Here is a 144,179-nt window from a genome sequence, read left to right as displayed (position 1 = left end):
GCGCCCGTGTGCTCTGCGATGTCAGTGCACGTTAAAGATCCCCAGGCGGTCGAAATTATTCCGGAGCTCTCCACTACGGCACATATTCCTTTCTCATTTTACTCCCTCCTTTATCCCTCCCCTTACGGCACGGTTCAAGTGTCCAACGATATATGAGAGAGATACTGCGCCGTTTCCTTTCGCCAGAATCAAATATTATTTACCACGGGCGGTTGTTCATCCACGTTCGCTAACATGGCGCCGGACAAGGGCACATCTAAATTTTTCCTCCATCGAAATGAAGCTCAGCCAGAGCTGGGCCTCGTTCCCGCGATCGTGGGCTCAAAAGTCAAACGCCATATAAAATAAAACCACCGTGGCGGGTAAACTCACCTGTGGCAGCCGGCTATGGTTGGATTCTTCCGCTGACACACGGCGCTGATTCCCGTCTTCGCCGAAGAATGCTTCCTCACGGCTAGTAACTGAGGGCGCACTCGTGTCCGAAAGACAATGGAGCGCGGCCAGCGTTCCTGCGAAGCCCAGCGAGCCTCCGTAACGCGGCTGTTCCCACGGCGCGCAGCGCCGCGTCCGAGGCAACACGTAGGTATGGAAGATACACTCGCGACCACAAGCTACGGGGCACTGTTTCATTGGCGGAGATGTTCCGATGCTGCGGACGTCATAGCTCGAGCGGTAAGAGCACGTGCCTTACATAGCTTGCCTCGATGCGCGCCCTGTGCCCGGCGGTGGAGGTGAGCGCGCGCATCAGGCACCCTAGCTTTACAATCCAGCACGCACTCTCGGTGACCATCATCGGTGGGCCATAGAGTATGGTTCTCTATGGGTGAGCTCCCGGTTGAAAATTCGTTTTTGGGGAAAGGAAATGCTGCAGTATCTGTCTCAAATCTCAGAGGGCGCCCGAACCCCACCGTAAAGGAAAGGATGAAGGGTGGACTGAGAGAAGAAAGGAATTAAAAGGTACCGCAGTGAAGGACTCCGAAAAATTTAGAACAAATGGGGATCTTTACGTGCACTGACATCGCACAGCAAGCGGGCGCCTATGCGTTTTACCTCCATGGAAACGCGGCCACATCGGTCGGGTTAGAATCCGTGTACTCACGATCAGTAGCCGAGCGCTCTAACCACTGAGCCACCGCTGCGGGTGTTAAGATTGAAAATTGGCATTTGAGCAAAGTAAATGGCGCAGTAACAGTTTCATATATCGGTGGACACCCGAACCGCGCCGCGTGGTAAGGGATAAAGGAGGGAGTGAAAAAAGAAGGAAGGAATAGGCGCCGTTGTGCAGGTTTCCGGAATTATTTATTTCGAGCACCTGGGGATCTCGACGGTATAGCGTCGGTACCGTGCCTAAGCAGCCTGGGGTCGGCAGAGGAATAGTTGGTTATATAGCGTCGGTACCGTACCTAAGCAGCCTGGAGTCGGTAGAGGAATAGTTGGTTATATATCACTCTCAGTGAGCACATTAATCATGTCATGAGGGAAGAGATTTCATTAACAATTGGTTTTCGGGGAAGGAAATGGCGCAGTAACTGTCTCATATATCGTTGGACACCTGAACCGCGGCGTAAGGGAAGGAATAAAGGAGGGAGTAAAAGAACAAAGAAAAAATAGGTGCCCGTAGTGGAGGCCTCCGGAATAATTTCGACCATCTGGGGATCTTTAACGTGCACTGACATCGCACACCACACGGGCGCCTTAGCACTTTGCCTCAATAAAAACGCAGCCGCCGCGGTCGGGTTCGAACCCGGCAACTCAGGATCAGTAGCCCAGCGCCCTAACCACTGAGCCACCGCGGCGCGTGATTTCATTCATTTCCATTTTCACTCCGGTCTCTATCTTCAATGTTACAACCTACTATCAAGGCAGTCATCGCCTTTAACCTCTACCATGTAAAAACCTAAAGAAGGCGGATGAACGGCTAATTCTAGGCCTTCTCACCAATACATCGCTGTGCCCGGCAGCACTAATGCATTTTATCTCCTTTAACGGCAGCTGCGCGCACTGTGGAGCGTTTTCTTCGGACACCTATCACAAGATGTGGGCCTGCCCCTCCAACCCGGCTATTCCCCATCCCCAAACCAACCAGAGATAACCGGGAGGCGAACATGCTCGGCTGCCATGACTCACAGGCCCATCAAGCCTTAGTCGGGGGCGCCCGGGCAGTGGCTACCGCAGCTGGTTTTCCCAAACTAGGGAATTCCACCTAGTGTTTGTAAGGATCGGTCACTTAGGGCTGATCGAAACATATCTTCCGTTTCTTCCTAATAAATGTTTTCACCGCCACCGGCTGGTTGACTGTTTCCAGAATCGTTGCGGTCTGACCGGTTAAGTCGCTCGTGTACTGAGCATGGGTACCTGGGTTTGCACCCTACCGCGGCGGGCGCGTTTCAGTGTGGGAGAAGCTGAGTACTAGGGTTCGAACCCGACTGCGCCGACAGCGTTTCGAAGGAGGCGAAACGCAAATGCACCCGTGTGCTGTTGAATATCAGTGCACACTAAAGATCCTCAGGTGGTCGAAATTATTCTGGGGCCCTCCACTACGGCACCTATTCCCTCCTTTGTTCCTTTTTCTTCCTTTATCCCTTTCCTTACGGCCCGGTTCAGGTGTCCGCCGATATGTGACACAGATACAGAGCCATTTCCTTTCCCCGAAAACCAATATCCAATTTCAATTTTTAAACGCCTGTGTTCTGTGCGATGTCAGTGCACGTACACAAAAGCGAGATTGAGGTTTCAACTTACCTCAATCTCGCTTTCGTGTACGTGGCGTTGGTGTCCAACTGCAAAAGCCTGCTTTGATTGCGTTCCGCACAGTGGATAGGCAGCGCACCCTCCCTGCCACCCTGGGAGGTGGACTGCAGTTAATGGTTGATCGCGAGAGATTGATCGCCAAATGATTGAGGCCAAATGATATCCGCCGCCGTGGCTCAGTGGTTAGGGCGCTCGACTACTGATCCGGAGTTCCCGGGTTCGAACCCAACCGCGGAGGCTGCGTTTTTATGGAGGAAAAACGCTAAGGCGCCCGTGTGCTGTGCGATGTCAGTGCACGTGAAAGATCCCCAAGTGGTCGAAATTATTCCGGAGCCCTCTTCTTCTTCTTCTTCTTCTTCTCCTCAAGTAATATGGCACATACCCACGTGGGGGGGATTGGCCAAGGTATAGGGTAGAATGCCAATGAAGCATTTGCGCGGGGAAGGAAACGGAGCCCTCCACTACGGCACCTCTTCTTCCTTTCTTCTTTCAGTCCCCCTTTATTCCTTCTCTTACGGCGCGGTTCAGGTGTCCAACGATATGAGACAGATACTGCGCCATTTCCTTTCCGCAAAAACCAATTATTATTATTATTATTGTTATTCCAGTTACCCACGGAGCCGGTTGTGCGCCTTTCCTTTCGTGAAAATGAACTGCCTTTGCAGTTGTCAACGCCTATGAACTCTATGAACGCCGTCGTCTCACTTGTTTTGTTTGGTTTTTTGAGGAAAGGAAATGGCACAGTAACCGTCTCACATATCACGTTGGTTGCTGCGGACACCACTGAGCGAGAGCGAGAGGCGAATATCCGCGGTGAGGCGCGCGTTGTGACTTCACGTGCCTCCTCGCGGTACCGCTACGGTGAAATCGAAAGCTCGCGGCCAGTAAAGCTTTCGCTTTGAAAACTGAACTCCACCGCCTTGAGCTCGCTGCATCCATTTACTGTGAACAGTGTATAAGATGGCGTCTAGGGGCAGCCTCGCTTCGTTATTATTTGACCTCAGTACACTTTTCACACACCCACGTAGGGGGATTGGCCAAGGTTTGTCGGTGAATGACAGGGAGAATAAAATTGGTTGAAAATTGGTTTTGGGGGAAAGAAAACGGTGCAGTATCTGTCTCCCATCTCTAGATCATTACAGGGGTCAGCGGAAATGCTACCCAGCCACACACAAAAAGCTAACGAAAGAGGAAGCGATAGAGTATCGCATCGCCTGATACCAAATTTAATATGTGCTGCTGGTCCTTGGACCCAAGATATTAAACTTATTTTTGGAATATGGCGGAGTGCTAGACGCACTCTGGCACTGGTCAGCCCGGTATTGCACTGCCTCCGGGATTGGCCCGGGGCCTATGGGCCTATAAGCGCGCGGTTATTATTATTACTATCTATCTTTTTCTCCTATCGTTTAAGTCTCCTACTTTCAGCCCGCGGCGGCGAGCGTGGCTCGGCTTGAGCCAGTAGGCAGGCACGTGCTCTTTCCTTTTCCTACTTCCTCTCAGAAACATCAGTCACTCCGTCAGTAGACTGTCGGAGACTAGAAACGGTTGCCTACCCGCACCTGCAGAAACTAACCAAGATTTTCTGTACACAATATGTAGACGAATAACCGTGGTGCCAGGGTAAACCTACACTTGAGCATGCGACATGGACTTGCCGTAAGGCAGACTTAGAGCCTCGAATACACCACCCGGTGTGACGCAGTGGGAGCACTTCCTCGCCAGCCAGGACATGGAAGCGCAACGATTTCTCGTACGCCGATCCACGATGGCAGCTGTTGAGTGCGGCATCCTGGACCAAGGATCGACCAAAGCGCCCAGTGGTCCGCAACGGTCAAGAACACTTTAAATTTTCAGAAATAAAGTTTTTTCCATCCATTCATTCATCCCTTTCGGCGGACACCTGAACCACGCTGGAAGAGAATACATAAAGGGGGGACTAAAAAAGAAAGGAAGAAAGGGGTGTAGTAGTGGAGGGCTCCGGAATAATTTCGACCGCCTGGGGATCTTTGACGTGCACTGACATCGCACAGCACACAGGCGCCTTTGCGTTTCGCCTTCCTCTATAACATGGGTAATTGCGAGGAAAAGGAAAAGAAAGGCATGAGGCGAAAAAGTAGATTACCGAAATGGAATAAACTAGAAAAAAGAAAAAATAATTGCAGAAAATACAAAACATAAAGCAATTTTGAAGTTGCACAAATAAAAAAACATACGCTTAAGCACGGGGAGGAATTTTGAATGAGGTAACAAGATAGCTTTCCAGGTGCAATAATGTTGTCGTCGAGGGTTCCGCAAATCCTCAACGCGAATCCCTTGGCGCTCGCATCGAGGGAGAGAACAGAGAAACACAAGAAGTCAACCTTAAAACAAAGATCTCCAGATATTTTTTCTCATTAGTGCGAACCGCCGCAAGAGGAGAAAATGTTCTATTGATTCAACTTCCCCTGATGTACCACAAATGTATGCCGCAGCGAACCCGCATCTGCACAAATACAAATGTAGGTGGGGATTTTATGTTGCAGAAGAGTCATTGCAGCACTCCACATTTATTTATTATTCTATATCTGTACTATCAGCAACGACTGAAACGCCGACAAGAAAACTGAGGTGGCAAGAAAAAAACAGCAACGAGCCCTCCACTACAGCACCTTTTTCTTCCTTCTTTCGCTAACTCTTTTATCCCTTCCCTTAAGGCGTGGTTCAGGTTTCCGCCGAGATGTGAGAGAGATGCTGTGCCGTCTATTTTCCTCAACAACCAGCAACCAATTAGATCCTGGAGAGCAAATGTTAGATATTGAAACTTTTGAATAGTGCTTGCATTTTCCAAGCGAAGTCGCCCTCTGCAAGTACTGAGCTTCCCCCGGCTAAGAGCTTCTTATTTTGCTGTTCGGGGCTCAGTGCACTGCTCGCGTTTGATTTTTTGCTGATTGTACATAAACAGTGTGTATTACCCCCTATCCCTATCCTTTCTTACTATCTCTCCCCCTTTCTTTCCCTCTCCCTGTCCTTTTATTCCCGCTAGGATGGATAATAATAATAATAATTGGTTTTTGAGGAAAGGAAATGGTGCAGTACCTGTCTCATATATCGTTGAACACCTGAACCGCGCCGTAAGGAAAGGAATAAATGAGGCAGTGAAAAAAGAAAGGAAGCATGAGGTGCCGTAGTAGAGGGCTCCGGAATAATTTCGACCACCTGGGGATCTTTATAACGTTCAGTGACATCGCACAGCACACGGGCGCCTTAGTGTTTTTCCTTCATAGAGACGCAGCCGCCGCGGTCGGGTTCGAACCCGGGAACTCCGGATCAGTAGTCGAGCGCCCTAACCACTGAGCCACCGCGGCGGGTAACCTCTAGGATGGATGGGAACAACTTTCATTAGAAAAAAAAGGAAAGAAAAATATTTTTAAGGGTGGTCTCCTACTGGTCCAGGAGTTCACGGGCTTGTGCCTCACATAAGGCCCAATCCACCATCCATTCCTGGCCGGCGGGCTGAGCGGTCCGTAAAGAAGCCTTCAAGGAAGAATAAGTGGGATTGGGGATGTGGGGTAATGCCTGTGGGAAAGGATATTCCCAAAGTTAGTGGAAAAGTGTGGATCTGGGCACGCCACCAGTGTTACAATGAGGAGGAAAGGTGGGGTGAAAGCATGAGAGACGGCAGGATGAAATAAAGCAGCCCGTCTGTAATTGTCGCCATGTCACGCAGGATAAGGGCGACAAAGTATTGGTGGAGGTAGTAATGTCATGCGGCTGAGTTTGTAGAATACGGAAATTTTATGATATGTATAAAGGACCGATGGGGCCACTTGCGCAGGGTTGGGTGCCTGATCTTCCGGGGTCCGGGAGGAGAGTTCTCGGGCCAGCGCATGAACGCGCTCATTACCGAGGATCGAGGCATGCCCAGGGACCCACGACAGAGTAACCGTTCGGTCGAGAGAGGTTGTTGCGGCAAGAATACGATAGTGGCGGTTTGCGGCCTGGGAATCTGTGCAAATTTCTGTTATGTTCTTGCCAATGGTAGAGTGGGCCAGCGCAAGTGCGATGACAGCTCCTTCCTCCTCTGCAGGTGAATTAGTTCGGATAGTGGCGGTAACCTCCAAGGTGCCGTCTTCATAGGCTGCGGCTGGCTTGAAGAATCCTACTTTAGAATTTTCTTCCATGTCGACATAAAGCATATCGGAGCGGTTGCTGTATGTTTTGGTGTAATAGCTCTCTCGAGCCTGCCGCCTACCCTGATGGAGGTTAGCGCTCACACTTCGCGGTAAGGGCTTCTGATATTTGTGATCCTGCGTGGGCAGAGAAATCGTGTAAGGTGTAGGACTAGTTGGGGTGGTAATGGGTGGATTGAGACGGAGCTGTCACAGTAGGCATTGTCATGTTTCCGTGCGACTCAGGCGGACTAATTGGTTGGTGAGTTGAGCCTCTATGAATTCGATCACGGTATTGTGGGTACCAGTGGCCAGGAGACGTTTCGTGCTAAGCGTCCGTGGAAGACGTAGGGCGGAGGTGACAGCCGTGCGTATTAGGATGTCTGCCTGTTGTGCTTGGCGCTGAGGGAGTATGCGGTATGGGAGGTGGTATGTAACGCGGCTGATGATTAATGCATTCGTCATATTGAGGATCTCGCGTTCAGACAGCCCATGATTGCGGGATGCCACCCGCTTGATTCGTTCAGCCACCTGTTTGGACTGTCTTTGCAAGAGCTGAAGGGTGGCGGTAGCATCGAGTGTGTTGTTTATGAGAAGGCCGAGAATCTTCACCAGAGACACAATGGACACCGGTTTCCCGTACATGTGCAGTTCAATGGGGGGGGGGGGGGGGGTGTCACGGAGCAGGGGTTTCAGCTGCAAGAATTCCAATTTATTTGGAGATCAACGGAGGCCTGTGTTTGCTAATTGGGTGGTGGTGACGTCTATGACAGATTGCAGGATATCCTGGGCTGTTCCAATGGATCCTCCCGTTGTCCAGAGGGTTATATCGTATATGGCTGCGTATATGGCTGTGTGGAGCCCTGGGATAGCAGCAAGGGCCTTCGCCAGTGGCGCTAGGGCAATGCTAAAAAGTAAAGGTGATAGGACCGCCCCTTGTGGGGTTCCCCGGTTAGGCAGGAGGAAAGGCTGGGAGGCGACATCTCCAAGATACAGCTTTGCCGTGCGTCCCTGAAGGAAGGCCCGATCATATTGCTATATGCGGATGCCACAGCGGGTGGTGGCTAATGTCGTCTGGATATGGTCATGGCTTATTGTCTCGAAAGCTTTATGAATATCCAGGGCCAGTATGGCTCGCGTAGCGGCTGTACGGCGCTTGGTGTAAAAGGGAGACTCTTTCAGGGCGAGAAGTACGTCTTGCGCCGAGATGTTTGGACGGAAGCCAAGTTGAACGTTGGAGAGGTAGCCTGTTGTTTCTAGGAACGGTTGCAGGCGGTTGTGAATAACATGCTCGAAGAGCTTGCCGACACAGCTCGTTAAGGAGATGGGGCGCAAATTTTGAAGGATGAGGGGTTTGCCCGGATTGGGTATAAATCGCATGCTGGCGTGGGTCCAGTCTGACGGGAGCGTCCCAGCGGGCATTGGGTATAAATCGCATGCTGGCGTGGGTCCAGGCTGACGGGAGCGTCCCAGCGTGCCAGTGGTTATTAAAGAGTTCCGTGAGTTCCTGAAGCGAGACATCGTCCAAGTTGAGTAATGCCTTGTACGTTATGCCATCCGGCCCTGGCGCCGTAGAGCGGTGAATACTAAAGAGTGCTCGGCTGACTTCGGTTAAGGTAATGTCGGCATAGAGGTCCGGGTTAGGTGGAGGTAGATTGGGTGGATCTGCTGACTGAAGGGATGGGGGTATATAAGTGTCCCGTAGTTGGCCAATTACGTATGTGCCCTTTTGATGCTCTAGTTGTATTAAACGTTTTGTGCTTACTTGTGTATCAGATTTAGTGGTTTTTGGATTTATGAGAGCGCGTAGGAGGGACCACATGCGTTTAGTGCTTAATGTACCCTTGAGGTCGTTACAAAAGGTTGCCCAGTTTGCGCGGGCTAAGGTGGTTGCGTATTCTTCTGCCTCACGAGTGAGGGCGGCTATGCGGAGTCTCAATTTACAATTGTGTCGCTGATGACCCCAGCGCCTGAGAAGTCCCTGTCGGGCCTCCCATAGATGGGCCAGATGCGGATCAACCTGTGGTACCGCAGGGGTGTTTTTAATGCGTTTGCTGTTCGCCTGGATAGCCTCCACCAAACGGTCTGTCCAGTAGGTGACAGTACGGGGTTGGATAGAATGAGCTGTCAAGTATGAGCACAATTTATCCCAGTCAGTGAGGAGTGGTGAACGAGGGCTGAAAATCTTGGAATCGTAAGCAATAGTAGTGGAGACTGGAAAGTGGTCACTCCCAAGGATGTCTTGGAGCACCGTGTGAGATTTAACGATTATGTTCGGTGTGGCCCATGTGAGATCGAGTGTGGTGTCGCGTGTGCCAATGCGAGTGGGTACGGTAGGGTTTGTGATCAGGCCAAGGTTGCAATCAGCCGTTGCGGTAGAAATGAGGTTAACTTTGAGGGTATCCGAAGTGTATCCCCAGTGAGTGTGACGTGCATTAAAATCCCCCACCACAGAGAGCTTTGAGGAACAAAAGAAGCCCAGGATGCCCGGAATACGTCTGCCTTTATCTTTGGGATTGCTGTGTATGTTAAAAATAGTGAAGCCATATGTGTGCCCGGGTGAGCTGAGCTCTATCGCGGTATACTGAGTGTCCGTGCTTGCGGGCGTGTTTGTCGGTGTGCGGTCTAGCACCGGCATGTATGCGAGTGTAAAGATTGCTGCATGTGGCGTAAGGGCTGCCGTGTGATAACCGCGGATATGAATGCGATTTGTTTCCGTTTCTTGCAGAGCGATGACATGGGGGGGACTAGGGGAGTTTGCAATATATGGTGCTAGTTGCGCTTGTTTTCGGCGTATGCTGCGACAGTTCCATTGCCATGTAATTGTTTCTTTTGGTGTAGTGGACTGGCGTCGCCGCCGACCTTTTCGCGTGCTATTGTTCTGTGCCATGTTGCTGGTCTAGAGATACTGGATCAGGACAGGCAGCGGGTTGAACTGCGCGTTGCTTGCGAGGCAATTCGTCATGAGGTATAAGTTCGGAAAGCTTATTGATGCCGGCTTCATGTTTTTCCAAGCGTGTGTTGATCGTAACTTCTATTCTGTCCGTCATGGACTGTATCAGGTGTGCCTGGGATTGCATGAGCTGTTGCTGCATCGCCCCGAGTTGTTCAGCAGCTATAGTGCTGATTATGCTAGTGATTTCTGAACTAATTTCAGCGAAACGTATGTATTGCTTTACCGCATCTTGAAGTGTAATAGGGGGTCAGGGGTTGGGTGAGGGGTACTAGGGGAGGCTGCTTGGATGGACCACTCACCCTTTTTAGCAGGGCCGGCTCCTTTATCAGGTGTAGCGTTCCGGAGTGACTGCGCCTCCCTAGTCTCCTGGATGCGGGCTGCGGATTTTCATTTTCGCTCTCAGCGCAACACGAACGAGACACAAGACGAAGGACTAGCACAAACAGGCGCTGACTATCAACTGGTTTTTTTATTGAAGAACCAAAGGCGTATAAATACAAACAGTGAACTAAGTAGAGAAGCCTTCGAGACCTTGCTGCAACGCGCGGATCCTACCATCCAGCGACGCACCATCCATCTGGCGGAAGAGGCCGCAACAAGACAAGGGCTCCCTGCCAGCCTCTAATCCGCGCGCGCACGACTCCCAGTCTTCCCAGATCTGCGTGCCAGGGGCGAGGAGGGAGGCGCCTTTTTTCTGATGAAAATAAAAGTTGTTTCAATCTATCGCAGCAGAATTGACATCTGAGCTAGTTGGTTTTTCATTTTCAAATCCAATCTATCCATCGATCGATCGATCAATCGATCAATAAATCAATCAATCAATCAATCTTCTTTTCCTGCGAAAATATCAAAACACAATCTGTAGCGAGCCATGACGGCCGCTGCGCCTTTTCGTTAGTGGCGCATGTCATTTGACTCCTCTCGCCGGCACTCACTCGCCGGTGTCAGCGTTCCCGTCACCATCAACTGGTGCAATGCTCCCGAGCTTCACCCCAGCGGCTGCTTCCAAGCTGCTGCTCATGCGGGCCCCCGGAAGGCACAGCAGACGCCGTGACGTGGCACTCCCGCCGGCCCGCCGATCTCGAGCCACACGAACGAGACGACGGCGGCGACGACTCACCGGCGCTGCAAGGCCCGTTCGTTGGCCCACTGGTTCCTTGGGTTCGTTCGGAGCGCCGTTGATTTGGACGCACTCGACGCAGATCCCGAGCCGGCGCTCGCGTCACTGGTGCTGCCTGGCGACTTGACGACTCGCTGGCAGCACCAAACTAGAACTGGGAAATTGTCGGCGAGCTTTTCTTACACGTCGGGTATTCTGACAGCTGCTTGCGGGACCGAAACTTTTGCCCGTGCGGGCTGAAGATGTACACGTCGTACATTCCAACTGTTAGGCCACTCTTACGCTGGTGAACTTTTCGACTCCACCTTTCGGGAATGGGTGGCTCATCGGACATGGCTTCGGCTGGCTACGATGCAGGGAATGGAACAAAACGGGGGATGGAGTTCACGGCTGGCGACACAAAACGGCGGGCAGTGCACAACACGGGCTGTCCAACCGAAGCGATGTCTTCTTCTTCGTCTTTCATCGGCGCTTCGTCAGCTATCTCCTAGTCAGCATCAGGCGCGGCCGTCATGGTTTGCTACAAATCAAACAAAAAGAAGAAACTCATATTCTCAATCGCAAGAAATGCTACAACGCTTCTTTTCTTTAACCAATTTTTTTCGTTTGGCCATAACCAATTTTTTTTTTGTCGTAAGAACTTAGAAATGGCATGTGAAGAAACGACACACTTCAAGAGCGTCCGCTTGAAGCTAGAAGAAGGTGAATGCAACCCAGCTGGCAAATTTCCTGCTATTTTACAGATTTCTTCTAGCCTTAACAAGCTCAATCTTCAAATTCATCCGTATTTAAAAAAGACATTCAAATAACTTCAAGGCCTCGCCAATTATCGGTGTAGGAAAACAATCCTTAATTCACTTCCTTTTCCTTAGCAGGGATATCGAATATTCCTCAAAGACGGTTCTACCCAGACACATCGTTCCTCGAGATGGCCCATTGTTCCCGAAGAGATGGAGCAGTTCGTTTCCAAACGATTTCTCTCGCTGGGTTGCTGAATCCGCAAAGTGAACTAATGCGGCTTATTTAGCTCACTCTTGATATTTTTTTCTTTATCAATGGTTCATTGCAGAGAGTGTAAGAAGTCTTTTGATGGTCACAGACACCGAAGCACTGAGAAAAAGCAGAGTAACAGAAACAAAATGGCGAACGAAGGCGCGAAATCGCCCAAGTGTGCGTTATTTCAATGGGTTACTGCCCTATATGGAGCATCACGCTCTATTATCTGCAAAGCAGGAAAAAAGAAATATAAAATATATAAAAAATATAAAAAGTTGAGGGAGGAATAGGCAATATGCCTTGCTCTCAGAACTGTTTTCTCTGGTCATGAGCAAGAAAGAATGGCAGGGGGAGGAGAAGGGCGGCATGTGGAAGCAAGCACGCAAATTGGCATGACCTCAGGCGATGCAGTCGGGGTGCTGTGAATTTCAGTAGGGCTAGGACTATGATCTCTGATGTGTGGAGAGAGTACCAGGGTTTTCATTTATACCGGCCTGCACAGTATTAAACTGATATATAAAGTATGACTCTTGTTGCTCACGCTCACGGATATTTTGGAAGCCGCTCTGTAGCAGCGTAACTTTTAGTTTGTGAAACTCGTGACCTTCCTGGGAAAAATGTTTCGACAGGGGCAGGAGAGAAATAGATCTGGTGTGCGCGCGGTGGTTGTTGAATCTAATTCGGAAAGAATTCTCTGTTTGGCCAATGTATTGCATCTGACAATCGCCACACTCGAGCATGCATACTACGTTACTACTGTCACAGTTTAAGTTTTCACGGATGGAGTGTGTGCTTTGAGCTAGTGTTGTTGTCCGCATGTGCTGGCAAACTTGACAGCGATTCTTCCTGCATGTTTTTTGGTAGTCTGTAGGTAACCTGTAGAACTGTTTGAAAATTTTTTGACAGTCGATCGTTTTGTTCGATTATGTTGAAATGTTTTTTTAGAGTTTTGTTGACATTAGGAAGGTTGTTTGCGAAGGTTAAGACGAGATTAGAGTGGTGTTCATTTGCAGTTGCTAATGGGGGATCCCCAAACATTTCATTACGATCTGTTGCTTCCGCTTTCGTAACGGCATCATCAATAATAGAGGCCGGACAGCATTGGTCCCTCAGAACCTCCCGCATACGGCTAGAATTTTCTTCGAAGTCTTCTGGTCGTGAGCAGATCCGTTTGAATCTGATGGCTTGGGAATATGGAATTGAAGTTTTGTAGTGGCGTGAGTGGCAGCTCTTCTAATGAAGGTACTGTTGCCTATCCGTGGGCTTTCTATAGACACTGGTGATTAAGGTACCCTTCTCCATTCCAATTGAGACGTCCAAGAAATTAATTTGACTGGTGGATTAAGGGTGTGTGAAACAGATGTTTGGATGTGCGTTGTTAAATGCTGAAATAAACTGGATGAATTGGTCCTCTGTTTTCGTCTATACCATGAATATTGTGTCTAGGAAGCGGTTGTAAAAAGCCGTTTTTGTTGGGTATGAGCGGATAAACTCCGATTCAATGCTATGCATATATATGTTGGCATAGTTTGGCGCCATTTTCGTTCCCATAGCGGTACCACTCGTTTGTGGGTAAAATGAGTTGTTGAATTCAAAAAAGTGGAGCTTGAGGACCAGATCAGTAAGTGCAGCGATGGTACTTTGGCTAGGAGCATCAGCGTTTTTGTGTTTTCTATAGGATGCGACCAGAGCTCGGATGCCATCATCATGCGGTTTGTTGCTGTACATAGACACTACATCATGGGTAACTAAATATATATATGCAAAGTTGAGAGACGCATCATTTAGACAGATCTATTTTGAGTCGACGTTTCGGACAGAGCATGTCCTTTCTAAAGACTGAAGTTACAGCGATCTTCCTCCCGTTCTTGAGGAGTTGTAATTGGCACACATGTCCGCCACATGAAAATAGCAACAAGCAATCGGGTGCTGGAAAGAAGATGGACAGAAAAGAAAAATACTAGAAAAGGGAGAAAGAGCAATAAATAGAAAAAGAAAACGCTCTGTCGCACCCTGTCCACCGAAAAGCCGCTGGGATCGTGCAGAAAAAAAAAGAGAAAGAAAAAAGGAAAACGAGGAGCGGGAGGGGAGAGAGCCGGGTGTTGGACGGTGCTGACGTGTTCTTGCTGGTGCTTGGCTTCGAGCTCAACTGTGGTGTCCTGGTGGTGCCTACGTGGTCATCTCTGGTGAGGCCGTTCTGCGTGGGGGATTTGGCCAGGTCTCAGGTAAGGTCTGTAGGCCAGGTTAATGTGCATTTGAGGGTGCGTTTGGCTCAGGTATGTCGCTGACCTCCCCGGGTGGAGGTTCGGCAACCTGGTTTGCCAGCTTGCCCACCCAAAGCTCGCCGCTAGAAAATTTTCGTAAAAATGGAATCGACATCATCCCTGTGGCTCTCGTGCCGATCGGTGAGGGAACAATCAAGATGAAAAGCTCCAAGGTCCTTCAGCAGGAGCTAAGATCTCTCACTACCCACTACCTCCAGATCTCTGAGGTGCGACCGTTCGGCCGGAGAGGCATTGTTTGCAGGTCCGCTGACATTTATTGTGTCACAGACCTGCTCCAGTGCAAATTTTTTCAGTCATTAGCGGTTAAAGCCTTCATCCCGGAACAGCTCGCATGTTCCAAAGGTATTGTTCGTGGCGTGGACCCAGCATCTTCCCCGCAGGATATACTGGAGGAGTTTCAGGATGCAGGTGTGGGGATTCTTTCTGTCTACCGGTGCAGTAGAGAATTCAATGGTGTGCGTGTTGCGACAGAGTCAGATATCACTACGTTTGCTGGTTCCTCCTGTCCTTCTGAACTCAAGGTTTGGCCGATAGTGTATCGTGTGGACCCTCTGCAGCCCCGTCCTCTTCAGTGCAACAACTGTTGGCGTTTCGGTCACAGTGGTAAAGCGCGTAAGTCGGCGACCCGCTGCCGTGTTTGTGGAGAAGGGCATTCAGATGACAGCTGCGCCTCTGATCAGCCCCAGTGTTGCCTATGCAAGGGCAACCACTCAGCTGATGATGTCAACTGCTCGAAACGAGCCGACTAACAAAGCCTGCTCGATATCATTCAAGCGAAACGATGTTCGAGAGCAGATGCTTATGCACTTCTGGATCGGAGGGATACTACATATGCCAGCCGTGCGCGAAGCTCTGTTGCTGATATACCGTCAAGTTTGACTACTTCAATAGTGTCCTCAGTAGAACAGGCTCTTTCTGTGGTGGTCGAGCGAATGCTGGGCAGTTTCACCGAGGCTCTATCTCAACTTGTCGCTGGCCAATCTCTGCCTACTGAATCACATGTTTCGGCGGCTACGCCGGCATCACTCCCAAGTGCTGCTAGTAAGAGTCATTCCATGTCGCCTCCTACCGTGCCCCAAGTACCGTACCGCCTGCCAACAGCGCTCCTGACAGTGTCGCTCACGTAGATACTTGTAGCATGGACGTTGAAATGCTCACCACTTCCCAGAAGCGTCGAGCTTCTTCCTCACCCTCGAAGTCAGCTGTTCCGCAAGTCAAAGCAAAGAAAGGACCCCCCAAATTAATTCCCCAGACTGATGTGCTGAAGGAGGCTGTTGCTGCCTCTTTAACCAGTCGATAATCATGGCGGGTCTAAACGTTATGCAGTGGAATTGTCGCTCCGTACTTTCTTCTTTACCGGATCTTGAATTACTTCTTCATAAACATAATCCAGATATTGTGATTTTACAAGAAACGTGGCTCTCTCCACTTAAATCATTCACATTAAAAAAATTTCGTGTTTTCAGGGTAGATCGCGTTAATGGCAGGGGTGGTGGGTTAATAGCTATGATCTCTACGAAAATATGTCACCGGGCATCAATCTCGCAGTTATGCGCCCTGACTGTGAGTTGTTGGCGGTTGAAATCTCCCTTCCACAGTGCGCCAAAGTCACTATTGCTAACGTCTACTTCCCAATCGGTGTTCACAGGACAGACTGTTTGGATACCTTACTGAACGGCGCAAGCAGCACAGTCATTGCAGGAGATTTTAATTCGCACCACAGTGTCTGGGATAGTCACTCTGACTCCTGCGGCCAGCTTCTGTGGTCCTGGATGTCAATGAATGCAGTGCGCTGCTGTAATTCCGGAGCAGTAACCTTTATGCGAGGAGGATCCCGTTCAATCATAGATTTAACATTAGCATCTCGTGGGGTTGGCGTATCTGCATGGTCAACTGAAGACTCAGGTACATCTAGTGACCACTTTCCAATAACCTTTTCTATTATTTCCTCGCCTATCAGAAAAGGTGGTGCAACCATGAAATTTGTAAACCACATTATGTACAAAAAATTGATATCTGCCTCACTCCCCTCCATAGTTAGCTCAGGTCGAGCACAAAGAGCTCAGCGGACAATTACCTTTCTGCAAGATGCTGCTGAGAGCTCTGTATTCTCGGTGTGCACTACTGCTCCTGCCAGACAGCCGTCTCCTTGGTGGAGGGAGGAGTGTGAGAAAGCTTATTGTCGTAGAAAAGCAGCCTGGAAAACCCTTTCCTATAATCAGAGCCCAGCTAATTGGATAAATTATAAGTTCTTCTCTGCATGTTTCAAAAGAACTGTTAAATAGGCAAAGGAGGATTATAATCAAAATTTAAACACGTATCTCTCAAAACCCCAGAATAAGAAGGCTCTCTATAGATTCATGGCGCAGAATAACCGCTCTCCGGCCTCCAATCGCATAAGGTCAATGGTAATGTCTCCGCAGGAGGCTAAGCAAAACCTTGAACGCATCGCGCAGGGGCTGGACTTACGTTTCCAGGTACAGAAAGCAGAACCTTTGCACACTCTCACCCCCAGCTCGGACTATCCTGAGGTCGACGTGTCGGAGCTCCTGCAAATTGTTTCCTCGATGCACTCTGCTGCTCCGTGTTGCAAATGGGTTGCAAGCCCCAAGGGTAGCGTTGGCCTGGTGGCCTGGGGCAAAGCTGGAAACATCCGAAGGTCCCGGCAAAGGATGAGTCGACTGGCAACAGAACAACTTGTTTATTCTGGCATCGCAAAAGAGCAGCCGGTCAGAGCGACCACGTTACTCGAAGGAAGAAATCGAAGTCTCTTTGGCGTCCGGGGCAGCGGCTTTTTATACCCTCGGAGTCGAGGGCAAGAACGAACGGCTTGGGATGAGGCTCCCTATACGGCGACGCTCAGACATGTTCAGACGTGACGTGCGCGTCCGCCGGGCCGGCGCCGGTCAGACCTCCTCGCCTCCCAGTTGGGGAGCTCCTCTCCCCGGCTGCCGCGCTTTGACAAGCGTGGGCACCAACATGCACACACACACACGCACACACGACGACACGTGGCATTGAAACCTGCCTGGACGCGCTTGGCGAGAGGCGTTACGGCAGCACTGAACGGGCCCAAAATGACCGCCACATTGAACGAAGCCGCGGCGTCCGTTGCATCCGCGCCGGCTATACCGCGCGTCGTAGGCGAAACGTAACAGACCGCCCCGCCGGGAGAAGGAGATCCCGATGGTCAGGGGACTGCATCCGCTGTCCAGAGGGATGTCGCTCGATGACGCTCGTAATCAAAACCGGTCGTCCCTCGACGTTGCTTGAGCGCAGCGCACAGAGAAGGCCTCGTTCTCAGGTTCAGGATCACACAGGACACTGCAAAGTGACTTCGGGAGAGTTGCCATTTTTGTGCTCGTTCCCAGCAAGCGTTAGAACTACGCCGAAACGCAACCGCTCAGTCAGCAAGCACGAGACAACCCTCACTAAGCTCTGCCAGGCTCTTTCCCCTTTTATACTACTGCCTAGTTCCTTACAGTAGTCAAGCAGCACTCAGAACGCGTCCACAAATTGGAAAATTGCACTAGAAAGCACATAATAACTTTGAAACACTAAACAAAAGCAATGTTAAAAATCCTGCCTCGGGAAGAAAACATCAGTAACAAACAACTTTGAGGTGGATTCCCACGTTAGGGGCTTCGACTTAAGCCATCGGCGTTACCGTTGAGACTCCCCTTTTTGTAACGCACCTCAAAGGAATATTGTTGCAAAGCGAGGCTCCAGCGCAGGAGGCGGCCATTTTTGGGAGAGATGGTCTGCAGCCATTGGAGAGGGCAGTGATCCGTCTCAATGACAAACCTCGAGCCGGCTAGGTAGCATGACAATTTCTGAACGGCCCACACGAGACACGCACACTCTTTCTCGGTGGCGCTGTACGCCTGCTCACGACAGGTCAGCTTACGACTAGCATACAGGACGGGGTGTTCCACTTCTCCATTGTCCCTTTGGCACAGTACAACGCCCATGCCTCGCTCACGAGCATCGCACTGAACAACGAACCCTTTTGTGTAGTCTGGCGATCGTAGCACAGGCTGGCTTGTTAGGGCGCTCTTTAGGGCGCTAAAAGCTCTTTCCTTTGTCTCGCTCCAGACGACTGTTTGGGGCTCTGTTTTTCTTAGAGCATCCGTCAGGGGAGCCGCGATATCGGAGTACCTGGGGATGTACCTCTGATAGTAGCCGGCGACACCTAAGAACGACCAAATATCGGTCTTCGTGCGCGGTTGCGGGAAGTCTCGCACAGCGGCCACTTTTATTTCAGAGGGGCGGCGACGACCCTGTCCAATCACGTGACCGAGGTAGACAACCTTGGCCTGTGCTAATTGGCACTTGGGAGCCTTGACTGTCAAGCCAGCTTCGCGCAGGCGGGTTAGCACTGCCCGCAAGTGTGCCATATGCTCAGACCAGGATGCGGAGAATATCGCTACGTCGTCTAAATACGGTAAAGCGAATTCTTCCTGTCCCCGCAACACTTTGTCCATGAGGCTTGAAAAGCAGTATGGCGCGTTCTTCAAACCAAAACTCAAAACTTTAGGACGGAATGTTCCCATTGGTGAAATGAACGCCGCATACCTACTAGCCTCTTCTGTAAGTGGAACCTGCCAATAACCCCTGACAAGATCTAGGGTGGAAATAAACTGAGCGCTACTAACTTTCTCAAGGCGCTCCTCGATGTTAGGGATCGGATAAATTTGATCCTTAGTGATGGAATTAAGCCTGCGGTAGTCGACGCAAGGACGAGGTTCCTTGCCCGGTACCTCAACTAAAATCAAAGGGGAGGTATAATCATTCTCACCCACCTCAATAACACCGAGCTGTAGCATTTTCTTTACCTCAGCCTCCATAATATCGCGCTGGCGGGGTGACACCCGGTACGCCTTGGATCGTACTGGCTCTGGGGAGGTAAGTTCTATATCATGAGTAAGGACAGAAGTCCTACCAGGCCTCTCAGAGAACTGACCTTGAAACTCTTGTAAGAGTTGGTGTAGTTCGGTTTTCTGCTCAGCCGACAGCGGTGCTTTAATGATTAAGTCACTAATGACCTGATCAGTGTCTTCCCTGTTCGTCACTGCGCCTATTCCCGGAAGCTCGACCGGAAGCTCTTCTAACTTGCCCGTGTCGGGCATTTCCTCTCCAGTACCTGGTGCCTTCAACGCTACAGGCTCAATTTTATTCAGTTCGGACGTGCTCTGAATATCAGCTTGTTGCGCCTCCGACCCTTTCTCATTGTTCGACAACGTCGGCCCTGCAACTACCGCCTTTGCAGCGAGCTCCCGAACTCTCGATCTGGTTAAGCCCTGAACGCTAGCCTCACCAAACAAAAGCCCCTTCTCGCGCAGGAGGTGATCGGACCTGTTCGAAAATAGGTACGGGTACTGGGGGGGCAGCATAGATGACACTACGGCCTCCGTCTCAAGTGCTCCGAAAGGTCCTTCAATAAGCACTTTTGCTACGGGCAGACACACGCTATGAGCTTCCAAGGCTTGCTTGATCCATGCGCACTCGCCCGTGAACATATCGGGTTCTACGTAAGAGGGGTGAACTACATCCATTGTAGCTGCGGAATCACGAAGCACTCGGCACTCTTTCCCGTTCACGAGGAAGTCTCGCATGTAAGGCTCGAGAAGCTTCATGTTCTCGTCAGTGCTACATAATGACAAACACACGACTTCTCTTTTTGTTTCTGGACACTGCGCCGAAAAGTGACCCGGCTTCTGGCACGTATAACACACGCGCGCTTGCCTCGTCTCGAACCGCTTTCTGCGTTCGGCTTCGGCTGCCGCCGTCTCCTTACGTTCGGTCGGACTGCATTCACTCGCATCCGCACTACGTGTGTCCCCCCTTGCTCTCATGGGTGTGAACTTCGGCCTCTCAGACTTGGAGCCAAATTCACCCTTTTGACCGTCCTTAGCTCCGCGAGCCCGACGCGTCACAAACTCCTCGGCTAGCTCGGCGGCTTTAGCCACTGTACTAACGTCTGGCCTATCCAAGACCCAGTACCGCACGTTCTCAGGTAACCGACTATAAAACTGTTCCAGCCCGAAACACTGCAGAATTTTCTCGTGGTCACCAAACGCTTTCTCTTCTTTGAGCCACTCCTGCATGTTTGACATAAGCCTGTAGGCAAACTCTGTATATGACTCACTTCTGCCTTTTTCATTTTCCCGAAACTTCCGACGGAACGCCTCCGCTGACAGCCTGTACTTTTTTAGCAGACTCGATTTCACTTGGTCGAAATCCTCTGCCTCCTCTCTCTTCAAGCGAGCGACTACGTCGGCCGCCTCGCCGGGTAACAAAGTGAGCAAGCGCTGTGGCCACGTTTCCCGAGAGAACCCCTGCTTCTCGCACGTTCGCTCAAAGTTAACCAGGAACAAACCAATGTCCTCTCCAAGCTTAAACGGCCGCATCAGGTCAGTCATTTTGAACGATACTCGTTCTCCTGCACCGTGTGCCTGACTTCCATTACGAGCGCGTTCCATCTCTACCTCGAGACGCTTCATTTCCAAAGCGTGTTGGCGGTCGCGCTCTTCTTTCTCTTTTACGTTCGCGCTCGTCTTTCTCTATTTGCTCTTTACGTTCGCGCTCGTCTTTCTCTTTTTGCTCTTTACGTTCGCGCTCGTCTTTCTCTTTTTGCTCTTTACGTTCGCGCTCCTCTTTTTGCTCTTTACGTTCGCGCTCGTCTTTCTCTTTTTGCTCCCTCTCCTCAATGGTCTCAAGGCATTCCGACAGCTCGTCATCCTCAGCCTCCAACTCAAGAATAGCCCTTAGCAGTTCTGGTTTTCTGAGTTTGTCTGAGACATCCAGACCCAACTCTCTTGCAAGCTCCAGCAATTTCGGTTTGCGCAACGACTTCAAATCCATGGCTGCTCCGAATGCTGCTTTCTCTACTGCTTACTATTGTCATGCCGCAAACTAACCCGGCAGCAACGACAACCACAATTACCAGCTCTGTTTCTGACACTAACAAAAGCCTGGCAAAACTCAGAAGAAGAAAGTCCCGCACTCACCAAACCTCGCAGCCAAGAATTCAGCGCAGTCGTTCCGCTGCAGGCAGCCAGTCATCACACAGGGCTCGTTGCACTGCTCCCGGATGGTCGTTGTGCTGCTCAGCATACAGTTTACCGCATATCTTCGCTGCTGGCCTCCGTTGTCGGGATCCCACCGCTGGCAACCAGTTGTTGCAAATGGGTTGCAAGCCCCAAGGGTAGCGTTGGCCTGGCGGCCTGGGGCAAAGCTGGAAACATCCGAAGGTCCCGGCAAAGGATGAGTCGACTGGCAACAGAACAACTTGTTTATTCTGGCATCGCAAAAGAGCAGCCGGTCAGGGCGACCACGTTACTCGAAGGAAGAAATCGAAGTCTTTGGCGTCCGGGGCAGCGGCTTTTTATACCCTCGGAGTCGAGGGCAAGAAGGAACGGCTTGGGATGAGGCGCCCGATACGGCGACGCTCAGACATGTTCAGACGTGACGTGCGCGTCCGCCGGGCCGGCGCCGGTCAGACCTCCTCGCCTCCCAGTTGGGGAGCTCCTCTCCCCGGCTGCCGCGCTTTGACAAGCGTGGGCACCAACATGCACACACACACACGCACACACGACGACACGTGGCATTGAAACCTGCCTGGACGCGCTTGGCGAGAGGCGTTACGGCAGCACTGAAGGGGCGCAAAATGACCGCCACTTTGAACGAAGCCGCGGTGTCCGTTGCATCCGCGCCGGCTATACCGCGCGTCGTAGGCGAAACGTAACATCCGGGATCTGACGGGATTACTGTGGGCATGTTAAAGATTTTAGCGCACGACTTTCCAACTCACCTTCTAGATATTGTAAATGCGTCATTGGAAACCTCTTGGATTCCTCACAGTTGGAAAATTGCGAAAATAATTTTACTTTTAAAAAATGCAGACAATGGATTTCAATTAGACAATATTCGGCCGATTGCTTTAACCTCAAATTTAGTAAAGCTAATAGAAAGAGTAGTACACAGTCGCCTCACAAAGCATGTTCATCATATTAACGGCCTCAGCCCCGCACAGATTGGCTTTCGTCGCGGTTGTTCCATATGGTCCGCGCATGTGGATCTCGAGAGCCGAATACGACTCTCAATGCGCCAGAGAGAAGTTTCGGCCTTGGTGACGCTTGACGTTGCGAAGGCCTATGACAGCGTGGAGCACACAGTCCTCATTAACAATCTTGCTCAACTACAACCACCGCATTACCTCTACGCCTGGATTTGTGAATTTCTAAAAGATAGATTTTTCTTCTGTACAGACGGATCTTTTTGTTCTAATACCTATGGTCAATCAAGAGGTGTGCCGCAAGGCTCTGTTCTTTCTCCGCTGCTTTTCAACATATTAGTTCGGGACATCCCCATTCATCCTAACGTTACACTTTATGTATACGCAGATGATATAACTTTTTTCGCATCAGCAAAGGATATTCATGTGCTCTACGGGTATTTGCAGGCACACCTGAATGCTCTTGAAGTCTGGTTGGACCAAATCAATTTATCACTTAATGTCAGCAAATGTGGCGTGGTGGTATTTCCACCCGACGCTCCTATGTACATCTCGCTAGCCTACCGCTCCACTCCAATTCCGCAGGTGGAGTCGGTTAAATACCTAGGTGTTACTTATGACCAAAATTTGGACTGGCGACACCATATTAAGAATAATGTTATTAAAGGCGAACGTCCACTGGGCCGTTTGACCCGAGTTGGCAATAAAAAGTTTGGCATGCGTCGTGACACGCTACTGTTGCTCTATAAGGCTTATATGAGACCGATTCTGGAATTTGGTTGCCCCTTGTTCTCTGGTAGCGCGAACTACAAGCTGCAGCCATTAGCCTTACTGGAAAGGCGTGCCCTGCGGCTATGCCTCAGGCTCCCAAAATCAGCTTCCAACGCTGTCCTTTATCTGGAAGCCCGTATCCCCAACCTCTATCCCCGCTTCCAACTTCTAACAGTGCGTACTTTCCTCAAGTCTTTTGACCCGGCCCCAGGCGTTAGTATTCCAATTTTTGTATCCCAACCACACCTTTTTTTGACTAATCACTGGCCACGTTATCAGCTTCCGCAAGTTAGGTTCACGCAGAATCTGTTAGCTCCGCTTCAGGTTGATCTGATCTCCTTGCAACGAGTTGCTGACACGCAGGCTGATCCCGTCTTCTATTACGACTTTATTTTCCCGTCCCATGCGAAGCATATGCCCGCACATACCCTAAATGGTCTTCTCTCTGAACACCTACAGAATTTTCCACATCATACTGTTCTCTCCACTGATGCCTCCGGCAGCTGTGAGAAGGCGGCGATTGGCATATATTCGCAGGATCTAGCTTGGAGCTACTCCATTCGTATCCGTGATTATACTCCTATATTCTTCGCAGAGTTTTTGGCCATTGGTTTGGCTCTTCTCAAAATTCCCAGACATGTCGCACGGGTTCTCATTCTTACAGACTGCCTTTCAGTTATTGTCTCTCTCCAAAATTCGGAAAAATCTTTCTTGACTCGTTCACTTAGGTTTTTTGTTCCGAGCACAGTGCGCGAGATCCGTTTGGTCTGGGTACCTGGGCATTCAGGCGTCTATTTTAACGAGGTGGCTGATTTATTGGCAAGGTCAGCTCTCAGCGCACCTGTAATATATCCCGTCCCTCACCTCATTCTGTTAGCAGCTTCACGTTTCCAGCGGTTCCAACATATTTCAGCCACTTTGAGTGATCCGTTGCTCAATACCGTGGACTTTCAACACCTAAAGTACCCTTGGAATATCCGGTGGTGTAAGTCAAGGCTTTGTGAAGTGTCCATGACGCTCCTGCGATGTAGAATCCCTCACTTAAACTTGTACTTATGCAGGTGCGGGTTCGCTGCGTCAAACCTTTGTGTATCATGTGGGCAAGTTGAATCAATCGATCATTTTCTCCTCTCTTGCCGGCGGTTCGCGGTTCAGAGAAAGCAATATCTGGAGGTTCCTCTTTCGAGACTAGGACTGCCTCTGTCTCTTACAGTTCTTCTATCGTTCGATGCGAGCGCCAAGGGATTCCTGTTAAGCAGTGTATGCGGCTACCTTCACGATTACATAAGTGCAACTAATCGATTATCTTTTAGCTATATACAAAATTCTTTCGCATGTCCAAAAAAGGCTAGATTGATTCTATTCCGGATGACTCATACCTCTTGAATTCATTTTATTTTTTCAATTTTTTTTATCTTGATTCAGTCTTCTGACGTTTCCTTCCCCGCGCAAATGCTTCATTGGCATTCTACTCTATACCTTGGCCAATCCCCCCCACGTGGGTATGTGCCATATTACTTGAGGAGAAGGAGAAGAAGAAGAAGAGAATGGTCGCCCCTTAAGGCAGAGCGGCGGCGAGTACAGAAACAGACGGTGGCGGATTCGCGGAGATGCGTGTACTCGCGTGCCCCTGGCCAAAACGAGTAAAAAAAAACAATAAAGCGCAGACATGGCAGGACACTTCCCTGGAGCCTCTTCGGCAGGAATACTCAATGCGGAATCAGCGGCGCAGTTAGCTTAAGTAGAGACACGTGCACTGTGCATGCAAACACAAACACAAAATAAAAATAAAAAAGGCGACAAAACATCCGAGTTCGGGAAAGTGTCGTGGGGGGGGGGGTGTAGGCGGGGGGTAAACGTGAATGGCGGGAGCATTTAGGCAAGGGTTCTTCAACTGCACCCCGCTCGGCAAAGTGGTCGAACTGGGTGGGGTGGACGTAAAGATGCGCTTCTTTATCCCGCGCACGCTGTCACAAACGTGGGGAATTCCGAGAAAACTCTAGAGAAAATGTCTGTCCCAAACCGGACATGACGTCATTAAAAGTCACGTGACCATGACGTTACAGGCGTGACGTCATTTTTTGGGCCAATCAGCGTTTCCAGCCTACCGACCCGCAATCGCTTGTTTGCTCGCTCCGGCCCCCAAGGGACGCTCGGGCTGCCGCTAGAGGCGCCCGCGTCGGCGCAGGAGTTACATCTGCAGGGTGCCTATAGTCGCGAGTAAAAAAGATTAGCACTAGTGAAGTGCCACCGCAGCAGCAGATAGCAACGCTCGGCGCTGCGGTTACGAACACGCCGGTAACAAATGTGCCAGGTGTGTTCGCAAAGCACGCGCTGCGCCAGCCGCACGTTGCGATTTGCGTCCCTCCAGTGACGTCATTCTGGTAACCTTTTTTCCTCGCGACTGTACTATTCCAGTAGTAGCAACCCCGAGCAGAAATCCTGTGTTGTGTGTCTTGCCTTGGTCGCGAGAAATTGCTCGGGAAGACCAACGTGGGTCGCACAGACCCCACCGGTGGCTGTGGCAGAAACAGCCACCTTCCACTGCAGTGGCGCGTCTCTTAACTGCTGCGCTGGCAGTGGCATGAGCACTCGCCGCCTTCTATGAATGTGAAGTACACAATGACCAATTTTGCATATATGGGCGTTAACCCACTAAAGATATCGCGTCATACTCTTAAGGCGGTTAAGAATCAGTAACCGATATCAACTGTCTCACTAATTAATGTTAAACACAACGTAAACACTAGTTAAACAATGTTTGGTTTGGTTTATGGGGGTTTAACGTCTCAAAGCGACTCAGGCTATGAGGGACACCGTAGTGGAGGGCTCCGGAAATTCCCCCACCTGGGGTTCTTTAACGTGCACTGACCTCGTACTGTACACAGACCTCTAGAATTTCTCCTCCATTTCGACCGCCGCGGCCGAGATCGAACCCGCGTCTTTCGGGCCAGCTGCCGAGCGCCATAACCACTGAGCCACCGCGGCGGCTAGTTAAACAATGTGCTAAACCAGTGCTTTCACGCGGTGTAATCAGTATAACGAAGTTAATCCTGGCTAATATTTTTTAGCATTTTCACGTCTCATGTCACAAATTTATGCCGTAGTAAATTCAGCACCGTACCGACGTGCAGATAAAGCTACAGCACTGATATTCGTGTCAGTATATTCCTTACAGAGCCGCCGCGGTGGCTCTGTGCTTACGGCACACAGCTGCTGACGCAAAAGACGCGGCTTCCATTCCGGCCGCGGCAGTATAATTTCGATGGAGGCGAAATTCTAGAGTCCCGTGTACTGTGCAATGTCAGTGCATGTTAAAGAACCCCAGGCGGTCGAATATTTTGAAGCCCTTAACTACGGCGTCTCTCATAGCCTGAGTCGCATTGGGACGTTAAACGCCGTTAACCAACTATATTCCTTGCAGGCAGCGTTTCGAAATGAAAACGCAAAACGCCACCGCCGCTAAACTGTGTGGAGAGAAGAGAAGAATATATGGCAGGGATGAGATAGAGAGGAGCGCATGTAGGACTTCTAGCCAGCGTTTTATTACTGGTCATTTCCCGCTTTTGATGAAATCTTTGGGGGAAACCAATGACAAGATGATCAGCGAAAATAAATTGCTGACAGCTGCTTTCTGATTGCACAATGCCGCTGTCTCTACACGGCGTTCGAAACGCTTGTTTGTTATTCATGCTCCTCCGCTTATGGTCTCTCACGAATTTGCGACAGGGGACATTTGAGGCCTTAAGTTTCTCTTCGGAACGGTATACTGAAACGTACGGCTCTGGAGGTCTGTGAAGAATCAGTAAATACAGTTTGGCTGTTTGGTCAGGTGTCCAGCGAAACAAGCCACCATCATACCTCTTCACCTCGACAGGTGCTTCGTCACAAATGTAATGTAATCAGATTTCCCGGCGCTGTGCATAGAGGCATCAAATTGCACAGAAACACTCAGGTAGAAATATAAAATTTCAGAGAAAATTTGAAAGCGAATGAAATGCTAGATAAGCTAGTGATAGAGCTCCGTACGATGTTTAAAGATAAAAAGTTTTTTTAAAGAAAATGCAAGAAGGCGACAACGTTTGGAAGCTATGGACTAGCTGCTTGCTGCACGAAATGTTGCCGACAAAAATTTTATGGCATAATCTATTCTTTATTTTTCACTGTATGCTGAACATGGGAATGAGAGAGCATATTCTTATTCAGTTTAAGGCCACAGAACTCTACGTACATGATGCCAGCCCTAAATTCTGATTTCTTCTGGGTTTACAAAATAACCTATTGTAATTATTTTCTGAAATCGGTCATTAAACAGAGAGTAGGTATTTAGAGATTGAGAAGCTGGAGTTGAGGTTCCTTACCGAGGTAGCGTGATCATCAGTATGGACTGGAAGGAAGCATAATAAAAGTTGCTTCAACTATCATCGCACTAATACAGACTGTTTGCTACCAATAATATATTACATATATATGTTCATTTAGGTGGGCATAGACAATTAGAGGTAAAATAAGGCCCTGGCCACACCGTCTGTAACGTGTCCCATTGGTTTCTTCGGCATTCAAAGAGAAATAAAAACGCTGGGCCAAGCCAGCACTATTGCATATAGACATGTTACGGGGGCTATAAATAGAAAGAGAATTAAAAGAACCTTGCCTGCAAACACTTCAGTGCAAAATGGGCTGCTATTACATGCACAGCAAGGCCTCAATCACAGTGGCTATTAGAGAAAACAGTATTGCTTTTATTCAAACCGCAAATAGACAGTTCTTGATGTTTCACTTTGCTCAAATATTCAGTATGTCGCCATTGATAGATAACGTGCTCATTTTGGCAGAGCTAGTCTCTCGAAGTGCTCTGAGCGAGACTTGGGCTGCAACGCACAGATGTGAGCAGAAATGGAGAGACGACGGGAGAGGTGACAGAACTGCCCCTCAACGCTATCGAACGAAACGTGTCTGTTCTCGACGAGGACGACAACGAGCACGAGCGACAGCGAGAGCACGCGTTTTCGAGGCTCACTTAGTCGCCTCACACTCAACCCAACCGCCGGAAAGTAAGACCTGTGCCAAAGCAACGCGGGAAAGACGGGGTAGTGTTTCTGCATCACGTCAACGCGCAGTCACTGGGCACAAGCAACAGTAGTAGAGTCAGAACCTCCTCGCCTGTTCCGGGAAACGATGCCTCGAATGGGGGAGCGGGGAGATGCGTTAAATGTTCGGTAGAGAGCTTCACATGTCAACGAGGGGTTCCCCACAGTGGGTGTGAGGACCTGTTCTCCGTTTGGAGGAAGGGGTTGGGGAGGGACAGGACGTGCAAAGGTCGACAGAATAACCATAGGAAGCCGCCGCAGTGGCTCAGTTGTTATGGTGCTTGGCTGCTGACCCGATGGACGCCGGTTTGACCCCGACTGCGGCGTTTGCATTTCGATGGAGGCGGAATGCTAGAGGCCCGTGTGCTGTGCGATGTCAGTGCACGTTAAAGAACCCCAGGTTGTCGATATTTCCAGAGCCCTCCACTACGGTATCCCTCATAGCCTGAGTCGGTTTGAACTTTAACGTGCACTGACATCGCACAATCCACAGGCCTCTACCAGCTCGCCTGCGTCGAAAAGCGTCCGCCGCAATCTTGATCGAACCCGCGTTTTTCGAGTGAGCTGCCGAGGTACATGACACTGAGGCACCACGGCAGCCGGAGAAAGAAAGGTGACGGTACACATAAGCCCTGCCTCACAAGTCGTGTTTTCATTGCTGATACTACCAATATAAAGCCTCAAAGAAGATTTCGGGAATTCTGAAAATAATGGCTACAGACTACACCAAATACACAGGTTAGAAAATAAATGACAGCAATAACTGCTGAAAAATGTTATGACATCCTATGTTTTTTCATGCACGAGGTTACTGCATCATTAAGATATTAATAATCATACGTCAGTACGCTACGATATCTTACATCATTTATCTATGATATCATGCATCAACAAGCTATGATGTCATACATCGTTGAGCTACGATGTCATTAAGCATGGTCTATGACAAATCATTCATCGTTAAAAATGCTGTCATTCAACAGAAATATATGCATCACTGCTCAGCTACAATTTAATATACCATGATACATTGATATGAATTGATGTGCTTGCACCAGAAATGCGCTGTCGCCAACTGTAAGGAAAGGCACGTATTATGTTCAGATTGGCTAATAATGTACAGTCATGACAAAATATTACTAGATGCGATATTGTGACTAAAATTGCAATCAAAAAGTGCAGTCAGGCAAAGAAAGATAATGAAAAGCAATGTAGCATGAGGACGCATGCATCCTCCATATTCCGGTATCCTGAAAAATAGCAGCGTACTGACCAGTAAGGAGGCCACAAAAAAAAACAATTTTTCAGCGAATCGCACTGTACAAACTTTGGTTCACGACTTCACATGCATAATGAGCTTCCAAATGATCATAGCATTTGAAATTTCAGCCCTTTATGGTATTTAACTAACATCCCGCAGCAAGCGTGCAGTATACTTGTTCATGCTTCACAGTCTGTCTTCGTCTGCCAGATTTGCAACTGGGACTGGCTGATGTAAACGACTACGTGAAAACAGTTTTGGTTACTCATCAAGTACGGAGACAAGGGAAATCACTTAAATCATTATCATCACCATTGGTTGCCCTTTCTGCCCGGTGCATTTATCCTGCTTATCCGTGTTCATGGCGGCAGTATAGCTGCAACATTATATTTGAAGTGTGAAAAGGTGAGAGCAAGCTATCGCTTTCAAAACCTGCAACGCTACGCACGTTTGGCGCCGGAGCACACGTGCTCGCGACTGATCGGGAACGGGCGCGATTCGTACGGACGTGCACACATAAACGCCACAAAGGAACCGAACGCGCCACTTATAGCTCGTAAAAAAGCGGGCAAACAATGCAGAATTGTGTGCTATGTACTCAAGCTATGTATCCCTTTGCTGTGTACTTACCATTTGTATGTAAAGTGCTTTATTGCATTTTTAACTAACGTACGTAAAGATTATGTATAGTACTGTTTTATGCCCCCTCCCATGTAATGCCGGCTTGGGCCTTTAGGTATTTAAATAAAGGATATATAATTGTATCTTTGTACCTAATGGTTCAATGCTAGAAATTATTCACTGTTGCGCGAATGAATGGCAAAAATCTGAAGTCAGCTTGTGGTAAAGCTGCAATGCCCTTGATCCCCTGCTATCTTTGATAACATATGACCGGGAAAGAAAGAGGGGAAAATTATATATTTTCTTTCGAGAGCGACCCTCTCAATTCAACAGCGCAGCTGCAATGTCCCGCGCACGGCAGACCAGCAGAATCCGATGACTGGGCAAGGGAGGGTGCAGCCAGTGCTTCTTGATGTTCCAATGAGGTCGCAGAGTTCGCAGCTGGATTCAAGAGCGTTTCAGTTGCGTCATTATTTTGCGCATGCTACCATTGCCGTTAGGTAAGAAACCAGCGCGAGAATTAATTCCACCGCAGAAAAAGAATCCAACAAACATATTTTCGTGGCAACTGCACACCGCATGGTCGCGGTGTCATTGAAGTTGGCAAGGCCGCATACATCGTCAGCAACGCAATGCGTGAAATTTTACAGGCCTGAACTGAACCAGCACGACGCCAGACACCCATGGTGGATGCGGTACTCACCTGACGTGTTGGCGCCATTGGTCCACCCTCTGGATTGAGGAGACGTGCAAATGGGGTTACAGCGTCGGCACGACAACAGTCAGGCCCGAGGTAGCGCTTCGTTTTAATGCCGAAGCCGGGAGGTATGCAGGATTGAGCTGCATGCAGCTGAAGTCGAAGTGCAGCGAGCACATGGCATTCAACTTGCCCGGTGTCCAACAGTGGCGCCCACACAAAGGCTACACACGATTGCCTCTACGCGGCATCGGGAGGAAACTTAATTGTGCAAAGCCACTTGTGTACCCGTCTCGCTGAAGTCCAGGACGCAGGAAACGGCGGTCATTCCGATTAGTCTCTCGAAGCCACTGAAACCTCCTAACACGCTGCACAGTGAAGCCAGCATACCCTGAGCTTTCAGCAGTTGGCGTTTGTCCACGGAAGGCGCGAAAAGAAAACAGTGCTCTGCAACTGGCAGGCGCACCACTACACCGTGCCGCTAGTGGGTGAGTGTCGTGCATGGTTCGTGTGGTGCTCTGTGCCGCCCGCGTAATGAGTCGTACCAGGCTGAAAAAGGCAAACGGGTAGACCGTAGAGGCATGGTGCTGGCCCTTGGTAGACGATGCTCGACCCGAACAGAGGAGCGTCAAGGCAACGCGCCAAGCACACTTGTCAACACGTCGCTTCGTATGTCTCAATTCTGCGCAGTGACGTCACTGATACTATACTTTTTTCGCCAGCTTCCTACGTCACGGCCTTCCTGCGCTGGCGATGGGTCCTGTTGTAAGAACGAGCATATGGGCAAACTTTAAAATTCGAATAAAATATATTCTATTCCTCACTTCAATTCAATACTTGCCTGCGATTACCTTTACGTAAAGAGGAAGCATACAAAAGACTTTGCACAGCGTTGGAATTTGGTGTTTCTACACCTTAAGAAATCCCAAAGAAAGTGCGTGGAATTCAAAATGTACTGCATAACAGTGGTGCTACTTGACCGCCCCAGATAAAAATTCGCTTATCATGTATCCAGCGACCCGTGCAAACACAAAGCTCCCTCACATTACCGTTTAGCTGGAACCCCTGGTATATGGCCAAATGAAATAAAACCCTCGGACACTCTGTTTTCTGGCAGCGGGCGCTTTTCGGGCGTAAGACTTGTGGGCATCTCACGACGGAGAAAACTTCGTGCCCGCGCCGTCATGCACCCGCACAATGCCGTCAAAGCCGCGACGCTCGCCAGCGCCATCTCTCGACCGCAGTATTCAAGCCATGGGTCACGTGAAGCGAGCTCGCGCTGTGACTGGCGCGTTCTCCATGGGGAGGTGCTCCGTCGCCCCCGCTTGACAGAAACCCAGGGCCCAGCTCGAATGTTTCTAGGGGCCCTACCAGCGCGTGCCCACCGGCTCCGGCCGCCTTATCTCGTGGAGCAAGCGGCCCAAAAACACCCCCTTGCCTTGCCTTTGTCCCACCTTTGTTGCGCTGTTCACCCACCATGAATGTTTACCAACTAGCCTAAATTTCAGCACCCTCGGTCAGTTGCCGGTGAGACGGAGCAAGGGAAAAAGCGGTTATGAGAATGTGTCCATACACGTAATATCCGGCAAAATTGCCTCACTACGCGACATGCCGGCATGCGCACGCAACATCTCCTACACACATTTACAGCAATAGCTATACTCGATGCAAAAGTCGATCTCCGCGATGTGCACAAGTTTGACATTGGTGTAACCTTGCGAGCAACAACTTTTGGCCCGGGCCATCCCCGAAATTTTACCTTGGCCGATTCCGATCGAAATTGATGTCCAACCACAACTGACTGTGCCCGACACGACGACCTCCAAATTTGGCCTAGGCTACACCAGAAATTTGACCTTGGTCACCCGCCGCGATTGCTCAGCCGGTTAAGACGCTCGTCTACTGAGCCGTAGTACTCGGTTTCCAGCCCGAACCCGTTTCGATGGAGGCGAAACGCAAAAGGCGCCCATGTGCAGTGCGATGCAAGTTCGCGTTATAGATCCCGAGGTGGTCGAAATTACTCCGGAGACCTCTACCACTGCACTTCTTCTTTAACTCCCTCCTTTATCCCGTCCCTTACGGCGCGTTTCGGGTGTCCTGTAACTGGGTGGATAACCCAGTTACTCGGTCATTCTTTTCTCAAAACCAACTTTCATTTTAAAATTTGGACGAAAATCGATGTCCAAGCATCGTGCCCGACATGATGACGACCTCCAAATTTGGCTGGGTCATTTCCATGATTTGGCCCGGACGTCTCCCGAAATTTGACCCTGCCCGATTTGGATCAAAATCGATGTCCAACCATAATTAAGCGAGCCCGACACGACGGCGACCTCAAAATTTCGCCCCAGCCATTGCCAAAATTTGACCTTGGCGATTTTGGCACGCTAAAAATTAATAGGCAGAAAACCTAAGTAATGTTCATGTCTTTCTAGGGAACAGCTAACAGTTCAAAAATGACAGCGAGGTGCTGGAAGCGGTAAAGGTCTACTTAGGGCAGGTTAGGTTTACTGACAGCGTATCCGGATCGTGAGGGAAGTAACCAAAAGGATAAGAATGGAGTAGAGCGCGTATGGCAGGTTCTCTCAAATCATGAATGGCAGTTTACCAATATATCCCCCTAGAGAAAACTGTACAAACGCTGCATCTTGCCAGTACTCACCTACGCAGCAGAAACGTGGAGGCTAACGCAAAGGATTCTTAAAAGGGCTGTGAAAAGGGGTCTCAACAAAGATATGCGATATGCCTAGGCTAAAGGACGCCGCTTCACGAATATCCTCTAGCAAGCATTTTTCAGATGCGCTTCGTAGAAGCTGAGTTATCTGTAACCAAAATCTGAATTTCCGCGTCTCTGCGTCTTTCCCTCTCCTCTCGTCACTTTTTTGCACGCTGAAAATGTCGGCGCTCCACCGCCGGCCCCTCGCGCTCGCCCCTCCGTCGGCTGCCGAAGTGGGCGAAAGCAGTCCGCTACTAACGTAACGACCGCTACATGACGTAACGAGCGCGGATTAGGGCGAAAGCCCAGCACCGCATATCGCCGTTAGGCGCGGAAGCGGTAGTATTTAAAACTGTATTCTAAATTATTGGCTACATCTGTCAGGCGGAGACAGATCACTACAAGACTCGGTCCAAGGGCGTTCGGAGGCAAGGCGAGCGCACGCGCTTCACATGCGCTCCGCAAACTTTGTCCTTTACGACCGGATTTACTCATTCTAGCCGTCTGAAACTAGTGTCACCAGCCTCCGCTTCTCGTCAGGAATCTGCCGATACCAACCTTTCCCGATTTGGACCTCCACATTAAGAGGCAAGTCCAAATCTTTTCATCACCCCGCTGCGCTGAGGCTAAGCCTCGCGGCGCAGCAGCCGCCGATACCGAACGCCGCTAGAGACGCAGCTCGCAACACCGGCGCGTCGGCGCCTCGACGGCGGCATGGAAACCATTGTAGTAGAGGGAGAAGACGTATCACCCTCGGAACTTACCTCTACTAACGGCTGGCAGTCAGCGCACGACAGGTGAAGCTCTAATCGCAAATCGCCTCCCACCGTTACTCCGAATCTTCCTCAAGCCCCGGCCGGGCGCAGGCCCCGGCCGCCCCAACTGTCTTCCCTACGCCACCCCAAGCTCCCCATCGACGACCACAAGATCATCCTCCGTCCCCGTGGCGGCCTCAACATTCCGACCGTGAGCGGCGTTGTGCTTCGCGATGCCATTCTGCAAGCAGCCCGCCTCGGACATCAAGAGGCCAAGCCCGACACAGTCATCAACACCCTCCAACATCTCATCCTCATCAACACTCCCGACCCGCAGCGCAGATTCCGCTACCTCAAAATCAAGTCCGTAATGATCAAAGGCATTGCCTATGACATATACTCCTACCAAGCGGCACCGGAGGACTGCGCCCGCGGCGTGGTTCACGGGGTCCCTCTTGACCACTCATACGAAGACATCAAGGACCTTCTCAGTCACGAGCGGAACCCTCCCATCCTGGACTTCAGACGCATGGGCTCGACAGAGTCCATCATCTTCCTCTTCGAACAAGACTGGGTGCCCAAGCACATCTACTACTCCTCTGTACTTTATAGGTGCTACCTCTTCAAAAGGAAGATCGAGCACTGCCGTAACTGCGGCGCACTTGGCCACCGTGCAGATGTGTGCCCGGCTCCCAAGCAACGCCGCTGTCCTGGCTGCGACCAAGTCGAACCCCCTGAGGACCACTCCTGCACGCCGCAGTGCAATGTCTGCGGTAAAGCCCACCTGACGGCGGACAAAACGTGCAAGGCGCGCTTCCGCACGCCATACCTCGTCAAAAAGAGGTACTGGGATGCTAAGCGAGCCACCGAGGCAAACGCCAGCCAGACTCCCATCAGTCAGGCTCCACCCCAACACCGCAGCCGCTCCTCGACACGCAAGCCCCAGGCCCCGCAGCTCACATCGAAGTCCTTTCCGGTGTTGCAGCCTGCCGCACCAAAACAGCTGTCCACCCCTCACAAGCCCAAGGCCCGGACCCGCTCCTGGACTGGAACCAGGCCACCACCACCTCCAGTCCTACCGAGACCACCTGCCCAGGGCTCCGCCAACCCCCTCTATGAAGAGCTGCTGCGTGTCCGCGCGCAGCTCGCCTCCCTCCAAACCACCAACCACCGCTCCCAGGCACAGCTGCATGCCCACCAGCAGGCCCAAACCCCTACCCCGGCACCAGCGGCCCCGGCCGCTCCTACCCCCACTCTTCCACAGCCACCTCTCCCTACTCGCGAACAGCCGGCCAAGAAGCGGTCCGCAACACCCACTACCTCCCTGACCACACCAACCCCGACCGAGGGAACGCCAGCCCTGCCTCCCAATTTCGAACAACTCATAGAGGCGAGAATTCAGGCCGCGGTATACAGACGGCCATCCAACCCTTCACAAATCAATTCGCCAACCTCACTACCCGTCTAGACGAATTTGCTCGCCAAACTGATGAGCGATTTAAGGAGCAAGAGTCTCGCCACGCGACAGCCTGTGCTGCCGTGCGGCCTAAAAAGAAAGCCCGGCTCCACAACGTCTCCAACTCCTACACTGCAAACGAAAGCTTCAGTGATGGCAAGACCACGCACTATCCTAACCATCTGGCAGTGGAACTGTCGAGGGTTTGGTTCCAAGCGGGGGCTGCTTCACCAGTTCCTTGCTCGGGCAGACGGCCCCGACGTGCTCGCGCTGCAATTAAGAGGCTTCCAATCCCCTCACCGTACCCAGCTACGTGCCCATCGTCTTCTTTTCTCCTACACCCCCTCGGGTTGCATTTCTTGTACGCCGTGCGCTCACTACTATCTCCCAACCCTTAGACGTCCCCGAAATAGATCATCTCCTCATCGAACTCGTGCCGCAGCGCGCTCGGGATACTGGTCTCTTCATCATCAACGTATACAGCCACCCGAAGTGCCTGCGGCATGACTTCGACCGACTATTCACGCTTGCTAAGCGAGCCGCACACAAATGGCCCCTTCTGATTGTAGGGGATTTCGACGCCCCGCACACGGCCTGGGGCTACACAGCCGACACCCCCAAGGGGCGCAGGGTATGGCTCGCAGCTCAGCAGGCCGGCTTCTCTCTTCTCACAGACCCCACCAACCCTACTCGCACCGGGAACAGCGTCTGCGCAGGCACTACTCCTGACCTCACCTTCACCCACCGCCTATCTCACGCTGCGTGGTGTAACACCCAGGAGAATTTGGGTAGTGATCACTACATTATCGAGATTCTCCTACAAGCAGGCCCAACACGTAGACCCTCTCGTGATGCTACCATCACGAAGTGGGACTCGCTCCGCACCTCCAGAGCAGCCCGCACTCTACACACAATCTCAGACATAGCCACTTGGTGCGACAAACTCCAGTGTGACGTCCGCGCCGTGAGTCGCCAACTACCAGAGGCTGCCCTGCAGACGCGATGGATTCCCATCTTAATAATAATAATAATTGGTTTTTGGTGGAAAGGAAATGGCGCAGTATCTGTCTCATATATCGTTGGACACCTGAACCGCGCCGTAAGGGAAGGGATAAAGGAGGGAGTGAAAGAAGAGAGGAACAAATAGGTCCGTAGTGGAGGGCTCCGGAATAATTTCGACCACCTGGGGATCTTTAACGTGCACTGACATCGCACAGCACACGGGCGCCTTGGCGTTTTTCCTCCATAAAAACGCAGCCGCCGCGGTCGGGTTCGAACCCGGGAACTTGTGCACCTATGGGACGCCAAGGCGGGTCTCGAAGGGAGATGGCGGCGTCAGCGCTGGAATAGAACACTCAGGCGCCGACTGGCCCGGCTCAACAAGGAGATTGAGACGCATGCTGTAACTCTGTCTCGCCAAATTTGGGAATCTCTCTGTAACAAGCTGGACGGCAACATGAGCCTGCCCCAGACCTGGAACCTATTCCGCCATCTCATTGATTCGACTCAGTCCAAGACACACCAGAAACACAACCTCATAAAACTCATACACACATCCGAGGCCTCCCCGCAGGAACTTCTCGAGGAGCTTCGTGATCTCTACTTCCCGGCATATCCCTCCGCAAACCACCCTGACTACACAGGCTCCCCCAACGACCTTCTCGACCAACCGATCACCGAGGCGGAAGTGAAGGCAGAACTTCAGCGCCTCAACGCGTCCTCAGCTCCTGGCCCCGACGGAGTGCACAACAAGGCACTCCGCAACCTCGATTCCCCCTCCGTCAAAGCCCTAACCGACTACTTCAACGAATGCTGGCTGCGCGCCGCCCTCCCACCTCAGTGGAAAGATGCCAAAGTAGTCTTTATTCCCAAATCCGGCAAACCACTTCTCCCCGCTAACCTCCGTCCCATCTGTTTTACGTCGTGTGTGGGCAAGCTCATGGAGCGCGTTCTCCAGACCAGACTCAACCGGTATTTGGAGAACAAAAACCTTATGCCGTTTCCGCCCGGGCTTGTCCACTCAGGACGTCTTTCTACAGCTCAAGCACCACATCCTTGACTCCCGCGCGGGCGACACCAAGGCTATCTTCGGCGTCGACCTAACAAAAGCTTTCGATAACGTTACCCACGCAGCCATCCTAGAGGGCCTCCACGCCCAAGGTGTAGGCCCGCGGATGTACAATTGCGTCCGCAATTTCCTGTCTGAACGAACAGACACACTCACCATGGGCGACCACCGGCTGTCCGGTGTCTCACTGGGAGCACGGGGAACCCCTCAGGGTGCTGTACTGTCTACTATCCTCTTTAATGTAGCCCTTCTCCAACTCCCCCACCAACTCGCCCAAATACCCGACATACATTTCAGCCTCTATGCTGACGACATCACTATCTGGGCTAATCGAGGCAGTGATGCCGACATGGAAAAAACCTACAGTCGGCCCTCAACATCATCGACTCATACGCTCGCGCGCGCGGCCTAGCCTGCTCCCCTTCTAAATCAGAACTCTTCTTCTACCGTCCCAGGCCGCACGAACCCGCCAACCCTCCCATCTCACTCTAGGAAACCACCCCATTCCCCTGGTCTCCAAAATTCGCATCATGGGCCTCGTCCTTCACTCCCACGGCGCGCATATGGCAACGCCATCCAAACTCTCCAGACCCAAGCCCAGCAAGCCACCCGTCTCATTCGGCGCGTGGCGAACCGGCGCGCGGGTCTGCGAGAGCGGAACACTCTCCGCCTCACCCAAGCTTACATCACGAGCCGCACGGCGTACTCATTCCCCTACCTCCCCCTAAAGCAGAAGGAGCGGGACCGCATCAACGCGCTCCTCAGGAGCTGCACGAAGGTTGCCCTCAGCCTACCCCCCAGCATCTCTACTACCCGGCTGCTCAACCTCGGTACCCATAACACGTTTGAGGAGCTGGCAGAAGCCACCCTAACAGCACAACTGACTCGCCTGTCCAGTACCGCGGCAGGCCGCACTCTACTCTGTCAGCTAGGCATCACCCCGATCACCCATCCTACCGAGGGGTTCCCATACCTCCAGACCTACGCTCCCATCTCATCATCCTTCCAATCCCTAAGAACATGCACCCCGAGCACGACAGAGAACGCAGGACAGCCCGCGCCAAAGCCCTGCACAAGCTCTACGGCAACAGTCCCGAGGTAGCCCACGTGGACGCGGCAGCGTACTCGTCGGGCTTCCGCATGGTTCTCGCCGTCGCTAATTCTCAGGCCCGACTAATCGCATCAGGATCCGTCACCACAGACTCATCGGAAATTGCAGAGGAAGCGGCCATTGCACTTGCCTCCACCTCTGCCACCAAAATTATCTCCGACTCAAAATCCGCCCTATTCAATTTCGCCAAAGGCCTGATATCCCGCACCGCGACTCGGCTTCTACGCTTCTGGCACCCCACCCACCCCGTAACCCTCATCTGGACCCCCGCACACGCAGGCCTCCCGGGTAACAAGGAGGTCCACTCCCTCGCCGGAGGTCTCACTTTCCGGGCCGGAGTTGGACCTCCTCCACCATCCCGAGAGCGTCTGCTTACGTTCAAAGATGTTCTTGCCTACTACCGAGATACCCTCCATCCCCCACCACGGCGGAGTCATACTGGGAGACTCTCCTGGCCAGCTCTGCTGCTGCTGACCAGCGCCGGATAATTACTGACGCCCTGAAGCGGATAGCCCTCCAAGGACTGTCCTTTGCCCTGTAAGGGCAGCCCCCTAAGGGTTGCCTCGTGCCATGTTAGGGGGTTTGCCCCCTCGGTATTTGGCAATAAATGTTTCCACCACCACCACTACAAGACTCTCCGCGGTCTCCGCTGCTGAGAGCAGGGTGGGGGCACCCCTCCTAATTGCTGCGCCCAGACCGTGAGGCCCCAGGATGACGAAATAAATTTCATTTATTCATTCCTTCATTCACTCCTTTCTGGGGTCGTTTACGCGGCATGACCGCTCGTTGGCCTGTACTCTACATAATGTGAGCATTTTGTAGACGACCTATAATTATAATTGGTTTTGGGGGAAAGGAAATGCCGCAGTATGTCTCATATATAGTTGGACACCTGAACCGCGCCGTAAGGGAAGGGATAAAGGAGGGAGTGAAAGAAGAAAGGAAGAAAGAGGTGCCGTAGTGGAGGGCTCCGGGATAATTTCGACCACCTGGGGATCTTTATCGTGCACTGACATCGCACAGCACACGGGCGCCTTAGCGTTTTTCCTCCATAAAAACGCAGCCGCCCTCAAAAACCCTTTTAACGCGACATCGTTAAGGAGCCCGTGTCGCAGAAAAGCCGGTGTCGTCGGCGTCTTTGGCCGTGAGCGAAAAATGGCGCATCTCAGTGGACACTTGATCGCGCCGTAAGGGAAGGGATTTTCCTTCTCTCTTAAGGCGCGGTACGGGTGTGCAAAGGGAATGGTGAGACAGGCCTCATTTCCTTTTCTTAAAACCAATTCTCATTTCAATTTCTCTCCCTTACAGCCCGCTTCGGGTGTCCACCGAGATATCTGAGACACGCGTCCTTTCTTTAAATTGTCCAACGGGCCACGCGTCGCGCCGAAGGGGCGTTGGTGTTCCGTGCACCCCTTGGCAGCGCTGCAAATCGCTGTCGCGTCTCACTCTTAAAGACGAAGTGTGCTCCAAATTTTTCAGGGACCTTCTAAGCTAAGGACAATGCAGCGAGCCACGGAAAGAAAAATTATAGGTCCCACGTTAAGAGACCCGAAGCGGGCAGAGTGGGTGAGGGAACAAACGCGGGTTAATGACATCATAGTCGAAATCAAGAGGAAGACATGGACTTGGGCAGGGTACGTGATGCGAAGGCAAGATAACCACTGGTCCTTAAGGGTGACTGAGTGGAATCCAGGAGAAGGCAAGCGTAGCAGGGGGCGGCAGAAGGTTAGGTGGGTAGATGAGATTAAGAAGTTTGCAGGCATAGGGTGTGCGCAGCTGGCAAAGGATACGGTTAATTGGAGCTACATGGGAGAAGCCTTTGCCCTGCAGTGGGTGCAGTCAGGCTGATGATGATGGTTAAGCTTCAAGGCCTCGATTTTCAGTGAACAGGGTCCAAGAGCCATGGTCTCACTTGACAAGTGATGCACCTCATGTAGCACAAACTGAGATATAAGACATCTTCAAAGCCACTACCCGAGGCAAAACAAACGGCAAGAGAACATGCATGGAAAATTTGTTTTCAGCTGGTTAAGGTCTTAAATTAGTCATATAGCTCAGGGTCAAAAGACATTTCAAAATCCGTCTTCTAGCCAAGTCAAGAAACTTATTAAAGTGGTCTATCGAATACCAGTTTTAAACGTTGTAATAGAACATCTATAAATGAGCAACATGAAGACATTTCCCAGACGAATGTAAGCAGTTTATAAGATGTTTGCAATATGATTTGTTTGCCCCCATTTAATTTGTTCCCGCAAAACTTGTGCGTTTTCTCCAGCAAAAGGGGAGCTAGCGAACTGCGGGTCTACATCAAGCTTGCACTGTGCACAGCACAACCCTGCTGCACATGCTGCAAGCGTGATGCTGGTGTGAACAGCCGCTATTACGCGTAAATGAAGAGAAAAATATCAAAACGACGCTATTTATAATGATAAATAAAAGATCTTATCAAAAACAAGCGGCACAAGCAGCACCTGAGCAGGTTGAACTAAATGGGGTAGCGGAGAGAAAAGAGCACGCCTGGAATAAGTTATATCACCAAGATCTGATGAGATGAATGGTGCATCAGAAAAAAACCAAGAATTATGACACAAGCAGCTAAGACACCATTCAAAATCTTCTGCGATGTACAACTTTACTTTGTCGCGGTGACATGCACATGTACGACCGCGCTTGTTATGTCGCGAAACATTCCTTATATGGTGGACAGACCAAGAAAAAGTAAAAATAAAAATGCTTCGACGAGGAACTGTTCGGTCAAGCTCAGTTGTGCTGATTATATAGTGTCCGCACGCACCTAGATGACTGGAAGAGAGTGCACACATTTTAAATGGCTTAAAAGGGGGCCATAGAGCCTTACAAACTATGTTAGTAACTCTGCACATCTCCAACCGAAGGTTCCAAAGGTTGGAGATTTGCAGTTTATTATACGCCTTCAAAACCAACAAGACAGGCAAATCTGTCAATATGTTCAGTTTCCAACCTATAAACTCTGCCCACAAACTTTTTCATTCAAACGCTTAATTGTAACAAGAGCTGTGGTTCTCCAACAAGCTTGGAGTTTTGCAACGTAGTTTTACGACATGCAAAGCACAGCGTTCTAATCAGTTATATATTTTCTTGCGATAAGCTTTCAAAGAACCCGAAGTGATGGAAATTTATCCATAGCCTTCCGCTATGCTACCTTTTCTGTCTACCTTTACTCCCCATTTATGCCGAATTGGTTTTTGGTTTTGAAGAACTTTCTCGTTTCTGGGTGGACACCTCGATCACTCTGTGAGCAAAAGTGGGAGTGAAAAAGAATGAGGTGCAGTAGTGATTGATTTCTGCATAATTTCTACCACCTGGGGACCTTTAATGTGCGCTGACACCACACAGCACATGGCTTCTTTTTGAGTTTCATGTCCATCGAAACCTGGCTGTCACAGCCGGGTTCGAACCTACCTGGGGTAGTGCAGTATTGGGCTCTCGCAGTCCGACCTACCTGCCCTTGCTAGTCGTCGCCACAATGCTAGTGTGTTTGCTTCTTAAGTTACAACCGGAACTTTACATCTGCGCACCCTCACCACGCGTCTCCCTCTGCACCTGTCATGAGCAGTAGGTATCACAACCTCAAGCCCACACAACTACATTCTCTACGTCATTCTTCCACCAGACGGCCAGCAACTGGAATGGCGTTCCCTGAGAACTTGCTGCTATCACCTGTCCATCTATGTTTCTTGTCTGGAGTGCACATGTAGTTGCACAAAGAAAATCTTTACTTTGTATAACTTGCTTAAGAATTATCTTTACTTGTTTTGTATTTGTGCCCTGCATCACTTATGTAATCTTTAAGGTAATAAAAATGAAAATCCCCTGTGTAGTGATGCCACATCATCACTGATATCTATATAGGGGATGTGTGCCCTTATGACAGCAGTTTCCAACACCAGTCTTGAAACAACATTTTTTATTTTCCCATACTTGCACAGAACATACAAAACTATTACGCCAAAAGACCTATGGCAATGGCTGGTAAAAATAAATATTCCATGGTAGTATAAAGAGTAAAGCTATGGGTGCTAATGCTTTATGCGCAAACAATAATATTATACTATAATATTATACTATAATTTTCTTTCCATCTATGATGGAGAACACTGCGGATAAATCCTGCTTGCGGACCAAATGACCTGACTTAATTCGAAAGCCTCTAAGCAGGACAGCATCTCAGAGGTAGATACTCAAGTCATGCCATTGGTCAAAGAGCTCTCGCCCCAGGATGCGCTTGGCACGGCTCCATCTGCACTGCTTTCAGCAATGGCCGTGTCGCCATCGCGCTCCTCCTGCCCTCCTTCTTGGGACCCGTTGCCAGACATGGCAGCTGCTGCTTCCGCAGCTAGCCGCTTGCGCTTTGCCCATGCCGCCTTTACCCATGGCTTCTTCACTTTCTTCGGGGTGTAGTAAGACTTGGCACGTTTGGGATGAGTGCATGGAGGAAGTGCCACAGTGTCGATAACATTCTGTTCATCCACCAACAGTGGCCAAAGAAAGAATGAGAGAAAGCGACCGCACAACAGATCGTATTTTTTTCGAGCGTCTCGTAGCTGTTCACACCGACGGCAGGCATGCTGGTACAAGTCCGGTGCCCACTCTCGGCTGGCAAAGGAGCAGAGCTCATCCTCTGAAAGAGCTCTCGAGTGGCAATAAGTGCAGCGAATGCTGTCAATGTTTACTGCGTCAAGGGCCTCGCAGAGTTCCGGAAAGGCAGAGCCGTCACATAGGTAAAGCCAAGAGTCTGCGTGCTCTCCGTCTGCAAAACGATCCACGAGACGTCCAAACGTAGCCATGGTTGTCTGAAAAAAAACAAGGGTGGCCCCAAACATTTACATTTTGACATAAAGCTCACAAACTTAATGATAAAGAGGTTAAAATCAAACAAGACAACAAAGTCACGCAAAGAAACAGGAAACCACTCAGTGCCTACTTGCTGCCGACAGAAGTGACAGTCCACTCACTGTAGCAGAGAAGTAAAACTTGCGCAAAAGTTAATCAATACATATGCATTTATTTTTTTGGTAGGCCAATGTTGCCTATGAACCAACCACACATTTTTCTTTCCTGTTATTAACAAGCTTTTCCCTTCAACATTACCTACAAGGTAGGCTTACTTCATTGTGATGCAACGTGCCGACATACGCAGCATCAGAGTGCGCTGCTAAACCTTGTTAGTTTTGACTAGCATATTTCAAATCACTTACAATATTCTCATGGTAACATTTAAGCAACAAGGCACGTTTGCATCCAAATACACAGAAGTAGCCTCTTATATCTTGAGTGTTTTGGTAACCACTTTCTGAAGTTTAAAGTTAGGGTGCTTGGAAAAACAATGTTTTCAGGGAAAATCTAAGCTGTGACGAACATTAGTGACTTCGAAAATCATGCTTAACTGAAAGCTAAGCAGCTAAATTTTAACAACACTTTAATTACTCCAGCTTCGAGGTCAGTTTGTCATCTTCGCAGCCGCAGATATGATAAGCCATATCGCTTTGTAAAACAGAAAATATCATTCTCTAAAACCCTCTACCCCAAGGAAACCTTACGCTTCTTTCTGCACAAAACTGGAACACACCAAACAAGGTGCGTATGTACCCATTGGTGACAGGTTGCAATCTGAACTGCGCACAATTCGAATCATCTGCATTATTAGGTATACAGCGGCATACGGTTTCTTTTCTTTAGTCACATGGTACAGATGAATAGATTCATCATCGCAGCTGTAGTGTTTGTAATTGGCATTAAGCTGAATGTCAATATTAAGATGGCAACTAAGGTCAATAAAAACATGGCAGCTTAACGAACAAGCTCGCATCATCTGCATCCTGCTCAGTCTAGACAATCAGACCCACTCCTGGTCTATAGGAACACTAAAATGGTGTCAGAAGTGTTCTTTAACCTCGTGTGAACATCAAATCGACAGCCATTCCGTCGTAGCATCCCCCAGAAGCAAGCAGCAACCAGTAGTCACAGCCATGGCGCATGTGCTCCCACCCTTCCCAAGTTTCGACCCTCGTGCGACCGACGCCAAAAACATAGGTCACGAGTCAACGAAGTGGATAGCAAGAATTGAGAACTTTCTTTTAGCGTGTGATATCACGACAGATGCGTGAAAGAAAGTGTTCCTCCTGCAGTATGTCTGTGAAGAAGTCTTCGACATTTTTTGCTCACTCCCTGACAGCGCTAAACAAGCTGCAACGGCAATAAGCACGACCCAGGCCACGCAGAGCACATCGGCGCCAGAATACGATGCCGCACGAGCGAAACTGAACTCCTATTTTGCTCCACGAGTGAACTCAACATTTGCAATTTACAAATTCTGTCAAGCTCAGCAGAACGCTGGTGAGTCACTGGACGCCTTCTACGCGCGCCTCCGTCAGCTTTCTCGCCACTGTAACTACGAAAATGTCCACGCTGAAGTGCAGAACCAAATCATCCTCGCCACAACATTGTCTCACCTCCATAAATATGCGATGCTCCATTCCCTCACTTTACCGGACTTACTTAACCAAGGAAGAATGTTCGAGGATGTCGAACGGGATGTGTCCGAAATCGAAAAGAACGTCGAAAGCAATGCGGCGGTATTTGCAATGCACAAGGAAGGACAGCACCATGGTCAACACCAAAGAAAGGATCAGCAGATGCCACGACAGACCTTCGCACCGCAACGGCCTCGTGTTTCATTAGCAAGTTGTCACAACTGTGGTGGCAAGTGACCTCAACAAGGCGGACGATTAAGCTGGCCCGCATGGGGCAAGACATGCAAGGCATGTAACAAGATTGGTCACTTTGCATGATTCTGCCGTTCAACGACGAGAATGGTACAAGCAGTGGACTATGACAGTGGTCCAAACAGAAACTGGTAGGCAGCCTGCAGTAGGAAGAATTCGAGTACTAAAGAGCATGCAGCCACCTGTGACACCAGTTCAAGCAGCGACGAATATGTTTTTGCTGCTACGACTTCCCTTCGCGCAAGCCCGTCTCCAAAAGCTATTAGCACTGTCAACAATGTACCGGTCACTTTCGTAATTGACACAGGTGCAACAGTGTAACTGACACAAGTGCAACAGTGTTAACTGTTGCTCAAAATAACTTCAAGAGCTATCGCCTCAATGTGAATCTCCAGGAAACATCCACCAGAGTGTTCCCACACAAAGCAACATATCCCCTTGATCTTCTAGGCAAAGTCTCTGTCACAATGAGGTACAAAGGTAAGTGCAATAAAGAAGACATCTTGGTCATTCCAGGAAACTGTGCGCCACTCTTAACCTTCACAGCAGCATCCAACCAGGGTCTTGTCAAGACCACGTACCAAGTTCACAAGCAACCAGGTGACAAGTCGATCGTGGAAGCATTCCCAAAGTTGTTTAGTGGAGTTGGAAAACTCAAAAACCAACAGATCCACCTTTTCATGGACGACACTGTCCCACCCGTTGCACAGCCACATAGGCATATTCCATTTGCCTTACCTGATGCCACAGAAAAAGAACGTGAACACCTCAAGTCAGAAGACATCATTGAGCCAGCCATTGGACCTACACCCTGGGTGTCCCCTGTGGGCTTTGTGCCTAATTGTGCCTAAACCACATCAGCCTGATGAAATTCGAATCTGCATTGACGTGCGTGTTGTGAACACTGCCAATCAACGTGAACGACATTTGTCTCCAACAGTGGATGACACCATTGTTGCCTTGAATGGATCAACAGTATTCTCCAACCTTGATCTCAAGAATGGGTATCATCAGTTGGAACTTGACACATCTTCAAGGCAGCTCACAACATTCTCAACACATGTTGGCTTGTTTCGCTACAAACGCCTAAACTCTGGCATCAGCAGTGCAGCTGAAATCTTTCAGAACACCATCCGCCACGTGCTGAATGGCATCCCCAAAGTCCTAAATTTTAGTGATGACATTCTTGTCTTTGGACAAACAAAACAGCAGCACGACGCCTCTTTAGAAGCCGTTCTGCATCGACTCCAAGAAGCTGGATTGACACTCAATGAAAGAAGTGTCACTTTCATCAACGAGAACTGAACTTCTTTGTACTTATTTTTTCAACTGATGGTGCACGTCCTGATCCCAAGAAAGTAGCAGCCTTTCTGCAAACCAAAACACCGGAGTCACCTCAAGAACTGAACAGCCTGCTAGGAATGGTCAACTACTCAGGAAAATTTCTAAGAAATCTAGCCAACCTCACACAGCCCTTACGTGAACTGACAATGAAGAATGTTTCATGGGAGTGGACAGAACAATGTCAGAACGCCCTTGAGAGCATGAAGCAAGCCATGTCCAATGCCTCCAACCACCTTGCTTACTTTGACCCATCCAAACTGACACAACTGGTAGTAGACGCAAGTCCACATGGACTAGGTTCAATCCTCACACAGCGTGTCACGGAACACGCTGCAGTGACTGCTTTAGCAAGCAGAGCACTTACACAAGTTAAAAGCCGTTACTCCCAAATAGAACGTGAAATGCTCGCAGCTGTATGGGCCATGGAACACTTCCGCCTTTATCTTTGTGGAGTTCACTTCCTTTTGCTGACTGATCACAAGCCTTTAGTGAACATATAAGGAAATCCACGATCATCACCATCTGCCCGCATTGAGCGCCTCGCTTTATGTATTCAACAGTACAAGTTCGATGTGCAACACACTGCTGGAAGCAGCAACCCTTCCGATTATCTTTCCAGGCATCCGGTTTCTGAGATGCAGATGTGTGCCCTCATCAACAAGGTGCCCAAGGAGTGTGTTAACATTATCCAGCGCCACAGCATCCCAAATTCCTTCTCGGCTTAAGTCGCTGAAGAAACTAAAGCCAACAGCTACAGTTGCTTACCAGTGCTATCCAGCACCCCACACTCAACAGCTGGGTCTCAAACGAACTGAAGCCATTTGCACCTGTAAAGGCAGAGCTAACAACAACACCTGAAAGCATCATTCTTCGAGGAACACGCCTAGTTCTTCCCAATAGCCTGCAGAAACAAGCAGTGCTGCTGGCCCACAAAGGCCATCAAGGGATCGTCAAAACAAAACAACTGTTGAGGGAAAAGGTCTGATTTCCAGATATGGACAAGCTCGCGCGCACTTTGAGTAAAAGCTGCCTACCATGTCAAGCAGCTGTTCCCCGAGCAAAGATAGAACCACTTGCCATCACTGAACCACCCAATGGTCCCAGGAAGGAAGTGTCGGTTGACTTTTGTGGTCCTTTCCCAGATGGAAAATATGCCATGGTGGTAATAGATGACTTTTCACGATATCCAGTACTGCAAGTCATACACTCCACAAGTGCAAACAACGTATTTCCTGCCCTGCGACAAGTGTTCTGCCAGTTCAGAATCCCAGCACAGGTGAAAAGCGACAATGGACCACCATTCCAAGGAATAATGTTTGCTGCCTTCTCAAAGGAGCTGGGATTTCGACAGCATCGAGTCCACACCTTTGTGGCCTCTGGCTAATGGTGAAGTTGAACGGTTTATGAGCATGTTCACACATTCAGCTTGAGAACACAGATTGGAAAGTAGAACTCGACTCTTTCCTCTTAACATACAGGTCTTCGAAACACCTCACAACAGGAAGATTACCATATGAACTGCTGTCCGGCCGACCGATGAGACATCTTCTGCCTTGCTACACTGAAGCTCCTTTGGAAACTGAAGACTTGAAGTTGAAAGTAACTGTGCTCAAGAAAAACACTTACAACAAACATCACGCTGATACACGAAGGCATGCTCAACCACATCGCTTCTGTGTTGGTGAAAGAGTCTTGTGTAAGCAGGACAGATACGACAAGTTCACTCCGTACTATGATCCAGACCATTATACCATTGTCAGCGTTCATGGATCACAAATCAAGGAATCGAGAGGAAATAGAGTGATAACGTGCAATTCAAGCTTTTTCAAAGATGCCTCTGGCCTTTGAGAAGCACCAGCCACACCACTCGACTGTGATATCGTATATCCACCACCTACTTCAGTGCCAGGTACTGCACCACCTGTATTGCACCAGAGTTCTCTAATGCAGCGCTACCCAAAGGGAAACAGAAAGCCTCCTCGTCATCTGTCAGACTTCACAACATGACTTTGTGACTGTTAGTTGCCAGGAGACATTCACGATCTTTCTGCAGTGAACTGTTTTTACACCTTGTGCACATTCAGTCAACATTCCCCAAGGAGGGTAGTGTAGTGTTTTTAATTGGCATTTAGCCGAATGTTAATATTGTGTTGGCAACTAAGGTCAATAAAAACATGGCAACTTAACGAACAAGCTCGCATCATCTGCGTCCCACTCAATCTAGACAATCGACCCACTCCTGGTCCACGGGAACACTAAACCCGCCTCCACAGCAGTCATTTTCAAGAGCATTACATTTATGTAACCATGATACCTCACTAGGGCACTCTCCAAAAAAGCATTTGCCACCAAAATACTGCACCTCTCTTGTTATGAATTTGCACAGGCCTACAATCCGCAACAACTATCCTTGGCAACAGATTAAAGCACCCAGGGCCGAAACACACCCTCTCTTCCTACACAGCGAAATACAGTTTTAGGTTGCAGCTAATACTTTGCAGTTCAAATAGAGTGCATAGTGGAAATACCGATGATTTCAGACATATTTCTGACATAACTGCAGTTTCAGCATTACAGAGTCACAACAGAAACAACTTTTTTGATCACAGCAAATTTTCTTAGGATCCTGAGGTTAAGAGATGCTTTCATAGATGGCACGAGTTTTACCAGCAACGAAAGAAAGCAACCACGCAGCTGAAACAGTTGTAGATGCTCCGGCCCTGCAGCATTATCTTCACTGTCAAGAAGAGTTGTCACGGAGCATAAAGAGACAGAAAGCTGGGGGAAATGCGGTGTGGAGAGACGAACAGCCTTCACAAAGGAAATAGCCACGATGCAATTCCAAGCCGGTTCTGTTTGTCTCCATTTGTTTCTCCCTCCTCACTTCCACAATTGCTGAGTTATTGAAATGCCCTACGGCTGAGCTCGATTCGTGCAACCGTGTTGCTGTGCATGTTGTCAAACGAAGACAGCCTCAAGCTCTGCACAAGTAGCCAACTGTATCTGTGCGCCATCTTTTTATCCCTGCTTCCATTTGCTGCAGTGCAAGGCTGGTGCGTACCCTTGGCTAACCTCCTTGCTGCTCCTCCTCTGCTCTCTCTCTCACCATTAATACCAGTTACTGACGTTCTCACCACCCCGCACAAGGCAGCAGGCTGAGGTATATATGTTAGAGCAAAGCGGCAGTATCCACCTCATTTGGCGAAAGCAAGGGAGCCAGGTGGCTACTCCCCACGTGGTAGTCTGCGGGCACGACCAGCACGCTCATGCAGAAGAATTCCTCGAACGCAGGAAGGGTGCCCACTTCCTCAACCTCAGGGTCTCCCGGTGGTCTCTCCAGGCCGTATATGTCGTGAAGAACTGCAAGAGAGAGAGGTGTAAATTTCGATTCAGATGCACCCATGTATGGCACATATATCGATAAACTAGCACACAATCTGCTTCTGTGACAACATTCACGTGCCAGAGTCGCTGAATCTTTGACACACGCCTGCGAGTACAGACGAAAGTGTGCAGTACGATAAGCGGATGGTGATGAGCTGGTGCAATTGGCAGCACGATGCTCGCCACATAATGAGAGCCCAGCAGCCGCGATTATGCAAGAATGCCAGAACCACAAGAGAGTATTAAATCTCAACTCTAGCCCCCTTTCATGAGCCAACCAGGTCGCCATTAAGAACATCCCACACACCTGCCACTTAACTCCCTGAGTGATTCACTAATGCATTCACTGCTTCACTCATCCGTTTATCGATCCCTGTATGCATATCTATTCACATATTTATCTGTTTATGTGCTCATTTACTTAGCTGGACAACACTGCCAGCCGCCTTTTGGCAACCAAGGCAGAGGTGTTCAAGAGAGGTATTTGTATGTTGCCTCAGGATTGCACACCTCAACATGGGAGCCAGAGACAAAATGACAACATAAGGCTATGTGCACCAGAACTGCCCTTTACATTCTCTCGGTGCAACACCTACTCGATGGCTGCTGCACCATATGTGGGCACAACCCGCGAATATGACACAGCTCTCGCCTTGCTCACACAGCAGACCTGCGCTGACTGCCTCCAGCTTGCGGAACATCGAAGCTACCTCTGTAGCTACCTGACATCAGCTTCAGCAGCATCTGCTGCTGATCAGCATAAAGCAATGAAAATGAGCACCCGTACAGATGTTATCAGTTCCCAAGAACGATTCGGGGTGCTCAGTACACTGCAGCATTGTCCCTCAGCATGGCGCCTTAGCAAGGGGCTTTCCATTCGTGTTCATGGAAATGCTCAGAATCATGTCAGGCAGCAGAAGAGGTGCAAGGCATGCGAGCTGGAAACCTACTCAGGGGCTTATTTTCCTCGCTTCCAATGAAACTTCAACGCTAGCGCAAGTGTGCGCAAGTTTGGAATGACTTTCAAAGCAGCAAATATGCCAGTTCCAAGCAACCACTAGCATTTTTGGCGAACATAGCAAAATACACCAGAGTGCAACATGGATCTGCAAGCATCATTTAAGTGACTAAACAATATTAGTCAAATCTCAATTATGCAGGCTCGAAAAGGATCAGATTATTTTTTTCAAATGTAAGCATAATTCAATCCAAAGATGGCCCAATAAAATGACAGAATGATGATATGCATTGTGTGAGCACCTGCTCCAGAGAAGCATCTGCTCTTTCTGTAACCTATTCGAGTATATTTGACCACTCAACACTGAGGATAGCTGATGAATCTGCAGTGGCCTTCACTCGTCATGACCCTGCCCGAGCCACTCAGCTGCCTCTTCCTCACAGCCACCACAGTTCGCAAGGTTCCTTCCTCGAAAGGTGCGTGCAAAGAAAACTGGACAGACGCCCATGTACGACCTCAACTTCAACACAAGAACTACGTATCTCAAGCTACGAAGTCTCAACACAACATTATGACTTACATCAGGCCGCCATAGACAGCAAACCACACTGTACGGCTTTTTGACAAAGGTTCTCAGACCAGACCAAGTGCCACACACATGTACATGTTGTTTGAATTAACAAATTTTTTTTGTTATGGCAGCATAACTACTACAGCACAAATCGTCGGCTCCAATAAATCTAGTAATTTGGCTTAACCCAGTAAACCAGATTTCACTGCAAAAGGCAATATCCATGCACTGAGCAATTAAACAACTGTAGGCCAGTTGCCTGAAATGAGAAAGAAAATCACAGCATCACCACAAGCAAGAGCACACATTTTGGGCATATCCTGCTAGATGTTGTTCAACTTCCACCGAGTGGAGAGACGAGTGATTAATTGTGCTGGAGATGCGCCCAAAGCACCAGGTATCTCGGAAAGTGAGAAGGGCCAGGTACGGATCGGAGCTTTTCTCAAGCAGGTCCTTCACTGTCCGCACCATACGCTCAGCCTCTCCGTTACTCTGGGGGTAATGAGGGCTGCTTGTCTCAAGACGGAATCCATAAGATTGAGCAAACTTGACGATATCATTGGATACGAACCGAGGACCATTGTCTGTCCGCACGACGTCGGGAATCCCGAAGTGAGCAAAGCAACTCTTCACAGCAGCAATAAACGCCGTAGCAGTTATAGTCCACAGTGTGATCACTTCAGGGAATTAGAGTAGTAATCGACAATCAGAACATAGTCACATCCTTTAAACTAGAACAGGTCGATACCGAGGTGTTGCCATGGCCTCTCCGGTGTGGGAGTTGACATCAGTGGCTCTGAACGTACGACTCGAGTCTCGACACATTTCGGACACTGGGCCACAAGGTGTTCAAAATGCAGGTTGCAATTTGGCCACCAAACGCACTCTCGGGCGCGTTCTTGACAGCGGCGTATCCTTTGATGCCCTTCGTGCAGCAGTGCGAGAATGTCGAAACGACAGAATGACGATACAGCGATCCAACAGAAGCAGACCCTCGTACACACTCAGTCTGTCTCTCTCCTTCCAGTATGGTGCTATGTGGGTTGGTACTCTGTTCTTGGAAGGCCAGCCTCTCTCAGAGTAAGTCATGACTGAGGAACACTCCCCATCTTGAGCTTGCTGTCGGTGAACATCATCTAGCCAACTTTGCACTCAAGGAGGTAGATCCTTCAAGACCTCACTGATGAAGATTTCCAGGCTGTTAACTGCTTTCGAGGTTGGCGAGCCACAGGGTGCTCGTGATAGAGTGTCGGCCGTAGCTACGAGTTTCCCCGGTACATATTTGACAGTGTACTGATAGCGCATCAGCTTTATCCGCATTCGCTGTACTCGAAGTGGCAAGATTTCAAGATCCTTGCTCGCAAAGAGGGATACGAGAGGAAGATGATCCATCTCGACCTCAGAGCTTAGACCGCGAAAATACTGGTCAAACCTAGCCACGGCGCATGTAACTGCCAGAGATTCTTTTTCCGTCTAACTGTAGCATCCCTCTGTAGGAGTGAGGGATCTAGAAGCGTAGGCCACAACACACTGAAGTCCTGAAGGCTGATCTTGGACCAAGATGGCCCCCAGACCGTGAGAGCGTGCATCAGCTGATACTACAGTCTGGTAATGCGGGTGGTACTTTGCCATACACGTTTCCGAGCTGAGCGACAACTTGATGCGAGTGAAAGCTTCCCCAAATCCAGGTGCTGTTCTTGTTCAAGAGAGAACGAATGGGTGTCGTGATATCAGACAGGTTTGGAATGAAGCAAAGCTATTACAGGGGCTAGATGGCTGATCATACTGAGAACAAATGCGCTACAAGCGACACAAAAGGACACATACACACGGCACAAGCGCAAACTAACAACTGTTTATTCCATACGGAAGGTGCGTTTATATACGCAGCGTCAGTTTTTGAAAGAAGCAACCATCCCATCATCAAACACATGACCATCACCATGACACAGCATCTGCACTTATCAAGTCAATCTCAGTTTTTGTAAGTGCAATAGAAGGAGTGCTTACACAATTTCCATTTTCCACCTTTTTGATTAAAAATGCTTCGACTATCTCTCTTTCAATCCTTTCTTTCTGTTTTCCTCCAATTGTGGTCCTGTGGAAAATTGGTGCGCACTTCTTCTTACACCTGCAGCAATGTTGCGCTAGATTTCCCGGGTGGTTAATTTTGTCGCAGTCATTGTGATGCTCCAAAAGTCGCGTGTTGACACATCTTCCCGATTGTCCAAAGTATTGTTTTCCGCATGATATTGGTATTCTATATATGATGTTCTTCTGGCATGGTACGAACCTTTCGCTGTGGGCAATGTCACATTCCTTGCGCTTGTCACTCTTTCCTTTTGCGTTTACCTTGTTGCACAGGCTTATCAACTTTTTTGGTGCGCTGAATACAACTTTCACTTGGTGTTTGTTCGCCACCTTCTTCAATCCGTGCGATACCTTATGTATATACGGTATAACAACCATTCCTTCTCTATTACTCTGTTCTTTTGACTTCTTTTTTTCTTTCCTCGTCAGAGATTTCAGCACTTTTTCGCCCACTGACGCGATCATGTTGTCAGGGAAACCACTATCGGTCAGCCGACTTATTTGCATGCTGATGCTCTCAGTCATTTTGTGCTCGCAGGACTTCGTCAGGCTCTGCATCATACACGATTGGGCAACACTCCTTTTGACAAGCTTAGACTTGCTGGAATCATATCGCATGATGCTTTTTTTCACTTTTTGTATGCTACCACGTATGGACAGGGGTTTCCTGTATTTGTAGATCAAGGAATCTTATCATCCCTTTTTCCGGGAGTTCATACGTGAAGTCAGGGCCATCAAATATGCGTTTATAAAGCGTGACCATCGCCTACGCGTCAACCGCGCCTGCTTTTTCCGCACTAAAACAGAGCAAGAAATCGTCTACATACCGAAAGCATGCCAACACGTTCCTGCCTTCGAGCTCTGGTTTGAGGGTGCGATCACCCTTTGCCATGTACAGGTTCGAAAGCACAGGGGCCAGACACGAACCAATGCTTATGCTGCCTCTCTGTGCGTACACTTTTCCTTCATACTGCACGTAAAGGGATCTTAAATATACCCAAAGTAGTTCAAGGAACCCACTGACGCTCGTCCCACATTCATTCTGAAAACTTCGTCGCTCCGTAGCTGTCAATACTTTCCTCTACTGCAGAAATCGCACCGTCTTGAGGGATTGAATAAAGCATGTCTTTAACGTCCACAGACAAGCAAATCACCGGTGTCCCATTCTTCAAGAAGCAGATGACCTGCTCTGATCCTTTCACCATGTATGGGTCATCACAAGTCAGTTTAGACAGTTGGACCTGCATGTATCTAGCAACATGACTTTGCCATGTGCTCTTGTCCTCAACGATCATCCTGAAGGGGTTGCCTTCTTTGTGGGTTTTGACCGAAAAGAATGGCCGCAGTGTGAGCCCCTTGCTTCCTTTGACCGCGTTCGAGAGCTTTTCCAAACCAAGCCGGGCACATGATTTGGCCGCTTCCAATCTCATTTTCTTCAGATCTTTTTCCTCCACATTCAATTCATCGAAATTCTTTCGAATGGCATCAATAGCTTTTCTCTCATTTCTTCTTTTTTCATAACCACGAATTGACCGGTTTTGTCCGAAATTTGAAGCGTAAGTGCGTGGTCGATTAAAAATTCAAGTCTTTTTGATTGAAAAACGCTCCTTTCTTGGTTGTGGCAGTTTTTTGACGCAATTTACACCTCCAGCAACGCAGGCAGCTTTCTCCAGCCCAGGGGCCCTACTGGCAATGGTGTGTACCATTCCTAACAGCTGTACTGCAGTGGCTTTGACCGGAACGGCAAACTTGGGACCTCTGTCTAACATGGACTGTACCTTGCTTGGTAGATGGCTCCCAGACAAGTCGATGTGACCTTTTCTCTCACTTGGCCGATGCTGCTTCTTTGGTAATGAAGCGAAAGTCCTCTTCGACTTCTCTTCTCCAATTGACCCTGCCAACTCAAGGAAGTATTTCACCATCACCCTAGTTCCTTCTTTGTCGAGCGTTTGAGCGCAGGTCGATTCGATGTGGAGACGGTATAACCCAATCTGCCTCCAGCTTTCTGCTCGGACGATTTTGCATATTCTTCGAGCCGTCCTCTCTCTGGGCGCCATAGCTCCCAACACAGTCTTGATTGCAGCACTCGTCAGGCCGTGGTTCAGGGCATACGTGAGAGTTCGGGTCCTGGTCCTTTCCTCCGCAATGCAGTTCACGAGGTAGTAAACACGATGTAATGGTTGCAGGTGTGGAACATAGAAGCCCGTTGTACTTGAAATAGAGGCCAGCAAAGCTATTACAGGGGCTAGTTGGTTGATCATACTGGTAACAAATGCGCTAGTATATCGTCGATCATATTGTCAACTCCGGAAGTGCATTCTAACAGTCTTGACATGAAGTGCTGGAAGTATTCAGGCGCCGTCACGAGGCCAAATGGAAGACGCCTGTAAAAGTAGCGGCCAAAGGGAGTGATAAACGTCGTCAGTTCTTCACTCTCACAACTTAATTTGATTTGGTGGAAGCTGGACCTTGCGTCGAGCTTGGAAAGGACTTGTGCCCCATTAAGTTGGCCTAAGATGTCTTCCACTGTTGGCAAGACGTAGCACTCCCCCGCTGGATGACCTTGTTAAGCTTCGTTAGGTCGACACAGAGCCGGTACCCCCCAGACGGCTTCGGCACAATGACAAGGGCCGAACACCATGCAGTTGGCGTATCCACTTTCCGGATGGCCCCTTGGGTTTTCATGTTGTCCAGTTCTTTCTTCATGCTCTCGAGCAGAGGAAGGGGTATTCGGCTTTGGACGCCCAGTGAAAAGGAACAAGCATCAGGACAGAGGTGGATGTGGTATTTCTCTTGTGCTTCCCCCAGCCCACGAAAGATATTGAGCTCTCGACTCAGTGCACAAACTGAACGATGCCTGAGTCTTCGATTGCCGGTAGTCCAAGAAGGTGGGTAGTCTGATTCTTGATGACATACAATGTCTGGTCACAGTCACTCTGTTGCGCCACTCCAGGTTAGCAGGGAAAGTTCCCAGCACGCCCGACCGATAATTCCGTGACCAGATACCTCGGCTTCTGCTTCATTCAGCACATGAGGCAATCCTGGGAAAGAAAGCGAAACTACCGTTACCTCTGCTCACGAGTCTATTTTGAACTTTGCAAGGTGGCCATTCACGCGTAGGTCGGTGTACCTTGCCCGATGCGTACTGAGCGCATCAAGTTTCATAGAACCGAGCAGCTCTTTTCGTTGCTTTGCCTAGCAAACTTCTACAAAATGACCCTGCTTTCTGCAGAAATGGCACGTAGCCTTGCGTGCGAGGCATTCGTTTCGCGGGTGGATACTACGGCCGCAATAACTGCAAGCTGACCCATTTAGCAGCACTGGCTTGCCACTGCGTGACGATGCGCATGCCGTCGTTATTGCGTCGCACCACGTCGACGTTCAGACTATCGAAAGCAGTGCTGTCACGTGAGCTTGCGCGGGAGAGACGCTCTTTTTCAGCGTCCTCACGCAGACGTGCTTGACACAGTGCTTCTTCTGCCATGAGTTTTGTGCAGCAGCACAACTGGTCAGATAGCTTTTCATCCCGCAATCCCATGACAAACTTGTCCCAAACTAGGCGGTCTTCCACTTCGGGGCTTTTGTATCTGCAACGTTTTATGAGATTGCGAAGCACCATGAAGAGGTCATCGACTGACTCACCCTGCTGCTGTGTTTGGCGATGGAACTGACGGCTTCCGTAAATCTCGTTGATGGGGTGCACGAAATGCAAGGCAAGCTTATCCTTGACAACCGAAAACGAGAGGGTTTCCGGAGTTGAGTCTCCGAAAGACGACAAGACGCTGCGTGCTCGAGGCCCGATACAATACAGAAGCGTGCGCACCTGCACGTCGTCGGTGGCTGTATTCAGACCAGTGGCGAAGGCGTAGTCTTCGTATGTCGCTACCCATGTTGGCCACTCTCCTGGGCTTGTAAAGGTGAATGGTGGAGGGGGTTGAAGTCCGGGCGAACCGACACGCACGACGTTGACCTTGGAGGCACAGGCCTTGTGGTCAGAGCACCTCCGCTTGCCGCTCTAGTGCCATTGCATTCAATCCGGTCATACCGATTCCTCGAATAACCACCACAACGTGTCTTTTCCGAAACAGGATTAGCAACGACAGAGCTTGTCAGGCACGTCAAGCAAGCCATGCTCCATAAATTGGCAACGTTGACACCAGTTTGCCATGTGGCAGCATGGGCATTAGACGATTCATTCAAGTAAGTGGCACCATGGGACTGTTCCTGCCAAGACCAATGTGACATCAACCCTCATGGCCAACGTCATCAGCCATGACCTATATGGCATAGGACCAAATAAAATCAAAATGAAATAAGTTGCCAGAAACTCATACCAGTGGGATTACGATAACACTCTGCAACCGAGACTGCTTGCTAATCTCATTCATTCCCATTATTGCACCCATAAATCTCCATTAACCCACAAATCACTCATTAATCCCTGCTTATCACTTTCATCCACCCATTAATCCACCCTAATCCATTATCAGGGGTGGACCAACTTTAAAATTCTATCCCATTTGCTTTTTTAAGAATGTGGTTAAAAAGGGCCCCCAGATTTTCATATCACTCACCATTACACAAAGGGAGGGTCACTCAGTATCTCAAGACTTTTGTAGCGATAGCTACATAACGGTAGCATTTCGAGCCTTCAGCGTGGCGGTTCCGCCACCCTGTGGCTGCACCGCCACCCTGTGGTTGTGCTGCCATGCTGTCACGTGGTTGGTCACATGGTGCGGAGCAGCTGTTGGCGGCGCAGTGCCGTGGCTGATCACGTGGTTTGTCACATGGTTGGTGATGTCACCAGCCGTGTGGTGCGGAGCAGCTGCTGCTGGTGGCGGCACAGCGCGCCGGCGAAACCGAGCTGCACCAGCGGTGAGCGTGCGCTGTGTCAAGTGGGACGAAGATGAAGGAACACCCAGCGAAATGGACCAGTGAAACACTGACTTAAATTATAAACAAGTTCCACCCGGCCAGCTGTAGATATAACGTCACTCTAGGTTTAATCACAGCTAAACCACTGCCAATTTCTTTTTAAACCCCAATCACCCCCCAATATGGCAACAGATGGAATCAACAATCAAGATTATCTGCCACCGCTCTGCCTCCATCCCTATAAAATTCCTCCTCATCGGCCCAGCAGGAATAAAAAGTCCATAGTCCAGGCCTCTCATAAACCTTATTATTACAGCTCTTTCTCTTCATTAGCAATGCTTGGCCAGCAAGAAAACACGCGAGTAATTACTAGTAGACTCGTGATAATTCAAACTCTGTTAATCCAAACAAATTTTAGAATTTTGTTTGGCTGGCTATATATTCAATGCATTTTAAAGGCACTTAATTCATACCGCGATTTCTCTTCAAATCGGTTAATTCAAACTTTTTTAAGGTTTATGGTTTATTGGGGTTTAACGTCCCAAAGCGACTCGGGCTATGAGGGATGCCACAGTGGAGAGCTCCGGAACTTTCGACCACCTGGGGTTCTTTAACATGCACTGACATCACACAATACATGGGCCTCTAGAATTCTGCCTCCATCGAAAGTCGACTGCAGCGGCCGGGATCGAACCCATTCAAACTTAGTGTTGCTGACGATGCTCTCGGTGTGCGAAATGGCAGCGACTGAGGTAGGATGAGTCAGGTTTGAGGCGTGTGTGAACTGAAAATCCGGCCCCTCCAACCGGTTGGCTCTGACGCGAAGGAGGGTTGAGTAGGTCGGAGGTGCCCCTTAGCTACACAGTTTCCATTTTTGAGCTCGTGAGGCAGAAAAGCCGGCTGCCCGCCTGCCGCGGCTCCGTCACATCGCTCCAGCAATGCGCAGAACCGGCATCCCACTCCCCAAGGGCGGCTGCTGATAAGCGGCGGCGGCCCGATAACACTGTCGTGTTCTGCTATTAAAAACGAAGCTTAAGCGTCCTCCAAGTCTTTTTTTCTTCTTTCTTCTGGAAGGCACCTGGCTGTTCCAGCACAAATGTGCATTTCCCTCGCATCCGTCCGCGTGGTCCTGTGCGTCGATAATTCACGCTTGTTATGAGCTGCTCGTTGTGTGGTGAAGCCTCTTTACATGGACACCGATACATGTGAGGAAGCTCCATTCCTACTGCATCGCTCCTGTGAAGAAGACTGCGGAAAGCCAAACTGTTTTGGAGCAGTTGTGCTTTGATATTTTCAACAGTGGGCATGCACTACAAAATGACAGTATTGGCGAAAAACCACCATTGCACTGCTGCGCACTTTTTCACTTAAAGTGCGAAACAGTTTCAGGAATTTTTTTTTTCTAGCCAATCAACTTTTCCACCTTCCGATGATTCGGACCTTTTTTTTCGTCCCATGAAGTTTTTATTTTTCCTCTAACGTGAAACCAAACCATTATTGACAACTTACTTTTGATCACACTTCAGTAAACCAACTTATCACTGCTTTCTACTCATATTTTATGTTGTGCTAAAGCATTTAGCTACATTTGCATAGACAAACATTCAAAATACTATTTGTATACATAGATATTGATACCGTGAATTACAATCAGTCTTGCATCATACTGAGGTGCACTTATGTTAATTCAAACTTACTGATAACTGAAAAAAAAACGCTAGTTTGTTGAAGTTTGAATTAACGAGAGTCTATTGTGTTTACCTTTCTCATGTAGTAATTCTTCTTTTTAACAGCCCTTCCAATGGCCGCAGCACTATAGTATCACTGTTTATCTTATTTTATTTTCTACAATGCAAAGTAATTCTGTACCTGTTATTTTTGGACTGCTAATTAGATTAAGTTCGTAACAATTAGTGGTACCCCAGGACACAATTTTCTCAGTATTTTTTAATAGCCCCACCAGAGTATCAAGCCGTCCAGCGGGCAAGCTGCTCAGCGCGTGGACGCACGCACCATTTTTCACGGCCTGCCACTCCTGGCGCTCGTAGGCGCCCAGGTTGGGCGCGATGGTCCGCTGCCCTGGCTGCGCATATTGGGCAATCTCCTTGTTCAGGGCCTTGGCCTGGGCAAGCTCAGAGTTGAGGGGGCGGCCATTCAGGAACAGGTAGCGCATCCGCTGGTACAACCGCAGGCAGGCTTCTCGGTCCAGGTTCTGGCCCTCGCCCTGCAGCGTATTTTCACAATATAACACCTGGCACCACTCCTGGCCTCAGTGTGCCTTGCATTTCAGGCACACTTTGGATCATATGGTGGCCCCAGTACATTACAGACAGAACGATACTCAGGATGAATTGAAGTTTGACAGTACGAAAATACGTATTACCTAGTTCTCGTGAGCAAGAGGCCATTTTCGCTAAAAACAGAATGCTCTTAGGCTAGAAAAGAACAAAATTAAGAAGGGCACTTACGGAACTTGCATGGGAGTAATGCAAAAGCATTCCAATTCTAATCAAACTCTATTCCAATTACATTCTAAATCTATTCCAATTACTTGCTATTCCTTTGGGGCAGTTCTAGTTCTGTACTGGCTAACATTTCGTATTTTCCCACCTTTGATGATGTGACACCATTTCGACCAACCGTGAGTTTTATAACGTAACTTTTTGGGTGACGCTGGATTTTCGTGTCGTTATGCCATCTAATGCTGTCATACAGAAATATAATGTACAGGTGTCGCCGCTGCAGGCTTTCTTGAAGAGCAGTTTGTCGAGAAGTAAAGGTAGCTTTTACAGGCGTAGCGATAAGCCAAGGATACACGATCATTCACTACTAAAAAGGTGACCTCTCAAATCCTATTTAATGCTGGCATCAGTAGCTTCTAATGACTGGCATGAAAACCAATAATTCTATTATGCAATGCGCTTTTGACAGCAATAAATCTGTATTTTGCTGCCGAACAAACCTGACAGTCACAAAAAACAAACACATATATTTATTTTCTCGAAACAAAGATATGCTCTTATTTTTCAAAAGGTGATCATCGGAATTATTTTAAGCCCCAATATATTGAAGCCGAGGGTTGGACGTAAATGCGTCTGGTCGGAGGTGTACATGAAGAAGAAGGCAGAACATAGACCAAAATAAAAAATGAACTTTTAAATGACATCTCGGCTCCAAACATCTCAAAAAGAGCCGAAATGTCATTTAAAAGCTCATTTTTCATTTTTATTTTGGTCGGCGTTCTGCCTTCTTCTTTGCCCCAATATACTGATTTTACAAAAGCAAGCATTTTCTCATTGCACGCAGTTCTTCATTACATGCAGTCTTTGCATCAAGACCCGAGGCTATTAGCGATTATACCCATTGCAATACGATGAGCACTAGCTGTTCTTTTTGTGCTTTTACAACTGCTGCATCTGCCATGCGTGAATTTGTAAAGATTGCATTCCCTTGTGGGAGTATTCGCGCAAGGTGCTAGGCATGAGCTGTCCACAGAGACGACACGTTATCGTGCCTCCGCAGAGGGGCACCCCACATCTGCCTTCCAGTCAAGCTAGGATTCATGGACGATGGATAAACACGGCAACTAATATGTTTCAGCCAGGAAACTTGCTATAACAGCTAGCGCTGTAAAAATCAGGCATGGACCGTACAGAAGGTACATTTATCTTCTACACTATTTTTCGATACATTTCGTGTACCGTTATTAGGTATTGCTTGAAAAAAGCGAAAGCATTGCAGTATTAGCATCAAAAATAAATTTTCAGTGTATCATGTATTTTAGCCATACTAGATACTCAAAAATAAAATGTGCCGCAGATTTTGAAATCACCAAGTTGGACACTGGGCCAGCGGTGCTCACTCAGGTGGTAGCATACTGAGAAAAGGAATGAAGTGCAATTAGAGAGACAAAATTCCAATGACGTCAACCAAGCCAGTCTTATTTCGTCCTACATTTGTTGTATGGCAGGCAGATGAGATATACCATACGCCTCTGCACACTCGGTGACAGAGGGACTAGGAGACATGCTCTGTGTTGTGGCAGAAACAGCAGCCCTTCATTCTTATTTCAGGTTGCAGTTGTTGCCAACAAAAACAGACAACTTGTGCCACCATGGTCAGGAGTTTACAGAAGATTTGTTGTTAACTTTGTCAGCACAATAAAAGTGCACAGATGGGTCAGTGGGGTCATCGGCGCTGGCAGCGTCAAATGGATCAGCTGGAGCATTCCTTTCTTTTGAAGAAGAAGGTGCTACAACAAGCCATAGTTCTCAAGAGGCACGAGCGAAACTTGAGTTTCTTAGCCACAACCATCAAGTCGACCTGGCTATTTGCGTCACTCTCATTCTTTGATAGAAAGCACCTTCATAAAGAACAACATGGCAACGAGCTTGTCTATTTCTGCAGAGAGGATCTTTTCATTTTTGCTGCATGGCCGCATTATGGGGCTTTCTCGAACCGGCGGTGCGAGAAAATGCTGTTACTTAAAACTGTTATGTAAAAATAGCACCTAAATAACAAGATTAGCAAGACCTATTGTGCCTAATAGAAACTTTCAATCCATTTATTTTTGTCCCTTTCCTTCCACATTTCAACCAAGGGTGTTCAGCTTCAGAAGTCTGTTGAACAGAGTGCTGGAGAAATAACTTTGGTTCTCCGCACCTTTTAGCACAGGGCAAAGGCAGAGGCAACTCAGTAAATACTGCAGTAAGAAACAAAAACAATGATAGTCGATTTCCATAGTTATGCCAGATGTAAATTAGATGCACTAGCACTACGTGGTCAATGTTTTGCATAACAGTCGAGCCCACATATAACGGCCCCACTTAAGACAAATTTTCGCTTAAAACGAATGAGACCTGCGTGATTGTCAAAATATAGATTGTTTCAATGGCACAAAATCACATGCATAACGAATGTCATTAAGCAGTGCTGATCGGTTATAGCGAACGGACGGCACAAACCCGGCGCCTCGATGCGAGATAACCTGCCTCTGACCGCCTTGCGCACCCGGCACACGGCATGTTTCCCAAGCCTCATCGCAGGCCAACTGCCCGCCCCGTTTCGCGCTGCTCTTGAGCAAGCTACCCTTCCCCGCCGATGCGACTTCCAACATCGCCCTCCCGGCCCCCTCTTCGCAACTCCGCTTCCCTTTCCTCACTCTCGCAAATCCGCACGTGGCCTCTGCGATCAACCGAAGGAGGCCTTCCGTAGGAGCCAAGAGGTGGCCGCACTGGCGCTCATGGACGCCCCTCACTGGTCTCTCCGCTGGCGCTGTGCTTCTGCATCTTTAGCTTGGCTGGCTTGATTGCCGCCTGCGTACGTTGCACGTCTACCCTATCAGGCGCTTTTGTCACCTTTGTTGCGGTGCGGACATTTCGTTGGCTTCGTTCAAATCTCGGGGCCCTGGTTGTAATTCAGGATGGCGGACGGGAACACGGTGCCCATTTCCATTGTATTCATCGGTAGAGATCATGAAAATGGCCTGGACGGACGTGACGGCCACTGGCGAGCGGAGCTGCTTCCACAAGGCCGGCATCGTCGACGCAGTGTCTGATGCCGAGCCTGATGCTTCGCAAGATGACCAACCTGGCGGCAATTTGTGGCAGCGCGTCGTCGACTCTGACATGGGGGGGTCATGACTTTGGTTGGAATGATTTTATTTCTGTCGATGACGATGCCAACACCGTGGAACCGTGCATGGACGAGGGCATCGTTTCTGAAGTGTCAGATGAAGTTGAAACTTCAGAGCCAGCACCCATAAGCGTTCCTGTAGCAGTGAGCTACATAGAGAGCCTCAGACAACTTGTCTATGCCAAGGGCCTCGGCTATAGCACGCTTCTGCTTTAAATAAACTGGAAACCTCACTCATTGGATCTGCGCTGCCGAAATAGACGTTCATCACGGACTTCTTCGCAAAGAAAAAAAATTTGTGTTTTGACAAGCAACTGTTTCTAAAGCTGTGGTCCACTTACTACGAACTTCGGGATATAACGAACGGACTCCGCGTGACGCTCATGTTCGTTATAAGCGGTCTCGACTGTATCATAATTATGCTCTGTTATGCAATATGATATTGATGTGGGAATAAAGTTTCATATCAGCCAACGCGGTGGCTCAGTGGTTATGGTGGTCAGCTGCTGACCCAAAAGATGAGAGTTCGATTCCGCCTGTGGCAGTCGAATTTCGATGGAGGTGAAATTTTAGAGGCCTATGTACTGTGCTATTATGTCTGTGCACATTAAAGAACCCCAGGTGGTCAGAACTTCCAGAGTCCTTCACTACGACATCTCGTTAAACCACCACAAACTGTAAGGTGTAAAACTTTCAGAAAACAGTGTGCTATGTTGAATAAACCAAAGATTCCAGAAATCATAGACCTTAAAGGGGCCCCGAAACACATTTTCAGTGCATTCTTTTGCCTGTTGGTTGCATAGAATGTGTTATAGTGATGGTATTAGCACTGGTCGTACAGCGTATACTGCAGTTTTAAATATTTTAATTAGCTTGCAAAAACAAATTCTTGGCGCTGACAGTGTCACCATACAGTGGCGGTTTTTAGCAGTGGATATGACATCACTTAGTGGGAGCTTGATGATTGGATAAAGAGTAAATATAGTGCAAAATGTGTTAATAACTAGAGGTACGTTTTGTCAATTTTTTGTGTTTTATATTACATTAATAAAACCAACTTGTTTGCCCTAGATAAAAGCACTGTAAATAAAGCAAAACAAAAATACACCACCAAACGCTCTGGCTACTTTTTGCATCGAAGAACTTTGCGCCTCTCTGTAAACATCCTACGGCCTAGCACTCAATACTTACATACATACATACATACATCTTTATTTTCCAGAAGACAACTGGATGGTCTCTTGGGCTAAAAGCTACACAAAAGCTTGACGAGGCCCAAGAGACCATTACAAGGCAGCAGCGTAAAGAATAGAAACATAATAGATGAATAGTACATAGGTAGACAGTAATAGGGAAATAATAAAACAGTTACTGTGACAGGTAATAATGATGTCAATCACATAAAGCTACCAGTAATGAACTGAAACCAAAATAAAACAACTGAAAAGCACATACGCGGAAACAACAAACAAAAATAATGGATCACAACTGCACAAAACAGGAATGTAATTGTTTTTTGTTCAAGCCCACTGTGTGTCTATATTTGTTTAGTATTGTAGGGAGGTTATGGGTAAGTGACTGATATTTATAAAATCGCTACTCTCTATGTATCCGAGGGCGGCTTTGCAGAATCGATCCAATTAAGCCATTGCACTTTAAAAGCGTTCGTTTCGGTTCGAAGGAAGGATGCGTTCGTTTCACATTTAGCAGGCAGTGCGCATCGTCAGCTTGTGGAGGATCACTAGCTGGCGGCACCAGATGGCGCCACGTTCCCATCAACAGCGCGCGCTGGTTGCTCGCCGTGACCAACCAGCGCGCTAGGAGCGATGAGCGATGGTTGGCGGTAAGCACTAGTGGTACGCACTATGCTAAATGTGTCTGATATTTTGCGCAGGCTGTCACACCGTTGCAGTATCTTGCGCTCGAGTTCGGATCCATAAGTAAGGGAACATCACTGATCAGTGTTCACTTCTGCGCCGTCGACGTGACGGTGAAGCATCGCTGGGTCAGCTGGGCGTTCACGTGGTTGTTGTAACCATGCAAGCGGCGCTGCCAGCCTTGGCATGAATGAATGGGAGAGTGAAATGGGAATGGGAAGCTTCGCGAAAATCGAGTAGAGGGCAGCACTGTTTGCTTGTATTTCGAAATTTCTTCATTGAATAACTCCCATTCCTATGCATCGATTCTAGTAATTCTTTTTGAGTCAGCATCCGTGTGACATTAAGAATCCATCTGAAGCACAACTGGCATCTGTTCAAGCGGTGTTTCGCAGCCCCTTTAAGAAAGTTCTCCACTTACCTAATCATATTGCCAGCATTATTAATACTAGTGAATACAGTGATGTATCGAAGTACTGAAGACACAGTATCAATTATCTATATCGGAAATCAATTTCGGTTATGTATCTTGTATCACTATTAGAAATGCAATTTTTCAGGGTACTGGGTATCGGTATCGTGTATAGTTTTGTGAAGTGTCGTGCCCAGCCCTGGTAAAAATCATAATCAGAAGCCAACTCAGGTGAAATCCAGCAAACCTTCATGGAAAGCCTCCATATTTTTTGGGGCCCTAAAAGTATTGACAGGATTAAAATTCATTGACAGCTATTAAGGTATTTATACTTTATGATATACTGCGGTAGAGAATATGAGAGTGACTTCACATATGCCTGGCTATAGGGCACTCTTTTTAGTTTTTCACACAGTCGTTTTTCGTCCAGGTCTCCTCTCCAGTCCGCTGCTCTAGAAGCACAGCACCGCCGATGATCCTTCCTTCGGGCAGCATGTTTCGCAGCAGCTGCTGCAGGTGGATCGTGCTACATTCCTCTGCTCTCGCCTTACACTCATCCTCTTTCCATGGTAACCATGTTCCGGATGGTTACTGTAGCAGGCCTTCCTACATTCTCTATATATCCTTCTTCACTCATCGTGCCCTCCTACTCCTTCTAGGGTAACTACTCTTCAGCTAGTTCCTGTGGCACCAGGTTGCGCCTTGTAACTCTCTCGCCATACCCACCTCCTGAAATGGCTATCATCCTCTGGTTGGGAATTTTTCTGCTCTCCCGATACCCTCCGCCTACCACGGTAATAACCCTCCGGATGGTTCCTGCCGTAACCACCCACCAGTTAACAATTTCGCTGCTGATGTCATTTTCCTCCTTGCATGATAGGCACCTTCTGTGAGGTTTCCATGGTAATGCACCCACCAGTCATGCCAACGATTATAACATAATACTGCTACTACTACAATGTGAAACCCAAAAATCAGTGCTTAACAGCTATTGCTGTAACACATAGAAATATTCCCAGATAAGTGTAGATTGAAGATGGGCAAAGTACCAATTGTATCGGACATGTGTAGCAATTGTATCGGACACGTGTAGCGATTGTATTGGACACGTGTAGCGATTGTATCAGCGCAGATGTGTATCAGTGATGCGCAGTATGTACAGCGTGCTAGCTCGTACCTTAATAAGTTGTGCCCTCAATAAACATACATTTCATTTTTGCACAGACTATGTTGCTGTAAGCATGGTCCCACATGCCTGATACTTGCCCACTGATACTTGCTGATATTTGATACTGCCCGGGTCGAAAGCTGCGCAACGTGCAGAAAATACGCATGCAGACAAGCACAGGAACCACTTCTAATGCGACCAGTTCCCAAATGTGCTTGGTACAGGGTTGGAGTGGTTATCTTTCTTATGCGGCAAAATCATATGTGTTTGGCTGTGGTGCCTTTTCCAATTTTCCCGAGGTCGACAACCTGGAAGACACAACTGTGGAAACCACGATTGCAGCCCTTAGCGCCATGTTTGCCAGGTATGGTGTATCAGTGGAAGTCTGCACAGATAACGAACCCAGTTGTCGAGCCACGAATTTGCCACCTTTGCCAAAACGTACAGCTTCTATCATAAAGCCTTGAGCACCCGTTATCGACACTCGAACTGCAGACCCTGAAAAATACCCTCGAGGCACGGGAGGATTTCTGGCTTGGTCTTCTAGCATATCTCTACACCTCTTGAAGATGGGCACTCTCCGGGTGAGCTTCTTCAGAGGAGGCGACTTCGTTCTCACCTTCCCGGCTTTGGAAGGGTGTCCGGGACCAAAGTGAGGAAACACCACCAAGCCAGGGCTGGAAAGCCTTCGGCAGTACTATACAGAGGCAAAAAGGTGCGGCTTCACAATGCTGTGGGTTGGTCACGGAATGCGACGATCATAGCTGAAAGCGCTCCCCTATCTACTTGGTACAAACCCAAGATCATAGTGTGCTGCGGTGAAACTGCCGGCACCTACCTAGGATGGAGGAGCGATATAGCAGTGACAGCGATGACAATGACGAGGAGAGTCTCAAGGGGTTCCCACTCCCACACACAACAGTGTACGACACCAACGGAACTAACTGCGCAAGCCTGTCGAGTAACTTCATGAAACAGCGAGGGATTGATGCTACCAGTAAGTGGCCGCGATCCTCCACCGAGCATCCCATCGCAGCCCCCTGTGAGAAGGTCAACTCGTAGCAACCAGCCCCCACAGAGTTAAGTTATGACAAACACAAGTACCAATTAAGTGCCTTAGCTATGACTGATAGTTATATTTATCTATGTGTTTAATTTTGTTCATTCCCGAGGGAGGATGTATCGGACACATGTAGTGATTGTATCAGCGGAGATTCGCATCAGTGATGCGCAGTATGTACAGCGCGCTAGCTCGTGCTTTCACATGTTGTGCCCTCAATAAACATGCATTCCATTCTTGCTCGGGCCATGTTGCTGTAAGCGTCGTCCCAACTGCCTGATACCGCAATATGTTCAGTCTACTGCCAGCCTTCAAGGCTTTTATCAGCAGGCTTTATTTTCATCAAGTGCATTCCACTAAACAACTCGAACAAAAATCAGTGCAGCACTGAACACAGCAAGGTAAGCAACGCTGCCGAGAGAAAGGAGCATGCGTAAATTTGACTACAGCAGCAGTGGCCAATATGTCTGCCACTGTTCGAACGATGCTGCTAACCGTGGGGTTGGAGTACCAGGCAGGAAGAGGAGGCGGAGAAGTCGGAGAATGCCACCTTTCTCCTGTATGCACCCTCCCATCCGTCGACTCTGAAACGAACTCGCTCCTCGCTTCGCGTCCGCACTCCCGGCAATCGTAGTATGCTGGCGCCATAATTTCGCAAATAACCCATACTGCTAGCACTGTGTGAAGGCTATGCCTTGTTGTTTTGCGCCACCCTTGTACCCAGACTGTTGGAACACCTCTTGATGTGTCACTACAGAAGCAAAAGCTGTGGAGACTGCTACATTCGCCACAAGGTAGTGCTTGTGGCACACGAACACAGCATATTGTGTTTCTACATGGCTCAATGAGATCGTAAGTAGATTTTTTTCTTATGGCCATTCAAGTCGTATCATTATTTTTGTTATTATGTTATTATCGTTATGGTTTGGTCAAATTTCTAGCAACACTGCATTAGCTATAAATGTTTGGCAGGGTGCGTTTGCTACATTAAGGTCAACTGCCGCAGCGCTTCTGTAACATGTACACAAACTTCCATGAAAGCCATGTTCGATATTCGAGAAGCTTCGCAATATCGAGATTCCCTACAAGGAGGGTCAACTATACATCCAGGTTTAATAGCACTACATTGCCTATGTGCTGTAATCAGTCTTCTGTCCCTGTATAAAAGAGCCTGCGAATAGCTGCACACCCTGGAAAAGATGGCTTCAATAGTGCAGACTTGTTCCTTTGCGCCAGACATTCTGAATTTCGTTCTACTGCTCTGGTCAGAAAGGAATGCAATCCTTTGCATCAACTGTTCCCAGTTAATGGCGTGTAAAAGAAAAATCCAGCCAATTTTTGTTTTTTGCACTTGCTCTGAAGTTATGAAATGCCCTTGCTCACATGCAAAGCAGTCTTATGGGCTAGCAGGTTGAAGCGAAAATGACGATGATGACACGTTTTAAGGCGATAGCCTTTAATGGCTCATACTCGCGGTGACCGTCCGTCTGTTACATCACCCATGTGACCTTGTGATGTCACATGATCTTAAGGTCACGTAATCTATAATTTGGGTCAAAATTGCAAATCAGTGCGATGAGTCACAAACAGTTTTCACCTTCCTGCAGTTAAGAGATTATTAAGTGCCTCCCACGAATTTATGTTAGGTGTGGAACAACAGCGAAGTGCACTGTAACAAGACTAGATGGGCCAAACAAGCGATCTCCCCACTCTGCGAGTGGCCTCGTTGCTGTTGTGTGTTGTGTAGCTTTGGCAGTGGCCAGCTCTGGACTAACTCGTGGCATGAGGGCATTCAGTTCCTTTTTACGCGATAGTGTATACAGCTCATTTGGTTGGAAAGCCATCAGTGTAGTAGTAGTCGGCACCGCGTGTCGGAAATAATCGGGGGCTACGTAAAAATATCGTATCATGGTAATTTGTGGTTCTAGAGGCTGACGAGTGATTGCTGTGTGATAGGCGATGAAGTGTTAATTAAATCGTTCTAACTGATTAACTAAAGAAATAAAAAATGGAAAAATTGTTCAAAGGTGTAAAAATGCTAAGAATTAAAAGCCAATGCTTGACAATGCTAATTAAGAAAATTTAGAGTGTAATTGCTCAATTATTTCATTAAAGAATTGAAAAAGAAAAAGAAAATTACATTCAAAGATGTCAAACTGCTCCAAATGGAAAGCCTACCCCACTACGCTTTTGCGTCGATGCGGAGCATAAGTGTCTTTTCCAATCCAATTTTTTCTTCAAGTCTTTATGTAATGCTCCCGACTTTTTATTTTTCTATATCTTAGTTTTCAAAAAACACATTATTAATTATTATTGCAGAGAATAAAAGTTCCGACCACCACTGACAACAGGAATAAAAAAATGGTTGCCTGCTACAGATTCATCCAGTCCTTATATTGTAGCACAGGGGGTCTCCGATCCCTTGTCAGTACTGATGGGGAGGTCTGAGCACCCTCGAGAGCCCCCTGATTATAAGCACTGAATTAATCTACCAAACCAGTGAGCATGGTAGCACGTCCTCCGCCATTTTCTCACAGACATATTTTGCCAGCAGCACTAATGTAATTTTTTTACTGCGGAATTTCTAACGTCATGTGCACATTCTAAGCATTCAGTAAAAACTCTGATATGCGAGATAACTAGGTGTGAAATATGACACCACACAAAGTGCCAATTTACAATTCAGCACAACTCAGAGCTCACCTTGTACGTGGTAAAGGAAGTAGCTTGGCCCACTTAATTCCTAAGGTCTCACTCTCCTTCTACAACGAACAAAACTCACTAGATATTTCTTTGCTAGCAATGCACACAGAGCAACTCTATGCCAGGCTGTCCTCGTTACAAACTTGCAGTGTGCCCCCTTAATCTCACACCATCATTTTGTAAAACACTGTGAGACTTCACCACGCCAACTGCCCAACCATATATCATGATCGCACTAAAAGCTTTTAACGTTCTTTCATCTTCCCCACAGAGTGACAAATTACAACAATTCAATCCAAATAAGTCCCTGCAGTCATCATTGTTGAATGGTTCAATGTGACCTTTTTCTTGTACTCACACTTACCATCTCCGCTTCATTTACAAATACCGTCACTCTCTTGAAACCTTGACAAAGCACTTTGTGCAAAACAAAAAACAGCTCCATGCAAGGAACAAACAGGACAAACCTTGCACAGCTTCAGCGCAACCTCCCTCTGCGTTGACGTGGTGATCATACGGCAGATACGCCGAAACACATCATACCGCCGGTCCATCGCCGAAGTCATGCCACGGCGGTCCCTCGCCACCTTGTCACCGGATGTCGCGTAGTACTTTTGCAGGTCAGCCACTGTGACTTCATCCTTCTCCATCAGCTGCTTGAGCCGCTTGTAGCGCAACAACACTGAGCCGGGTGTCCGCCAGGGCATATCTTTGGAGACCTGAACATACATGTATCACGCCAACTGGCCCACTGCAGCAGCGCAACATGCCAACTATGCATAGATTTTAATGGCGCAAGGACGGCATAGCAAGACAACAGGCCGGCACCTTGGTAGTTAGTAATCAAATAGTGATTATTTTAGCTTATGCAAGAAAAAACTTGACCACGTACGTGTAGGCAAGCCCAAATCTAACAGCCCCACTTAAAACAAATGCTTCCATAGTACAAGTGAAACTAATGTGACCATTACGATCCACATATGGGCTATGTTACCGAGCATCAATAATAGCGAACACTTGTAGACATGGGACTTGGTTCTAGCAAGCAGACAGGAACCACAAACTTGTGGAAGATGGAGGAGCATTGAAAGTTCAACCGAAGAATCAAAACCTCATCGGGGGACAATTTCAACTTGATAAACTTGTCAAAAACGTCGGCAGCATAACAGACAGATGCCAACAAGCCCTGCCACTTGTGCACAACGCCACCGTAGCCTACTTCGATGGCAACGTATGGCTTGCCTGCAGATGGAAGCAACCTTGTGGCAAGCAAGGAATAGGCGCAATGTTTACACATGGGAAAACGCTAGCTGCACTTCGTCCGCCCAAACACAGGCCTGCAATTTTATGACAGAAGAGACGGCAACGCACCACGACCAAACAACGGGAAAATCATGTGAACCCCGCTTACTTTTTCACACATTGGCCCATATATGCACTGAGCAAGTAAGACTGCCAATCCAAGAGTCACCCATAAATTCGCCCCTGTAGGCAGAACAAGATGGGAGAAGTTCTCCAAAATAGCTGCCACCTGAACTGCTTCGTGCATCATCATCATCATCAAGCCTTACTACACCCACTGCAGGGCAAAGGCCTCTCCCATGTCTCTCCAATTAACCCTATCCTTTGCCAGCTGCATCCACCCTTTGCCTGCAAAATTCTTAATCTCATCCTCCCACTTAACCTTCTGCCGCCCCCTGCTACGCTTACTTTCTCTTGGAATCTACTCCGTTACCCTTAAGGACCAACGGTTATCTTGCCTTCGCATTACATGCCCTGCCCAAGTCCATTTCTTTCTCTTGATTTCGACTAGGATGTCATTAACCCGTGTTTGTTCCCTCACCCACTCTGCCCGCTTCCGGTCTCTTAACGTTACACCTACCATTTTTCTTTCCATGGCTCGCTGCGTTGTCCTTAACTTAAGCTGAACTCTTTTCGTTAGCCTCCACGGTTCTGCCCCGTAGGTGAGTACCGGTAAGATTGAGCTGTTATACACTTTCCTCTTGAGAAAAATTGGTAAACTACCACTCATGATCTGTGAGAATTTGCCATATGCGCTCCACCCCATTCTTATCCTTCTAGTTATCTCCCTCTCATGATCCGGATCAGCTGTCACTACCTGCCCTAAGTAGACGTATTCCATCACAACTTCTAGGCTTCCAGCCGCGGCAGCGCACTTTGATGCAGGAAGAAGAATGCTAGAGGCCTGTGTCCTGTGAGATGTCAGGGCACGTTGAAGAACCACAGGTGGTCAGAATTATGTAGAGCCATCCACTACGATGTCCCTCATTGTCTTAGTCACTTTGGGACGCTAGTCTCCATAAACCAAATATGACATTTCACGCAAGATGAGCATGAGACCCGCTGGCTTAGCCCGACCCACAGAGCAAGATAGGCAGGAGTGCCGACTCCTCAGATAAGAGGAGATCACTTTTGCTACATCTAAGAAAGCTTGGTGGGGAAACTGTGAGATGGTGCTGGGACTTGGGCTCTGCACTCAGGGGAAAAATTTTCAGGGTAGCACAATCCACCTCTCCCCACATTCAGACTTGGAGGGTATATGGATGTCGCTGCCTGATGCTCCTAGCATGACAGTCACGTACGTGGTGCCCTGTGTATCTGCCTCTGATGTGTCGTTATTATAAATGACAAACTTCTGCGTAGTTGGTAGAGCCAGCTTCAATGACATCAGGAACAAATGCTCACAGGAAATTGCAAAAAATAATCTTTGTCACTCGTTTAAGCAGCACTTCACGCATGTTTGCAGGCCCCAAAGGTGAAATCAGGCTGAAAAGCCGCCATTCTATACGATTACCTGCAAGTTTTCGTATTCAGCCTTCTGGCAACATTTAGCCACAGTGGCCATGTTCCTCCTAAGTCCGGCCGTGTGGGGAAAAGGTACATGATGCTCTGAAAATTTTCATACTGGAGCTGCACAGAACTACCGCCGAGCCACCGCTACGGTGGTTCCGGGATCCATGGTAGAGACACTTCGTTCCCTTTATTTAACAAGCATGCGCATGCAGCGTAAGATTCATTGCAGTTGTCTGCTTCATGTCGCTGCAATAGCTGTGCTTACATGAATGTGACAAAATGCGACCGTAGCGCATCACGGGCAATGCGATGCACCAGCGTTTACATGAAGCGCATTATCTCTGGCGCGATGGTGGCAGCACACAGTGTCGCATGTCGAAGGCAAAGCAGTGCTGCCGGTGAAGCTGGTTTCCACTTCTTTTTGACACTTCCTGCCTGCCTTGTCAGCTGCTGTGGCGTTGAACTCCCGATTCTGTCATGTCCTTAAATGCAACACTGCATGCATACGTTGTGCTGCTTTGTCGGTGCTGACGAAGTTTCACGTCCCTCTTTTCACTATAGCTTGCATGCAGCATCCGTGGCGTCACCACCAGATAAGGTTAGCTTACTGCTAAGAATGTCTGCATGCAACAGTAGTAGCGGCAAGTTCGACCATAATAAACTGGGCTGTTATACAAGGTGAGAACATACAACTAACACTCACAGACCGACGAAGAAAATGCATTTTAAAACGCCCAAAGTCTTCGCTGGCTAAGCGTGCTCTTGGAGAAAAATACACCTGTGTAGCGCATCTTGTGGAGGGATCCGGTGCCACCATCGAAAGCACCATTTTATCACCGTTTTCTCTCCCGGAACTCGGCGAGCGCACCAGACTCGTAACAAATTCTCTTCTGACAATTCCTAATGCGCTGCAATCTTGTTTGCAAGCGGTGCAAAAGTCGACTTACTCGTCTCAATCCACCTGTCTGGCAAAATGATGTGGCGCGCTTTCCTAGTGTATCCTAGTGTATTATCGCTGTTTAGATGAATGCGATGCGCTAGAAACTTTATGCGATGCGATGTGCCAGTTGTGGAATTCATGTAAACACTGCTAATGATGCGTCACCGCATTTGTCATCTGCTCCTGCTTGCTTCATGTAGCTCACCTGTCACATTGCGCTGGATCCTACATGCGCACGCTCTTCATGCAGAAGTGTTTCGCGCCTGTTTTTTCAGTCTTTTCTCTTGCGTTCCAATGACGACCTTGTAGTGAGTATTAGTACTGCATCATGAAAATGGCAAGGTATATGCCAGATTTAATGGCCGATATCTGCACATGGGCTAACGAAGAGAGCGCACTGGAAGCTTTCAGAATAATTTCAGCCCCTGGAGTACTGTAATGTGCATTCATAGGTGAAAATTTCCTTTTGGGAATCTGCTGGTTTGTGTTCATTTTAGTTGGTCCCAATAGAAACTTTGCTGGTTTTGTGCTGGGCCTGCTGGTCCCAACAGCAACACTTGCTGGTTTCAGTTGATCCCAACTGAGAATCTGCTGGTTTTTAGCTGGTTGACATCGCACAGGACTCACATAATGTGCATTTTTAGGAACTTTATGCAACTCAACTTAGAAGCAGCAGCACGGCGTCAAAGCGGCTCTTCACTGCCATGCGAACAACTTTCCTTCTTCATATCCTGGTACAGCCAACGACGAAACAGTTCATTGTCTACTCTCTATGTACGCAGCACCAGTATTCATATAATGCTGCACAGTAAGCGCTTCTCACATTTGTCGCGCCGTCTGTGTACCGGCCCTCTTGTAGGTCTGTCGTCTGCGTGCCCCTCGAGCTATGTTCACAGGCCCAGTACACCCAGATGACAGTCCCAAAATTACAAGGGCAGTGCTCAGACAACCTGGCATCATGTGAGATGAGCCTGCTTCTTCCTTCATTGAACATGCATATTGAAGAGGGGGCTCCAATTTACGTAACATCATCAAGAGATGAAACTCAAATAAGAGAACTACCTTATTTACACGATTGTAAGTCAACTCGAATGTAAGTCAACCTCCCCAAATCACATTTCCGAAAAATAAAAAAACTTCCGAGGTTGTTTAAGCTTGGCCTTGAATAGTTGAATGCGATAGCATTATCCAGCGGCCGTTGTTTATCGCCAGCCGCAATCGGCTGCTGCACGCGGGTGTGCCCGTGGGCACATTCCAAAACGAAAATGTATTAGTCACTGGACTACTCATCCACACTTGCGCCATTGTCCTCACTAGCACTGCCGTTGTGATCGCTGCTGTGGTCCCACAGCACGTCGTTCTGATGTTGTCGTGCAGTGAAATCCCGCACTTCGCAAACAGCCACATCCTGACATCGCGTGGAACAGCTGAAAATTTTCCTCGCTGCGGCTGCCACACCTCTACATCCATTGCGAACGTCGAACTTGTGGCCTGGCGTGCGGCTGTTCGTTTCTTCGGTGTAAAAAATGGCAGCAATCTTGAATGTAGCCATGAATGAGCGCCGGTCGCTTGCCGGACCTGGAACTCAAATGATGACTGACGAAGCCCTACATCAAAAACTTGTGAAACGCGGCCAGCTGTAGTCAAATGCATCAGAGCCAAAAAGAAACTACGTGTGAATGGCGTCGGGTCTTCCAGTCGACTTCTGACACTCCCTGGCGCTGCTGCCATTCCGAGTAGGGGTGTCGGCCTCGATTGGAACAGCGGCCCTTCCATCAACTACCAACGCTCCCTCGAAAGCCGAGCGCACATAAGAAAACTTGTTTTGGGTGCTTGAGCTTCCCTTAGAACGCGATCGCATTATCGGGCCGCCACCGTTTATCAGCAACCGCAGTCAGCAGCCACGTGTGAGGTGCCAGTTTGGTGCTTATCGATAGCCGTCATTGGCTGCTGCCCGCAGGCCCGGGGAGGGGATGACAGTTCTGTGCATTGGCATAGCAGCTGCTCAAGGCCACCATCAAGAGCGATGCGATGCAGCCACGCAGCAAAAATGCAACCACGCTCTAGCATGCGTGACATCTCATTTGTCTCACCTTTACTTATAGTGCAGTGTTTTCATTTCGACTGTAAGTCGACCCCCCACTTAAGATTTCCAATTTAAAAAAAAAATAGGTCAACTTACAATCGTGTAAATATGGTAATATACAGACACATAAAACCATGTAAGCTCCTCGAGGGGAAACGGAAGCGAGTTTGATTAACACTTCTAAGCAACATTCTTTGGACCTTCCAAGCAGAATTAGCCTGCAATAGTACTGAGCTTCTCACTGCTAAGATCATCTCATTTTAGTGTTTGTGTTTCAACTGTTTTGCTCGCATTCTATTTGACACTGATGATACATCAGCAGATCCATCAATGCAAAATCGGTTGTGTATGCACAACGATAAGCCTGATTCCCCCTGTGCATTTCCCGGCTAGCACAAGCTACTGCTACTATATATGGGAGCATAGACAGGAACACTAGCTATTTCTAGAGCCACCAGAAGCTTTGCTAGAGTACCGCACTCTTCCTCACCATGCCTGCTGATCAGAAGGGTATATGTGGCAGCAGCTGCCAAGTGTATCCAGTACAAAAGTCATCTTTGTGGTGCTAAGTTTATGTGCCCTCTTAAATGTAATCATTTCCAGTGATAATTTAAAATGCTGTCCAGTTGTCACAGCTCAAACTGGCGATATCATGAACCAACACTTACAATTAAGGAACAGGAAACGAGAATTGCTGCAACTGGTGCACTTATGCAGGCTCCAGAGGACAGTCCAGAGCTGTTGGAAGGGTGCTGCTCCATGCAATTGACCTGCTATGGTTCGTTTCACTCTTTCTGGCAACACTCCATGGGCTGTAGTAGCCAACCTTCCAAGCCCTGGTGGCACGAGGCATACGAGCACGATACTCTGGAAATTTTAGGAGTAACTATTTCTACAAGGACGATAGTGAGCACAGGAAGGCATGCACAAAGCCACGCTGATAAGCAAAGGGGAGTGGAAAGAGAGTACAGCGCAAAGTTGAGCCCCGGTCACGTGCTGGGCGTTTGTGTAGCAAAATCGCTCCTGCTGAGTGCATGCACTGCCACGTGTAAGGGTCGGTGTTCCAGTCTACCTCACTCCATGGCACGGCCGGAGCACACAGCACAAGTGAATGAAACACACATTCGGGGCAAGTGTTCTCCACCAGATTTAGACACTCCGTTTTTTAGAGGGCAGACCGTTCCTGGCTTGCAGTTAGGATTCACGAGCAAGGTTGAATAATCCTTGCTGCTCCAGTGGCTTTTCTGGCTCTACTGTGCACCTGCAGTATCATGCCCCTGCCCCAGCATCACTCACCGCAGACCAGCATCCCTGTCCGTGCTTGTCCACCAGCTCCACCAGGGTCTGGTCCTCGCAGGGAATGTATGGGCCCGAGACGACTTGGTATTCAAAGAAGTTGAGGAAGTGCTCCCGGCACTGATTGTTTGTCCGGCTCGGCAGGAGGGTGGCCACCTAGGGACAGAATTACAACACCAAGATGGCACAGACAGTTCTGTCCACTGCGATGGTAGCACAAACTTCTACCTCCCCATCATCCTGGGGTCACGTAATGTAGCCTAACTATTTTTCCAACTACAACGTAAGGCGAGGAAAGGAGAGGGGGAGTGTAAAAACACAGTGGACTCCCATTAAAACAAACTCAGTTAAGACCAAGTTCCAGATATAAAACCTAAGAACATTAGGTTGGTTTCTCATGGGCTCAGTGTAAAAAAAAAAATTCTCTTATGGCTAAATCTTCGCATATTGTTTGGTTAAAACAAACTAACGCAGCGACTAAAAATGAAACGGCACTAGCGGAGCACCTGCAAGGCATTCTCAAAGCAAGAATTGATTAAAAAAAAATGAAATAGCTTGCCCGCAAAAACACTCAAAGGCACGGGGAAGCTCTGTTGCGGTGATATGTTCATGTATAGTGGGGCATTTTCTTCTGTGGGGATGTGTGGGGCAGCAACATGCAAGATCTCGGCTTGATGCACGCGTCGATTGCTGCGTGTTGCCTCTGCCAAACGAAAAGGCATTTAGTACGTGCGGAGTGCACTTGCTACCTTACTTTAGGCTTATCGGGATGCAAAGCTGACCAAAACGTGCTACGAGATTATGGCAGAAATGAGATCTTGCCTCATATTGTAACAATGGGTGCTGCAGTGTTGAAGAAACAAGGATTTATAATTTTATTTTGCACTACAAATTAAATAAAACAACTTGTGGCACCATATCCAGCTGTGAAATTTCGTCATTAGCATATCCCAACACATGACCACATTTTGGTAAACTATCACTGATTTTTATTACATGCGTAGTATTTCTTATTGCGACCAAAGCAGAAGCCCCAGTCAAAAAATCTGTCCGTTCGTCTGTCTCAAGCCTCAGTTGGAATGTGGCAAGCTGGAGAGAGGGAAATCCCCTCTCATTTTCAGAGTACAGGGGAGCAAGAGGAAACCAAATGAAACCAAACCGCAGACAGCAAGTTTACTGTTGCGCAAAAAAAAAAGAAAAACTGAGTGGTTATTGAAATTGAGCTTCGTTCCCTGTAAACAGTTGGATAGGAGCCCAAATTTTATTTGCAGGGTGTCGCATCCGGGGACGTTGCATGCCGTAACCAAAAATTTCCTTACATAAATCTAAACTTCCCAACTTGGAGCAATTTTTTCCTGCAGGAGAGAGAGTGTGTATTGTGTGTGTTTTATGGTGCATAAGCAGCTCTGGCTATCATGCACCAAACACAGGGTTAGTAGGATCTCACTGTTGGGCAGGCGGACAACTAGTTCATAAAAAAATTACAATTTGCTGATGAGGAAATATCCCTCTTTTACAAATCTAACTACTCGTGATAAGTTTACTATTGCATTCTCTCCTAAAAGCAAGCTGGGGTGGAAAGGGACGTGTTTATAGTAAAATATTGAGAAATGCTTTTTTCATATTTTATAAGTTTCCTGCAATGAAAACAAAGTATGGTTTACTGTGACCACTTCGCCACATCCAGAAAGGGGATTTCTTTGTTTAATTAGTATGAAGATATGTGTTAGATGCCTATGTCCAATGCAAAGGGACACAAGATAACTCCAATAAGGTGTTCTTGGTGTTGGCACGACTTCCATTCACCAAGGATCGGATTCACCAGCTGCAGTTTGTTGTTGATTTCATCATTCCATGCAGACTGCCAGTCCGAAAAATCCCCACATTTATGCCCGAAATATCTTATAAAATTCTTTCCAACAATTCCTGCTGTTCGTCGCTTTTAATTTAAAGAGCAGGAATTTGTAAAACATTGCTCATTGCAAGCGAGTTATCTTCTTGTGTTTTCTCAGCTGTGTACTTCATGCAAGAGCCACCCAAGAGATAAGTTAGCCACCATCATTGCCCGAGGCTGTACGTGTTAAAGGAAAAGGCAGGGCAGAATCTGATGAGAAAGTAGAACGCATATAATGAAAGGTCAAATGAAAAGCGGGATCAAAAGAAAACCAGAATAAAAATTACATTCAATGAGAACGTATTTTTTGATGGAAACAAGAAAAAAAAGCACATAGTAAATAAACTTGCATCTCGTACGTGACTTTTATACCTAGGCAACCACCAGCTCAACGTGACTACTGCAACTGCACCGAAATTAGCATATCTGTTGCATGTATCGACAATTAAACTTCTGGAAAAACTAGAAAAACATAGAGTTGGGGGTGAAGTTTCGTATGTAAGTTGGCTAACGGAAGTTCAAGCCGCCAACATGCAAATAAGCTGGCTGGCACAGAGTATGGCTCATTGGTGCACAGCAGCATGCAATGAGGAAAGCGTCCCCGGAGACACCCTGAGCCCAAAGACAAACGAAAGACACGATCATAGGAGAGCACGAGAGAAGGTGCAGGATGGAACCACGCCTTCTTTATTGTTTTTTCTAATTCTAATAATGCTCGGCAGAAAGCCTCAACATCATCAGTAACATCAATGTCGTACATTAAAAGCAGTTTTTATCTAACAACGGAGGACCAATAGTGCGAACGCACCATAGGTAAGGCAACGGCAATGTGAGGCTCAGTGCCACAGTCGTGTGGGTCTTACCCAGAAACGTTTATTGCGGCTCTTTTGGGAAAAAAAATATACGCGTGGGAAACAGCTCAGTAGCAGTAGTGGCAATCATTGTATTCTGAGAAGGCACGATGTTAGTGGTATGAGCAAAGGCTGTCAACGGCTTCTCAACTGTGGCTTTGGCTCCCTTTCTGAGCTAAAACTACTATAAATCTCACTCACCACATAGTAATAGCGAAAACACTACTTAACACAGTCTCAACCAAGAATCTTATATGAAGCCTTGGAAGTAACTTGGGTAAGCTTGAGGGGGACCTTGGCCAAATATAGCATAGCAACAGCCCATGCAGAAATAAAACAAATATTGCCACGAATGGGTTTTAAGCCACCATCGCGTGAACAGAGCAGCTTTGCTGGCCACTGAGCGAGGGCACCATGATATTGCCACAGCTAATCATGCTTTGTGTTGAACTGCAACACACTCTCAAGCTGTGTATTGCGTATGGCATTGTCTTCCTTAACTTCTATCTGCAGCCCATACAGATCAGAGCAGCTTAACCTGATTCTAATATCGTCGCCCGGTGTGCAAACAACCAAGCAAAGCACAAAGACAACCAAGCTAAACACGTGCTTTTACACACCTACTCAATTTAACTAAGTTAAAACCTTGCCAACTTTTTAGTATAATGTCCATTTTAGTTTCCACACCCAAAGCTGTTATGGCACTGTCATGTATGGCTTGTCCAAGAAAGCTTTAGTTGACCATATTTGCTGCTCCATCAAAGAAATTCAAAACACTGCGGTGCCATCTAGTTACAACAGCTAAAGCGCATGGTAGACAATGCAATGGCATCATTGTTTTCCATTGAAGGTCACACTGGAGAGAGTGTTAGCTATAACATGACATGACAAACACTCCTGAAATTTTTGAAAACAGTGTGCACTTAAAACCAATACAGTCAACGACCGATTTTTCGGACTCTCTAGGGACCGCGAAAACGACCGAAAAGTCAGGCAGTCCAGAAAATCAAATTTCACCGAAAAAATCGCGGACTTATTACCAATATGCCGAAGGAAGGCGTCAGTTGTATTGCTCATATTCTAAACCTCCTCATGACTAAATTTCGCCCCGCGACATGTGTACGGACGAGGACAGCGACCGCTTTCATGAGCGCGGCCTGGCTGTGCTGCCCGCGGCATGTCGCCGAAGAATGCAGGGGTTGGGATAAAATCTAAATTGGGAAGCAAACACGCGACTGCGGGAACTGCCTTGCACCTGCAGTACGATGAACCTGGAACGAGAACGCAAAGAGGGCAAAACAATAAGAACCGAGAAACAGCCGAAGCTAGCGCTCCATCGGCGTTGGCCTTCGTCATTAGCCCTAGCGAGTAGAGCCGAAATTGGCATCGTATCCGGCGATATGCGCTCTGCGGTGGCGTCTTGCCTGTCGTCGAAACGGCAGTTGTTTACGGTTTTACGATAGAAAAGTCAGGGTTGCGGTGCGTTTTGCTGCGGGTACGCTGACCTCGCTTTGAGATGCACCACCATTTCCTCCTGCGCTCGCCGTTTCCGTGGAGCCGTACGTCTCCCAGGCGCTTCGCTGCTACCTCTTTCCGTATCCAGGACAAAAGACTCGGCACAGATGAGTCCCGCAAACTCTGACTACAATCAAGAACAGTACGAATTCAAAACCATGCGGGCGCAATGTACAAACTCGCGCAGAATTTCCGCATCTGATGTTAAAAGCTTCCTTTAAGCTTGAATTTAGTTTTGTTTGATCAAGTTTTCGATCTCTCCTCCAGTTTGAATTAATGAGGTTCCACTGTACGCATTACCATATTTACTTGCGGTGTGAGTCCATTCGCATATTGAACCGCCCCACTTTTGTCGGTCAGAATTTACTTTTTTTTTTCAGTCTTTAGCTTTTCGTAGCTGGTTCCTCAGTTTTCGCGCGGTCCGCAGCGCAGACCTTGGCAGCACACCAAAATGCTCCTTGGCCGCTGATAATATCACTTGTTTATCTTTTCAATGCTGCCCGCCGCCGACAACACCACCACTTGTTTATTTTTTGAGGAGAGCTACTGTCAGAGGGGTGGCAGAGGGGAGGGGGAGAGCGCGGCACGCTCAGCGAACTTGGCAGAGCGCCAAGGCAGAGTCATTCGTATTATGCACTCGTCACCATCCTGTGTTTTTTCTTTAACCTCGCTCAAAAAACGCGTGCCTGACCTTCAGGACCGGTGTTCGGCATGTTCACGTTATCTCGATGACGCGAATGGCCGGCGCCGTGGGCTACCACTAAATTGCCGGATCGCGTCAAAGTGAACGATGCTTAATAGCAGCGGCACGAACACAAACCCGTCTGACCGCGCGCATTTGTTGATGGTGGAAGGACGGACGGAGGGACCGACCGACGGAGGTACGATATGACATATCGACCCTTCGAAAAAAATCTGTTAAAACTTTTTTTCCTGCGTAATGAACCCTCCTCCCAAACTGATGTCAACTTTTCTGGAAGAAATGTGGGTTCAATACGCGAGTAAATACGGTATATGGCAGCTTGGGTATTGGCAGCGAGTGCGAACAAGATATCGAGCAGTCAGTTCCGGTGTGTCCAAAATTTCAAGCGCTCTTACACATTGGCTCTATGGGCCATGTCGCGGTGCCGCGAAAAAGTCCGAATAATCAAGGATGACCGAATAATCAGGTGTCCGAATTTTCGGTCGTCGACTGTAATTAATATTTTATCGAGATGTGGCCACATTGTAGAATACACTGATAGTGGTGGGTTTCACAGCAAGATGGCTTTTTATTGATTTTAAATGACCAAATTAAAATTATATATACTTTTAAAATATATATACTTTGATATTGCAGTGCTCAATTCTTACAATACGAAGCACAATTTTTTCATTTCCACCATGATCTCATAACATGTTTCGGTCAGTAGTCAGTCCCTTTACAAGCGCAATGCAACAGCGTCAGATTTCACATCTGTTGCAGCTTCTGTTGCAATTTGTGTGCACCTTTGCATCAGTTTCTTTGCAGCTGTCGGCACATCAAACACCATACTTGGACAGCTAGCTGCAGAAGCAGATATCCACTATGCTGTGACAGTGCCAACATTTGCATAGATCACACTGTTTTTTTGATTTCGATTCTGTATCTTGGTTACTGTCTAGAAGCCAGGTTTCTCACAACCCAGTAATCAGATTGTGACGACGTCACAAGGTCGCATGACCTCTCTCAACCAACCATAAATTTAATTTCCCCCTGCCACAGTGGGAAGGCTGCGATGACGTCGCAAGCTATCATGGCATCTCTCAACCAATAAGGGCAGACTGTGCTGGCGTCGCAAGGGCACATCACCTCGCTTGACCGATCAGCGAATTCTGTGACACCGGACGTTGGTGGGGTTTAGGTTGGATGACAACTCTAATGCTCTCGCGTTAACAAAAGCGCAACAAATAAGTCCTGCCTTGCTCCAGTTATCACATCCATACAGCTTGACGGCCACAAGGAGCATCATGTCTTCTTCCGCCGCCCAGTGACCGTGCAGCACCTGCGGGTCCAGAGACCGCTGGTAGCGGTTCATCAGCTGCTTCTTGGACCGCCAATTCATGATGTGCGCCACCTGCAGAAAGTCAGCAGCACGAATCAATTGGAGCGAAGAAAGAGTATCTCCGTGGCGAAGGTTCAGTGACTACACACAATAGTCAGACATTTAAATGCAGTGCACATGACAACCACATACAAAGACTACAAAAGCTGCCGCAAACCATTATATTCAACGAAAATCGTCGTGGCACAACAGGCTGCACACTTGAGAAATGGAAGGAATTTATTACATGAATCTTTGCACAACAATCCACTCAATAGTTTGAAGCACCTTTGGAACACCTATGCAGTTTTCGCATTCGCCAACAATCCAAGCTCTCAATCCTTAGCTGCTCCAATAAAATTTCCGGGATTAATGTGAGTCGTTCTTTCTGCCACTTCAAACGACAAGATACCATCGCCCAATGTTAATTGCAAGCCCCTGCTGTTTGAACAGTGAAAAATGCTGCTGATTTTTGAATTACAATGAAACATACTGTCAGCCAATTGCTGTAATACTGAAAGACATGCACAATGGATATAGCAGAAGGAGTTTACAGGAAGACTCGTACAAGAGTTCAGAGGAAGTGCAGTTTTGAGCATATTTGCCCAATTTTTTTTTATTCCAGCTGATTTTCATGGGCTTAGTCAAGCTTCTAGTCAGTATTTTAATTTTACTGGCTGATTGTACATTCTACTCATAAAGGTTCAGCTCTGCATTTCAGTCAGAGCCTCCGTTTATGCAATTTATTATGACAGTGTCTGTAGTAAGATAAAACTTAAAAATGCAGCAGAACCACGTTCGGCGGTGTCCTGTAATACTTCGCTAGCCAATCACAACGGTAAATCAGCTGCTTAATGTTTAACTTCATTCAACATGCCAGGTATCAACATTCTTGAGCTTATAATTTTCTTTCTTGTGATTAACTTCTTTTTTAGGTAACAATTAAGAGAAGCTTAAACGGACTACTTTTTTTGATGTGGAGGAATTCTAGCTGCATTCGACTCAGTGCTGGTTCACGGCACCAATTCTAAAAAAGTGCCACTGATGCCAGTGCAGTGCAGAACCAGTTCAGTGGTGCAGGTGCAGTGCGTCAGCAGCGCCACACCTCATAGATACGACAATTTTCAATCGATCTAGTGCAGGCAAGTTTTGTCGTCTGCTCGCCGTGGAGGTGTTCAGTTCTCTCATGTGTTTTTTGTGTGCGGTCGCTTTCGTGCCCAACGACATTTGAGTCGGCCATGGATTTGGCCAAGGTCGAAGACGACATCGCAGAGTTTCTTCTTATGGAGTAGTTCTGCCCTTCCCAAAGTGCATATGAGGAAACAGACTTCGTGCTGTCTTTTGCCGCAACTCGCTTGCACCGACGGCAGTCGAATTCCGAAGTGCTATAAAAACGTGGTTGCAAGCTACTTCAATTATGAATTCATGAGGCTCTTCAGACACTTAGAGACGTTCGTAGAACTTTGAGCGCTCTTCAAGGCCCCTGCATATTTTCCGACGCCTAGGGGAGGGCACCCGGAAATCACCGCCGAGAACCTGCCTCGCTCATTTAGACCTTCATAAACAGTGAAAAAAAAACAGCTTGGCAGCACCAGAGGGCTTCCTCGCTGCTTTGCACGTGCCCCGGCGTGCCTGTAGCCGCAGCAGAATGGCCAGACAGCAGCGAATCAGCATCTGCAGCCTGCATGCTTAGCACAGCAGGCACAGGTACTGGTGCCGGTTGTAGCAAAACACGCTTGGATTTTCCCTGCCCGCAGTTTGCCAACAGCCAACACACCGTTGTTGCGCCGTAAGTTTCTCGTGCACTCGCACACGCACTGACGGCCTGTCACAATTAACAAAGCAGCTACAGCACAAAACACAGAAGGTTGCCTGCTGTGGCATAGGTTTCAGCGCAATTTTCTCGCACAATGACATCGAATCCGTCGATGACAGCGAGAACATCACTCAATTCACGTTCAATATTTACGAGCTAACATGCGTCGTCCGCTGAAAGTTGTCAGCACGCGCACAACTTCTTCGCATGGCGGCTGGCGCCGTGGTTCCTTGCACCAAAGCGGCACCAAGGCTGCACCCGAAGCAATCGCGGACGGTGGTTCAGAGAGCGCAATGAATCGAGGGCTTTGGAGCAGTGCACCATGAACCAGTGCAGGCGGTGCAGTGAACCACAAGTGAATCGAATGCAGCTTCTGTGCGGCAGTCCTGAATGTGCGCAGAGTTTCACTACAGACTTAAGCTGCATCTGACTAAAGAGTATTTTCTTAAAGCATCCCGACTAAAAGTTAAATCCACTGTCCAACACTAGCTGATGCCCACTTTCCAAGACTATACGACACTGCTCAGCCATCTAGTGTGCCGAGCAACTCTCATGCCACACAACAGCCATAAGAAAAGCCTTATATTAAAGCTAAGAGTAGCTGTTCATGTGTTATATGCCCTCCAAAAATGCGAATTTATCACTGCAAAAAGCAGAGCTAAGCTCTTCACCTCTTGCAAATATTCAGGAAGCAAAAACTGGAGGGGACATTCAAGGTCTGCCTTGAGGATATGACCTGATAGGTTTAATGGGTTTAATGGCCATGTATGCGGAATTGGTCATTTCCTACTTTACATTCATAGATCCAAAGGAGACTTCATACCATTTTTTTGCACAGTGGTGCCACAGTTAAGCAATGCACCACTGCAGGCCCTGCGATGGCAAGTACTGCCACCTGTGGGACTTGTGGAACCCAGTTTGCTCTTCCCGAGCAAGCTCTCGCCGCTAATTGTTAACTGCCACTCACCACAGTAGGCAGGTTGTGATGACGCTACAAAGTCACGTGGCCCACCTCGGTTGCTTCTCTACGGATTTTTCATGCATTTTTTACTCACGATGAAAGACACTGACACCGACAACGAACGCCGACACCAATGCCTGCTTTTCTGCGAAATAGGCCCCTTAATGCTATCGCGCTATTATGCTAGTGTTTCACCTCACACATCTGTACTAACTGCTGTCGGTATGCGCACACTGTGGCATTATCCTTCCTGGCACAAATATTTCTGATATATCAGCTAAATATCTGCTTCTTCAAAAGTCAGAATGGCGGTAGCTTATCAGGCTGTTTTTGTGAGTGAAAAAGTACTTCAAACGGAATGCCACGCAACAAGAGAGAAAGAGGTGCAAGACTGGGACATAACGCATGCAAGTTAAGCTCCAGATATTGCACAAAAAGATTGAAAAACATCTTCTCGAACAGCACTCAGGAAGGAACTGGCTCTGTTGAGTAAATCGAAAATGCTGTAGAACAGTGGTTTTGTGGCAACGTAACAGAACGTGTGACTGATGCAGATTAGCTCATACGCTCAAGGTGCGCTCATGTGAGGCTTGTTTGTTCACAGAGTAGGCGCCCCAAACATTCATTGTTATTTCTGTTGAATGACGTGCACTGCAGTAAATACGGACTGACACAAAGATTTCGCCGAAGCTTGGTCAGTAATGCATTGTTAATTTTTTTTGTGGACTCCATTTTGCACTCAAAGTAGCCCAAAAAATGCAAGAAGAAATTTCCGTGCAATATTCTAGCAGGAGCAGACCAGAAATACACAGCGGAACCTAAATACCTCACGGGATCACGAGTACCATTCATATTTCGATTGATAGGAGAAAAAAAAAATCCGGATGCTGAATCACTGGAAATGCATAGAGCAAATCTATTTATGTCCGTAACGTGTGATTGGCAACTGCAACATTGGCAGTGCATAGGCAATGGTGCTGCTTGCAAGTGCAGTCACCCCCCCCAAGGGTGCAGAGTGTTCAAAGCACCCAATGTTTTGTACATTGTGCCCAATAGACTTCAGCCAGCAAACCTCATGAATTCGTATCTACCGAAATTCATACTATTCATGATAGTACAGTAAAAGCTCGTTATTTCAAACTTCACGGGACCGGGAAAAAAGTTTTAATTATCCTATGTTCGAATTATCAAACGGCCTCGAAAAAACTGACAAGAACCATATGCATTACTGTATATGTAGCATATTTATTCGTGTAACGAACCCACTCGCATAATTAACCGACCCATCCCCGATTTTCGCCTAAGAATTTTAAAGAAAAAAAAGCGGCAGTCGTTAACGCTTCCCTCCGTTTCGCACCGTCACACAGTCTACAACGCACTTCTTGGCAGTGAGCCAAGATGTTGCGCAGCGATAACATCACGGCGTGTTTACCTTCTGATGTTAGCTCTAGCAAGGGGGGAGGAGTGAACTTTGCAGAGTGCCAGTGCTTGTCCGGTTGTGCCAGCCTCGTTCTCAGTACGTTCGCCTCAAGGGCGACCCACATGAAGCGAACTTGCACTGCGAATTTTCAGCAGCGCGACGCAAAACGTGCAGCTGCCACCAGTCCACTGCCGCCAGGATTGAGAAACGGCGTGGTTCCATACGCTTAGTAAAATGCTGAAATGAACAGCTGTGCATTTACAATTAAACTATTATTTACTCAATGACCATAAAGAGGACGAATTATCCTTTGCGACCCCTTTCTGAACCAAAATAGTTAACCTGTTTGAACCTCCTGTGCTTACTGACGTCAACCGATGCGTAGTGGCTAAGCCTAGTAGCTTTGAGAATCTAGAAGCATTCTAAAAATCTGGCGCGTTTCATCGCTAAAATTTTGTGCTGCGAGCATATTCAGACAAAGCAAAAGCTTCGTGCGACTTTTGTTTGCCGCGAACATGAGTCACAGTGTAGCGGCAATGACGGGTTCGTGGTGAAGCGAGAGTGCAGTGAACTAGAATACTGGGTAGTGTGCTCACTGCACCGCGGTTCCATAGACCGAGGTGAAGCCGCCGATGCCGACATTTTTTAGTTTCCCGCTTGTCCGCTAGGTGCCGCCGCCGTTCCGAACACTGTAGTCACCACTGCACAAGTAGGCGCAGTAACACACTTGGGAGTCATTTTTCAGTCATTGCTGCGTGTTGTGCTCAGTTTGTGGTTGCTTTTGAGGATTCAGCGTCGTGCTTAGATCATTATTTCGTCTCCCACGAACCTGCAATGCAAGGATGTAGCATCCTGGACAGATTGAGAGAGTGTTCTGTAAAGATAAAAAAATGCCTGGTCGCCTGCAGAACCATTGCTTCGCGCTGGGTTTCGATACTGGCTATGCCTACAGGAAAGATGGCCCGAAGGCAGCCCTCTTCAGTGTGCGGAGTTTTTAATTACAGTGTAAATAATCATAATCACAGTTTTTAATCATAGTAAACTGTCTTTCATTTTTGGTTTGGTGAAATGCATTTCTCAGGGAAACTGCGAAGATTCTATCTATATTGGCCTCCTTGCTTGATTCGGAAGATAAAGACGCTGCTGAAATATCTGAACTCCGCATGCCAGCCGGAATGATAATGAAGTTGCCGGTTGATCAGGCTGGAGTGTGTCGTGGTCGTAGTCAGCATGTAGCCAAGAGTGACTCACAACTAGTCTTTCACACTGCAAGCTATGTAGCACGAAAATATGTCGTAAAGGCAAAGTGTGAAATAGGCATTGGCCTCCTAACTATATCAGCCACTGATGACAGTTTTCGACTTGCAAGGTACGCAAAATATTGCTACAAGGTAGGATTCATCTACCCTTCCGCACAGCTCTGATTCTGAGCTGTAGCTTGAGAACCTTTTCACAGAATGCTGCAGGCAAAGCCAACTCCATTCAGAAAGCATCTTTGATGTGCTGGATGTGGTCAGGGCAAGGCTGTGTAAAGAGGTCAGTTGCCATCTTCACGCAGATATTCTTTCCAAGTTAATTTTAAAATTTTACATCGCAGTCAGGCTTCGCTTTTTTGTGAAAGGAGTGAACACTGAGCGGCCCGGCATACGTGAACGGGCCAAGCACCTGAAGTTGAGCCGTAGCTGAACCATTGCGACACTTGCTTTCTCTGCGCACTTATCTCAAACAATACAAATAAATTTGTCTTTGCCCCATGTGAAGATGAAGGGTTTCATGTACTGTTTAATTCCAAATTTTCAAAAAACGCAGGTTCGATACAGGCTGCGGCGGTCGAAGGCGGAATTCTAGAGGCCCGGGTATGTGCGATGTCACTGCACCTTAAAGAATCACAGGTGGTCTAAATTTTCGTAGCCCTTCACCAAGGCATCCCTCACAGCCTGAGTTGCTTTGGGACGTTAAACCCCCATAAACTATAATTTTAAATCTTCTGAACACGTTTACGCTGATGCTATGGCAAAGGAGTTACAGCATGCAAGTTCAATGTGATGGGTGGGTACAGGCAATCAAAAAGAGCGAGCGAGTCCCGAAATGAACTGCATGGTAGTGGAACGCCAACGTTAATCAGCGAGCATGCGTGAGCTTTCACAGCCAAAAATTAGCATTGATCAGAAGCGATCTTTGTCTACTTTAAAATTGGGAATAAAGCGACACGCCGTAGCTGAACTGGTGTGCTCAAAGCATATGCTCGCGTTGGTCGGACGATGCGGGGCGTCGAGTCCGCAATTTCAGCTGATGTGCTCTTGGAATTGCAAAGTAGCGGCCGCTGTGTACCTGCGCTCCATGCGCTTGACTCTGCCCTGCCTTCGAGCGAATGAGAATATTATTAAACCTTCATCCGCTAATGTTGAACGACACACATGATGCAAACTAGTTTAGTTTGCACAGGCACGATCTTTTGGCAGTAACACGGCATTTTATCCGTATACGCCTGGATCGCTTTTTCTGCCTTCCTACAATGAACATGACAGCAGTGCCGCCACAGCGCCGCCGTCATTTTGCAACAGCGGCTTTACTCCAGCCCGGCCAGAAAGCACACTACCCCTATTCTAGTTCACTGTAGCAAGAGGCCGCATTGGCAGGCGCGGCCATGTTGTAGAAGCGGGCGAAATCAGACGCGGTCGCACCCCGATTGGTCCGCGCTGACAGCCGACGTTGGCCGCTTCCGGGCAGTGGCTGACTACCAGGCGATGCTAAAAGCCGGCGTCATGATCGCGGCTGACCGCGTGCTTCCAGTTTTTCGCATGTAATTTGTAGCGCCCGTCCGAAGTCATAGCCTTTCATGGGCGTTGGGTGGGACCGCGCCGACAGCACTTATCCGCATTTCTGAATTAACAGGGCTCGAATTAACGAGTATTTAGTTGCGAGTTTCGTGAGGCAGCCGCCACCGCGGCCGCCAACCCTTACCCTCCGACACCGCCGGCCACCGCGCCGGTGATGGCGCCATTTAGGCTTTGCCCACTCTTCCACGGTTTTATCTAGTTCCATCTTCTGTCCCCAATTAGGTCGTGCGCAGCCTCTAACTCTGCAGAGGTGTTTTCTTTTTGGCCACGTGCTGTATGCCAAGCCGCCCAGACGTGGCGGAGCGTAGTTCGAATTATCAGTAGCGGAATTGACTCGCTTTCGAATTAACGGGCTTTTTATCCACAGATCTCCATGGAGCTTGGCCGGAGCAAGTAGTGTAGTTCGAATTATCCGAAAATGCAAATTATCGAGGTTCAAATTAACGAGCTTTCACTGCATCACCGAAATTCTACTGCAGAGGAAAAAAGAAATGTGCACTCAGCGACAGCGACCATAACTGCCATTCTACCAAACAGTTAAGATCCATGGTGGTGCACTTGGCAGCCTGGCGCATTGCTTTTTCCACGGTAGCTTCATTCCAGTGCTGATAGAGCTGGTGCCATCTGTAGCAGGTTCTTGTAACTAGACAAGCCTAGCAAATTTGTTGTAATAATAATTTCCTTGACTTTCTAAAGCTGAAAGCTGGCAGTAGCTGGTATTAGGAATATGCCTCAAACAACAAATATAGGCCATATATTGCGTTCTAAGAGAAAACTACTAGTAACTTCTAATACGGACTATATTCGGCTGCGTGGAAGGAGACGGTGTGTGTTTGTGATCTGTAGCTTCTGCTCCATTCCCAGAAAAAGTTGTCAGTAAGTGTAACAACTGCCAGGATCATAAGTTAGTGCGCACGAGAAAAGATTCACAGGCGCCCTCTTCGGCTAAAAGATACCCAGTCACTCCAGCTCGCAGTGCAGCCAGTACTGAGACAGCTGCCTCAGTACTTGCGTAGAAACAGCCCAAAGCCAAAAGTGTCTGCTGAGAAGGCTGAAGATCTGGCACTAAGAAGGAATGAAAGCTGGGAGTTTGTGCCGCCGTACTGCCTAGCCTCGCCAACACCTCCTCTGTTTCAATGCCAGCCACATCGTCATAGCATTGCAGTGGCACCCTTTGTATATCTGCTTTCGTTTACTCGCAGCATCGTGGCACCACTAATGCATAGAACTGATGCGGTGTAGCAGAGTTTGCTCAGTAGCTCGGGTGCTCGGCTAACAGCTGAGCCAAATTACGGTTTGAACCTGGCCGCAGCGGCTGCGTTTTGATGGAGGCGAAACGCAGAAGGCGCCCGTATGCAGTGCACTGCACATTAAAGGTCTAAGGTAATCTGGGGTCCTTCCCTACAGCACCTCTTTCTTCTTTCACCCCCTCCTTCCCTTCCCTCACAGTGCGGTCGAGGTGTCCACAGGGAAGGCAGACAGTTACTGTGCCTTTGATTTTAAAAAAAAGAGGCTAGCGAATGGGGGTGCCTAAGAAGAAGGTATGATCTGGCAAAACCAGCTTCTCTGGCGGCCACCTAATTCAAGAAGGCATTGGCATCATGTGACCCTGAACTGCGAAACACCAAGAGTTGCCACACTGATTATGTAGTTGCACCACAACAGAAACCAGTACATGCCTCAAACCAGTTAACGCTTTTCCCATTTCTGTAGCGGCTGACCAGCGTCTTCAGCTGTTCATCCTCCTCAGCGGAGAAGGGGCCGGAGTTGAAGCGCACTGCGTGGTGCCTGAAGTAGCGCACCGCACACTGGTATGCACTGCGCCCAGTATTCAACTCTTCTGCCACCTGCGAGACACACACACACAAAGAGCTTTCACAGTCCACACTCTGTGAGAGTGAGGAGAAAGCTCTACACCACAACCCAATGCACTGGGGTGCAATAAGAAACACTGAGAGCTAATTCAGTTGCTGCATGCATTGTTTTGTTTATAGGGGTTTAATGTCCATAATCAACTCAGGCTATCAGACACACCGTAGTGAAGGGCTCCGAAAATTTTGACCACCTGGGGTTCTTTACGTGCACTGATATCGCACAGTACATGGGCCTCTAGAATTTTGCCTACAACGAAATTCGATCGCCACGGCCGGCATCAAGCCCACGTCTTTGGTGTGTTGTTTAGAGCCAATGACAATCTGCTGAACTTGCCTTGAGGTTTCAACCCTGTTGTGCAGCGCAAGAAAAAGGGACAATGAAAATGCACGCTTTAACATAGGATGTAGTTTGCCAAAAATTGACTAAAATTTAATTGGAATTTTTTTAAACGGCTGAGAGGACACATACTTTTTCGTTATACAGTTGTGAAAAGACAGTAATCAGCACCCACCACTTGTATTCAGTACAAATTATTAGCTGGCCACAAGGCACACTGCACAATAGAGGGCCCACAAGAAGGTTCACCCACACAGTAACAAAGCGAGCACAAGGAATTGAACCTGCGAAACTTATGCCGACAACATCCAAAACACCACATCCTCTGAGCCATCATGTTGCCAGCAGTGACTCAAGCAATTGCCTCTAAACGACTTCCAAAGATAGCTGGCAAGATCATGAGACTTCATCTCCCCCTCCCTGACCTCGCCAGTGGCAGATGCACACCTGTACACACCTCATCCCAGCAGTGCTCGTCATACTTGGCAGCCAATTCACAGAGCCGACTATCCTCAGTTGGAGTCCAGGGGTCCTGGTTGAGGCGTACATCCAAGAGGTGATGCCAGTGCATTTCGCAGTCAAGCGCAGTTCGGTTTGAACGCATGTCCTTAGCCTCAATGCGCAGCCAGTCCACGGGCCGTGTCGAACTCTCCAGCAGCTCCACCAGGCTCAGGTCAGGCATGTCACACACCTGCACTCGTCGCGCCAAGCACAAATACACTCGGGCTTGGCAGGAGCAGGTTCACGTAAATTTAGAAACTTTTTTTTTCTGCAGTGTTCATTGCCTCAGGTCATAGCAAGGAAATTGATGTATGAATAATACAGGTAGGATTAGATATCTCTTGTCAATACATATAAAAATTATGTTATACAACAGACTTCTCTGCTTAAACGTTAATTATTGTCATTTAGTTTTGACAACAGCGTGTTTCTCAAACGTGCAGCACATTCACTTCCTGCAGAAGTAGTACGTCCCACACATCTACAATAAACCAACTGAATCTGCTACCAGGAATCTTTCCTGTATATCTCACATAATAAAAATGATTTATCAATATAAATAGTCTCAAAGCGAAATTTAAATCTGAGGTACAGAAAAAACAATCTAATCTTCAAATTTAGCTCTCGCACTACTGCACCGTAAAACAACGCATTATCCAACACGATCTCCAGAGGAATGGGTTAAGCCTACGATTTGTCTCAGTTCTGGCAAACAACAGCTGTGCTGTATGCTAACTTCAGTGTTAAGTAATTACCTAACGAATGACATAAATACATATGCTCCCTCTTATAACGAAATTCAATGTCTATATTGTTCGATGTGCGACACATAGCTGCGTAATCTCGCTTCTGCTCATGTTCTGTAAATTTTTTTGCTTTTCTTTCTCCTTTGTGTTTCCACTAGTTTGTACGCAATTCCTGCAATGTGTGCTGTAATATGTAATCTTCATTCATATTATATATCCGCTGCTGTTAAAACGACTGGGTTAGTGGCCAGTCAAGCTGCCAAAGGGCAGCTTTTTTCCTGCAGCCCTTTCATGTACCTGTGCATACATAAAAATAAAAATCTGATTTGATTTGATTTGAATGAAACAAGGGACATATGATTATACAAGTTAAAAAGGTTTCATGTGTCTGAATCTAAACAAGTCTATGATATGTAGACCAGTGGTGCGGTCCCTGCTTCCAAGAATCTCGAGTGCAAACGGCCCGCCGCGACCATGGTCGGGTTTCTTTAGCGATTCCTCCATGTTCTTCGAGCCCAACAAAAACAGATTATATGCTTGTTTTATCCTACACAAGTGGCAACAGTCAGCAAGAGCAAGTGGAAACGCTGCCTGTTATTCAAATACAGTCGAACCCACCTATAATGGTCGCAGTTATACGAGTGTGCTGCTGCTGCCGGAATATTCATTAGGGCAATGACACTGCATCTCAGATAAGACAGTCGTGGCCACACCATACAGTCTGAGCGAACACGAGGAGCATCATTAACTTGCCTGTCCCCCTCTCACCGTTGCAAAACACACGCTTCCCGCAAACCCAGGAGGCAAAGAGCGCCCCCCCCCCCCCCAATAAAAAGAAAACACTCTGTGATCACTACTTGGAAGTGAACGGCGATGTACCTTAGCCTCTGAGATGCACGGCATGACCTGACGTCACTGCAGCTTATTGGCGAAAACAACCAGCAGCTTGAAACCTGTGTCTCGGCTTTGTCCTTTTCTATGTTACCAAAGCTACTCTTTGTCACTGAGACACTGAACCGTAACGATAGAGGCAAAATTAATTTTGCCCTCTGTGTTCGTTTACAGCTGCAGGGGGGACCAGGAGGGGCACTGCCATCACAACAACTACTACCCCTGAAAATATACTCCCGATCACTGGTGAAAATAAATGCCTTTGAGGTGATTGCTACTCAGTGCAGCTCCAATTCATTTGTGGCATTATGCAGTTTCCTTCACTCGTTAAAAATAATGAGGGACTATTCCATAAGCAGCACACCTCTGAGTTACTGCAGGCACAACAGATCTTTACAACTGCTTCGATCTGCTGGTTCAGGACATCGCGGAAGCAGTTGCCCACATGACTGAGACAAAAGGTAAGGGGCCCTTTTGCACTGCAGCTATTCATGCCTTGCACCAGCTGCAGCCACGGCTGGTTAAACTTAGCAAAAGTTCCCAGCCACATTGCTCCATCAGATTCTATGCCCCTGCATTTGTTCTACTTTTTCCATTCCTTCATCTAGCTGTGCCCCATCACTAAACAACCACTTGCCATCCGTTTCACACACCACATGTGCTGCTGAAGTCTGCTTAGAGTAATTTCAGGACAATGCGGCAAATCATGAAAACGATAATGATAGCCGTAATGCTAAAGAGACAGGAACAGAGCAGAGTGGGAGGGAACAAATGTGGGTTAGTGAAATCCTAGTTGAAATCAAGAAGATGAAATGGGCATGGAAAGGACATATAATACAGAGAACATATATTTGTTTGCCCCTCAAGGTAACAAAGTTGTTGCCATGGAAGGTAAGTGTAGTAAGGGTGACAGTCTGGTGGGCAGATATGTGATTAGGATATAGAAACACATTAAATGGAGAAATATGGGGAGGCCTTTGCCTTGGAGTGGGCATAGTCAGGTTGCTGTTGCTGATGACGATGAATTGGAGGTTAGTGGGAGAGGCCTTTGTCCTGCAGTAGACACAGTTGCTGATGATGATGAAGGCACTAAAAGTAACAGCTTGAACACCCAGATATTGAGTGAGCAAAGAAATGATGGCCTACAGGAGCATCGCAGGTCCTTAGCCTCTCACATTGTACTAATAGGTAAATTATATGACTTTCTAATGTGATAGTATTACAAGCCTCATTGGAAAGAAACTGTGCCATAAGCAGAAAATTTGCTGACTGTCTGGAAAGAGGGGATGTCACCAGGCCAAAGCATTCCCATTGGCAAATGGAAGCTGGAGGCAAGATGCCAGCTCCGGTAAATGCATCAGCAACTGCGAATGTTATCACACTGCCAACACATAGTTCACTTAAGTGTCCCTGTGAATTTTTTATCATGAAGCCATATCCACGTCAAAACAAATCGAGAAACTAGCAAAAGTCTTGTACATACACACACTGGTTAAAAATTCAGAGGATACGAATCGCGGAGATACGAATCTCACGGGGTCGCGATAAAATTCTTATGCAGAAGCATGAAAAATGCCTTCACACAGATGTTTACGGCTTATGGAATTTATTCACCGCTGTATGGCCACAGCTCGCTACTCCCAGCGAGTACCGCATGACGTTCGTGATGTCGGCAATGGGCGGGCCGCGCAGACCGCCGATTGATCACTGCCTGCGGTGCGTGCTGCGTGATCAACGACAGCTATGTCGGTGATGTGCAGGCCGCAGACCTCCGCTCACTGCATACGGTGCATGCTGCGCGATTAGCGACAGCAACGTCGGTGATGTGCAGGCTGCGCGGACCAACGATCACTCCTTGCGGTGCATGCTGAGTGATTCGGGATCGCGACGTCGGAGATGTGCAGACCACGTGGACTGCTGATCACTGCTTGCGATGCGTGCTGCGCGATTAGCGATCGCGACGTCAGCGATCAGCGTAATTTGTGCTCGAGCGTGCGGTCACCGCTCGCGCATTTGTATCATCCTTAGAGGCGAAGGAAAGAGTTGTGCACATTATACACAATTAACTCAGGCCGGGGAATTTTACGAATTCGTATCATCGCGAAATTTTCATCAACCGTGCTCGTATCACCAATTGAGATTCTACTGTATTTTGCAATATGTTACTGAAATATATACAGCTGAACCCTGTTATAACGAAGTCGAGGAGTCTGGCGATTACATTCATTATAGCCGTATATCTTCATTATAGCGTGTGTAGAAAGAGCTCCAAGGATAATTCCATCATACCTTCATTATATCCATTGTCTTAATTGTTATAAACAGTTTCGTTATACTAGGTTCGACTGTGCAGTGAACTACCACCTCACAAAGCAAACATTACGAGGGCATTTTTGCAGTAACTTAATGTAAATAATTGGATACGGCTTTTGCAGGTGTTAAGCAGCTCAATTCGACAATTTTATTCTGAATTTTTCACTTCAGCCAACCTCTGCTTCCTGCAAAAAGGAAAGAATTCATGAGCATAGACTTCTGCTTTTGACAATTTTGGCAACCTAAGACGTAATCTAGCTAGGAGCAGATTTAACTTCAGTGGCTCATGAAGCACTTCACCGATTTCATACAAACCGAGCTAGGTTCGCAAAGTGAGCCTCTCATCCTTGCAGCATGCTCAGCAGTATGCATGCCTGTTTTGTTATTCGTTTTCATCCTCATGAAATTAAAAAACAATGCATCAAAAATACTCTTCTGATATGTTGCCTGAAGAACATTCGTAACTATGTTATCCAGGGCTTGAAGCTTCAATGTTTTTTTTTGCATCCTTCTTGTATGTTTCTGGCAGGCCTACAGATCTCCTCCCATCTTAAATTAGGCACACCCATCTTAAGCGTGAACTTCGGCACTGCACCAAATCTTTTAATCTAGGGGTTCTCAATATTTTAGCCTCAGGAAGCGCTCACCCCTCTTGCAAAAAGGAGAACGCATGACACACAGCTCTCCTCAACCCCTTCCCCCTGCACAAAAACATCTGAAAGTCAGGTAATAATGACTGGCTGTATACTGTGCTGCAAGCACCTACAGTATAATTGATGCCAAAATAAAGTGGTTAAAGCTAAGATAGGGTTTGAGCCAGGTGTGGATTCTCTGCTCGGGAAGCCCAAAAGCAACCAAAACAGCACAAAGGTTGCACTGAGCCCAGCCCGTCTAAAGTCCGCCACTCTAGGCGCGCAGCACCACCAATGACCCTCTCCTCGGGCAGCACGTTTCAAAGCAGCTGCCATAATGGACTGTGCTATATTCCTCTGCTCACGCCATACTGTCCGTCCTCCTTCCACTGTTACCAGCCTCCAGATCGTTCCTGTGACAACCAACCTCCCGTTATGCTTTCCTACGAGCTAGCCATACTTCTTCCTTCCATGCTAACCCTCTTCTTTCCAAGGTAACTACCCTCCGCATGGCTCATGTGGCTACGGCCTCCAGTTGCACCTTTTATCAATCTCGCCACATACTCTTTCTTCCACAGTAACCACCGTCCAATTGGGGATTCCTCCACTCTTACGATACCCTCAGCTTTCCACAGTAATTGTTCTCCGGATGATTCCGGTGGCAACACACCCACCAGTTACGCCAACTGCTATAACTGCTACTGCTACGACAATGTGAAACACAGGAACAGGCACTTAACAGCTAAGCTGTAAATATTCAAATCGGAGAGAGTGCAACAGTACAAGATTGTAGGTGGGTAGCCACCTAGAAAGTGAAAAATAACATAAGGAAAATAAAAAGTAAAAGAATGAAAGAAGCAAGGATGAAAAGGAGGCAGATAGGATACAAGAGGGTGGCCACATATGACGCTGCCTGCTGACTCCCCAACCCGTGAGCGCCCCAAGAAATCTGCGAGACACAAAATTCCATTTATTTTCGGAACACTGGCCCCAGCAGCCTTTGTGTTTGCACTGGGCACGAGATATCAGATAAGTGGACTTTCTTCTTTAAGATCGCGTCTGGGGCGCTCAAGCAGAACCACTGTAAAGTGGCTAGTTTTGGATCCCGCGAGTTATTTTTAGGGCCGATATAAAAAGCTTCATAAACAGTACCTCGCTACTACCATTTTGGCTGGCTTTCAAACTCACTTTTTTTTAAAAGCAAATATTTAAAAACTTTGCAAGTTCAAACCAATGAACTATAGTCGGAACAACTTAAGTCTGCAGTGAAGCTCTGCCCATATTTAGGACCGATGCACAGAATTCCTTCATGACAAAAACATAGGCTGTTGTTAAAACTTCTCTTGTCACCTAAACACTGAGCTAGTCATGAGAAAACTGTCATAAGCTCTAGAATTTTTTTACCTGGCTTGTTTCAGTCAAACAATAAAATGATGATTTTATTTACTTTTGTGACTTGCTAGCGGAGTAATACAGTACGCCGCAGACCAAGGCATAATGTTAACAACTGCTGTTTTTTTTAGTTGTATCCTACTATAGCATTGCGGAACAACAAATGCTGCAGACTAGTCGACACGACCGTCAACAGCACTGTGTTGTTTACACTTGCCTAGGGCACTCCCGTCTTTGCTAAAACCTTCGTTACACTGAGATGGGACACGTGGTATATGCCTATATCCCCTTCAGGTGCCAATTAATTCTGCTGAAAGGAAACATCTTTTTTTTTTTGTATAAATCATGACCAAAAAGAAATGAAGTGCAAAAAAATTGTGCAAAAATTTTCACATTTGAGCATATTTTCTGCTCAAATATAAAAACTGCAATATTTGCTTGGCTTTTTTAACTGATTGTAACATATGATAAATGTTTAGCTGTGGGAATAAAAGCTTCAGAGAATTAGTTTTTAGTTCATGACCTAAAAAACAGCTAAGAAGAGTCATTCTGTGATGACAGGCAGAAGAAAATTCAACATTTCCGGCACCGAGAGCGGCTTTTAGATGTGTAGCCTTCACATTCACAACGTTGTGTAATTAATATGTTCAGAAGTTGGGACCAATGATTGCTTCCATTATAGCCACTGCTTAAAGTCTGGCTCAGTCGAACGGGTCTTGAGTGATCTGAGCGCAGGTGGAGAAAAAGAGAGAGAAAGCACCTTGCAGCCTGTTTTACCCACCATTTTTACAAAAAGGGGAAATCATTTTTAAAGGTTGTTGTTCACTCAATTTATGTCAGGGACTTCAAGCAAACTATCCCCACGCTCTACCAGTGTGCTGATTGTTTCGCTGCCTCAGAGCTGAGCGGCCAGCTCTGAACTGACTCATGGCATGCGGGCATAGGCTTCCCTTCTTCATCCTTTTTGTGTAAAGCTGCCACTCCATCTTAGGCTTTGTAAAACATTGTAATGACTCCTGCTAAAAACCCCAGCAAAATTTTCAAAACAATACAGAAAAAATGTTGTGACCATCACAAATGAAAGCATAAAAAAATGGTTTCTTGCTTCGGATTCAACAGCCTACATTCTAGCATGGGAGATCCCAGACCCCTTTTCAATACTGGTGGGGGTCTCAGACCATCTGAGACACCCATGACGTTAGGCACTGATCATAGCGCACTGTGTTCGTCAGCAGTGGCTCAGCGTAGTGGCGGTCCTTTGCGACCACCTGTGGGTCTTCATTGCTCGTTCGGCCGCGTTTCTTTGGAGGTGCTTCTCCATTGGCTATTTTCATAAACAATGCTGCAGCGGCCAAGTCATCCACCATTCCCCTGTAGAAGCGTAATTTTCAACACCTGTAAGTAAGCCGATTTCGTACCACACTTGCCCAAAAAAACGCCGCATAGTGGACAGAAAACGCCGCTTTGATATTTTCTAGCCATCATGTCCACGTTCGTGGATCTGCCGCTCTGAACTCCCACCGCAGCAATTTTTCTTGGTCTGCGAAAATTAAAACTGGCATGCAGTTTATGCATTACCCTATTGATGCATTCTAATGGTAAACTGCATCATTCATAACCATTTGAAATGATAGGATGCCAAAATAAAAGCAATCTACTCGCCAAGCCAAAGAACGTCGTGGTGTCCAACTGTTCGTGTTATGTACAAACACATTTTATGGTAGCTGCAACAGATGGCGCCACAAAGTTGCCAGGGAGTCAAAATGGTAAGGGCGCAGAATTCTAAGGTTGCATCCACATATGTGAACACAGCGCCTGAAGATATACACACTATAACGATGCTCTTTGAGGCACTTGCTGTTGTAAAACCACCTCAAGAACGAATCTGGAATGCATCTCAAAACAGGCCCTTCAGCCAATGGCAGCTATTGATTATCACGACCTCCCAGTTAATTCATAGCTATATCCCCTGCTGAGCTAGCATGACAGGGGATTCAATTGGTGCAATTTGGAACCGACCCCAAGTTAACCCCGACGTTGTGAGAATCGGTCAACGTCAATGGCTGAAGGGCCTTCTTTCAGGAGCATTTACCGCATTGTTCTTGAGTTATATCCAATTGTAGAGCAACCATCGCATGATCCTCCCACCTTAAAAATCAGTCAATGCATTGGGCACTGACTGCGTATGCAAGGAACATCAGAAGAAAATCAAAATTTGTGACAGAGTGACTGAAAACTGAACCTGGCAACATTTAAAGCTAGAACCTTATCCAGTGAGGCTAGCCTAGCAGCTCTGTTCGAGGAACTAGCGGGTATTATTAAGATTCCACTGGGCTTAGTGAGGTTAGAAGGACAGATGAGGCGTATACAGTACCAAGGGGCGAGCATATATACTGTGCTATCGTGGATCAGCGGACAGACGAGAACTAGGTGTGGGATTCCTCATCAATCAAGACATAGCCGGCAACTTACAGTTCTACAGTATTAAAGAGGGGTGGCAAGCTATTGTAATTAGGCTTAATAAGAGGAACCAGCTAAAGGTTGTGCAGGCCTATGCACCTACTTCCAGCCAAGGTGACCAGATCGTTGAAAGCTTCTATGAAGACATGGAATCAGCAATTAGCAAAGTAAAATCACAGTACATTGTAGTGAAGAGCGACTTCAATGTGAAGGTAGGCAAGAAGCAGGTTGGAAACGAAGCAGTAGGCGACTATGGCATAGGCACCAGGCATAGCAGGGGGAGTTATTAGTAGAGTTCGCAGAAAAAAATCAATTACAGATCATGAATGCCTTAACGAGAGGACAGGAAGCAGACATGAAAAAACCCCAATGGTGACGCTAAAAATGATATAGATTTCATACTAGGCGCTTATCCTTGCATCGTGCAGGATGTGGAGGTCTTCGGATAGGTGCATTGTAGCGAACACAAAATGGTAAGGTCTCGTATTAGCTTAGACTTGAAGAGGGAATGAAAGAAATTAATGATGTGGAAGCCCCTTAACTAGTTAGTAATAAACGGTAAAGTAAAGGAATTCAGGATATCGCTGCAGAACAGATATTCAGCTTTAACTGAGGAGGACGATCTTAATGTTCAAACCACGAATGATAATCTCAAAGCTATCATCACAGAGTGTGCAGTAGATAAAGGCCACGTGATAATGGCAAGCTATCGCAGGAGACTACAGATCTGATTAAGAACCGCCAAAGCATAAAAGCGTCTAAGCCTACAGACAGAATAGAACTGGTAGAACTGAAAAAGTTCATGTGCAAGGTAGCCAACATAAGGAAGTTTAAAATGGAGAGAATTGAGCATGCTCTAAGGAATGGAAGTGGCCTAAAGGTGATGAAACAAAGAAGGCAATTTCATTAGCAATGTGTATAATAAAAGCAGAGTAACCAAAGAGTTGTAAACAAATCTACACAGTAGCTAATGAGATTAGTATGCTAATGAGACAGGCAATAGCACTGAGCAATGGGCAATCCTGCCAGTAATGAAATAGAAAGTAAAGAAAGCCTTCGGAGCAATGCAAAGGGGAAAAGCAGCTGGCAAGGATCAGGAAACAGCAGATCTGTTGAAGGATGGAGGGGAGATTGTGCTAGACAAACTAGCCACCCTGTATATGCAATGCCTTATGACCTCAACTGTACCAGAAGCTTTGAAAAATGCAAACATAATCTACAATTCATAAGAAAGGAAACATCAAGGACTTCAAGAAAAATTGACCGATCAGCTTACTGTCCGTTGCCTACAAGGTATTTACTAATGTAATCACTGATAAAAACAGGATAACGATAACCTTAGAATTCAATCAACTAAATGATCAATGAGGCTTTAGTAAAGGATATTTCACACTAGACCATATATTCACACCATGAATCAGGTGATACAGAAATGCACAGAATATAACCAACCTCTATATATAGCCTTCATTGATTACGAGAAAGCATTTGACTCAGTGGAAACCTCAGCAGTCATGCAGGCATTGTAGAATCCGTGTAGAAGAGTCTTACATGAAAATACTGAAAGATAGTATCTATAAGGACTGCACAGCTACCATAGTCCTCCATAAAGTCAGGCACAATCTCGCCAACGCTATTCACCACCTGCTTACAGGAGGTGTTACAAGGCCTGGATTGGGAACAGTTGGGGGATAAGAGTTAACAAAAGAATACTTAAGTAATTTGCGATTTGCTGATGTCATTGCCTTGCTGAGTCACTCAGGAGATGAACTGCAAAGCACGATCAAGGAGCAGAACAGTGGGTCTAAAATTTAACATGCAGAGAACCAAAATAATGTTCAACAGCCAAGCAAGGGAACAGCAGTTCACAATTGGCAGCGAGGTGCTGGAAGTGATAAACCAATACGCCTATTTAGGGCAGGTAGTGACCACTGATCCGGATCATGAGAGAGAAATAACTAGAAGAATAAGAATTGGGTGGAGCACATACGGCAGGTTCTCTCAGATCATGTATGGCAGTTTACCAATATTTCTCAAAAGAAAAGTATACAACAGCTGTATATTACCAGTACTCACCTATGGAGCAGAAATGTGGAGGCTAACGAAAAGCATTCTGCTCAAGTTGAAAACACTGCAGCGAGCTAAAGAAAGAAAACTGATAGGTGTAATGTTAAGAGACCAGAAGCAGGCAGAGTGGGTGAGGGAACACACACGTGTTAATGACATCCTAGTCGAAATCAAGAAAAAGATATGGACTTGGGCAGAGCGTCTAATGCAAAGGCAAGATAACCGATGGTCCTTAAGGGTAATGGAGTAGATTCCAAGAGGAGGCAAGCGTAGCAGGCGGAAGAAGGAATTTACGTGGTCACCCAAGTTTACGGGGACACCGTAGTCACAGTTGGCAAAGGACAGGGTTAATTTGAGAGACATGGGAGAGGCCTTTGCCCTGCAGTGGGCGTAGCCAGGCAGATGATGAAGCTAATATTGCGCGTGCAATGAAAGTATGTAGGAACAGGAACATTCAACAGAGCACAGAGGCTGCCCAAATGGTCATCTGGTCTCCGTGAATACGCGTCTGCCTTCCTTCACAGAACCGCTTTCTCGTCGAAGAGCTCCAGTCATCACCACACCGCAGGCTTTGCCACTCTCCCCACGTGTGGCCCAAGTGGTCGGAGACTTTCCTCCCACGGGCAAACAGCGCCCAAGCGTGGCCAGACGCACCTCCTTGTCCAGCTGGGCCTTGCGCTCGCTCAGCTCAGCGTGCTGCTTCGGATCTTTGGTTGTCAGCAGTCGTTCAGCCAGCACCTCCGAGCGATTCTGCACGGCCTCCATGTTTTGCTGCAGCAGGTTGCTCTGGACTGCATCCACCTGGACACAGACACAAGGCAAACAGCAGCAACTGCTCTGTAACTATGAGGGACGTGCGAATGTGCGGGAGTCGAACTCGGCAATTTTGAACAGCATGGAAGTGCAAATGCTCTCCGTTTTTTTTTTTTTTTTTGCACCAGAGCAAGTAGTCTACTTTACCCTTTTGAAGCAAACAGGTTCACCAGACCAGAGGAGTGGAACTCATCACAGTTCCAGTTTTGCTGCTATGGCAACGACAGGCAGTTATTCACAGTTTTTATAGCTCGTAAGATTGCTTCAAGTTACTGATGTATGACATTTAGAGTATGGCATCCAATTGCACAAATGGTTCTTTTGGAGTGAGAGCTCCACTTTTTGCATGCAAAGCTGGAGTTCATGCCGCATTGAAAAAATGACCTTCAAAGAAGCACAGCTGGTTGATATGCGTCGTACCAAGTGACTCGCCGGGCTTTGCTACCGCGCCTGCGACGCACTGGCTTACTCGGCAGGTGCGCCTAATCACGTGACTCGTCAGTGGTTCATAGGTGCGCACTCACTTCACCTCACAGCCGAGCCTAACCACGTGACTCACATTTGTCTAAATATAAGTGCGGGCACTGCTTGGTGTTTCACAGAGCCATGAAAAAACGAAGGGGGGGGGGGGGGGGATTTCCCAGCCGTGCGACTGTATCGACGACGACAGGTAGAGTCGCACTACCCGGCAGATTCTCGGTGCCGAGAACTGTGTCTAACCATGCTCAACCGAGCTTTCACTCCCTACAACCAGGTTCAGTCAGCCATTTTTTAAACGACTTTTAAGTAGAGAGAAGATGGGGTGCTTAGGCAATGGTTTGACAAGAGGACTTGTCTTTGTCTGGGTGAAGACGAGTCCTCTTGCCTAAACGTTGCCAAAACCACCTGAGGCTCCCCTCTCCCTTGTTCACTTCGTGTTGTCTGGAAATCTATCTACCTGCCCTCTCTTGACCATCGACTTCAGGTTGCATCGGCACTCATTCTGAGAGTGAATGCCACAGCAATTCAGGTCACATGCATGGCATCTTCTCAAGCGGTATCTTTAATGCAGAAATGTACGCATTTAATGCCCCTAACAACTAACACCGACGTCTGCCATATTCACAGTTTGAGCCCAACAGTTTCCCAGATCAAGGCGCACCTTACAGAAGGACACCAATGAGCATCAACACTAATGAGAGTTGAAAATGGCTGACGTCGCCATTTAAACTCCACGTCCTGAATCCTTCAATTGAATCTTTATTGAGTAAAAAGGAAAATGCTCCACTCTGCTCCCTTGACCCAATCATTGAGTAAAGCACACGATTGTCCTCTTCAGAACCACCATTCTCAAGTCAGGCTGCTTGTTATCACCACTCCCCCATGCAAAAGAATATAGGGGGAAACCAGCTGGTGAGGATAAGGTAACAGCAGATCTGTTGAAGAATGGAGGGGAGATTGTGCTAGAAAAACTAGCCACCCTGTATAGACAACGCCTTATGACCTTGAGCGTACCAGAAGCTTAGAAGAACGCTAACATTATCTTAGTTCATAAGAAACGAGACGCCAAGGGCTTGTGCTGCTTCCTGTCCATTTCTGTCTCTGAGGAGGACACATAAAGAGGACACATGAGGACACATAAAGAGGGAGCAAACATTTCCCTCTCCACAGAAATGCAGCACAAACATGGCGTTACTCCCTTTCACCTAAAGAACTCCATTTTTAAGGAGAGTAAATGGAATACTCAACATAGATGTGTATATAAAGAAATACATAGGAGTTATATACGGTAAATAAAGCTATGAAGGAACTTGGATATTTAAAGAGAACCCTTTTTAAATCCTCAACAGAAATCAAACTACTTGCATACAAATCTTTCATTAGACCAGTTTTAGAATATGCGGCAGTTGTTTGGGATCCGCACACCAAAATCAATATCACCGGACTTAAGAATGTCCAGCACAAATGTGGAAGGTTCATATACAATTGTTATAGCTGGAAAACATCCCCAACATACCTTTCGCAAACAGCTAATTTAGAAACCCTGCAGGCAAGACGATGCCAAGGAAGATTAAAACTGTTCTATTAGGTCTACCCGTAACCAACTTGGAATAAACAGAAATGCACATTTTCATTTAGTTACCCAGTGACAAACCCATTCTTTTCATGGTGAGCAATTTTTTTTGTGCAGAACAAATGTGTTCACAGCCTCATTTTTTTCCTACAACTATATATCTATACTTGGAACCACCTACCTGCAAATTTGGTTGAGTGTTCGACGCTATCTTCTTTCTTGAGTGCATTCCGTAATAGATAGCGGTGTTTCATACTGTCGTATCATAGTGTACGTTTACACTTTTTTTTCCTTTGTACATGCTATACATGTTCTTTTCGTTGTCGTCCTTCGCAAGACTGAATGTACATTGTATTCTTGTAAACTGTATTGCTCTGTACCCCCCACGCCTGCCTAAAGCCTCACTTTCAGGCTGGCAGTATGCTATAAATAAAAACCCCATATGGGCATGCACTAGATAAGAAGTCATTTAGTTCCATTTGGGCTCAATTTTGCTAACAGTGTCAACAAAGAGGATACTATTAACAAAATGCATGGGCTTCTATAAGACATCCCATTCCATTACACATGGACTACTATATTAACGAAGAAATGCATTCAATGCCCACATTCACCAAGATTATGAGGAGAGGAAAAAGTGCTGTTGGGCAATCAAACTTAGTCGCACGCACCAGTAGAAGAAAGGGATGTTACGAAAGAAAGCTTACGGGCGACCATTGAATTGATGCGGCAAACGCTTCAACAGCAGTCGCCTCAGCAGCTATAGCTCAGCGCAGCTGTGCGCCAGGCTGACATGGGGTTAAAGCAAGACCGGACATTTTACACATCTGAAATTCCACTGCCCGAGGAGAACTATAGTCTAGTGCACGGCGCCGTTGATGTTGCAAGAGCGCTTGACTATTTTTGTGTCAGTGGCATGATCCGTCTGACCAGCCTTGAACGTTAGAGGATGAAACTTCTATGGTAGAAGCTGACGCAGTTGGTGTTAAGCCGATAAGACAAGCATGCAGCATCTTCTAGAAACAGCAAGCGCGGCTCGAGTGCAAGATCGCTACCAAGTTTTGTTCTTTCTCTGGGCAGTACCATCAACTCAGCTAAATGTGCACTGTGAGCTGGTACAAGCTCTCACCAGGAGTCTCACAGGCATATTTGCTGTTATTTTCCTTGGCAACCTCCATAGTCATGACACGTGAGCAAGAACTTCAAAACAAAAGCAGTGATAGCACTGCAGCCCATTCACGGCAGCATCAGTGATACTAAAAGATTCCCCAGATATTTCATACTACCTTCCTAGGCAAAGCAGCAGATGCAAAAGTTGTGCCACATGGCAAACCACAACACCACTGCTGACGCTAACTGGATAACATGTGACCACCACAGATAACGTATTTTCCACAGTGCTTGCTTCACAGCTTACCCCAGTGCAAAGGCCCAAGCTCACCTTAACAGTGTCCTCCTTACCCAACCCAAGAATACAACAGTTTTCGGTAACGATGTACAAAAATGATGCTACTGACTCGAGAGGAAGTCCCACATATAGCTGTACCAGTAGACACTCACTCTGATACAAGTCAAGAAAAAAGCGGCTTTTCATCATCAAAGGGCCCCTTTCCAGTCAATGGACACAGCAGATTCTCATGAACCTGCATCGCACACTCTGTGGGGGTGAGGTTCCTGAAGTGAAGGCCGAAGTTGTCAGGATCGGGAATAGGATCCCTAACAAGGCAGGTGCAAGCAAACCAATGCCTGATAAAAACTGCCTGCTATGCCCAGCCGGTGGTAGCTTTCATTTCGTGTGTTGCTATACTCCCCACTCATCGCCACCATGCACAGAGTCTGCGTTTATGTCATTTTTCGGTGATTACATCATCAGAGAGGCCCAAGTTTGACACTGAGCAGAAGGAGAAACTTTTCCAACTTCAAACCCTAACCTCGCAGTAATAAATCCATCTTTCACTACCACAGAAGTGGCAACCAAGCCACAAAACGCCGAACTATCGAATTTCGCTGACAACAAAAATTTTATAAAGTTTTCCTGAGCATCTCTTTAAATCTGACAAAATCCAAATGATGATCTACATCGCCTTACAATGTGCAGAGCAATTTTCGTGCCATGCATAAGTAAGGTATGGCAGTTCAGGTCTCGAGCCAACCTGAATATACCATATACTTACAGATGATCAAACACATAAGCCGCACTTCATCTTGAAGCGGAAAGTCTCATGAATGCATAGAACTGGCCTTCCTTCACCCTTACTCTGCATTAAAACCAAAAGGTTGCACCGTATCATGGAAAAATCCGGTGACTTGAGCCAACTGGAAGCTCCCGTGCAAAGCTGAGAGCACTCAAAGCTGGCACGGGTGTCATACCAAGGAACGGTCCTCGTTGGCGGACCACGGCACGACTGGTGACATGTACGGGTCCAGCTCCTTGTTGGCCCGCTTGGTGAGCTCATCCTCATTGGGGGGTGCTGGCATGCCGTTCACGTCCCGAAAATATGGGTAGTGGAAGACCAGGGAATGGTACCAGTTCTTGCGCACCTTGGGCTTTTTGCGGCGCACTGCCAGGTGCGTCAGCAGCATGGGCAGGTCTTTCTGCAGCTTCCTGCGCAGAGTAGCACCACACGTTGCCATGTGCTCAGGCCAGTCTCAACAAAACTGGGAACTGGTACAGTACACACACTGTCTAATAAACACAGCAGACTACATACTTTCCCAGCACTAGTTGTTGATCAATACAATCTCGCACCAACACTCCCTTGCCGTCCTAGTTAACCAAGTTGGTGGCGCGAGTACTCCATACTGGTCGCGGTCCCAAGCTCTAGTCCTAGATCAGGGCGAATTTTTGATCAACGGCAAAGTTTTTAAAAAGTTTCATTTTCCTTTCTAGCCCAAAGGTTGCACTCTGGTAGATGCTAATAAGTAATTACTCCAAGAAATGAGAACTGTAATAGGAACTGCAACTGCAACCTCCTCGGAAGAGAAAGCACAGATCTCATCATTCTATCAGGCTGGACAGAATCTGGACACTGAAAGCATATTGAAGTTGGCTTGCATTAACAGATTACCACGGTTTAATGACAATTAGGCGAAATTTTGTTTTAATATGTGGCTTTCAAGAGCAACAAAAGGCCGCAAAGTGAAATACAATTGTCACCACAGGCCGTTTTCGCTAGGGAACTGCAAAGACATAAAGATACCTTTTTCTTTTACGCCTAGATAACCAAGGTTAGGCTACACCAGCATTCACATCCCAAATGCGATCACAGGTTCCTAAAAGCATTCCATTTTTAAATGCCATTTTCTTATCCATAAATGCATGTTTTGTTCCCAGACAAACATCAACATGCATAGCCAAAGAGTAAAAGACTCGCACAATAAAAACTTGATGGGTTGTTCTCAGTGTCCCTTTAAAGCTAAGACCACCACTTTTGGACAGGAAAATTCCCCATGCCACGGTCTAAACACGTGTGCTTTGCAGCATGCACTTGTGTCGCTGCAATAAACGCTGTCGACAGACATGACTACGTGCAACAAAGCCAACCCCTATCAAATGAGCGGCTTTGCAAAACTGAAGCAGTGGTTGCTGAACACCTTTCAGTCTTGGGAAGGACACTTGCTAACACAAGACCCACAAAATCAAAACTCTGTTCAGCTCCAAATAACACCAGTGCTCAAAGGGTTTCAACAATCGCTGTTTGTGATGCCATAAAAAAACTTACAATGCTGAAAGTATGCGTACAATGCCATTTTTCAACCACCAATGATAGCAGTTAGGCAAGTCGCTCATTAGTGTCATAAAGACTAGGAGAATGTTCGTGACAACAGTACTGTATTTATTAGAATCTAGGCTGACATCTTTTTTAAAACACGATTTTTAAAATCCGTTGTATTCATAAAATATGACGACAATGCATAAATGCATAATAACAAAAAATGCAACATGCCAGTGGCGGCCCCGCGAAACGCCAACAGAACACGGCACTATGACCATTACTATACATGCCAATGTCTATAAAAGCATACAAGATGCACACAAGCACTGGTTACCATTTTGACCACGTTTTTTGTGGTGGCATGGGCATGTTCCACAACAGTGCAAGTTTTTCACAGACTTCATTGCACCAAGCAGACAGTGTCATTATAGTGCCTCCTTCAAGCGAAAAGTTGTGCTTGCTACAGAGCAGTTCTGAAACCTGCAAGCTGGTCGGGACTTTGGCGTGGACGAAAAGAATGATCCCGGTTGGAGAGGGCAGCATGATGTACATTTTGCGTACACCACAACGAGGAGGGCTTTCATGGGCCCGAAGAAAGGGCACCATCACAAAACAGAATCAGCACTGGCAGAGTTTGTGAAATCGTGAGGTTCAGCTGCACTTCCAGTGACCAGCGAGGTCATCATCATCATCATCATCCTGACTACACTCACTACAGGGCAAAGGCCTCTCCCATGTCTCTCCAATTAAACCTGTTAAACCTGTCTTTTGCCAGCTGCGCCCACGATATGCCTGAAAAATTCCCAATCTCATCCGCCCACACAAACTTCTGCCGTCCCCTGCTACACTTGCCTTCTCTTGGAATCCACTCCGTTACCCTTAAGGACCAGCGGTTATCTTGCCTTCGCATTACATGTCCTGCCCAAGCCCATTTCTTGCTCTTGATTTCGACTAGGATATCAAAAACACGCGTTTCTTTTCTCAATCACTCTGCCCGCTTCCGGTGTTTTAACGTTACATCTATTTTATTCTTTCCATGGCTTGCCGCATTGTCCTTAACTTAAGCTGAACCCTTTTCATCAGCCTCCACGTTTCTGCCCCATAGGTGAGTAGCGGTAAGATACCGCTGTTGTACACGTTTCTCTTGAGGGATATTGGTAACCTGCTATTCATGATCTGAGGGAACCTGCCATATGCGCTCCACCCCGTTCTCACCCTTCTACTTATTTCCCTCTCAATATCCGGATAAGCTGTCACTGCCTGCCCAAAGTAGACTTATTCCTTTACCACTCCCAGCACCTCGCTGCCAATTGTGAACTGCTGTTCGCTTGCTAGACTGTTGAACATTGCTTTGTTTTTCTGCATGTTAATTTTTAGACCCACCGTTCTGCCTAGTTTGTCTAACTCATTGATCATGATTTGCAGTTCATCTCCCGAGTGAGTCAGCAAGGTAATGTCATCAGCGAATCGCAGATTAATAATTTAGGTATTCTCCATTAACTCTTATCCCAAACTTTTCCCAACTCAGGCCCCGGAATACCTCCTGCAAACAGGCGGTGTATAGCATTGGCAAGATCGCATCTCCTTACCTGAAGCCCTTCCATTGGAATTTTATTGCCGACTTTAAGGAGGACTATGGTAGCTATGCAGTTCCTATATATATCTTCCAGTAATTTGACATAAGGCTCATCTACACCCTGATTCCTCAATGCCTGTATGACTGCTGAGGTTTCCACTGTGTCAAATGCTTTCTCGTAATGAATGAAGGCTGTATATAGGGGTTGGTTATATTGTTATGAGGGGGCAAGCGAAGAACGGGACGAATTGATGACAGATGAAAATATCATTTAATGGCTGCGGGCCTAACGTGAGCGCTCCGTCCCACACCACTGCCCTCTTCTTCATCTTCGTAACATTACCCGGGCCCTCTGAGCAATCGTCCCGATCGATTGCTTCAATTCTGAAAGTTTAAGTGACGATGAGCATGGCCAGGAAGGATAGAAGAAGATGAAAGGCTTGCCACCAAAATAAAGGAGATGATATGATGAACGGTTGCCCCTGGAGCTTCAAATCCAGCAGTCGATCGCCCACATTCGAAGGTGAAGGGTTAAGGAATTGTCGGACAGCTTGGGCGGGGGTGGCATCTTGGTTCGGGTCGTCGTTGGGTCATAGTATGTCTGGTCCTGGTCGTCGTGTCTTATTGTCGGGGCTGGGGACGGGGCCGGGGAGAGCTGGTCGGTTCTGGTCAGGTCGAGCTGGGGTTGAACCGGGTGGCAGAGACCAGGTCTCATCAGCCGACGACGCAGGTGAGCAGAAGGCGGCGATGCTCCAGGGACCAGGATAACGATAGGAAACCGGCACCTCACACTAAATGTTACGAGGTGGCAAGCAAAGGGACGGGACAACTTGATGACAGATGAAAATATGATTTAATGGCTCAGGGCTTAGCTAGAGCGCCGCTTCGTTCCACACCACTGCCCTCTTCTTCGTCTTAGTAACAATATTCTGCACATTTCCCTATCACCTGATTGAGAGTGTGAATGTGATCTATTGTGGAATATCCTTTACGAAAGCCTGCCTGATCATTTGGTTAATTAAAGTCTAAGGTTGCCTTGACTCTATTAGCAATTACTTTAGTAAATATCTTGTAGGCAGTGGACAGTAAGCTGATCGGTCTGTAATTTTTCAAGTCTTTAGCATCTCCTTTCTAATGATTTAGGATTATGTTTGCCTTTTTCCAAGCTTCTGGTAAGGCTGAGGTCATAAGGCATTGCTTATACAGAGTGGCTAGTTTTTCTAGCACAATCTTTGCTCCGTCCTTCAACACAACTTTTACCTGACCCTCAGCAGCTGCTTTTCCCCTCTGCACTGCTCCTAAGGCTTTCTTTACTTACTCTTTCATTACTGGTGGGATGATTCATTGCTGTGCGCTACTGTCTCGATCATTAACGTTCTGATTACACTGGCCACTGTATAGATTTGTGTAGAACTCTTCGGCTGCTTTAACAATCTTATCCATAATGCTAAAGACATTGTTCTCCTTGTCTCTTAATGCATACATCTGGTTTTTACTTATGCCTAGTTTCCTCTTCACTGCTTTTAGGCTACCTCCGTTCTTTAGAGCATGCTCGATTCTCTCCATATTAAACTTCCTTATGTCGGCCACCCTGTGCTTATTTGTTAACTTCGATAGCTGTGCTAGTTCTATTCTGTCTGTAGGGTTAGACGCCCTCATGCTTTGACATTTCTTAATCAAATCTTTCGTCTCCTGAGAAAGCTTGCCGGCATCCTGTCGCACCGTCCTACTGCCTATTTCTACTGCGCACTCCGTAATGATAGCTGTCAGATTGTCGTTCATTGCATGAACATTAAGATCGTCTTCCTCAGTTAATGCTGAATACCTGTTCTGCAGCGATAACCTGAATTCCTCTATTTTTCCCTCTTACTGCTAGCTCGTTAAAGAACTGCCTCTTCACTAGCTTCTTCCGTTCCCTCTTCAAGTATAAGCTAATTCTAGACCTTACCATTATGTGGTTGCTACAACGTACCTTTCCGAGGACACCCACATCCTGAATGATGCCAGGTTGAGTGCATAGTATTAAGTCGATTTCATTTTTAATCTCACCATTGAGGCTCTTCCAGGTCCACTTCCTGTTCTCTCATTTGCAGAAGAAGGTATTCATGATCCGTAAATTATTTTTGTCTACGAACTCTACTAATAGCTCTCCCCTGCTATTCTTAGAACCTACCCCATAGTTGCCTACCACCTGATCGCCAGCCTGCTTCTTACCCACCTTCGCACCACAGAGGCGCTAGAGGCCAAAGCAAGAGAGATGGCAAGAAAGCGATGCAAGAGAGCGATGCAAGAGAGAGGCGTTCCATGGGACCAGTGAAACAAGCGAGCTAATTCCAGCAGGCCGCATCAAGCGCACGTCACTAGGAGTTGTAGCTAGCTGAGTCACTGCAGCCTGTGATGACATCCCGGAAACCTTGGTTGCGCGCTCGTTCTGAAAGTGCAGCATTCCCAATGCACTTGACGGTTTCAATGCACCTGTGCGAACAAGACAGTATTAAGGAGACCAGCAATGTCGAGGATGAGTCAGCGGGAACAGGTTTGTGGTAATAAATGGCGTTTGCATGCTGTCCTTACTGTCATCCTCATTTTTTATTGCCTGGCTTACATTCAAGGAAAGCTCTGTTTTTTTCTTGGCCTTCAACTTTCAGGTGTTGGCTTAGAATAGAGGCATGGCCTAGATTTGAGTAAATACATTACTAATCACCCTAAAAATGGCACCTTGAGTGTTACACTGCCAAAAGGAGACTGACACCCACCAACCGGTGAGCATATTCAACACAAAACTCCTATGGACACCTAATAAGGCCTTACCTGTTCCTTTCAAGGGCTTCCGTGAGCTCCTGAATATTGATATGTACAAGTTCTTGATAAGAAGGCTTGGCCTTCAAGCACTCCTGCTGGCGAGACGGAGCTTCTGCACTACTCGAGCCTGAACAAAGAAGAAAATGCATACATTTCTTTTTAAGTCCACAAAAACAAAATGAAGCCAATGTAGAAACCCTCACACATAACTGTTTCCAGCTCCCTTCACACATCACACGGGACCCAAACCTCAATCCTCCTGAGCCAGGCTCAAGGCGCATATTGCACTTAGTGTCACAGTCTTCGGTCGCCAAAAGACGCAATGTGGTCGGCCATCAATTTGCAGGATCTGCATAGTTATTACAGCGCCGTCTGTCCTGTAGTAGCTAGGAAACAACTTTTAAAATCAATAGTTCATAACAATGGCCATAGATCACGGCATCTTGTATTATTCGACAAGTAAGCAAAATCAGTTTTGGCAAGCATACCAAGTCTTTACCCTCCATTGTTCCCTTTCTGTGTGTTAAGAAACTACCTGCCTGCCCCCTCACTGCCATGACATTTTGTAATGTTAATGTGGATTTTTTTTTTGCACTTAATTTAACATCTTTCTTCCTTGCCAGCAGAAGCAATGAATGCTTTCAAGAGGGTCACAGCAGTCTAGCCATACATTCACAAATCTCAAACACATACATACAATTTCTCATACCTTTTTACTTTTCATGCTTCAATAATGCAAAAGCATTATATGTCATCATCATCAGCAGCCTGACTATGCCCACTGCAGGGCAAAGGCCTCTCCCATGTCTCTCTAATTAACCTGTCCTTTGCCAACTGCGGCCACCGTACCCCCGCAAACTTCTTAACCTCATCCACTCACATCAGATGTCGGTGTACAATGTCACTACACATGTAAGCAAACATGTACTCATGACAGATGAAATGCAACATAATGACATGAAATGACTCATGACTCATAGTCAATCAGCAACATATCATGACCCAGCACTATACAAGTAACCTGATGTAAGGTGTATAAAGTTGGTACAAAGTATGCGTAGTCATGACTTGTACCAATTCTGCAAAGTAGCATGAGTCAGCACTCAAAATGCTTTCGCATTCACATATATAAGCAGTCCTTTTTAGTGTGTATATGTTTTGTGCAAACCAGCTGTGCGGTATGTATGTAGCTGTGCGATACATAGTATCGAAATCGTCCTGTGAACTGTTTTCCTCTGCTTTAACCAGTGTCGATCTTCTACATCTCAATCGGACGTCAAGTATTTATCTGTGGTTAAGAGCAATCAGTGTTTATTTGCTTATCTGACTCCTCAAGGGTCTCATGTTGAGACATTACATAAGGGAGTGGGTGTTACAAGGCAAAAAAAAATTCAGTAAGAATCAAGATGAAATGTTCTCGATGAGCCGCCAGGACGCTAGTGGGTCGATGCTGGTGGCAACTTTGGTGGGAAGGCCATTCCAGTTTCATGCTGTGCGCAAGAAGAATGACTTCTGAAAAGTTCTGGTGGGGGCTTGTGGGGGATACACTGCATCACGGTGGATGGAGCAGGCGATGCGGTGGGCTCTTTTTACGTTCTGGTTATCAGAAGGTAAAGAGTGGAAAAATTTATAAAACGGGCTAAGACGTGCTATCCTACGACGTGAGGCTAGACAGGGTAAGTAGATTTCAGTATATAGTGCCGAGATGCTGGAATCGTAGGAATAATTGCACAAAATGAATTGTGTTGTGTGGTTCTGACCCGACTCGAGGGCGTTAGTAAGGTTATTGCGGCAAGGTTTGTCCATTGTTTTGCATCGGCAAAGAGGAGCAAGGCACATCAAGGCACATGAGAGCAGTAGCGTTGTCATCTTCCTCCACATCTGAAGGTATTGTTTAATATCACGCACAAGCAGCTTCTCCCTTTCTCCCCTAGTCTAAACTCATTCACGGCCTAATGCAACTCTTTGTGAGGAAAGGAAAGGCACATAACTGGCCCACTTTGTTGGTGGACACCTGAATTTCACAGTAAGAAAAAAAGTGGCAGGGTTTTAAACATAGCTGAACTGAGCAGCGGTGAAAAACCTTGTGTTTAGCCCGGTTGGCTGACAGTTTTGCTTAGCTTGGTCATCGGCACATCTGGCGACAATATTAATTCCACTGAAGTTTTAGTTCATGAAGACAAAAATGTGCAATGCACACAGCACGAGAGTGTGTATATTAGCAAGAATACGTTGCAGCTGGTTTGAAACAAGGCGTGATCGGCTGCAGTGATAGTATAGTGCTCTCACTCATTGGCCAGCAAAGCTGATCTCTTTGCACCGCCGCGGGTTTGAATCCCAGCCATGAAATTATTTATGTATGGTTTGCCCAAGGTAACCCTCATGGCTAGGCTTCACACAAACTCGAGAGCCGGTAGACTGCGTGAAGTAGTCTTGCCAAAAGATCTTGCATCTGAAGCTTTTAGCCAACATAAGCATTTCTTTTTAATGCTATAGCAGTCATCAATCATCACCAGCCCGACTACACCTACTGCAAGGCAAAGACACCTCCCATATCTCTCGAATTAACCCTGTCCTGTGTCAGCTGCGACCACCATATCCCCACAAAGTTCTTATTCTCACCCACCCACCTAACTTTCTGCTACTCCCTGCTAGACTTACCTTCTCTTGGAGTCCGTTCCATTATTCTCAAGGATCATCGGTTATCCTGCCTTCGCATTACATACTCTGCCCCAGCCAATTTCTTCCTCTTGATTCCAACTAGGACGTCATTAACCTGCGCTTGTTCCCTGACCCACTCTGCCCTCTCCCTTAGTTAAAGCCAAATATCTGTTCTAGAGCGATATCCTGAATTCCTCTACTTCACCTTTTACCACGAACTAATTATGGGGCTTCGCTTCCTTTGTTTCTTCCATTCCCTTTTCAAGTCTAAGCTAATATGAGACCTTACCATTCTGTGGTCGCTACAACGCACCTTTCCAAGGACCTCCACATCCTGCACAATGCCACGTTGAGTGCATAGTATGAAGACTATTTTAGTTTGTCTCACCAGTGCGGCTCTTGCATGTCCACATTTTGTTCTCTCATTTGCGGAACGTATCGCCTTACAGTGGCAGTAAAAAAAAATGCAAGCTGATGCAGATGCATTTCGTCAGGCAATAAAGCAGTTTTTGAGCACTTCGTAGCAGTCATGGTAGGGCAACTCATACAGGTAAGCGTCTTTGAAAAAAGTGACCGGGCATAGGTGGTTTGTTTCTTAGCTGCGTAGAGAAGCACTTATGGCAACTCTAAAGCTATGCATCTGTGTAAAGTGAGGTAAACCCTTTTCCTCACATTCTGACACGTTTCGATGTTTAGGCATGCTGTAAAACTGCTCCATTGAGAAGTAAAAACCTCTTGCCCAGTTAGCTTTGGCAAAGGGGGTACATTTTAACAAATATGGGGCTCTGATTTCTCTGTATTTTTCTGATTTCTCTGGCTTTTAACAAATTCCTGCACTTCAGGCCATACGTCTCATTCACCCAAACCCAGCTGTAAGTTCTTGCCACAGCTCTCCACAGCCTCTATAAGGCTGCTCTCTGTCAACCCAAACCACCTCCACTGACAAACTTTATGCCACTGGTCTCGTCCATCCTATTCACACTCTCTCTTCATCACGACTGACAAGTGGCTTGCCTCTCCGGTACAGTACATGGCCGCTGACTTCTCGACCATGCTACTAGTCTTCCCATCAAGGCGGCTTCTTTTCTACTTCCTCCCTACCAGAAGCTTCTAACTACAGTATACTTCATTTTCCCTCCAATATGTCACCGGAAATGCATCTTGGCCACCGACATGCTACTGCCTGTCATTATAGTCCTGCCTTCCACCTCTGGAGTGGCCTACATGTATGCCTCTTACGCAGTTCCCCATGGCTCCAGTAGCCAGGTCCTCTCTGATCGTCTTCTCTCTGCCAGAGTCACTCGCACTAGCGGCCCATTCCAACACCCCCCACCCCTTCCCCTGGACACACATAAATGAGGTCCCTTCTATGATTAGGTTCATGCCACTCAATATTTTAATGCAGCAACGATAACGAGCTTGTGGTGCGGAAAATTTGGCATCATTGACCGTGAGTTAAAAATCAACAGAAAATCACCAGAAAAGCAACCTAGGAGGCTGCTGGCCCACCTATATCATGCAATCTTGTGGCACCATCACAACCTGTGGAAATATGGCAGGTGGCGGTAAAATTAATGAGTGATCATGCGAGGTTGCCCCACCGGTGGCATGCCATCCCAGTGCAGTGGAGCATCGCTTAACTGCTGCACCCCTGCACCAGGAGTGGTATGAGGAATCCCAGGGATCTTTGAATGTTAAGTAGAGGGAGACCAATTCTGCATATATGGGCATTAACTGATTAGCTATCGCGTCATACCCTTACGGCCGAGCGTATGTGTCCCCTCCAATTTTTTTTCATCCTCTCCCACCTGTGCTTCGTAATGCTATTTACACTACCTCCCAGGCGGCCATCCGTGACATGCAATATAAAACACCTCCCACTCATCCATCCACAGAGCTCGAGGTTGCACTTCGTTGCAGCAGCCTTGACTGTCTTTCTCAGTCAAGGCTCCTGGAAAGTCGAGGACCGATGGCAATGAGCTGGTTAACCAGTTGGCCTGTGAAATTCTTATCAGGGCACCGTTGATCCCTTGGTCCAGACCTTCGGAGGACAGATTGAGACTGCTCCATCGCGCAGCTATCAAAGAGTAAACTACAGTGCTCTCCGTTTTTATCGCAAACTGTACCCTGAATCCCATCGTGGTCATTCCATGCAGGAGGCTCACATCCTTTGACAGATTCAGCTCAACACTCTTGTCACACGTGCACAAACTCCGCTGCAATTCTTCATGTCCCAAATGCCCCGCCCCTTATGCCAGCTTCTTCCGTCGGCTATTCTCCTGCCCAGAAAGCTACGCAATCAGGTTTTTTTCCCACCTCCTCCCACACTGTTGGGACCTGGCTAGACTGGCTTGGAGCTGAGGGTGAGGAAGAACGGCGCCTGCTAGTGCAGCGGACTATCGACGTCCTACATGCCTAACTATTGTGCCCAAATAGTCTCCACTTCTACATCTATGACCAACCCATTTAGAGCTTTCTTAGATTACGAGAAAGCATTTGACTGGTCCACAACTCAGCAGTCTTGCGGCACTGAAGATGAGGAACCAAGGTGAAGAAGAGGCATATGTAAAGATAGTGGAAAATATCTATCAGGGTTGCACAGCCACCACAGTCCAGTGACAAAAACCTAATCAGTAAAGGCATCAACCAGACAGACACGATCTCTCAAACGCTATTCACCGCGAGTTTACATGAGGTTCTTCGCAGAGAATTGGAGTGAGCAGAGCTTGGGTATACAATCTCTGAATACCTTAGTAAACTCCGATTTGCTGATGACGTTGCTTTGCTAAGTAACTCAGGGCAAAAATTGCAAATCGTTATCGAAAATCTACGAAAGCGAAGTTGTCCTAAAAACCATCAGAGTTAATCTAAAGTAATCTAAGTACATAACAGCTTACGATATCAAAGTCAGTTGCTGGGTGAGTTGGTATTTCATGCTTTCATTACACACAACGCGAAGACGAACACAGACAAGACGGGAGGCACCAGAGGGGTGGTGTCTCCCCTCTTATCCGTGTTTGTCTTCCCACTGTGTGAATGAAAGCTTACGATATGCAATGAAGCCCTCGAAGATTTCAGGGAATACGTCTACTAAGGATGGCTAGCAGCCGCTGACCCGAACCACGAAGGTGAAGTAACTAGGCCATTAAGTATGGGGTGGAGAGAATTTGGCAGGCACTCTTCAGTCACGAATAGCACCTTAACAGTATACGTCGAGAAGAAAGCGTATATTTGAATGTTGCCAGGCCTCACCTATGTGACAGAAACTTGTGGGTTAACGAAAAGTCTTGAAATTGAGGATAGCTCAGCGAGCTACGGAAAGAAAAATGACAGGTGCAACATTAAGAGACAGGAAGAGAGCTGAAATGATGAGGAAAAAAGCACAAGTCAATAATATCAAAGTTGAAATCCGGAAGAAGGAATGCACATAGGCAGAGCATGTCATGCGAAGGCAAGATAACCGATGGTCCAGTAAACAGACACTGAGGACAATGCTATGAAATTTTTTCTGTTAGTTCGGCATTTTAGTCGCTTTGTTGCCACTTGTCCAGCAATACAAGGTGCATTTACTGCCGAGAGATTCGGATTCGAAGTTGAAAAACTTTTTTCCCGCCGCTACGATTCAAATTTGGGACTCTGATGACGAAATAGGAGAAGAGTGACGTAAAGCAGTGAAACGAAAAGGAGGACTCCGTGATTGTAGGCAGCGAGCATGGCACTCCCGTCTAGTAGCAACAAAAGTGAATACTGCCGGCCAGAATTTGAAGGCTCCATCAGCCGTCACCGCTTCGTTTACATTTTCACCAACGTTACAATATATTCTGTTCCTGATTCCGACAACAAAGTTCTTGCAAAAAACTGCAGCCTTCATTCAGTGAACTCAACCCCACACACCGGGCCATGCTTTTGAGGACTGAGGCAGCGGGTCTGGCAAGAAAATCCAAGCATCGATGAGTCGGCAGCGTCGCTGCTATCGCCGTGCCACCGTCGTGACTGATGTGTAGCAACCGGCAGGTGCGGGTGTATTTAAATTCTGTAATATTAGACCTGGTAGGGCTGGTTATGCAGCCTAGCATCTTGGAGCGTTGACGATGCGAACACGCTGAGTGGTGCGTTTGCTAACGTGGAGGCGCATCGAACATTGGCTATACGCAGCTTTTTCCTTGTTGCATTTGCATGCCGTTGCATGAACTTCATCCAAGGAGAACTTAGAGAGGCATGTGGAGGTCTGCTAATGCTCTGCTTTGTAAACCGAAACCATGCAGAAACCATGCGGGAACACAAAACGCATAGCCGCGAAGCACCCCAAAACATATCGAAACTCAGCTGGCCGCCTGCTGCGCTGCCAATAGCAGGTTTTCTTTGACTTCCAACATTCAGGTTGTCTTTTTTTCATTTTCCCTGTGTGACAAAAGTGCACTGGTGGTTTAAAAAAAAAACTTATATACTTCAATATCAATAAAGCACATAACCTTCATGCATGCTTGGCAGCCTCAAAGATCTGTGGTTTCTTTTCTCCTATTTCATCTTCACGATTGTGCTTGCGGGATTGGCCACTGGCGGCGATACCTGAATTTTAGTTCTTGCTCTTTTCTACCTTACAAGAGCTTTGTTTTCAGAAGGAGTGGTGCTTTTGTGTTTAGAAGCTGGTATTTTATCGATACAAGAAAACTTAAATTTTTCTCCCAAGTGTCCCTTTAAGGTAATGGAAGGGATTCCAAGAAAAAGCAACCTTAGCAGGGAGTGTTAGAGGGTTAGGTTTGCAGATAACATTAGGACGTTTGCATAGATAAGGTGGCCGTGGCTGACACAGGTCAGGATTAATTCGGCAGATATGGGCAGGCTTCTTATGCTACAGTGGATGTTGTTGGCTGCTGATAATGATGACTATGATTCTCGGTAATTGTATCATATAGGCGCCACCCACACAAACGCAAAGTACAGGCGTCGCCACGATGCAGCTGTGAAAGCAGCCGAACCAGAGGCCCAGTGCCGACGTCAGCAAGATAAGGCTGTGAAGGCCACTTCATTAACATAAAAATACACAAATGACAAGGCACGTCTTCATTCAATCATAGAAACCACCTTACAAGTGTGCTTTAAAAATGTATAACCAAGCATTGTAATCATGTTGCATGTTATTTTTTTGTACCCCACTGAAATTTACCATCTTTTTTGGAAATCTAGTACAAACATGGCTGAGTGCAGCTATGTTTCTTTTTTTAATTGGTAACAATTAAACTGTTACCCCTAGTTAGTAGAGTGCCCTGTGGTTATGATTGGTTTTGGTTTTAATTGCAACTAATTAACGCTAATTAATTTGGGTCACTAACTAGAGCAGTGCATTTAAACTTGACCTCAGCTTTCCAAAGGTATATGACTCGGTGCTATAGGGCAGTTCGGTAATGTTCAACAGCCTAGCAAGGGAACAGCAGTTCACAATTGGAAAAGGGGTGCTGGAAGTGGTAAAGCAATACGTCTACTTAGGGCAGGTAGTCACAGCTGATAAAGATCATGAGAGGGAAATAACTAGAAGGATAAGAATGCGGTGGAGCGCATATGGCAGGTTCTCTAAGATCATGAATAGCAGTTTACAAATATCCCTCAAGAGAAAAGTGTACAACAACTGTATCTTGCCGGTACTCACCTATAGAGAAGAAACGTGGAGGCTGATGAAAAGGGTTCAGCTTAAGTTAAGGACAACGCGGCAAGCCATGGGAAGAAAAACAATAGATGTAACGTTAAAAGACAGGAAGCGGGCGGAGTGGTTGAGGAAAGAAACGCGCGTTGACATCCTAGTCGAAATCAAGAGGAAGAAATGGGCTTGGGCAGGGCATGTGATGTGAAGGCAAGACAACCGCTGGTATTTAAGGCTAACAGAGTGGTATCCAAGAGAAGGCAAGCATAGCAGGGGGCGGCAGATGGTTAGGTTGGCGGATGAGATTAAGAAGTTCGCAAGCATAGGGTGGGCGCAGCTGGCAAAGGACAGGTTTAATTGGAGAGACATGGGAGCAGCTTTGCCCTGCAGTGGGTGTAGTCAGGCTGATAATGATGATGATTGTTTTAAGTGCAATTAACTAATTAACTGAAGTTAATTAATTCAGGTCACTAACTAGCACAACAAATTTGAACTCATTCTAGGCTGTAGTGCAGTTTAGCTTCAATTGCAATTAACTCATTAACGCTACTTAATGCGGGTCGCTAACATGAACAGCGCATTTGCACTCAGCCTATGCTTTCCAATGGTATACAACTCGATGCTATAGCACAGTTTGGTTTTAATTGTAATTAACAAATTATCACTAAGTCTCGTCGGCAACTAGCACAGTGAATTTACACTTGACCTAGTCTTTGCGATAGTATATGACTCGACACCATAGTGCAAACTTTTGTTTTAACTGCAATTAACTAATCAATGCTAATTATTTCGTTCCAGTAATTAGTAGACATACCTGCATGATTGACCAATTGTCCACACTCATGGTTGATCACGTACCTAAATTTTCTAACGGTATATGACTCGACGCAGTAGAGGAAAGTTTTGTTTTAGCTCCAATTAACTAATAATCAACGCTAATTAGTTCGGTCCAGTAATTAGTCAACGTAACTGCATGATAGACCAATAGTGCAAACTCATATGGTTGATCACGTGACATGTACTATATATAAGCTTAGACAAAGAGTATAGTAGCATTAAATAACAGTGACAAAAGGAGAGAAAACAAGCGCTAGTCTGTTCCTTGCACGGCTATTTAGCCCAGTTATTTAGCGCTACAACTATGTCCCTCTATCTAAACAGCAATCAGCCCAGCTTTTACCTTAAATCTTAGACGCAGCTGGACAGCGAAATCGACTTGGCTGTTTGGGCTTGCTGGTCAGTGATCATGGTCAAAGAACGCAGCGCGAAAAGACAAGGACAAACGAAGAAGTGGACAGGCTGCGCCAGTTCTGTCCATTTCTTCCTTTGTCCTTGTCTTTTAGCGCGCTGCATTCTTAAACCATTCTCAAAGTTGTGCCCGCAGGTTGCTGGCGAGTACAGCTACGCTCCAAAATCTTAGCTGCGTTCTTGCCCCAAAAGAGGCCGCAATAGCAGTTCCGCAAGGCTAAAACTGCTCTTACGTAACGCGAGTGACAGCAGTGCTGCTGCGACAGCAAAAGCGAAACTTTCACGTCCAAAACTCGGCAGTCAATATTGCACGCACCCTTTCCAGCGTCCAGACTGTGGCTGTGCCGTGTAAGGAAAAGCATATAGTGACTTCTTCGACTCTCAAAAGCACATACATTAAGGGTAAGTCACACTTGCCACTTTACAATTTGTTACACAAAGGTAGGCGCGTACGTATGTACATGTGCTTATACATTCTATCTCTACATGGTCTCCTCCCTATGCACGTTCATCGGGCCGACCCGTCGCGCGGGATCAGCGCACGATGCCTGGCTACTGCGCCGGAGTACCCGAGTTGGAACGCGGCCGCGGCGACCGTGTTTCGATACACAAGACGCGCGTCTGGTTTCTGCACGTTGTTCATCCCACGAGCCTTCCACTAGAGCACCTTTCTCTCTCTTCTTTCACTCCCCCGAGTTCGAACGTGGCCGCGGCGACCGCGTTTCGATGGAGGCGAAACACAAGACGCGCGTCTGGTTTCTGTGCGTGTCAGTGCACGTTATTGACCCCATGTGGTCGAAATTATTCCGAAGCCTTCCACTAGAGCACCTTTCTCTCTCTTCTTTCACTCCGTCTGATCTGGTAAGTTGCTGCATAAACACTTTTAAACTTCAGTCCCTGTGGCCATGTTCAATGACAGCCCAAAACGAGTTCGCACCCCGCTTCATTATAAGCCCGCACCTCAGCACAGTCACGGCAGAAAGCGACCGAGATGCGACATTGACACAATGCACACAAAGACGTGCCGTTACGCCATCACTCAAACCGAGAAAGGCCAGCCCCCGAGATATCCTTCATGCTTGCTAAATTTACTTAGAAATGGCCCTGCAGCTCACATGCGCACAGTGCTAGGCGGCCGGAACGCCGAACGCGCGGCTAGTTACGACAGCGTACAATGCATACGCACCGGGAAGAGGTTTCTCACAGACATTTTCTTCAAAGTGGCTGTAGGAGTCCGCAGGCGCCCCATGAACGGCTTTATCCTGGAATGCATACGTCTCGGACGCACCGGGAAGTTTCTCATCGGCACTCTCCTCAAATTGGCTGTAGGAGTCCGCGGGCGCCCCTTGATCGGCATTATCCTGGAATCCATACAACTCGGACTCGTCGACGTCAGACTCTTCTGTTTCATAGTCGTCCACGGTAAACGATACCGGACCCAAGTCGAGCTGCAGTTCACTGCTCGGACCGGGGTCCATTTCCAAGGAATCCTCCTCCATCGCGCTCTCGAAACGTTTCAGAGTGGCGTTCGCCTACTGCCGAGCCAAGCGTCGCTCCGCGTCGCAGCTGCGTCGTCAGAGCAGCCAGTTGAACGTTTAGCCGCCAGGCGCCGCCACCGAAACAGATTCGCTGGTCCCACTGATCTCCACTAGGGGGCAGGATGCCGCATCGGGCGCTAAAGCCCCTTTCTCAAGGGGCTTTATCGGGCGCTAAGGTAAGCTGCCGCAGGTGGGCAGCTAAGGTATTTAAATACCTGTACAGAAAGAGCGTTGACACACAGTGGCGGAAACGAACTAGAAAGCTGGCCAGTAAGTTTGCCAGAGACGAGGAAGGAGAAAGAAAGAGCATTAAACGACAGATTAAAAACGTCGTAGGTAAAGATTGGATAGATTCAATGGAAAATAAGCATAGTGTAGAACAATATCGATGCTGGAAAAGGCAGATCAGGAACGTTTTATGATAACTCAAGAGGCAGTGCCCTCCTCTTTGAAGTTAGGTCAGGGTGTCAGAACGCGCAGCTACAAAAAGAAATTTAACGAAGAAGATGGCACGTGCTGTGCGTGGTAAATCTGTAGAAACAATAGAACACCTCATCCTAAAATGTGATGGTATCCATCCCGATGTCGATGCAGGCACAGTCACTCTTCCTGAGGCCTTAGGGTTTAGAGATAACAATAGTCATGTAAATAAATCTGCGGTGGAAATTAGGAAAAAGCGATTGGAGGATTGGTGGCACAAAAGCAGAGAGGTGACATAAGTTTTAAAGTGTAGGAAGACGTTTTTTAAAGAAAATGGCGAATTTTATTAACAACTTACAGCAGAGTTAAAGAAAAATGAAGGAAAAAAACTAAGCATAGTGGCAACAACCACTGCCCTGTTTCAAAGGGGACGCTTCTACCTTCCATCCATCCATCCATCCCTAGGGCATCTCGATGCTAGCGCCGGGTGGAGACAACTTCAGCGACGCCGCCATATTGAATCACAATGGCCTCTCCCATGTACCGCGAAATGCTCGACTGCTAGCCCAGTGTAGCTCTCGCTGCAAAAGGCCGTTCAAGTTAAAACACTTTGAAGCGCGCCGAGAGCATGAACGGCGCCGCTACAAACGCTAGCGCCGCTGATCCCGTGTGATTCAATATGGCGGCGCCGCTGAAGTTGTCTCCACCCTGGCGGCGCTGGATTCGAAGTATTCTTAAGGGTGTCTCGACACACTTCTCCGCTTTCAGGGTGAGGACACTGCCCACGACGGCAACATGTTGGGTTCCCACTCTCCCGTCGGCTGCATAGAGCGCAATGCGGCGACGGGTCGTTCGGAAGACAAAACTGCCACTACCGCGTGAAAATCCTCAAACCTGGTGTTCTAACAAGAAAGGGTGGTACCAGAGATGTTTCAAACAGTTAATCGGAGTTAGCTAAGCTAAAATATGTCATGTTTCGCAACTGATCTGCTGAGAAATTCGGCGCCTTGCGAGCCTTCGTAACGTTCTCACAGCGGTTGTAACATTTCCAGCGCTATCTGTACACCCGGATACTCTACATCTCCATTGCTTTTTCAACAGTCAGAATTGCTTATTTAGAGCTGGAGTTTCATAATCCCCAAACACTGCCACTCGGGCAGTTCTAACGAGAATATCAAGCTTTCCTGTCAACGACAGTTTCGAGGATGTTTGGCATTAACTTGCTCTTCTGTTGCTACTTCGACAAAGCAGTGGCAGTATATAAGAGATAAATATATTAAAGCGTAACAACTGTCAGAAGATTTTAACATACACTGCTCACCTCGTGTTTGGGGTGTTGTTGAAACAGACCAGTGAACTGTGTAGGAGTCTCACTGTTTAATGGTAGCACAAAATTGACTCACGTTACTTTATAATTTGTCTTGCTTTCAAGAAATGTGTGAAACAGTCACATTTGTTGAATCTGCTACTGCGTGGTTTTCTTTCATAGTCTACAATTAACTTGTGCATGTGTATGATACACTTTGCACAAGAGCGTGATAGCCATAACCACTGCTTATTCGCCGTGAAATTTTTACTTCAGTTTTGGGAAGGTTGAAGGCTATGCCAGCTCGTAATGACCAGCCTGTTCACTTCAACAAAACCAAATTAAAAGATATATTTTGTGTGTCGCTACTCCAAGCCTCCGCACTTTTCGCCATCGGAAAACGGCGGACATCAAATGCTCTGACCATAGGAGTCGGTGTTGCTGAGTGAAACACAGCACGTAAATATCAGAACAGCAAAGAATAATCCATTTATTTAAAATATACATGATATTGAATGTACACATTCCGCTCTGCGTTCTAAAACAAAAGGCAACTTGTACTCACTGAAGACCTGCGCCTGCTACTGTTTTGCTTCCATAGGATCGATCAGGAAGTTCAGGTATGCTCAGCCATCGTGCGAAAGTACGAAGCCTAAGGGACACAAGACGGTTAACAAGTTTCTGAAACATTTCTGAGTGCTGTGTGCACGAAACTTATGGGAGGGCCACACTACTGATAATCATTGTCTTAGTGTCTTCATTGGGTTTTTGACACGACTAATATCCCTTGTTTCAAAAAAAAATTTCAAATGTCTTTTCGCGCTGCTCAGCAATTTTCAGAACTTCTTCGCGCGTAAGTTAAATTTTTCCCACCTTGTACAAACTCTTTCAGCTGAACGAGTTTGTGCTGTTCTCCGGGCTCTCCCGCGGTCAGCATGCGCATGCAGACCAAGCGATGTTCCACAGTAGACAAAATTGGCCTAAGAATCCTGCTAAATGAGAAAGTATGTCGCCCTCGATAGAAGACACTGGGTGCAGATCGACATCAATGACTTCTTTATTTTCGTCAGATTCGCACTGCCTCGCATGCTGTATTTCTGGAGAGAGAAAATCAACTAGATAATCACTGTCGTCAATTTCGTTGCCAGATTTTTTTGGAACTTTTAGAAACTGGCTCACTGACACAATTTTAAGGGCATTTTTTAGATCATATGAGCTGGGCACAGGCGCCGGCATTCGGATTACGGAAAATAAGTTCTCCAAGTAGTCTTGAACATGCCTGCCAGTCAGGACAAATTTGTACCCGCAGTCTTTCACGACATGACTACGCCTGACTGGCAGGGCTTCCAGATTTTTCGCACGCCAATGCTGAGTACCGAGACAGCTTCTGACGCAAGGTTCAAAACTGAAACTGCTCGCTCATACTTTTCTTTGTCAATCATGCTTAAGGCGACCAACGGATGGCAAGCTGTCATTATCGTGTACCACTTGAATAAAAGTTCAAAAAACCAAGCAGTGGTTTCAGCTTCTGATGGTAACGCTCCTTGATCTACAAGGTACCTAATTCCTGCAGGGACTTCTCTGAATAGCTGAACAGAGATTCCAACCTTCATTTTTGTGAAGTGACCATCTGAAAAATGAATTTCACCGAGGTGAGCTGTTCATCGTGCTGATGCTCAATCAAATTCTCAACATGCCCTATCAAAATTTCAGTGCTCGGCAAATTAAACCTTGACACAATCTTTTCACTAAGATGCATGACAACCTTCCTCACAAGATGTCCTCTAATATTCTTAAGTACATGAGCAGGGTCTGGCATAAACTAAAGCTCTCTTGCATCACAAGGGTGGGGAGCACTGCACACAGTCACCGAGTTAAGTGAGCTCGACAGACTTAAAGACCTCCACATGGCTCGGTTCGAGGCACCCATGTCACAGGTCACACAGACCATGCGAAGAGAGATATCTCCGAGCAGAGTCGTATGAGATGAAACACAAAATCTCTCAACGTGTCACCAACTTAAGCACCTGTAAAATGATAAGCTATCACTTGCTTCCAACAGCTGTTCATGCCTCCAACCATGAACACAAAGCATGATTAGCTGGTTGATCAGACTCCGGCAGAGTCGTCGTTCCAAGAAAAACATCAGAACTGCGATCTAACTCTAGCCCTTTTCTGATCTCCATTTCGTCCAGAAACAATATGCAGTCTTTTTCAATACCGGCCATCATGGATACCTTGGTCTTCATTATTTCAAATATTTCAGTGAGCACGCCTGGTTGAAATGGAAGATGTTGTAGCCTTCTGCTGAGTGTTCTCCTTGACGGCAGCGGATTGCCTTGCTCAAGCAGAACATCGTATCCTGTAGGGCCACAAGCAAACATCAGCTACAAAGCCTTCTTTACTGTCGCTGGGCTCCATGGACAGCCCTTTCTGTTGTGCTTCTGCAGGGCGACTTTTTGATCTTCTTTCAGGAAGCTGAGATTTGAGGTCAAAGTAGACATCTCTTTCTGAAGGCGTTTTGTAGTTCTAATTTTTCTTTCCGGCTTTTTTTTTTTTAGTCAGAGAGCATCGTTTCCTCAAAATCGAGTTCTTATTCTGAAGGTCCTGTACTTGTTTCATGAGCTCAGTTGCGGACATAGAAAACAAATCTGCTGTTCGTGCTCCACTCTCCCTTGCGCATCTTGATGCTCTTCGCTCACATAATTGTCAGCGCTCTCAGAACAGCATTCTTCTGCGGCTGATGAGCTCTGGTCACTATCACTGACAATGGTAGCTGGGAACGTTCGTTGACGAGGCGGCTTTTTGTATTTAGGTCAAGCTGAAAATGTTAAAAACACACAAACAAGTTACATTGAGGACACGAAGCAGTGAACTTGTATTGAATTTCGCATATGCTTTTAAATGGTTCCCTTCATCAGATTTCGAACGACATGCATAAGCTAGCAAACACAGACCCGTGATCAGGACCCCACATGCTTAATTCCGCCATCTGAACTGAAGGAACTATGGGGCATATCAGCGAATAAATGTCACTATTATTTCTTCCGACTTTTTATGCCACCAGCATTCGTAATAGAATCCTCTCGCAGTACATAAAGACATTGCTTGGAGAGTATTTAAATAGCATCAGCATAAGTAGAGGTTAGTGACCCGACGTTTCTGAGTCGAAATGTTTACGTTGGAGAAAGTATATATATTTCCTTACGCCTGAATTCAAAAATCGTCGGCACAGTTGTGGATTTAAGAAGGCGCCGTCCATCCTGCCGATTGGCTTCAAATTGGTCTTGGTCAAAATGAAGGTGAAATAAAGTAATGCATGATAATACGAGGAACTGGAGCCTTTCATCAGTCAGATGTAAAGCTCGTGGCGTCATCAGCTCGACAAAAAGCAGTGATACCCAACAGCAGTTGTGATAAATATAAATAATCTTAGGGTATCGTGCCAGAAGGCATGCAATAGTAAATTCATAAACAGTACGTTCACTATGAACACAGATATATGCCCCACCTTGACATGCTCGCAAAATTATATATATATATATATATATATATAATTTATTTATTTATTTACGAGGACTTCATCCCCTGTTCTTTGCTTCATTCGCCAAGAAATGAAGACCGACAAGTCGCCTTTGACGACTGCTAATTTAAGTAATTATGAAGGTGCAACTTTTCAGTTGTGCATAATGCTTCCGCCCCAGCAAATATTCTGAAATGAAAGCGCTTCGCATGCCTTACCTCGCATACTTTTGAGTTGTCTGTTGGCTTCCAGCCGTCTCGTTTGACCTGCGTTTCCCACTTTTTTCTGCGCGCACTGTATCGAGGAAAGCGAAATAGCCGCTGTCCTTTTCTAGTGCTGGCAGAACCGGGAACACAACACCCCGTCATAGCTTGATATGAGACTGCTTCATCACACACACAACACGAGCTCACTTCAACAGCCGGATCGGTAGTGCCACGAACAGAGCAAGACCCCATCGGCTGGCTCTTAAATAGACGTCTCCCAATTGCAAATAACGTGGCGCCAAAGGGGCGCGACATGACGCGCAAAATTTTTCACTACCGCCTTGGCTTAGCATGTTTGCAGCATTCCCCGCCGCCTTTATCCTCCCGATTAGAGACGCCTCGGTACAAAATGCACCTTCTACCCCACTTTTTCGGAACTCACTTTTTCGGGACCCCCCTCTCGCCCCATCTACTTCTTGGCGCCAGTTCACCCCGAATATCCCGGCGCCGTACCTACCTTAAGCGCGTCAGTAAGCAAGAGAGCATGCGTGACGAATTACACTGTCGTCAAGAAGAGGTGCCTTATTTTTGGTATCGCTTTTCAGTAAATCCCTACTGGGGAAAATATGCTACTTTGGTTACGTCACGTATAGCCACGAGATAAGTAAAATTCGTCACGCGTGCTTCTGGGCAGGCATGTCCTGGAGCTTACTTTTTTTCTTGATGACAGCAGCGGGGATGAGAGCTTGCCTGCCGCGCGTCTTTCTGCTCAACATGAGTCAAATCCTCTTCTCCTGTCCCTTCACCTCTTTCATTTCATTTCTCCATCCTGTCTGCTATCCTTTATTTCCGCTGCCCCAGCTCAGGTGCTTCCGTATCGATGGCAGATGCCGGGGCTAGCAGAAATCTTTTCCTTCCTTTTTTATTATTTTAATAAAACCACTAACTACAACTAGCCCGGACCAGTACCAAATGAGAGGTCTACTGCCTTGGCCAGCGACTATGGAGTAAGGCGGCAAGCCAGCGTCTTTTGGCAACTGGAGCAGACAATTCCGCTGAAGTGAGAAAGGCGGCCTGTGTTGCTCCGACTCCCCTTAGTTGAGTTTGGCGTGAATAGTAGCATTGAAATGAAGACGTAATCTAGAGTTGGATTTTTCAGGTTTATTTGTGAATAGGTCGCTTTTATTTTTTTTCCTTCATGCTTTGAACAGAATGAAAAATTAACGTTTTTGTATAGTGTACTGAAATTTGTTGTTGCTATGCTGCCTTATTCAATTAAAAATTTCATTGAATTGTTTATTTTTAATTCTTTCCAAGAAAAACCAATAAAAAGACAGATGTCTTGCTGAATAATCAGCAAGGTGTCGCATCGTACTATCAATCAACATCTATTCAACACTATTCAGAGGGAAACTCTGACCATATGCATAATTTTTTGCGGAACAAGTCTTTAGCAAACGAGAAAATATGAACGTATTGTTTCAGACATGTCCTCAATTATCCGCCCCAGAAGAGTGTGGTGACGGATCGTTTGGAAAAGAAATTTCTTATTACTGCTTGGAATCCTATACGTATGGCGGAATAATAAGACAAAGTCATCCCAGTAAATGTTGGACAAGCGGGTGATAACCACGCAACAAATAGTTATGTTCGGCAAATCATCCTCTGCACTGCTGGCATACCCGAGAAACTTGGGATCTAGTAAACAGTTTTTACGTTAGAACAGCAAATGTAGCATAATCCAACAGCATTCGGTGACCCTGATACTGTAAATTATGACTGCGAAGGAGGCGCCAATAACCGCAGGCTCTTTTTCAGTGTAGCCAGTGAGTGGGGAACGCGGCGGCCAGTAATAACTTTGCGATCGGCGTGCATTCGCAGCGAGTGCATCATGTAAAAAACATTCAAAACTGGCAGAACATTGCTGCCACGAGCGAAACAAGCATGTAGCGTCAATATCCAGTTTATTCGCATCATTGAGTCGCCACGCAAACGCACAAAAACGACGCCACATGCATAGCGCGCAGTATACGCGACCGGCACGTGTGACACAACATGCCGCTGCGCGGGGGAAACGGCGGCGCGGGGTGCTACAAAAGGTGTCCTCACCCTGAAAGCGGAGGCGAGGGATAAAGGAGGAAGTGAAAGAAGAGAGGAACAAATAGGTCCGTAGTGGAGGGCTCCGGAATAATTTCGACCACCTGGGGATCTTTAACGTGCACTGACATCGCACAGCACACGGGCGCCTTAGCGTTTTTCCTCCATAAAAACGCAGCCGACCGCGGCGGCTGCGTTTACATAGAGGAAAAACGCTAAGGCGCCCGTGTGCTGTGCGATGTCAGTGGACGTTAAAGATCCCCAGGTGGTCGAAATTATTCCGGAGCCCTCCACTACGGACCTATTCGTTCCTACCTTCTTTCACTCCCTCCTTTATCCCTTCCCTTACGGCGCGGTTCAGGTGTCCAACGATATATGAGACAGATACTGCGCCATTTCCTTTCCACCAAAAACCAATTATTATTATTATTATTAAGCGGGCATCGAGGCACCCTATCGGGCGCCCGAAAGTGACGTCACCGGAAGTTGGCCAGCATGTCCCAAAAGTCAGCCTTTGGCAGTGCATGAAATCGGAACTCAGCACAGTTTTTCTAGGTCTCCCTACCCCCACCGACCTTCCCCCATTCAGAGAATCTCAATTTCTAGGTCTCCTCGATTTGGCTGCACTTTCCGCACCAGTTCAGGAAGTGCAGCACTCTCGCACTCGATTTGACGGTGCAGCTAGCGCCACCTGCACTTCGGTACTCGATTTGACTTCGTGCTGCACGAGTTCTGCACTGCTGCACTAGCCTCCGGGCGAGTTCTCTTCTCGTGCAAGTAGTGCAAGGTGCTTGGCGCGCTTCGTAGCAGACGGCTCCGCGGCCTTGCTTGTTTTGGTGAGCGGCGTTGAGACCATGGTTGAGACGGCCGCGGCATCGGCGCCATGCCCTCACCAAACAGCTGAAATGCCAGTGCGCGTACGTGTGTGCATGTGCGCGTGTGTCTGTGTACGCGCGTAAGCGACTGGCTGGTTCTCATCTTTCTGTCCAGCCTCGCACATCGCTTACACCATTTCTCTTTTGTGTGCAATTATTATTATAAACGCAGCACGGTGGGGCGCTTCCATAAGAGGCAGATGGTGAGATGTTTTATAATACGTGCGCGATTGCAACGTTTGTGACTCGCTGCGACATCAGTACCTCAGCTTAAGACAGCGACTGGGCTTGAGCTCGCCGTCTGTCCGCACCTTCGCCTGCCAGTTAGCCTCTGACAGTCACGTCACCATCCGCCGAAAGTGAACGCGATCTAGTTGAGTTTAAATATAGATCAGGCAACTGTTGGCGGACATGCGCAGTCATTTTTCGATAGAACGGAAGCAGTCCAAATCACGCGTATGAACTGTAAAAGATCGTCTCGAGCGGTAGTCTGAATAACCTCTCGAATTCAATGTTTGTTGCCTCTTCAAAATATCCGTCAAATCAGTGACGGTCGACCGGCCTGCGCTACATTGTACAACACAACGGAAAGAACGGTGTCAAATTCTTCACCACTTTCGGAATTACCAAATTTCATAGCCGCTCCACGAGATGTGCCACTTCGAGGAAATGCACAGCGTTCAATGCAGCTAGCACAATCTCGCGCATATGTCAAACGACGCAACAAACAACTACACATAGCCTCAGCAGACGAAAGTTTCTGCTCTTTTGCACTCGATTTGGCCACTGCACCGACAGCACTAGTGTCAGGCTACACTCGCGCCGAGAGAACTGGCGCTGCACTGGCACGGCACTTTTGTGAACTAGTGCAGAAAGTGCAGACAAATCGAGGGGACCTTCTGTTTTAGTTTTCGTTTTCCACTTAGCATCTAGTCTTTTCGACGTTCTCGTCTTTTTTCATGACAATGCCTACCTGTTGCGCCGTCAACTGCATGAGGAGAGCAGCAAAGTCCTCGGGAAAGACGTTTGAAAAGTAAGGGTCCATTGCATCGCTATGGGAAGACACTAGCAGACGACAGAACGTCGCTACACACAGTACGTACGGAGCCTCGTCTGCTCAGCTCTGTGTCGTCCCGTTGCGCTAGCGTCGCCAGCTCTGCTCTTTGTTGTGATGCACGTCGTCGCGCTCTAAGGCCAAGTTATACCGTCAATGGAGAATAAATTTAACAAAGAATAGGTGCAAACCTTCATTAGGCAGCCGACTTTGCAATGACCATTTTACCGAATTATGCTTAGACCGAACCGGCGCGAGGGCCGCAATCTGGTGAGGTGCCGACGGTGCTCTGCTAGTTCACATTAACGAGTCCAAAAGGTATATGGTGCTGCTGTTTCGACGGAGCGTATCAAGTACTGTTTCGTACTGTAGCAAATTATGCCTGAATGGGCTTTTATAGGTGATGCCTGGTGCAGTTGACTTCTAACAGCGCTTGTCACATGCACTGCTGCATTCGTCTTTCTCATCAGTCGTTTCTCTCGTGCTGTGTAGATGAAACGTGGCTGTGCTATAAAGTTAGATTGAAAGCACGTCTGGAAGGTAAATGACACACTAAAGCAATAAACATCACCTGTCATTGATGAGAAGCGACATCGCCCGCCACCAACCGGAAACTGAAACAGCGGCAGATCGAGTTTCAGGATTTTCGCGCTATTTCCTTTTCTTTGCAACACTAAAATTTGTTTTTAAGATGACCTAGACTCCGCGCCATTCCACTACTTCCCTTAATTACGCCCGGAAGACAAGAACCAGATCAGAAAATAGCGTTTAATGCATGTATACCCCATTGCCATGGCATGGTGAGACCTGCATGCCTGTATACCTCGGTTTCTCTGAAATTACAGGGTTCCCCAAACAATGCACACGTTTCTCACGTTGAGCTTGCTTATTCCTTTGATATTACAGTAGACGTTACACGAAAACAACGCGAAAAACTGAGAACGGAAGGGCGAAAGAGGCGACTTTTTGCATTGAGGTACTCAGCAGACACCGAACTTCCGGGACATGCAACCGAACTTCCGGTGGCTTCACTTCAGTGGTTAGGGCGCTCGGCTACCGATCCGGTGTTCCCGGGTTCGAACCCGACCGCGGCGGCTGCGTTTTTATGGAGGAAAAACGCTAAGGCGCCCGTGTGGTGTGCGATGTCAGTGCACGTTAAAGATCCCCAGGTGGTCGAAATTATTCCGGAGCCCTCCACTACGGCACCTCTCTCTTCCTTTCCTTTCACTCCCTCCTTTACCCTTCCCTTACGGCGCGGTTCAGGTGTCCAACGATATATGAGACAGATACTGCGCCATTTCCTTTCCCCCAAAAACCAATTATTATTATTATTATTATTATCACCTAGTGGAGATCAGTGGCTGACCCAGTCATAATAATAATAATAATTGGTTTTGGGGGGAAAGGAAATGGCGCAGTATGTCTCATATATCGCTGGACACCCGAAGCGCGGCGTAAGGGAAGGGATAAATGAGGGAAAGAAGAAATGAAGGAAAAGGTGCCGTAGTGGAGGGCTCCGGAATAATATCGATCACCTGGGGATCTTTAACGTGCACTGACATCGCATAGCACACGGGCGCCTTAGCGTTTTGCCTCCATAAAAACGCAGCCGCCGCAATCGGGTTCGAACCCGGGAACACCGGATCGGTAGCCGAGCGCCCTAACCACTGAGCCACCGCGGCGGGTGCTTCGGTCGGGGTCGAAGGCAGGTACTCTGGCTCAGTATACGAGCGCCTTAACCACTAAGTCACCACGGCATATATCTGTATGGACAAGGATGATCTGACCCATTATCCTATCCCACTATCATCCCTCCTTCCCCGCTACTCTCTGCACCCCTTGCCCAGAACCATTCGCCTCTTCCCTCCACATTCTCTCCCTCTGCCCGGCGGACCCTCCGACGCGGGGCCTAGAGCACCTGCGTGCTTCAAGACCTGGGAGGACTGGGAGGCCATGCTGCGCTCGGAGGACCCGGCCGTAGAGACCATCGCCATCGGCCGGGCCGCCAGTGTTACGGATCCTAGGAGCATAAACACTTTAGTGCAGTAGGGCGTACGGATACACAGGGGCCTGAATTCCCTGAATTCCTTCGTTGCAATCAAGTTTCTATTTCCCTCGCTCTATCTCTCAAGCTTAAGAAGAAAATGGGAGGTTTAGGTGAGGACACCGGACGTTGAAACGCAGTACTGCTTGGCGTCGTCCATGGGGTCCGTCCAGTTTTCGTATACGTGGAGGGCAGAAGTGTAGCGGTCAGGAGGCTCACCGTGCCGGGGCAAGTCTGGATGAGGTGCCGTAAATCGACTTTGCAGTCAGCAATGCAACTGTGGCAGCCGATCCTAGTTCGGCGCCATCGACTCGGGATGACCGGTGTGCACGATGCACCTTTAATTGCTTCTTCTAAGGGGGCGTCCCTCTCGGCGAATAAAATAGAATGATTGCAAGTATGCCAGCAAATCACAACAGCAGATTTATAAATTCCAGGGTTAGTGCCGCCTCAAAGTTGCCGCTATCTTGTGGACAATTTTAGGTCGACCAAACTGGCCGATGGGTAAATGATCGGCTGTACGAGTAATATCGTATTCGGGATGAGGACTTTCTGACAATTTGAGGGCGTCCTCAGGATGTTTGGCGTTGTCTGGGCTTGCACGGGCATCGCGATCAGATAACACGTGAAGTTGCCGAAGCCTCCAGACTGTTTGCTGCAAAGCTCTATTGCAAAAAAAAAAAAAATTCAATGCCTTAGCTCGGCTATGCCAGGTACGTATCCCTGGCTGAGCTTGTTGCGGTCACTGTATGTTTAGCAATGAGAGACATTGGGCTCCATTTCGGCGGCTATGCGCCGTCTATTACGCTCGGCAGTCAGGCATCTCCGTTTGGCAAGGTGTGCCTCTCTCTGCTTGGCCGTCTCCGCTGCTCTTTTCGCCTTCTGACGCTCATTCTCTCTTTGTTGAATAGCCAAGTGCCAGGCAACATCATCAGGATCGGAAGAGTTAATCTTCTCTTGTCTATACCGCCGTTTAGCAGCGGCTTGACTCCCCTTCTCTGCATGCATGTCAAACGTTGTGATACAGACGCCCATTGCATCTCCGCCTTTTATACGCAATGCTGCGCATGCGACGCGCAGTTCGGCGGATATAGCGGCGAGGCGGCGACGAAGAACGCGACGTATCTGTGGGGTCTCTGGTTACCATGGTATAGGCGCATGTGCACAACTGCCCACCTGCGTGACGTCACGCTCGGCTCCGAAAGTGGAGCGGGAGCGGCGATGGGCAAGCGCACGCCGCACCTTTCTTCTGTCTGGTTGCCATAGTAACGGCGCATGTGCACAGCTGGCCTCTCTCATGCACCGTCAAACGCTCGACTGGTAGCCCAGTGCAGATCTCGCTACAAAAGAAATCGAAATTCCAAGCCTTTTATCTTGCTATCTGTGCCTCTCCGCCATCCTTCTCATCAGATTCCAAAAGCGAGAGCTGGCGAAGATGAACCCTATTCGAAATATGATATGCAGCATGCATATATTGAACTATTGAACCGAAGACATCTCGCTCTTGGAATGTGACGAAGGCTTCCTTGGCGGACGTGCGCGGATAGCTTTTGCTACCTTTCTTTTTCAGGTTTATCCTAAAACACGCGCGCATGCCAGTCTCAGCGTGTATAAATTTGGTTGCCTCATATTAAAAGGTCCGTTTTAACGCGAGAGCTTTAAGAAACTCGTGTCGCATAAAATCCGGCGTCGTTGACCGCGAGCTTTCGAAAAATTTATGAAAAATCCTGAGAAACGACCTAGGAGGCAAGTGGGTCACCCAGGTCACGTGACCGAACCGCGTCGTCATAACCTGGCTACCGTGGCAGCCATGGCAGTTGAGTAATGAGCCGCTGCGGTGGCTCAGTGGTTATGGCGCTCGGCTGCTGACCCGAAAGACGCGGGTTCGATACCGGCCGCAGCGGTCGTATTTCCATGGAGGCGGAATTCTAGAGGCCCGAGTATGTGCGATGTAAGTGCACATTAAAGAACCCCAGGTGGTCGAAACTTCCGGAGCCCTTCACTACGGTGTCCCTCATAGCCTGAGTCGCTTTGGGACGTTAAACCCTCTTATACCCTAAACCGTAAGTTAATGAGTGGTCGCTCGGGAAGAGCAACCAGCCATGGGTCGCGCAAGCCATACCTGTGACAGCATCTGCCATCGCAGGGCAGTGGCGTATCGTTTAACCGCTGCACCACTGCGCCAGGAGTGGTGCGCGGACTCTGAGAGTCTTATGCAAATATAAATAATGACCAATTCTGTATATATATGGGAATTAACCCATAAAGCTATCTCGTCGTACCCTTCAGGCCGAGCGTATCTTAAGTGTCCCCTCCTTTTTCTTTCTTTTTTGTAGAAGTGGGCAAATGCTCTCATTCTTGCCTTTCCTCCATCTACCTCACCATTGAATCCTTGGCCCTCTATCAACCCCACCCTCATTTTTTTAAATTTCCTGATTCTCCCCCTATCCTCTCTTCCTGCCCCTCACCTCTCATTTCAGTTCTCCATTCTGCCTGCTATCCTTTATTTCCGCTGCACCAGCTCAGGTGCCGGGGCTAGCAAAAATCTTTTACATCCGTTTCATTATTATTTTAATAAAATCACCTACTACTACCTCATCCTGGAACCCGACCGCGGCGGCAGCATTTCGATGGAGGCGAGGCGCAAAGGCGCCCGTGTGCTGTGCGATGTCAATGCAGGCTAAAGCTAATAATAATATTAATAGTGTAATAATTGGTTTTTGGGGAAAGGAAATGGCGCAGTATGTCTCAGATATCGTTGGACACCTGAACTGTGCCATAAGGGAAGGGATAAAAGAGGGAGTGAAAGAAGAAAGGAAGAAAGAGGTGCCGTAGTGGAGGGCTCCGGAACAATTTCGACCACCTGTGGATCTTTAACGTGCACTGACATCACACATCACACGGGCACCTTAGCGTTTTGCCTCCATAAAATGCAGCCGCCGCGGTCGGCTTCGAACCCGGGAACTCCGGATCAGTAGCCGAGCGCCCTAACCACTGAGCCCCCGCGGCGGGTGGTTAAAGATCCCCACGTGATCAAATTATTCCGGAGCCCTTCACTACGGCACCTCTTTATTGCTTTCTTCTTCACGGATCCCTCTTTTATCCCTTACGGCGTAGTTCAGGTGTCAGCCGATATGTGAGACAGATATTAAGCCATTTCCTTTCCCCCCAAAAAAAATTTTCAATTAAATTTTTCTTCACCCTCGCCTTCACTACCGAAAATTCCTTGGCCCTCCTTTGTCGACCAACGCTCGCCCTCACGATCAGCACTTTTACCAAATAGTTATTTTTTCCTTGGTGCAGACATGTGCCGGAACTACAGACGCGAAATATTCACTGCGACCGGTCTCGGCTAAGTCGAGCCGCATATGGATCTTGCTTAGCACTCCGAAGTTTTCAGTAGCCAATAATGGCCGGAAAAAAAATTCTTAGGCAATTCTCAGTGTATCCTTTGAATGTGTTCGCAGCCGAAACGTATACACGTTCTATCCGAGATTGACGCCCTAAAGTTCGTTATATCCGAGGTAAGCACACTTATTTGGTCACATCATAGGTCCAGACACATTTCTGCATACCGTAGGTTAACACCTCAGGTATTAACCTCGGGTTAATACAAAGTTCATTATATTCGAGGTGGCATATACTAAGGTTCATTATATCCAAGGTTGTATACCATGTCAGTGTGTGTGTGTATATATATATATATACACACACACACTACGTTCGTAGCCCGCTGGGCAGGTTTCCGCCTGCCACATGGTTAATTACAGACTGCTTTCGCCATTTCCGCGTGCATATAGATTGTTCTAATGCTAACACATTAATGATTACTCATAGACTGTGCTCATGTTGTAGTGGATACTTCCGGCAACGGCAAAAATTAACTGTGCCAGGAGAATCGGGGCTGTGAAAAGTGCAGAAAAATCCTTCTCGCGACGCCCTATGTAGCCAATCAGAAGCAAGTGCCGAAAGTCTCCCGGCTGCCGGTACAATATACACTGCCATAACTAATCGGGCCGACCGAGCGACGCACACTCCTTAATTGGTTGGTTTTAGAGGGAAAGGAAATGGCGCAGTATCTGTCTCATATATCGTTGGACACCTGAACCGCACCGTAAGGGAAGGGATAAAGGAGGGAGTGAAAGAAGACACTCCTTAAGCTTTAAGGGGGCGGAGCGACAAATCAGTTAACGGAAAAAGAGATTTGGACTGCTGACCGAAGACAGGGGTAATGGCCGACTATGTCCGCTGCCCGTAGCTGTTCACGGGAGTTGGGACAAGTCTTCACCGAATGGACATAAGAGCGACTGCATCAGTCAAGCTCTGCACGGGCTCAGGCCTACACCGAAAGCTCGGACCTGTCAAAACTCGATATAACACGGATGTTACGAATTATTGGATGTATCGAAATCTTCCTAAATATTTTTAACAAACCTGTGGAATTCGTACTTTATATACGTAACGAAGTTGGACATAGATACATGGATCCCCCTGCACCAATTCAGCAGCGCCCACTCAGATGGCAGGCGGCAGACTTCGCCGCACAACACAAGTAAATGGTGCTGGTGCGACAAGTGTTCGCGCATTTGTCTCGCAATAGTGCTTTAGAGCGAACGCTCTACTACTCCCGTGCAGAGCTGAAGGTCATATGGCTATGAAATTTGACGTTCAAACCGGGAGGAGCAGAGTCTTGGCTCTGACGTCATGCCACGTGACTCACCGCAGCTGCGTATAGGGAGCAGACGGCACTCTCGCAACTGGCGGAAATCGCGTGACACGCCGTTCGCTATATAAAAGCTTGTGGCGTGTGCTTATCTTCATTCACACAAAGCCATGCATGAGCACAGTGCTGCAACTAGTGCTTCGACGATGTATCGTCGCCGTCAGGGGGAATCTGATGATTTTTACGATATGGAAAGGCGTCATGGTTGGAAAACTTGAAGACCAGAGCTTTCGATGGTCTTACTAGGTTCAGCCGGGTTGAACCACAGCTATTTTTTTTAAGCTCGCACTCGCCAACAGTGCTAACATGCTTTCGCGCCTCTCGCCGACAGCGCCCCCTTAGCAGAGGCAGACGGCTGTAGCCTAGCAGCAGCCATCACAGCTGCGTTCATGTCGACTGCTCCCGAGGAGGTCGAAACGGCGATAGCCTTCATTCTGACGTACCATTTTCACTAGACACTAGTGCTGCGCGGAAGAAACCGTAGCTGGTGCTTAGCCTGCTACCGCTGCGTTAG

At 47.6% G+C, this 144,179-nt stretch overlaps 1 protein-coding gene and 1 pseudogene across 2 annotated transcripts; one reads left to right on the top strand and one right to left on the bottom strand.

Moving 5' to 3' along the window:
- Positions 1-42,751: 42,751 nt before the first annotated feature.
- Positions 42,752-127,427, bottom strand: LOC144113370 (uncharacterized). Of its 2 annotated transcripts, none has more exons than XM_077646423.1 (12): positions 127,066-127,427; positions 116,342-116,459; positions 110,609-110,843; positions 106,027-106,173; positions 94,828-95,061; positions 93,839-94,006; positions 85,000-85,155; positions 78,800-78,955; positions 72,131-72,382; positions 60,823-61,033; positions 50,124-50,290; positions 42,752-43,654 (listed from the first exon to the last, which is right to left on the bottom strand). In XM_077646423.1, the coding sequence occupies exons 1-12, from the start codon at positions 127,376-127,378 to the stop codon at positions 43,043-43,045; spliced, it is 2,769 nt and encodes a 922-aa protein (XP_077502549.1). In that variant the 5' UTR covers positions 127,379-127,427; the 3' UTR covers positions 42,752-43,042. The 2 variants fall into 2 exon arrangements, with proteins under 2 accessions (XP_077502549.1, XP_077502550.1); XM_077646424.1 differs by lacking the exon at positions 127,066-127,427 and adding an exon at positions 125,812-125,901.
- Positions 44,689-45,762, top strand: LOC144113371 (uncharacterized; annotated as a pseudogene).
- Positions 127,428-144,179: the final 16,752 nt, after the last annotated feature.

Source organism: Amblyomma americanum, chromosome 1, assembly GCF_052857255.1.
Source record: "Amblyomma americanum isolate KBUSLIRL-KWMA chromosome 1, ASM5285725v1, whole genome shotgun sequence".
Taxonomy (NCBI): Eukaryota; Metazoa; Arthropoda; class Arachnida; order Ixodida; family Ixodidae; genus Amblyomma; species Amblyomma americanum.
The sequence above is the reverse complement of the archived record's forward strand: the minus strand, read 5'-3'. Positions and strand labels throughout refer to the sequence as shown.

Excerpts from the sequence above, each read along its gene's own strand:
- LOC144113370 (XM_077646423.1), bottom strand. The coding sequence starts at position 127,378 with ATGGAGGAGGATTCCTTGGAAATGGACCCCGGTCCGAGCAGTGAACTG. Across the intron at positions 94,007-94,827 it reads ACGAGCACTGCTGGGATGAG|GTGGCAGAAGAGTTGAATAC; the intron begins GTGTGTACAGGT and ends TGTGTCTCGCAG. Across the intron at positions 78,956-84,999 it reads GATGTGATAACTGGAGCAAG|GTGGCCACCCTCCTGCCGAG; the intron begins GCAGGACTTATT and ends TTCTGTCCCTAG.